Raw genomic sequence first — 144,179 nt, forward strand, 5'->3', positions numbered from 1 at the left:
ACTCTGTGAGATGATTTCACAGAACACAAAGAAGTTTCTCAGAAAGCTTCTTTCTCTTTGTTATCGGAGGATATTTCCTTTGGCCCTATAGTCTTCAAAGGGATACGAAATATCTGTTCTCAGATTCCACAGAAATAAGGCTAGCAAAGAGATCTACGAAACACAGATGTAACTCTGTGAGATGAATTAACAGAACACTAAGCAGTTTCTCAGAAAGCTTCTTTCCAGATTTCATCTGAGGATATTTCCTTTTTCACCATAGCCATCTATGGGCTTCCAAATATCACTTTGCCAATTCCACAAGAACTGTCTGAGGGAAAGGCTTCTTGAGGGGAAAGCTGTAACTCTGTGAGATGATTTCTCAGAACACAAAGAAGTTTCTCAGAAAGCTTCTTTCTCTTTGTTATCGGAGGATATTTCCTTTGGCCCTATAGGCTTCAAAGGGATCCGAAATATCTGTTCTCAGATTCCACAGAAATAAGGCTAGCAAATACATCCACGAAATACAGATGTAACTCTGTGAGTGGAAGTCACACATCACAGAGCAGTTTCTCAGAAAGCTTCTTTCCAGATTTCATCTGTGGATATTTCCTTTTTCAGCATAGCCCTCTATGGGCTTCCAAATATCACTTTGCCAATTCCACAAGAACTGTCTTAGCGAAAGGCTTCTTGAGGGGAAAGCTGTAAATCTGTGAGATGATTTCACAGAACACGACGAAGTTTCTCTGAAAGCTTCTTTCTCTTTGTTATCGGAGGATATTTCCTTTGGCCCTAAGTCTTCAAAGGGATCCGAAATATCTGTTCTCAGATTCCACAGAAATAATGCTAGCAAAGAGATCCACGACATACAGATGTAACTCTGTGAATGGAATTCACACATCACAGAGCAGATTCTCTGAAAGAATCTTTCCAGATTTCATCTGAGGATATTTCCTTTTTCACCATTACCCTCTATTGGCTTCAAATATCACTTTGCCAATTCCACAAGAACTGTCTTAGCGAAAGGCTTCTTGAGGGGAAAGCTGTAACTCTGTGAGATGATTTCACAGAACACAAAGAAGTTTCTCAGAAAGCTTCTTTCTCTTTGTTATCGGAGGATATTTTCTTTGTCCCTATAGTCTTCAAAGGGATACGAAATATCTGTTCTCAGATTCCACAGAAATAAGGATAGCAAAGAGATCCACGAAACACAGATGTAACTCTGTGAGATGAATTAACAGAACAATAAGCAGTTTCTCAAAAGCTTCTTTCCAGATTTCATCTGAGGATATTTCCTTTTTCACCATAGCCCTCTATGGGGTTCCGAATATCACTTTGCCAATTCCACAAGAACTGTCTTTGCGAAAGGCTTCTTGAGGGGAAAGCTGTAGCCCTGTGAGATGATTTCACAGAACACAAGAAGTTTCTCAGAAAGCTTCTTTCTCTTTGTTATCGGAGGATATTTCCTTTGGCCCTATAGGATTCAAAGGGATCCGAAATATCTGTTCTCAGATTCCACAGAAAGAAGGCTAGCAAAGAGATCCACGAAATACAGATGTAACTCTGTGAGTGGAAGTCACACATCACAGAGCAGTTTCTCAGAAAGCTTCTTTCCAGATTTCATCTGAGGATATTTCCTTTTTCACCATAGCCCTCTATGGGCTTCCAAATATCACTTTGCCAATTCCACAAGAACTGTCTTAACGAAAGGCTTCTTGAGGGGAAAGCTGTAACTCTGTGAGATGATTTCACAGAACACAAAGAAGTTTCTCAGAAAGCTTCTTTCTCTTTGTTATCGGAGGATATTTCCTTTGGCCCTATAGTCTTCAAAGGGATACGAAATATCTGTTCTCAGATTCCACAGAAATAAGGCTAGCAAAGAGATCCACGAAACACATATGTAACTCTGTGAGATGAATTAACAGAACACTAAGCAGTTTCTCAGAAAGCTTCTTTCCAGATTTCATCTGAGGATATTTCCTTTTTCACCATAGCCCTCTATGGGCTTCCAAATATCACTTTGCCAATTCCACAAGAACTGTCTTAGCGAAAGGCTTCTTGAGGGGAAAGCTGTAACTCTGTGAGTTGATTTCACAGAACACAAAGAAGTTTCTCAGAAAGCTTCTTTCTCTTTGTTATCGGAGGATATTTCCTTTGGCCCTATAGTCTTCAAAGGGATCCGAAATATCTGTTCTCAGATTCCACAGAAATAATGCTAGCAAAGACATCCACGAAATACAGATGTAACTCTGTGAATGGAATTCACACATCACAGAGCAGTTTCTCTGAAAGCATCTTTCCAGATTTCAACTGAGGATATTTCCTTTTTCACCATAGCCCTCTATGGGCTTCCAAATATCACTTTGCCAATTCCACAAGAACTGTCTTAGCGGAAGGCTTCCGGAGGGGAAAGCTGTAACTCTGTGAGATGATTTCAAAGAACACAAAGAAGTTTCTCAGAAAGCTTCTTTCTCTTTGTTATCGGAGGATATTTCCTTTGGCCCTATAGTCTTCAAAGGGATCCGAAATATCTTTTCTCAGATTCCACAGAAAGAAGGCTAGCAAAGAGATCCACGAAATACAGATGTAACTCTGTGAGTGGAAGACACACATCACAGAGCAGTTTCTCAGAAAGCTTCTTTCCAGATTTCATCTGAAGATATTTCCTTTTTCACCATAGCCCTCTCTGGGCTTAAAAATATCACTTTGCCAATTCCACAAGAACTGTCTTAGATAAAGGCTTCTTAAGGGGAAAGCTGTAACTCTGTGAGATGATTTCACAGAACACAAAGAAGTTTCTCAGAAAGCTTCTTTCTCTTTGTTATCGGAGGATATTTCCTTTGGCCCTATAGTCTTCAAAGGGATACGAAATATCTGTTCTCAGATTCCACAGAAATAAGGCTAGCAAAGAGATCTACGAAACACAGATGTAACTCTGTGAGATGAATTAACAGAACACTAAGCAGTTTCTCAGAAATCTTCTTTCCAGATTTCATCTGAAGATATTTCCTTTTTCACCATAGCCCTCTCTGGGCTTAAAAATATCACTTTGCCAATTCCACAAGAACTGTCTTAGCGAAAGGCTTCTTGAGGGGAAAGCTGTAACTCTGTGAGATGATTTCACAGAACACAAAGAAGTTTCACAGAAAGCTTCTTTCTCTTTGTTATCGGAGGATATTTCCTTTGGCCCTATAGTCTTCAAAGGGATCCGAAATATCTGTTCTCAGATTCCACAGAAATAAGGATAGCAAAGAGATCCACGAAACACAGATGTAACTCTGTGAGTGGAAGTCACACATCACAGAGCAGTTTCTCAGAAAGCTTCTTTCCAGATTTAATCTGAGGATATTTCCTTTTTCATCATAGCCCTCTATGGGCTTCCAAATATCACCTTTCCAATTCCACAAGAACTGTCTTAGCGAAAGGCTTTGAGGGGAAAGCTGTAACTCTGTGAGGTGATTTCACAGAACACAAAGAAGTTTCTCAGAAAGCTTCTTTCTCTTGGTTATCGGAGCATATTTCCTTTGGCCCAATAGTCTTCCCAGGGATCCGAAATATCTGTTCTCAGATTCCACAGAAATAAGGCTAGCAAAGAGATCTACGAAACACAGATGTAACTCTGTGAGATGAATTAACAGAACACTAAGCAGTTTCTCAGAAAGCTTCTTTCCAGATTTCATCTGAGGATATTTCCTTTTTCAGCATAGCCCTCTATGGTCTTCCAAATATCACTTTGCCAATTACACAAGAACTGTCTTAGCGAAAGGCTTCTTGAGGGGAAAGCTGTAACTCTGTGAGATGATTTCACAGAACACAAAGAAGTTTCTCAGAAAGCTTCTTTCTCTTTGTTATCGGAGGATATTTCCTTTGGCCCTATAGTCTTCAAAGGGATCCGAAATATCTGTTCTCAGATTCCACAGAAATAATGCTAGCAAAGACATCCACGAAATACAGATGTAACTCTGTGAATGGAATTCACACATCACAGAGCAGTTTCTCTGAAAGCATCTTTCCAGATTTCATCTGAGGATATTTCCTTTTTCACCATCGCCCTCTATGGGCTTCCAAATATCACTTTGCCAATTCCACAAGAACTGTCTTAGCGAAAGGCTTCTTGAGGGGAAAGCTGTAACTCTGTGAGATGATTTCACAGAACACAAAGAAGTTTCTCAGAAAGCTTCTTTCTCTTTGTTATCGGAGGATATTTCCTTTGGCCCTATAGGCTTCAAAGGGATACGAAATATCTGTTCTCAGATTCCACAGAAATAAGGCTAGCAAATACATCCACGAAATACAGATGTAACTCTGTGAGTGGAAGTCACACATCACAGAGCAGTTTCTCAGAAAGCTTCTTTCCAGATTTCAGCTGAGGATATTTCCTTTTTCACCATAGCCCTCTATGGGCTTCCAAATATCACTTTGCCAATTCCACAAGAACTGTCTTAGCGAAAGGCTTCTTGAGGTGAAAGCTGTAACTCTCTGAGATGATTTCACAGAACACAAAGAAGTTTCTCAGAAAGCTTCTTTATCCTTGTTATCGGAGGATATTTCCTTTGGCCCTATAGTCTTCAAAGGGATCCGAAATGTCTGTTCTCAGATTCCACAGAAATAAGGATAGCAAAGAGATCCACGAAACACAGATGTATCTCTGTGAGATGAATTAACAAAACACTAAGCAGTTTCTCAGAAAGCTTCTTTCCAGATTTCATCTGAGGATATTTCCTTTTTCACCATAGCCCTCTACGGGCTTCCAAATATCACTTTGCCAATTCCACAAGAACTGTCTTAGCGGAAGGCTTCTTGAGGGGAAAGCTGTAACTCTGTGAGATGATTTCACAAACACAACGAAGTTTCTCAGAAAGCTTCTTTCTCTTTGTTATTGGAGGATATTTCCTTTGGCCCTATAGTCTTCAGAGGGATCCCAAATATCTGTTCTCACATTCCACAGAAATAATGCTAGCAAAGAGATCCACGAAATACATTTGTAACTCTGTAAATTCAATTCACACATCACAGAGCAGTTTCTCTGAAAGCATCTTTCCAGATTTCATCTGAGGATATTTCCTTTTTCACCATAGCCCTCTATGGGCTTCCAAATATCACTTTGCCAATTCCACAAGAACTGTCTTAGCGGAAGGCTTCCGGAGGGGAAAGCTGTAACTCTGTGAGATGATTTCAAAGAACACAAAGAAGTTTCTCAGAAAGCTTCTTTCTCTTTGTTATCGTAGGATATTTCCTTTGGCCCTACAGTCTTCAAAGGAATCCGAAATATCTTTTCTCAGATTCCACAGAAAGAAGGCTAGCAAAGAGATCCACGAAATACAGATGTAACTCTGTGAGTGGAAGACACACATCACAGAGCAGTTTCTCAGAAAGCTTCTTTCCAGATTTCATCTGAAGATATTTCCTTTTTCACCATAGCCCTCTCAGGGCTTAAAAATATCACTTTGCCAATTCCACAAGAACTGTCTTAGCGAAAGGCTTCTTCAGGGGAAAGCTGTACCTCTGTGAGATGATTTCACAGAACACAAAGAAGTTTCTCAGAAAGCTTCTTTCTCTTTGTTATCGGAGGATATTTCCTTTGGCCCTATAGTCTTCAAAGGGATACGAAATATCTGTTCTCAGATTCCACAGAAATAAGGCTAGCAAAGAGATCTACGAAACACAGATGTAACTCTGTGAGATGAATTAACAGAACACTAAGCAGTTTCTCAGAAAGCTTCTTTCCAGATTTCATCTGAGGATATTTCCTTTTTCACCATAGCCATCTATGGGCTTCCAAATATCACGTTGCCAATTCCACAAGAACTGTCTGAGGGAAAGGCTTCTTGAGGGGAAAGCTGTAACTCTGTGAGATGATTTCTCAGAACACAAAGAAGTTTCTCAGAAAGCTTCTTTCTCTTTGTTATCGGAGGATATTTCCTTTGGCCCTATAGTCTTCAAAGGGATCCGAAATATCTGTTCTCAGATTCCACAGAAATAAGGCTAGCAAATACATCCACGAAATACAGATGTAACTCTGTGAGTGGAAGTCACACATCACAGAGCAGTTTCTCAGAAAGCTTCTTTCTAGATTTCATCTGAGGATATTTCCTTTTTCACCATAGGCCTCTATGGGCTTCCAAATATCACTTTGCCAATTCCTCAAGAACTGTCTTAGCGAAAGGCTTCTTGAGGGGAAAGCTGTAACTCTGTGAGATGATTTCACAGAACACAAAGAAGTTTCACAGAAAGCTTCTTTCTCTTTGTTATCGGAGGATATTTCCTTTGGCCCTATAGTCTTCAAAGGGATCCGAAATATCTGTTCTCAGATTCCACAGAAATAAGGATAGCAAAGAGATCCACGAAACACAGATGTAACTCTGTGAGTGGAAGTCACACATCACAGAGCAGTTTCTCAGAAAGCTTCTTTCCAGATTTAATCTGAGGATATTTCCTTTTTCATCATAGCCCTCTATGGGCTTCCAAATATCACCTTTCCAATTCCACAAGAACTGTCTTAGCGAAAGGCTTTGAGGGGAAAGCTGTAACTCTGTGAGGTGATTTCACAGAACACAAAGAAGTTTCTCAGAGAGCTTCTTTCTCTTGGTTATCGGAGCATATTTCCTTTGGCCCAATAGTCTTCACAGGGATCCGAAATATCTGTTCTCAGATTCCACAGAAATAAGGCTAGCAAAGAGATCTACGAAACACAGATGTAACTCTGTGAGATGAATTAACAGAACACTAAGCAGTTTCTCAGAAAGCTTCTTTCCAGATTTCATCTGAGGATATTTCCTTTTTCACCATAGCCCTCTATGGGCTTCCAAATATCACTTTGCCAATTACACAAGAACTGTCTTAGCGAAAGGCTTCTTGAGGGGAAAGCTGTAACTCTGTGAGATGATTTCACAGAACACAAAGAAGTTTCTCAGAAAGCTTCTTTCTCTTTGTTATCGGAGGCTATTTCCTTTGGACCTAAGTCTTCAAAGGGATCTGAAATATCTGTTCTCAGATCCAACAGAAATAAGGATAGCAAAGAGATCCACGAAACACAGATGTAACTCTGTGAGATGAATTAACAGAACACTAAGCAGTTTCTCAGAAAGCTTCTTTCCAGATTTCATCTGAGGATATTTCCTTTTTCACCATAGCCCTCTATGGGCTTCCAAATATCACTTTGCCAATTCCACAAGAACTGTCTTAGCGAAAGGCTTCTTGAGGGGAAAGCTGTAAATCTGTGAGATGATTTCACAGAACACGACGAAGTTTCTCAGAAAGCTTCTTTCTCTTTGTTATCGGAGGATATTTCCTTTGGCCCTAAGTCTTCAAAGGGATCCGAAATATCTGTTCTCAGATTCCACAGAAATAATGCTAGCAAAGAGATCCACGACATACAGATGTAACTCTGTGAATGGAATTCACACATCACAGAGCAGATTCTCTGAAAGCATCTTTCCAGATTTCATCTGAGGATATTTCCTTTTTCACCATTACCCTCTATTGGCTTCAAATATCACTTTGCCAATTCCACAAGAACTGTCTTAGCGAAAGGCTTCTTGAGGGGAAAGCTGTAACTCTGTGAGATGATTTCACAGAACACAAAGAAGTTTCTCAGAAAGCTTCTTTCTCTTTGTTATCGGAGGATATTTTCTTTGTCCCTATAGTCTTCAAAGGGATACGAAATATCTGTTCTCAGATTCCACAGAAATAAGGATAGCAAAGAGATCCACGAAACACAGATGTAACTCTGTGAGATGAATTAACAGAACAATAAGCAGTTTCTCAAAAGCTTCTTTCCAGATTTCATCTGAGGATATTTCCTTTTTCACCATAGCCCTCTATGGGGTTCCGAATATCACTTTGCCAATTCCACAAGAACTGTCTTTGCGAAAGGCTTCTTGAGGGGAAAGCTGTAGCCCTGTGAGATGATTTCACAGAACACAAGAAGTTTCTCAGAAAGCTTCTTTCTCTTTGTTATCGGAGGATATTTCCTTTGGCCCTATAGGATTCAAAGGGATCCGAAATATCTGTTCTCAGATTCCACAGAAAGAAGGCTAGCAAAGAGATCCACGAAATACAGATGTAACTCTGTGAGTGGAAGTCACACATCACAGAGCAGTTTCTCAGAAAGCTTCTTTCCAGATTTCATCTGAGGATATTTCCTTTTTCACCATAGCCCTCTATGGGCTTCCAAATATCACTTTGCCAATTCCACAAGAACTGTCTTAACGAAAGGCTTCTTGAGGGGAAAGCTGTAACTCTGTGAGATGATTTCACAGAACACAAAGAAGTTTCTCAGAAAGCTTCTTTCTCTTTGTTATCGGAGGATATTTCCTTTGGCCCTATAGTCTTCAAAGGGATACGAAATATCTGTTCTCAGATTCCACAGAAATAAGGCTAGCAAAGAGATCCACGAAACACATATGTAACTCTGTGAGATGAATTAACAGAACACTAAGCAGTTTCTCAGAAAGCTTCTTTCCAGATTTCATCTGAGGATATTTCCTTTTTCACCATAGCCCTCTATGGGCTTCCAAATATCACTTTGCCAATTCCACAAGAACTGTCTTAGCGAAAGGCTTCTTGAGGGGAAAGCTGTAACTCTGTGAGTTGATTTCACAGAACACAAAGAAGTTTCTCAGAAAGCTTCTTTCTCTTTGTTATCGGAGGATATTTCCTTTGGCCCTATAGTCTTCAAAGGGATCCGAAATATCTGTTCTCAGATTCCACAGAAATAATGCTAGCAAAGACATCCACGAAATACAGATGTAACTCTGTGAATGGAATTCACACATCACAGAGCAGTTTCTCTGAAAGCATCTTTCCAGATTTCAACTGAGGATATTTCCTTTTTCACCATAGCCCTCTATGGGCTTCCAAATATCACTTTGCCAATTCCACAAGAACTGTCTTAGCGGAAGGCTTCCGGAGGGGAAAGCTGTAACTCTGTGAGATGATTTCAAAGAACACAAAGAAGTTTCTCAGAAAGCTTCTTTCTCTTTGTTATCGGAGGATATTTCCTTTGGCCCTATAGTCTTCAAAGGGATCCGAAATATCTTTTCTCAGATTCCACAGAAAGAAGGCTAGCAAAGAGATCCACGAAATACAGATGTAACTCTGTGAGTGGAAGACACACATCACAGAGCAGTTTCTCAGAAAGCTTCTTTCCAGATTTCATCTGAAGATATTTCCTTTTTCACCATAGCCCTCTCTGGGCTTAAAAATATCACTTTGCCAATTCCACAAGAACTGTCTTAGCGAAAGGCTTCTTGAGGGGAAAGCTGTAACTCTGTGAGATGATTTCACAGAACACAAAGAAGTTTCTCAGAAAGCTTCTTTCTCTTTGTTATCGGAGGATATTTCCTTTGGCCCTATAGTCTTCAAAGGGATACGAAATATCTGTTCTCAGATTCCACAGAAATAAGGCTAGCAAAGAGATCTACGAAACACAGATGTAACTCTGTGAGATGAATTAACAGAACACTAAGCAGTTTCTCAGAAAGCTTCTTTCCAGATTTCATCTGAAGATATTTCCTTTTTCACCATAGCCCTCTCTGGGCTTAAAAATATCACTTTGCCAATTCCACAAGAACTGTCTTAGCGAAAGGCTTCTTGAGGGGAAAGCTGTAACTCTGTGAGATGATTTCACAGAACACAAAGAAGTTTCACAGAAAGCTTCTTTCTCTTTGTTATCGGAGGATATTTCCTTTGGCCCTATAGTCTTCAAAGGGATCCGAAATATCTGTTCTCAGATTCCACAGAAATAAGGATAGCAAAGAGATCCACGAAACACAGATGTAACTCTGTGAGTGGAAGTCACACATCACAGAGCAGTTTCTCAGAAAGCTTCTTTCCAGATTTAATCTGAGGATATTTCCTTTTTCATCATAGCCCTCTATGGGCTTCCAAATATCACCTTTCCAATTCCACAAGAACTGTCTTAGCGAAAGGCTTTGAGGGGAAAGCTGTAACTCTGTGAGGTGATTTCACAGAACACAAAGAAGTTTCTCAGAAAGCTTCTTTCTCTTGGTTATCGGAGCATATTTCCTTTGGCCCAATAGTCTTCCCAGGGATCCGAAATATCTGTTCTCAGATTCCACAGAAATAAGGCTAGCAAAGAGATCTACGAAACACAGATGTAACTCTGTGAGATGAATTAACAGAACACTAAGCAGTTTCTCAGAAAGCTTCTTTCCAGATTTCATCTGAGGATATTTCCTTTTTCACCATAGCCCTCTATGGTCTTCCAAATATCACTTTGCCAATTACACAAGAACTGTCTTAGCGAAAGGCTTCTTGAGGGGAAAGCTGTAACTCTGTGAGATGATTTCACAGAACACAAAGAAGTTTCTCAGAAAGCTTCTTTCTCTTTGTTATCGGAGGATATTTCCTTTGGCCCTATAGTCTTCAAAGGGATCCGAAATATCTGTTCTCAGATTCCACAGAAATAATGCTAGCAAAGACATCCACGAAATACAGATGTAACTCTGTGAATGGAATTCACACATCACAGAGCAGTTTCTCTGAAAGCATCTTTCCAGATTTCATCTGAGGATATTTCCTTTTTCACCATCGCCCTCTATGGGCTTCCAAATATCACTTTGCCAATTCCACAAGAACTGTCTTAGCGAAAGGCTTCTTGAGGGGAAAGCTGTAACTCTGTGAGATGATTTCACAGAACACAAAGAAGTTTCTCAGAAAGCTTCTTTCTCTTTGTTATCGGAGGATATTTCCTTTGGCCCTATAGGCTTCAAAGGGATACGAAATATCTGTTCTCAGATTCCACAGAAATAAGGCTAGCAAATACATCCACGAAATACAGATGTAACTCTGTGAGTGGAAGTCACACATCACAGAGCAGTTTCTCAGAAAGCTTCTTTCCAGATTTCAGCTGAGGATATTTCCTTTTTCACCGTAGCCCTCTGTGGGCTTCCAAATATCACTTTGCCAATTCCACAAGAACTGTCTTAGCGAAAGGCTTCTTGAGGTGAAAGCTGTAACTCTCTGAGATGATTTCACAGAACACAAAGAAGTTTCTCAGAAAGCTTCTTTATCCTTGTTATCGGAGGATATTTCCTTTGGCCCTATAGTCTTCAAAGGGATCCGAAATGTCTGTTCTCAGATTCCACAGAAATAAGGATAGCAAAGAGATCCACGAAACACAGATGTATCTCTGTGAGATGAATTAACAAAACACTAAGCAGTTTCTCAGAAAGCTTCTTTCCAGATTTCATCTGAGGATATTTCCTTTTTCACCATAGCCCTCTACGGGCTTCCAAATATCACTTTGCCAATTCCACAAGAACTGTCTTAGCGGAAGGCTTCTTGAGGGGAAAGCTGTAACTCTGTGAGATGATTTCACAAACACAACGAAGTTTCTCAGAAAGCTTCTTTCTCTTTGTTATTGGAGGATATTTCCTTTGGCCCTATAGTCTTCAGAGGGATCCCAAATATCTGTTCTCACATTCCACAGAAATAATGCTAGCAAAGAGATCCACGAAATACATTTGTAACTCTGTAAATTCAATTCACACATCACAGAGCAGTTTCTCTGAAAGCATCTTTCCAGATTTCATCTGAGGATATTTCCTTTTTCACCATAGCCCTCTATGGGCTTCCAAATATCACTTTGCCAATTCCACAAGAACTGTCTTAGCGGAAGGCTTCCGGAGGGGAAAGCTGTAACTCTGTGAGATGATTTCAAAGAACACAAAGAAGTTTCTCAGAAAGCTTCTTTCTCTTTGTTATCGGAGGATATTTCCTTTGGCCCTACAGTCTTCAAAGGAATCCGAAATATCTTTTCTCAGATTCCACAGAAAGAAGGCTAGCAAAGAGATCCACGAAATACAGATGTAACTCTGTGAGTGGAAGACACACATCACAGAGCAGTTTCTCAGAAAGCTTCTTTCCAGATTTCATCTGAAGATATTTCCTTTTTCACCATAGCCCTCTCTGGGCTTAAAAATATCACTTTGCCAATTCCACAAGAACTGTCTTAGCGAAAGGCTTCTTGAGGGGAAAGCTGTAACTCTGTGAGATGATTTCACAGAACACAAAGAAGTTTCTCAGAAAGCTTCTTTCTCTTTGTTATCGGAGGATATTTCCTTTGGCCCTATAGTCTTCAAAGGGATACGAAATATCTGTTCTCAGATTCCACAGAAATAAGGCTAGCAAAGAGATCTACGAAACACAGATGTAACTCTGTGAGATGAATTAACAGAACACTAAGCAGTTTCTCAGAAAGCTTCTTTCCAGATTTCATCTGAGGATATTTCCTTTTTCACCATAGCCATCTATGGGCTTCCAAATATCACGTTGCCAATTCCACAAGAACTGTCTGAGGGAAAGGCTTCTTGAGGGGAAAGCTGTAACTCTGTGAGATGATTTCTCAGAACACAAAGAAGTTTCTCAGAAAGCTTCTTTCTCTTTGTTATCGGAGGATATTTCCTTTGGCCCTATAGTCTTCAAAGGGATCCGAAATATCTGTTCTCAGATTCCACAGAAATAAGGCTAGCAAATACATCCACGAAATACAGATGTAACTCTGTGAGTGGAAGTCACACATCACAGAGCAGTTTCTCAGAAAGCTTCTTTCTAGATTTCATCTGAGGATATTTCCTTTTTCACCATAGGCCTCTATGGGCTTCCAAATATCACTTTGCCAATTCCACAAGAACTGTCTTAGCGAAAGGCTTCTTGAGGGGAAAGCTGTAACTCTGTGAGATGATTTCACAGAACACAAAGAAGTTTCACAGAAAGCTTCTTTCTCTTTGTTATCGGAGGATATTTCCTTTGGCCCTATAGTCTTCAAAGGGATCCGAAATATCTGTTCTCAGATTCCACAGAAATAAGGATAGCAAAGAGATCCACGAAACACAGATGTAACTCTGTGAGTGGAAGTCACACATCACAGAGCAGTTTCTCAGAAAGCTTCTTTCCAGATTTAATCTGAGGATATTTCCTTTTTCATCATAGCCCTCTATGGGCTTCCAAATATCACCTTTCCAATTCCACAAGAACTGTCTTAGCGAAAGGCTTTGAGGGGAAAGCTGTAACTCTGTGAGGTGATTTCACAGAACACAAAGAAGTTTCTCAGAAAGCTTCTTTCTCTTGGTTATCGGAGCATATTTCCTTTGGCCCAATAGTCTTCACAGGGATCCGAAATATCTGTTCTCAGATTCCACAGAAATAAGGCTAGCAAAGAGATCTACGAAACACAGATGTAACTCTGTGAGATGAATTAACAGAACACTAAGCAGTTTCTCAGAAAGCTTCTTTCCAGATTTCATCTGAGGATATTTCCTTTTTCACCATAGCCCTCTATGGGCTTCCAAATATCACTTTGCCAATTACACAAGAACTGTCTTAGCGAAAGGCTTCTTGAGGGGAAAGCTGTAACTCTGTGAGATGATTTCACAGAACACAAAGAAGTTTCTCAGAAAGCTTCTTTCTCTTTGTTATCGGAGGCTATTTCCTTTGGCCCTAAGTCTTCAAAGGGATCTGAAATATCTGTTCTCAGATCCAACAGAAATAAGGATAGCAAAGAGATCCACGAAACACAGATGTAACTCTGTGAGATGAATTAACAGAACACTAAGCAGTTTCTCAGAAAGCTTCTTTCCAGATTTCATCTGAGGATATTTCCTTTTTCACCATAGCCCTCTATGGGCTTCCAAATATCACTTTGCCAATTCCACAAGAAATGTCTTAGCGATAGGCTTCTTGAGGGGAAAGCTGTAACTCTGTGAGATGATTTCACAGAACACAAAGAAGTTTCTCAGAAAGCTTCTTTCTCTTTGTTATCGGAGGATATTTCCTTTGGCCCTATAGTCTTCAAAGGGATACGAAATATCTGTTCTCAGATTCCACAGAAATAAGGCTAGCAAAGAGATCTACGAAACACAGATGTAACTCTGTGAGATGAATTAACAGAACACTAAGCAGTTTCTCAGAAAGCTTCTTTCCAGATTTCATCTGAGGATATTTCCTTTTTCACCATAGCCCTCTATGGGCTTCCAAATATCACTTTGCCAATTCCACAAGAACTGTCTTAGCGAAAGGCTTCTTGAGGGGAAAGCTGTAAATCTGTGAGATGATTTCACAGAACACGACGAAGTTTCTCAGAAAGCTTCTTTCTCTTTGTTATCGGAGGATATTTCCTTTGGCCCTAAGTCTTCAAAGGGATCCGAAATATCTGTTCTCAGATTCCACAGAAATAATGCTAGCAAAGAGATCCACGACATACAGATGTAACTCTGTGAATGGAATTCACACATCACAGAGCAGATTCTCTGAAAGCATCTTTCCAGATTTCATCTGAGGATATTTCCTTTTTCACCATTACCCTCTATTGGCTTCAAATATCACTTTGCCAATTCCACAAGAACTGTCTTAGCGAAAGGCTTCTTGAGGGGAAAGCTGTAACTCTGTGAGATGAATTCACAGAACACTAAGCAGTTTCTCAGAAAGCTTCTTTCCAGATTTAATCTGAGGATATTTCCTTTTTCATCATAGCCCTCTATGGGCTTCCAAATATCACCTTTCCAATTCCACAAGAACTGTCTTAGCGAAAGGCTTTGAGGGGAAAGCTGTAACTCTGTGAGGTGATTTCACAGAACACAAAGAAGTTTCTCAGAAAGCTTCTTTCTCTTGGTTATCGGAGCATATTTCCTTTGGCCCAATAGTCTTCCCAGGGATCCGAAATATCTGTTCTCAGATTCCACAGAAATAAGGCTAGCAAAGAGATCTACGAAACACAGATGTAACTCTGTGAGATGAATTAACAGAACACTAAGCAGTTTCTCAGAAAGCTTCTTTCCAGATTTCATCTGAGGATATTTCCTTTTTCACCATAGCCCTCTATGGTCTTCCAAATATCACTTTGCCAATTACACAAGAACTGTCTTAGCGAAAGGCTTCTTGAGGGGAAAGCTGTAACTCTGTGAGATGATTTCACAGAACACAAAGAAGTTTCTCAGAAAGCTTCTTTCTCTTTGTTATCGGAGGATATTTCCTTTGGCCCTATAGTCTTCAAAGGGATCCGAAATATCTGTTCTCAGATTCCACAGAAATAATGCTAGCAAAGACATCCACGAAATACAGATGTAACTCTGTGAATGGAATTCACACATCACAGAGCAGTTTCTCTGAAAGCATCTTTCCAGATTTCATCTGAGGATATTTCCTTTTTCACCATCGCCCTCTATGGGCTTCCAAATATCACTTTGCCAATTCCACAAGAACTGTCTTAGCGAAAGGCTTCTTGAGGGGAAAGCTGTAACTCTGTGAGATGATTTCACAGAACACAAAGAAGTTTCTCAGAAAGCTTCTTTCTCTTTGTTATCGGAGGATATTTCCTTTGGCCCTATAGGCTTCAAAGGGATACGAAATATCTGTTCTCAGATTCCACAGAAATAAGGCTAGCAAATACATCCACGAAATACAGATGTAACTCTGTGAGTGGAAGTCACACATCACAGAGCAGTTTCTCAGAAAGCTTCTTTCCAGATTTCAGCTGAGGATATTTCCTTTTTCACCGTAGCCCTCTGTGGGCTTCCAAATATCACTTTGCCAATTCCACAAGAACTGTCTTAGCGAAAGGCTTCTTGAGGTGAAAGCTGTAACTCTCTGAGATGATTTCACAGAACACAAAGAAGTTTCTCAGAAAGCTTCTTTATCCTTGTTATCGGAGGATATTTCCTTTGGCCCTATAGTCTTCAAAGGGATCCGAAATGTCTGTTCTCAGATTCCACAGAAATAAGGATAGCAAAGAGATCCACGAAACACAGATGTATCTCTGTGAGATGAATTAACAAAACACTAAGCAGTTTCTCAGAAAGCTTCTTTCCAGATTTCATCTGAGGATATTTCCTTTTTCACCATAGCCCTCTACGGGCTTCCAAATATCACTTTGCCAATTCCACAAGAACTGTCTTAGCGGAAGGCTTCTTGAGGGGAAAGCTGTAACTCTGTGAGATGATTTCACAAACACAACGAAGTTTCTCAGAAAGCTTCTTTCTCTTTGTTATTGGAGGATATTTCCTTTGGCCCTATAGTCTTCAGAGGGATCCCAAATATCTGTTCTCACATTCCACAGAAATAATGCTAGCAAAGAGATCCACGAAATACATTTGTAACTCTGTAAATTCAATTCACACATCACAGAGCAGTTTCTCTGAAAGCATCTTTCCAGATTTCATCTGAGGATATTTCCTTTTTCACCATAGCCCTCTATGGGCTTCCAAATATCACTTTGCCAATTCCACAAGAACTGTCTTAGCGGAAGGCTTCCGGAGGGGAAAGCTGTAACTCTGTGAGATGATTTCAAAGAACACAAAGAAGTTTCTCAGAAAGCTTCTTTCTCTTTGTTATCGGAGGATATTTCCTTTGGCCCTACAGTCTTCAAAGGAATCCGAAATATCTTTTCTCAGATTCCACAGAAAGAAGGCTAGCAAAGAGATCCACGAAATACAGATGTAACTCTGTGAGTGGAAGACACACATCACAGAGCAGTTTCTCAGAAAGCTTCTTTCCAGATTTCATCTGAAGATATTTCCTTTTTCACCATAGCCCTCTCTGGGCTTAAAAATATCACTTTGCCAATTCCACAAGAACTGTCTTAGCGAAAGGCTTCTTGAGGGGAAAGCTGTAACTCTGTGAGATGATTTCACAGAACACAAAGAAGTTTCTCAGAAAGCTTCTTTCTCTTTGTTATCGGAGGATATTTCCTTTGGCCCTATAGTCTTCAAAGGGATACGAAATATCTGTTCTCAGATTCCACAGAAATAAGGCTAGCAAAGAGATCTACGAAACACAGATGTAACTCTGTGAGATGAATTAACAGAACACTAAGCAGTTTCTCAGAAAGCTTCTTTCCAGATTTCATCTGAGGATATTTCCTTTTTCACCATAGCCATCTATGGGCTTCCAAATATCACGTTGCCAATTCCACAAGAACTGTCTGAGGGAAAGGCTTCTTGAGGGGAAAGCTGTAACTCTGTGAGATGATTTCTCAGAACACAAAGAAGTTTCTCAGAAAGCTTCTTTCTCTTTGTTATCGGAGGATATTTCCTTTGGCCCTATAGTCTTCAAAGGGATCCGAAATATCTGTTCTCAGATTCCACAGAAATAAGGCTAGCAAATACATCCACGAAATACAGATGTAACTCTGTGAGTGGAAGTCACACATCACAGAGCAGTTTCTCAGAAAGCTTCTTTCTAGATTTCATCTGAGGATATTTCCTTTTTCACCATAGGCCTCTATGGGCTTCCAAATATCACTTTGCCAATTCCACAAGAACTGTCTTAGCGAAAGGCTTCTTGAGGGGAAAGCTGTAACTCTGTGAGATGATTTCACAGAACACAAAGAAGTTTCACAGAAAGCTTCTTTCTCTTTGTTATCGGAGGATATTTCCTTTGGCCCTATAGTCTTCAAAGGGATCCGAAATATCTGTTCTCAGATTCCACAGAAATAAGGATAGCAAAGAGATCCACGAAACACAGATGTAACTCTGTGAGTGGAAGTCACACATCACAGAGCAGTTTCTCAGAAAGCTTCTTTCCAGATTTAATCTGAGGATATTTCCTTTTTCATCATAGCCCTCTATGGGCTTCCAAATATCACCTTTCCAATTCCACAAGAACTGTCTTAGCGAAAGGCTTTGAGGGGAAAGCTGTAACTCTGTGAGGTGATTTCACAGAACACAAAGAAGTTTCTCAGAAAGCTTCTTTCTCTTGGTTATCGGAGCATATTTCCTTTGGCCCAATAGTCTTCACAGGGATCCGAAATATCTGTTCTCAGATTCCACAGAAATAAGGCTAGCAAAGAGATCTACGAAACACAGATGTAACTCTGTGAGATGAATTAACAGAACACTAAGCAGTTTCTCAGAAAGCTTCTTTCCAGATTTCATCTGAGGATATTTCCTTTTTCACCATAGCCCTCTATGGGCTTCCAAATATCACTTTGCCAATTACACAAGAACTGTCTTAGCGAAAGGCTTCTTGAGGGGAAAGCTGTAACTCTGTGAGATGATTTCACAGAACACAAAGAAGTTTCTCAGAAAGCTTCTTTCTCTTTGTTATCGGAGGCTATTTCCTTTGGCCCTAAGTCTTCAAAGGGATCTGAAATATCTGTTCTCAGATCCAACAGAAATAAGGATAGCAAAGAGATCCACGAAACACAGATGTAACTCTGTGAGATGAATTAACAGAACACTAAGCAGTTTCTCAGAAAGCTTCTTTCCAGATTTCATCTGAGGATATTTCCTTTTTCACCATAGCCCTCTATGGGCTTCCAAATATCACTTTGCCAATTCCACAAGAAATGTCTTAGCGATAGGCTTCTTGAGGGGAAAGCTGTAACTCTGTGAGATGATTTCACAGAACACAAAGAAGTTTCTCAGAAAGCTTCTTTCTCTTTGTTATCGGAGGATATTTCCTTTGGCCCTATAGTCTTCAAAGGGATACGAAATATCTGTTCTCAGATTCCACAGAAATAAGGCTAGCAAAGAGATCTACGAAACACAGATGTAACTCTGTGAGATGAATTAACAGAACACTAAGCAGTTTCTCAGAAAGCTTCTTTCCAGATTTCATCTGAGGATATTTCCTTTTTCACCATAGCCCTCTATGGGCTTCCAAATATCACTTTGCCAATTCCACAAGAACTGTCTTAGCGAAAGGCTTCTTGAGGGGAAAGCTGTAAATCTGTGAGATGATTTCACAGAACACGACGAAGTTTCTCAGAAAGCTTCTTTCTCTTTGTTATCGGAGGATATTTCCTTTGGCCCTAAGTCTTCAAAGGGATCCGAAATATCTGTTCTCAGATTCCACAGAAATAATGCTAGCAAAGAGATCCACGACATACAGATGTAACTCTGTGAATGGAATTCACACATCACAGAGCAGATTCTCTGAAAGCATCTTTCCAGATTTCATCTGAGGATATTTCCTTTTTCACCATTACCCTCTATTGGCTTCAAATATCACTTTGCCAATTCCACAAGAACTGTCTTAGCGAAAGGCTTCTTGAGGGGAAAGCTGTAACTCTGTGAGATGATTTCACAGAACACAAAGAAGTTTCTCAGAAAGCTTCTTTCTCTTTGTTATCGGAGGATATTTTCTTTGTCCCTATAGTCTTCAAAGGGATACGAAATATCTGTTCTCAGATTCCACAGAAATAAGGATAGCAAAGAGATCCACGAAACACAGATGTAACTCTGTGAGATGAATTAACAGAACAATAAGCAGTTTCTCAAAAGCTTCTTTCCAGATTTCATCTGAGGATATTTCCTTTTTCACCATAGCCCTCTATGGGGTTCCGAATATCACTTTGCCAATTCCACAAGAACTGTCTTTGCGAAAGGCTTCTTGAGGGGAAAGCTGTAGCCCTGTGAGATGATTTCACAGAACACAAGAAGTTTCTCAGAAAGCTTCTTTCTCTTTGTTATCGGAGGATATTTCCTTTGGCCCTATAGGATTCAAAGGGATCCGAAATATCTGTTCTCAGATTCCACAGAAAGAAGGCTAGCAAAGAGATCCACGAAATACAGATGTAACTCTGTGAGTGGAAGTCACACATCACAGAGCAGTTTCTCAGAAAGCTTCTTTCCAGATTTCATCTGAGGATATTTCCTTTTTCACCATAGCCCTCTATGGGCTTCCAAATATCACTTTGCCAATTCCACAAGAACTGTCTTAACGAAAGGCTTCTTGAGGGGAAAGCTGTAACTCTGTGAGATGATTTCACAGAACACAAAGAAGTTTCTCAGAAAGCTTCTTTCTCTTTGTTATCGGAGGATATTTCCTTTGGCCCAATAGTCTTCAAAGGGATACGAAATATCTGTTCTCAGATTCCACAGAAATAAGGCTAGCAAAGAGATCCACGAAACACATATGTAACTCTGTGAGATGAATTAACAGAACACTAAGCACTTTCTCAGAAAGCTTCTTTCCAGATTTCATCTGAGGATATTTCCTTTTTCACCATAGCCCTCTAAGGGCTTCCAAATATCACTTTGCCAATTCCACAAGAACTGTCTTAGCGAAAGGCTTCTTGAGGGGAAAGCTGTAACTCTGTGAGTTGATTTCACAGAACACAAAGAAGTTTCTCAGAAAGCTTCTTTCTCTTTCTTATCGGAGGATATTTCCTTTGGCCCTATAGTCTTCAAAGGGATCCGAAATATCTGTTCTCAGATTCCACAGAAATAATGCTAGCAAAGACATCCACGAAATACAGATGTAACTCTGTGAATGGAATTCACACATCACAGAGCAGTTTCTCTGAAAGCATCTTTCCAGATTTCAACTGAGGATATTTCCTTTTTCACCATAGCCCTCTATGGGCTTCCAAATATCACTTTGCCAATTCCACAAGAACTGTCTTAGCGGAAGGTTTCCGGAGGGGAAAGCTGTAACTCTGTGAGATGATTTCAAAGAACACAAAGAAGTTTCTCAGAAAGCTTCTTTCTCTTTGTTATCGGAGGATATTTCCTTTGGCCCTATAGTCTTCAAAGGGATCCGAAATATCTTTTCTCAGATTCCACAGAAAGAAGGCTAGCAAAGAGATCCACGAAATACAGATGTAACTCTGTGAGTGGAAGACACACATCACAGAGCAGTTTCTCAGAAAGCTTCTTTCCAGATTTCATCTGAAGATATTTCCTTTTTCACCATAGCCCTCTCTGGGCTTAAAAATATCACTTTGCCAATTCCACAAGAACTGTCTTAGCGAAAGGCTTCTTGAGGGGAAAGCTGTAACTCTGTGAGATGATTTCACAGAACACAAAGAAGTTTCTCAGAAAGCTTCTTTCTCTTTGTTATCGGAGGATATTTCCTTTGGCCCTATAGTCTTCAAAGGGATACGAAATATCTGTTCTCAGATTCCACAGAAATAAGGCTAGCAAAGAGATCTACGAAACACAGATGTAACTCTGTGAGATGAATTAACAGAACACTAAGCAGTTTCTCAGAAAGCTTCTTTCCAGATTTCATCTGAAGATATTTCCTTTTTCACCATAGCCCTCTCTGGGCTTAAAAATATCACTTTGCCAATTCCACAAGAACTGTCTTAGCGAAAGGCTTCTTGAGGGGAAAGCTGTAACTCTGTGAGATGATTTCACAGAACACAAAGAAGTTTCACAGAAAGCTTCTTTCTCTTTGTTATCGGAGGATATTTCCTTTGGCCCTATAGTCTTCATAGGGATCCGAAATATCTGTTCTCAGATTCCACAGAAATAAGGATAGCAAAGAGATCCACGAAACACAGATGTAACTCTGTGAGTGGAAGTCACACATCACAGAGCAGTTTCTCAGAAAGCTTCTTTCCAGATTTAATCTGAGGATATTTCCTTTTTCATCATAGCCCTCTATGGGCTTCCAAATATCACCTTTCCAATTCCACAAGAACTGTCTTAGCGAAAGGCTTTGAGGGGAAAGCTGTAACTCTGTGAGGTGATTTCACAGAACACAAAGAAGTTTCTCAGAAAGCTTCTTTCTCTTGGTTATTGGAGCATATTTCCTTTGGCCCAATAGTCTTCCCAGGGATCCGAAATATCTGTTCTCAGATTCCACAGAAATAAGGCTAGCAAAGAGATCTACGAAACACAGATGTAACTCTGTGAGATGAATTAACAGAACACTAAGCAGTTTCTCAGAAAGCTTCTTTCCAGATTTCATCTGAGGATATTTCCTTTTTCACCATAGCCCTCTATGGTCTTCCAAATATCACTTTGCCAATTACACAAGAACTGTCTTAGCGAAAGGCTTCTTGAGGGGAAAGCTGTAACTCTGTGAGATGATTTCACAGAACACAAAGAAGTTTCTCAGAAAGCTTCTTTCTCTTTGTTATCGGAGGATATTTCCTTTGGCCCTATAGTCTTCAAAGGGATCCGAAATATCTGTTCTCAGATTCCACAGAAATAATGCTAGCAAAGACATCCACGAAATACAGATGTAACTCTGTGAATGGAATTCACACATCACAGAGCAGTTTCTCTGAAAGCATCTTTCCAGATTTCATCTGAGGATATTTCCTTTTTCACCATCGCCCTCTATGGGCTTCCAAATATCACTTTGCCAATTCCACAAGAACTGTCTTAGCGAAAGTCTTCTTGAGGGGAAAGCTGTAACTCTGTGAGATGATTTCACAGAACACAAAGAAGTTTCTCAGAAAGCTTCTTTCTCTTTGTTATCGGAGGATATTTCCTTTGGCCCTATAGGCTTCAAAGGGATACGAAATATCTGTTCTCAGATTCAACAGAAATAAGGCTAGCAAATACATCCACGAAATACAGATGTAACTCTGTGAGTGGAAGTCACACATCACAGAGCAGTTTCTCAGAAAGCTTCTTTCCAGATTTCAGCTGAGGATATTTCCTTTTTCACCATAGCCCTCTACGGGCTTCCAAATATCACTTTGCCAATTCCACAAGAACTGTCTTAGCGAAAGGCTTCTTGAGGTGAAAGCTGTAACTCTCTGAGATGATTTCACAGAACACAAAGAAGTTTCTCAGAAAGCTTCTTTATCCTTGTTATCGGAGGATATTTCCTTTGGCCCTATAGTCTTCAAAGGGATCCGAAATGTCTGTTCTCAGATTCCACAGAAATAAGGATAGCAAAGAGATCCACGAAACACAGATGTATCTCTGTGAGATGAATTAACAAAACACTAAGCAGTTTCTCAGAAAGCTTCTTTCCAGATTTCATCTGAGGATATTTCCTTTTTCACCATAGCCCTCTACGGGCTTCCAAATATCACTTTGCCAATTCCACAAGAACTGTCTTAGCGGAAGGCTTCTTGAGGGGAAAGCTGTAACTCTGTGAGATGATTTCACAAACACAACGAAGTTTCTCAGAAAGCTTCTTTCTCTTTGTTATTGGAGGATATTTCCTTTGGCCCTATAGTCTTCAGAGGGATCCCAAATATCTGTTCTCACATTCCACAGAAATAATGCTAGCAAAGAGATCCACGAAATACATTTGTAACTCTGTAAATTCAATTCACACATCACAGAGCAGTTTCTCTGAAAGCATCTTTCCAGATTTCATCTGAGGATATTTCCTTTTTCACCATAGCCCTCTATGGGCTTCCAAATATCACTTTGCCAATTCCACAAGAACTGTCTTAGCGGAAGGCTTCCGGAGGGGAAAGCTGTAACTCTGTGAGATGATTTCAAAGAACACAAAGAAGTTTCTCAGAAAGCTTCTTTCTCTTTGTTATCGGAGGATATTTCCTTTGGCCCTACAGTCTTCAAAGGAATCCGAAATATCTTTTCTCAGATTCCACAGAAAGAAGGCTAGCAAAGAGATCCACGAAATACAGATGTAACTCTGTGAGTGGAAGACACACATCACAGAGCAGTTTCTCAGAAAGCTTCTTTCCAGATTTCATCTGAAGATATTTCCTTTTTCACCATAGCCCTCTCTGGGCTTAAAAATATCACTTTGCCAATTCCACAAGAACTGTCTTAGCGAAAGGCTTCTTGAGGGGAAAGCTGTAACTCTGTGAGATGATTTCACAGAACACAAAGAAGTTTCTCAGAAAGCTTCTTTCTCTTTGTTATCGGAGGATATTTCCTTTGGCCCTATAGTCTTCAAAGGGATACGAAATATCTGTTCTCAGATTCCACAGAAATAAGGCTAGCAAAGAGATCTACGAAACACAGATGTAACTCTGTGAGATGAATTAACAGAACACTAAGCAGTTTCTCAGAAAGCTTCTTTCCAGATTTCATCTGAGGATATTTCCTTTTTCACCATAGCCATCTATGGGCTTCCAAATATCACGTTGCCAATTCCACAAGAACTGTCTGAGGGAAAGGCTTCTTGAGGGGAAAGCTGTAACTCTGTGAGATGATTTCTCAGAACACAAAGAAGTTTCTCAGAAAGCTTCTTTCTCTTTGTTATCGGAGGATATTTCCTTTGGCCCTATAGTCTTCAAAGGGATACGAAATATCTGTTCTCAGATTCCACAGAAATAAGGCTAGCAAATACATCCACGAAATACAGATGTAACTCTGTGAGTGGAAGTCACACATCACAGAGCAGTTTCTCAGAAAGCTTCTTTCTAGATTTCATCTGAGGATATTTCCTTTTTCACCGTAGGCCTCTATGGGCTTCCAAATATCACTTTGCCAATTCCACAAGAACTGTCTTAGCGAAAGGCTTCTTGAGGGGAAAGCTGTAACTCTGTGAGATGATTTCACAGAACACAAAGAAGTTTCACAGAAAGCTTCTTTCTCTTTGTTATCGGAGGATATTTCCTTTGGCCCTATAGTCTTCAAAGGGATCCGAAATATCTGTTCTCAGATTCCACAGAAATAAGGATAGCAAAGAGATCCACGAAACACAGATGTAACTCTGTGAGTGGAAGTCACACATCACAGAGCAGTTTCTCAGAAAGCTTCTTTCCAGATTTAATCTGAGGATATTTCCTTTTTCATCATAGCCCTCTATGGGCTTCCAAATATCACCTTTCCAATTCCACAAGAACTGTCTTAGCGAAAGGCTTTGAGGGGAAAGCTGTAACTCTGTGAGGTGATTTCACAGAACACAAAGAAGTTTCTCAGAAAGCTTCTTTCTCTTGGTTATCGGAGCATATTTCCTTTGGCCCAATAGTCTTCACAGGGATCCGAAATATCTGTTCTCAGATTCCACAGAAATAAGGCTAGCAAAGAGATCTACGAAACACAGATGTAACTCTGTGAGATGAATTAACAGAACACTAAGCAGTTTCTCAGAAAGCTTCTTTCCAGATTTCATCTGAGGATATTTCCTTTTTCACCATAGCCCTCTATGGGCTTCCAAATATCACTTTGCCAATTCCACAAGAAATGTCTTAGCGATAGGCTTCTTGAGGGGAAAGCTGTAACTCTGTGAGATGATTTCACAGAACACAAAGAAGTTTCTCAGAAAGCTTCTTTCTCTTTGTTATCGGAGGATATTTCCTTTGGCCCTATAGTCTTCAAAGGGATACGAAATATCTGTTCTCAGATTCCACAGAAATAAGGCTAGCAAAGAGATCTACGAAACACAGATGTAACTCTGTGAGATGAATTAACAGAACACTAAGCAGTTTCTCAGAAAGCTTCTTTCCAGATTTCATCTGAGGATATTTCCTTTTTCACCATAGCCCTCTATGGGCTTCCAAATATCACTTTGCCAATTCCACAAGAACTGTCTTAGCGAAAGGCTTCTTGAGGGGAAAGCTGTAAATCTGTGAGATGATTTCACAGAACACGACGAAGTTTCTCAGAAAGCTTCTTTCTCTTTGTTATCGGAGGATATTTCCTTTGGCCCTAAGTCTTCAAAGGGATCCGAAATATCTGTTCTCAGATTCCACAGAAATAATGCTAGCAAAGAGATCCACGACATACAGATGTAACTCTGTGAATGGAATTCACACATCACAGAGCAGATTCTCTGAAAGCATCTTTCCAGATTTCATCTGAGGATATTTCCTTTTTCACCATTACCCTCTATTGGCTTCAAATATCACTTTGCCAATTCCACAAGAACTGTCTTAGCGAAAGGCTTCTTGAGGGGAAAGCTGTAGCCCTGTGAGATGATTTCACAGAACACAAGAAGTTTCTCAGAAAGCTTCTTTCTCTTTGTTATCGGAGGATATTTCCTTTGGCCCTATAGGATTCAAAGGGATACGAAATATCTGTTCTCAGATTCCACAGAAAGAAGGCTAGCAAAGAGATCCACGAAATACAGATGTAACTCTGTGAGTGGAAGTCACACATCACAGAGCAGTTTCTCAGAAAGCTTCTTTCCAGATTTCATCTGAGGATATTTCCTTTTTCACCATAGCCCTCTATGGGCTTCCAAATATCACTTTGCCAATTCCACAAGAACTGTCTTAACGAAAGGCTTCTTGAGGGGAAAGCTGTAACTCTGTGAGATGATTTCACAGAACACAAAGAAGTTTCTCAGAAAGCTTCTTTCTCTTTGTTATCGGAGGATATTTCCTTTGGCCCTATAGTCTTCAAAGGGATACGAAATATCTGTTCTCAGATTCCACAGAAATAAGGCTAGCAAAGAGATCCACGAAACACATATGTAACTCTGTGAGATGAATTAACAGAACACTAAGCAGTTTTTCAGAAAGCTTCTTTCCAGATTTCATCTGAGGATATTTCCTTTTTCACCATAGCCCTCTATGGGCTTCCAAATATCACTTTGCCAATTCCACAAGAAATGTCTTAGCGATAGGCTTCTTGAGGGGAAAGCTGTAACTCTGTGAGATGATTTCACAGAACACAAAGAAGTTTCTCAGAAAGCTTCTTTCTCTTTGTTATCGGAGGATATTTCCTTTGGCCCTATAGTCTTCAAAGGGATACGAAATATCTGTTCTCAGATTCCACAGAAATAAGGCTAGCAAAGAGATCTACGAAACACAGATGTAACTCTGTGAGATGAATTAACAGAACACTAAGCAGTTTCTCAGAAAGCTTCTTTCCAGATTTCATCTGAGGATATTTCCTTTTTCACCATAGCCCTCTACGGGCTTCCAAATATCACTTTGCCAATTCCACAAGAACTGTCTTAGCGAAAGGCTTCTTGAGGGGAAAGCTGTAACTCTGTGAGATGATTTTACAAACACAACGAAGTTTCTCAGAAAGCTTCTTTCTCTTTATTATTGGAGGATATTTCCTTTGGCCCTATCGTCTTCAGAGGGATCCGAAATATCTGTTCTCAGATTCCACAGAAATAATGCTAGCAAAGAGATACACGAAATACATTTGTAACTCTGTGAATTCAATTCACACATCACAGAGCAGTTTCTCTGAAAGCATCTTTCCAGATTTCATCTGAGGATATTTCCTTTTTCACCATAGCCCTCTATGGGCTTCCAAATATCACTTTGCCAATTCCACAAGAACTGTCTTAGCCAAAGGCTTCTTGAGGGGAAAGCTGTAACTCTGTGATTTGATTCCCCAGAACACAAAGAAGTTTCTCAGAAAGCTTCTTAATCTTTGTTATCGGAGGATATTTATTTGACCCTATAGTCTTCAAAGGGATCCGAAATATCTGTTCTCAGATTCCACAGAAATAAGGCTAGCAAAGAGATCCACGAAACACAGATGTAACTCTGTGAGTGGAAGTCACACATCACAGAGCAGTTTATCAGAAAGCTTCTTTCCAGATTTAATCTGAGGATATTTCCTTTTTCAAAATAGCCCTCTATGGGCTTCCAAATAACACTTTGCCAATTCCACAAGAACTGTCTTAGCGAAAGGCTTTGAGGGGAAAGCTGCAACTCTGTGAGGTGATTTCACAGAACACAAAGAAGTTTCTCAGAAAGCTTCTTTCTCTTTGTTATCGGAGGATATTTCCTTTGGCCCTATAGTCTTCAAAGGGATCCGAAATATCTGTTCTCAGATTCCACAGAAATAAGGATAGCAAAGAGATCCACGAAACACAGATGTAACTCTGTGAGTGGAAGTCACACATCACAGAGCAGTTTCCCAGAAAGCTTCTTTCCAGATTTAATCTGAGGATATTTCCTTTTTCAAAATAGCCCTCTATGGGCTTCCAAATAACACTTTGCCAATTCCACAAGAACTGTCTTAGCGAAAGGCTTTGAGGGGAAAGCTGCAACTCTGTGAGGTGATTTCACAGAACACAAAGAAGTTTCTCAGAAAGCTTCTTTCTCTTTGTTATCGGAGCATATTTCCTTTGGCCCAATTGTCTTCACAGGGATCTGAAATATCTGTTCTCAGATTCCACAGAAATAAGGCTAGCAAAGAGATCTACGAAACACAGATGTAACTCTGTGAGATGAATTCACAGAACACTAAGCAGTTTCTCAGAAAGCTTCTTTCCAGATTTCATCTGAGGATATTTCCTTTTTCACCATAGCCCTCTATGGGCTTCCAAATATCACATTGCCAATAACACAAGAACTGTCTTAACGAATGGCTTCTTCAGGGGAAAGCTGTAACTCTGTGAGATGATTTCACAGAACACAAAGAAGTTTCTCAGAAAGCTTCTTTCTCTTTGTTATCGGAGGATATTTCCTTTGGCCCTAAGTCTTCAAAGGGATCCGAAATATCTGTTCTCAGATTCCACAGAAATAATGCTAGCAAAGTGATCCACGACATACAGATGTAACTCTGTGAATGGAATTCACACATCACAGAGCAGATTCTCTGAAAGCATCTTTCCAGATTTCATCTGAGGATATTTCCTTTTTCACCATTACCCTCTATTGGCTTCAAATATCACTTTGCCAATTCCACAAGAACTGTCTTAGCGAAAGGCTTCTTGAGGGGAAAGCTGTAACTCTGAGATGATTTCACAGAACACAAAGAAGTTTCTCAGAAAGCTTCTTTCTCTTTGTTATCGGAGGATATTTTCTTTGTCCCTATAGTCTTCAAAGGGATACGAAATATCTGTTCTCAGATTCCACAGAAATAAGGATAGCAAAGAGATCCACGAAACACAGATGTAACTCTGTGAGATGAATTAACAGAACAATAAGCAGTTTCTCAAAAGCTTCTTTCCAGATTTCATCTGAGGATATTTCCTTTTTCACCATAGCCCACTATGGGGTTCCGAATATCACTTTGCCAATTCCACAAGAACTGTCTTTGCGAAAGGCTTCTTGAGGGGAAAGCTGTAGCCCTGTGAGATGATTTCACAAACACAAGAAGTTTCTCAGAAAGCTTCTTTCTCTTTGTTATCGGAGGATATTTCCTTTGGCCCTATAGTCTTCAAAGGGATCCGAAATATCTGTTCTCAGATCCCACAGAAAGAAGGATAGCAAAGAGATCCACGAAATACAGATGTAACTCTGTGAGTGGAAGTCACAAATCACAGAGCAGTTTCTCAGAAAGCTTCTTTCCAGATTTCATCTGAGGATATTTCCTTTTTCACCATAGCCCTCTATGGGCTTCCAAATATCACATTGCCAATTCCACAAGAACTGTCTTAGCGAAAGGCTTCTTGAGGGGAAAGCTGTAACTCTGAGAGATGATTTCACAGAACACAAAGATGTTTCTAAGAAAGCTTCTTTCTCATTGTTATCGGAGGATATTTCCTTTGGCCCTATAGTCTTCAAAGGGATCCGAAATATCTGTTCTCAGATTCCACTGAAATAAGTCTAGCAAAAAGATACACGAAACACAGATGTAACTCTGTGAGATCAATTAACAGAACACTAAGCAGTTTCTCAGAAAGCTTCTTTCCAGATTTCATCTGAGGATATTTCCTTTTTCACCATAGCCCTCTACGGGCTTCCAAATATCACTTTGCCAATTCCACAAGAACTGTCTTAGCGGAAGGCTTCTTGAGGGGAAAGCTGTAACTCTGTGAGATGATTTCACAAACACAACGAAGTTTCTCAGAAAGCTTCTTTCTCTTTGTTATTGGAGGATATTTCCTTTGGCCCTATAGTCTTCAGAGGGATCCCAAATATCTGTTCTCACATTCCACAGAAATAATGCTAGCAAAGAGATCCACGAAATACATTTGTAACTCTGTGAATTCAATTCACACATCACAGAGCAGTTTCTCTGAAAGCATCTTTCCAGATTTCATCTGAGGATATTTCCTTTTTCACCAGAGCCCTCTATGGGCTTCCAAATATCACTTTGCCAATTCCACAAGAACTGTCTTAGCGGAAGGCTTCCGGAGGGGAAAGCTGTAACTATGTGAGATGATTTCAAAGAACACAAAGAAGTTTCTCACAAAGCTTCTTTCTCTTTGTTATCGGAGGATATTTCCTTTGGCCCTATAGTCTTCAAAGGGATCCGAAATATCTTTTCTCAGATTCCACAGAAAGAAGGCTAGCAAAGAGATCCACGAAATACAGATGTAACTCTGTGAGTGGAAGACACACATCACAGAGCAGTTTCTCAGAAAGCTTCTTTCCAGATTTCATCTGAAGATATTTCCTTTTTCACCATAGCCCTCTCTGGGCTTAAAAATATCACTTTGCCAATTCCACAAGAACTGTCTTAGCGAAAGGCTTCTTGAGGGGAAAGCTGTAACTCTGTGAGATGATTTCACAGAACACAAAGAAGTTTCTCAGAAAGCTTCTTTCTCTTTGTTATCGGAGGATATTTCCTTTGGCCCTATAGTCTTCAAAGGGATACGAAATATCTGTTCTCAGATTCCACAGAAATAAGGCTAGCAAAGAGATCTACGAAACACAGATGTAACTCTGTGAGATGAATTAACAGAACACTAAGCAGTTTCTCAGAAAGCTTCTTTCCAGATTTCATCTGAGGATATTTCCTTTTTCACCATAGCCATCTATGGGCTTCCAAATATCACTTTGCCAATTCCACAAGAACTGTCTGAGGGAAAGGCTTCTTGAGGGGAAAGCTGTAACTCTGTGAGATGATTTCTCAGAACACAAAGAAGTTTCTCAGAAAGCTTCTTTCTCTTTGTTATCGGAGGATATTTCCTTTGGCCCTATAGGCTTCAAAGGGATCCGAAATATCTGTTCTCAGATTCCACAGATGTAAGGCTAGCAAATACATCCACGAAATACAGATGTAACTCTGTGAGTGGAAGTCACACATCACAGAGCAGTTTCTCAGAAAGCTTCTTTCTAGATTTCATCTGAGGATATTTCCTTTTTCACCATAGCCCTCTACGGGCTTCCAAATATCACTTTGCCAATTCCACAAGAACTGTCTTAGCGAAAGGCTTCTTGAGGGGAAAGCTGTAAATCTGTGAGATGATTTCACAGAACACGACGAAGTTTCTCAGAAAGCTTCTTTCTCTTTGTTATCGGAGGATATTTCCTTTGGCCCTAAGTCTTCAAAGGGATCCGAAATATCTGTTCTCAGATTCCACAGAAATAATGCTAGCAAAGAGATCCACGACATACAGATGTAACTCTGTGAATGGAATTCACACATCACAGAGCAGATTCTCTGAAAGCATCTTTCCAGATTTCATCTGAGGATATTTCCTTTTTCACCATTACCCTCTATTGGCTTCAAATATCACTTTGCCAATTCCACAAGAACTGTCTTAGCGAAAGGCTTCTTGAGGGGAAAGCTGTAACTCTGTGAGATGATTTCACAGAACACAAAGAAGTTTCTCAGAAAGCTTCTTTCTCTTTGTTATCGGAGGATATTTTCTTTGTCCCTATAGTCTTCAAAGGGATACGAAATATCTGTTCTCAGATTCCACAGAAATAAGGATAGCAAAGAGATCCACGAAACACAGATGTAACTCTGTGAGATGAATTAACAGAACAATAAGCAGTTTCTCAAAAGCTTCTTTCCAGATTTCATCTGAGGATATTTCCTTTTTCACCATAGCCCTCTATGGGGTTCCGAATATCACTTTGCCAATTCCACAAGAACTGTCTTTGCGAAAGGCTTCTTGAGGGGAAAGCTGTAGCCCTGTGAGATGATTTCACAGAACACAAGAAGTTTCTCAGAAAGCTTCTTTCTCTTTGTTATCGGAGGATATTTCCTTTGGCCCTATAGGATTCAAAGGGATCCGAAATATCTGTTCTCAGATTCCACAGAAAGAAGGCTAGCAAAGAGATCCACGAAATACAGATGTAACTCTGTGAGTGGAAGTCACACATCACAGAGCAGTTTCTCAGAAAGCTTCTTTCCAGATTTCATCTGAGGATATTTCCTTTTTCACCATAGCCCTCTATGGGCTTCCAAATATCACTTTGCCAATTCCACAAGAACTGTCTTAACGAAAGGCTTCTTGAGGGGAAAGCTGTAACTCTGTGAGATGATTTCACAGAACACAAAGAAGTTTCTCAGAAAGCTTCTTTCTCTTTGTTATCGGAGGATATTTCCTTTGGCCCTATAGTCTTCAAAGGGATCCGAAATATCTGTTCTCAGATTCCACAGAAATAAGGCTAGCAAAGAGATCCACGAAACACATATGTAACTCTGTGAGATGAATTAACAGAACACTAAGCAGTTTCTCAGAAAGCTTCTTTCCAGATTTCATCTGAGGATATTTCCTTTTTCACCATAGCCCTCTATGGGCTTCCAAATATCACTTTGCCAATTCCACAAGAAATGTCTTAGCGATAGGCTTCTTGAGGGGAAAGCTGTAACTCTGTGAGATGATTTCACAGAACACAAAGAAGTTTCTCAGAAAGCTTCTTTCTCTTTGTTATCGGAGGATATTTCCTTTGGCCCTATAGTCTTCAAAGGGATACGAAATATCTGTTCTCAGATTCCACAGAAATAAGGCTAGCAAAGAGATCTACGAAACACAGATGTAACTCTGTGAGATGAATTAACAGAACACTAAGCAGTTTCTCAGAAAGCTTCTTTCCAGATTTCATCTGAGGATATTTCCTTTTTCACCATAGCCATCTATGGGCTTCCAAATATCACTTTGCCAATTCCACAAGAACTGTCTGAGGGAAAGGCTTCTTGAGGGGAAAGCTGTAACTCTGTGAGATGATTTCTCAGAACACAAAGAAGTTTCTCAGAAAGCTTCTTTCTCTTTGTTATCGGAGGATATTTCCTTTGGCCCTATAGGCTTCAAAGGGATCCGAAATATCTGTTCTCAGATTCCACAGAAATAAGGCTCGCAAATACATCCACGAAATACAGATGTAACTCTGTGAGTGGATGTCACACATCACAGAGCAGTTTCTCAGAAAGCTTCTTTCCAGATTTCATCTGTGGATATTTCCTTTTTCAGCATAGCCCTCTATGGGCTTCCAAATATCACTTTGCCAATTCCACAAGAACTGTCTTAGCGAAAGGCTTCTTGAGGGGAAAGCTGTAAATCTGTGAGATGATTTCACAGAACACGACGAAGTTTCTCAGAAAGCTTCTTTATCTTTGTTATCGGAGGATATTTCCTTAGGCCCAATAGTCTTCAAAGGGATCCGAAATATCTGTTCTCAGATTCCACTGAAATAAGTCTAGCAAAAAGATACAAGAAACACAGATGTAACTCTGTGAGATGAATTAACAGAACACTAAGCAGTTTCTCAGAAAGCTTCTTTCCAGATTTCATCTGAGGATATTTCCTTTTCACCATAGCCCTCTACGGGCTTCCAAATATCACTTTGCCAATTCCACAAGAACTGTCTTAGCGAAAGGCTTCTTGAGGGGAAAGCTGTAACTCTGTGAGATGATTTTACAAACACAACGAAGTTTCTCAGAAAGCTTCTTTCTCTTTATTATTGGAGGATATTTCCTTTGGCCCTATCGTCTTCAGAGGGATCCGAAATATCTGTTCTCAGATTCCACAGAAATAATGCTAGCAAAGAGATACACGAAATACATTTGTAACTCTGTGAATTCAATTCACACATCACAGAGCAGTTTCTCTGAAAGCATCTTTCCAGATTTCATCTGAGGATATTTCCTTTTTCACCATAGCCCTCTATGGGCTTCCAAATATCACTTTGCCAATTCCACAAGAACTGTCTTAGCCAAAGGCTTCTTGAGGGGCAAGCTGTAACTCTGTGAGTTGATTCCCCAGAACACAAAGAAGTTTCTCAGAAAGCTTCTTAATCTTTGTTATCGGAGGATATTTATTTGACCCTATAGTCTTCAAAGGGATCCGAAATATCTGTTCTCAGATTCCACAGAAATAAGGCTAGCAAAGAGATCCACGAAACACAGATGTAACTCTGTGAGTGGAAGTCACACATCACAGAGCAGTTTATCAGAAAGCTTCTTTCCAGATTTAATCTGAGGATATTTCCTTTTTCAAAATAGCCCTCTATGGGCTTCCAAATAACACTTTGCCAATTCCACAAGAACTGTCTTAGCGAAAGGCTTTGAGGGGAAAGCTGCAACTCTGTGAGGTGATTTCACAGAACACAAAGAAGTTTCTCAGAAAGCTTCTTTCTCTTTGTTATCGGAGGATATTTCCTTTGGCCCTATAGTCTTCAAAGGGATCCGAAATATCTGTTCTCAGATTCCACAGAAATAAGGATAGCAAAGAGATCCACGAAACACAGATGTAACTCTGTGAGTGGAAGTCACACATCACAGAGCAGTTTCCCAGAAAGCTTCTTTCCAGATTTAATCTGAGGATATTTCCTTTTTCAAAATAGCCCTCTATGGGCTTCCAAATAACACTTTGCCAATTCCACAAGAACTGTCTTAGCGAAAGGCTTTGAGGGGAAAGCTGCAACTCTGTGAGGTGATTTCACAGAACACAAAGAAGTTTCTCAGAAAGCTTCTTTCTCTTTGTTATCGGAGCATATTTCCTTTGGCCCAATTGTCTTCACAGGGATCTGAAATATCTGTTCTCAGATTCCACAGAAATAAGGCTAGCAAAGAGATCTACGAAACACAGATGTAACTCTGTGAGATGAATTCACAGAACACTAAGCAGTTTCTCAGAAAGCTTCTTTCCAGATTTCATCTGAGGATATTTCCTTTTTCACCATAGCCCTCTATGGGCTTCCAAATATCACATTGCCAATAACACAAGAACTGTCTTAACGAATGGCTTCTTCAGGGGAAAGCTGTAACTCTGTGAGATGATTTCACAGAACACAAAGAAGTTTCTCAGAAAGCTTCTTTCTCTTTGTTATCGGAGGATATTTCCTTTGGCCCTAAGTCTTCAAAGGGATCCGAAATATCTGTTCTCAGATTCCACAGAAATAATGCTAGCAAAGTGATCCACGACATACAGATGTAACTCTGTGAATGGAATTCACACATCACAGAGCAGATTCTCTGAAAGCATCTTTCCAGATTTCATCTGAGGATATTTCCTTTTTCACCATTACCCTCTATTGGCTTCAAATATCACTTTGCCAATTCCACAAGAACTGTCTTAGCGAAAGGCTTCTTGAGGGGAAAGCTGTAACTCTGTGAGATGATTTCACAGAACACAAAGAAGTTTCTCAGAAAGCTTCTTTCTCTTTCTTATCGGAGGATATTTTCTTTGTCCCTATAGTCTTCAAAGGGATACGAAATATCTGTTCTCAGATTCCACAGAAATAAGGATAGCAAAGAGATCCACGAAACACAGATGTAACTCTGTGAGATGAATTAACAGAACAATAAGCAGTTTCTCAAAAGCTTCTTTCCAGATTTCATCTGAGGATATTTCCTTTTTCACCATAGCCCACTATGGGGTTCCGAATATCACTTTGCCAATTCCACAAGAACTGTCTTTGCGAAAGGCTTCTTGAGGGGAAAGCTGTAGCCCTGTGAGATGATTTCACAAACACAAGAAGTTTCTCAGAAAGCTTCTTTCTCTTTGTTATCGGAGGATATTTCCTTTGGCCCTATAGTCTTCAAAGGGATCCGAAATATCTGTTCTCAGATCCCACAGAAAGAAGGATAGCAAAGAGATCCACGAAATACAGATGTAACTCTGTGAGTGGAAGTCACAAATCACAGAGCAGTTTCTCAGAAAGCTTCTTTCCAGATTTCATCTGAGGATATTTCCTTTTTCACCATAGCCCTCTATGGGCTTCCAAATATCACATTGCCAATTCCACAAGAACTGTCTTAGCGAAAGGCTTTGAGGGGAAAGCTGCAACTCTGTGAGGTGATTTCACAGAACACAAAGAAGTTTCTCAGAAAGCTTCTTTCTCTTTGTTATCGGAGGATATTTCCTTTGGCCCTATAGTCTTCAAAGGGATCCGAAATATCTGTTCTCAGATTCCACAGAAATAAGGATAGCAAAGAGATCCACGAAACACAGATGTAACTCTGTGAGTGGAAGTCACACATCACAGAGCAGTTTCCCAGAAAGCTTCTTTCCAGATTTAATCTGAGGATATTTCCTTTTTCAAAATAGCCCTCTATGGGCTTCCAAATAACACTTTGCCAATTCCACAAGAACTGTCTTAGCGAAAGGCTTTGAGGGGAAAGCTGCAACTCTGTGAGGTGATTTCACAGAACACAAAGAAGTTTCTCAGAAAGCTTCTTTCTCTTTGTTATCGGAGCATATTTCCTTTGGCCCAATTGTCTTCACAGGGATCTGAAATATCTGTTCTCAGATTCCACAGAAATAAGGCTAGCAAAGAGATCTACGAAACACAGATGTAACTCTGTGAGATGAATTCACAGAACACTAAGCAGTTTCTCAGAAAGCTTCTTTCCAGATTTCATCTGAGGATATTTCCTTTTTCACCATAGCCCTCTATGGGCTTCCAAATATCACATTGCCAATAACACAAGAACTGTCTTAACGAATGGCTTCTTCAGGGGAAAGCTGTAACTCTGTGAGATGATTTCACAGAACACAAAGAAGTTTCTCAGAAAGCTTCTTTCTCTTTGTTATCGGAGGATATTTCCTTTGGCCCTAAGTCTTCAAAGGGATCCGAAATATCTGTTCTCAGATTCCACAGAAATAATGCTAGCAAAGTGATCCACGACATACAGATGTAACTCTGTGAATGGAATTCACACATCACAGAGCAGATTCTCTGAAAGCATCTTTCCAGATTTCATCTGAGGATATTTCCTTTTTCACCATTACCCTCTATTGGCTTCAAATATCACTTTGCCAATTCCACAAGAACTGTCTTAGCGAAAGGCTTCTTGAGGGGAAAGCTGTAACTCTGTGAGATGATTTCACAGAACACAAAGAAGTTTCTCAGAAAGCTTCTTTCTCTTTGTTATCGGAGGATATTTTCTTTGTCCCTATAGTCTTCAAAGGGATACGAAATATCTGTTCTCAGATTCCACAGAAATAAGGATAGCAAAGAGATCCACGAAACACAGATGTAACTCTGTGAGATGAATTAACAGAACAATAAGCAGTTTCTCAAAAGCTTCTTTCCAGATTTCATCTGAGGATATTTCCTTTTTCACCATAGCCCACTATGGGGTTCCGAATATCACTTTGCCAATTCCACAAGAACTGTCTTTGCGAAAGGCTTCTTGAGGGGAAAGCTGTAGCCCTGTGAGATGATTTCACAAACACAAGAAGTTTCTCAGAAAGCTTCTTTCTCTTTGTTATCGGAGGATATTTCCTTTGGCCCTATAGTCTTCAAAGGGATCCGAAATATCTGTTCTCAGATCCCACAGAAAGAAGGATAGCAAAGAGATCCACGAAATACAGATGTAACTCTGTGAGTGGAAGTCACAAATCACAGAGCAGTTTCTCAGAAAGCTTCTTTCCAGATTTCATCTGAGGATATTTCCTTTTTCACCATAGCCCTCTATGGGCTTCCAAATATCACATTGCCAATTCCACAAGAACTGTCTTAGCGAAAGGCTTCTTGAGGGGAAAGCTGTAACTCTGAGAGATGATTTCACAGAACACAAAGATGTTTCTAAGAAAGCTTCTTTCTCATTGTTATCGGAGGATATTTCCTTTGGCCCTATAGTCTTCAAAGGGATCCGAAATATCTGTTCTCAGATTCCACTGAAATAAGTCTAGCAAAAAGATACACGAAACACAGATGTAACTCTGTGAGATCAATTAACAGAACACTAAGCAGTTTCTCAGAAAGCTTTTTTCCAGATTTCATCTGAGGATATTTCCTTTTTCACCATAGCCCTCTACGGGCTTCCAAATATCACTTTGCCAATTCCACAAGAACTGTCTTAGCGGAAGGCTTCTTGAGGGGAAAGCTGTAACTCTGTGAGATGATTTCACAAACACAACGAAGTTTCTCAGAAAGCTTCTTTCTCTTTGTTATTGGAGGATATTTCCTTTGGCCCTATAGTCTTCAGAGGGATCCCAAATATCTGTTCTCACATTCCACAGAAATAATGCTAGCAAAGAGATCCACGAAATACATTTGTAACTCTGTGAATTCAATTCACACATCACAGAGCAGTTTCTCTGAAAGCATCTTTCCAGATTTCATCTGAGGATATTTCCTTTTTCACCAGAGCCCTCTATGGGCTTCCAAATATCACTTTGCCAATTCCACAAGAACTGTCTTAGCGGAAGGCTTCCGGAGGGGAAAGCTGTAACTCTGTGAGATGATTTCAAAGAACACAAAGAAGTTTCTCACAAAGCTTCTTTCTCTTTGTTATCGGAGGATATTTCCTTTGGCCCTATAGTCTTCAAAGGGATCCGAAATATCTTTTCTCAGATTCCACAGAAAGAAGGCTAGCAAAGAGATCCACGAAATACAGATGTAACTCTGTGAGTGGAAGACACACATCACAGAGCAGTTTCTCAGAAAGCTTCTTTCCAGATTTCATCTGAAGATATTTCCTTTTTCACCATAGCCCTCTCTGGGCTTAAAAATATCACTTTGCCAATTCCACAAGAACTGTCTTAGCGAAAGGCTTCTTGAGGGGAAAGCTGTAACTCTGTGAGATGATTTCACAGAACACAAAGAAGTTTCTCAGAAAGCTTCTTTCTCTTTGTTATCGGAGGATATTTCCTTTGGCCCTATAGTCTTCAAAGGGATACGAAATATCTGTTCTCAGATTCCACAGAAATAAGGCTAGCAAAGAGATCTACGAAACACAGATGTAACTCTGTGAGATGAATTAACAGAACACTAAGCAGTTTCTCAGAAAGCTTCTTTCCAGATTTCATCTGAGGATATTTCCTTTTTCACCATAGCCATCTATGGGCTTCCAAATATCACTTTGCCAATTCCACAAGAACTGTCTGAGGGAAAGGCTTCTTGAGGGGAAAGCTGTAACTCTGTGAGATGATTTCTCAGAACACAAAGAAGTTTCTCAGAAAGCTTCTTTCTCTTTGTTATCGGAGGATATTTCCTTTGGCCCTATAGGCTTCAAAGGGATCCGAAATATCTGTTCTCAGATTCCACAGATATAAGGCTAGCAAATACATCCACGAAATACAGATGTAACTCTGTGAGTGGAAGTCACACATCACAGAGCAGTTTCTCAGAAAGCTTCTTTCTAGATTTCATCTGAGGATATTTCCTTTTTCACCATAGCCCTCTACGGGCTTCCAAATATCACTTTGCCAATTCCACAAGAACTGTCTTAGCGAAAGGCTTCTTGAGGGGAAAGCTGTAACTCTGTGAGATGATTTTACAAACACAACGAAGTTTCTCAGAAAGCTTCTTTCTCTTTATTATTGGAGGATATTTCCTTTGGCCCTATCGTCTTCAGAGGGATCCGAAATATCTGTTCTTAGATTCCACAGAAATAATGCTAGCAAAGAGATACACGAAATACATTTGTAACTCTGTGAATTCAATTCACACATCACAGAGCAGTTTCTCTGAAAGCATCTTTCCAGATTTCATCTGAGGATATTTCCTTTTTCACCATAGCCCTCTATGGGCTTCCAAATATCACTTTTCCAATTCCACAAGAACTGTCTTAGCGAAAGGCTTCTTGAGGGGAAAGCTGTATCTCTGTGAGATGATTTCAAAGAACACAAAGAAGTTTCTCAGAAAGCTTCTTTCTCTTTGTTATCCGAGGATATTTCCTCTGGCCCTATAGTCTTCAAAGGGATCCGAAATATCTTTTCTCAGATTCCACAGAAAGAAGGCTAGTAAAGAGATCCACGAAATACAGATGTAACTCTGTGAGTGAAAGACACACATCACAGAGCAGTTTCTCAGAAAGCTTCTTTCCAGATTTCATCTGAGGATATTTCCTTTTTCACCATAGCCCTCTATGGGCTTCCAAATATCACTTTGCCAATTCCACAAGAACTGTCTTAGCGAAAGGCTTCTTGAGGGGAAAGCTGTAACTCTGTGAGATGATTTCACAGAACACAAAGAAGTTTCACAGAAAGCTTCTTTCTCTTTGTTATCGGAGGATATTTCCTTTGGCCCTATAGTCTTCAAAGGGATCCGAAATATCTGTTCTCAGATTCCACAGAAATAAGGATAGCAAAGAGATCCACGAATCACAGATGTAACTCTGTGAGTGGAAGTCACACATCACAGAGCAGTTTCTCAGAAAGCTTCTTTCCAGATTTAATCTGAGGATATTTCCTTTTTCATCATAGCCCTCTATGGGCTTCCAAATATCACCTTTCCAATTCCACAAGAACTGTCTTAGCGAAAGGCTTTGAGGGGAAAGCTGTAACTCTGTGAGGTGATTTCACAGAACACAAAGAAGTTTCTCAGAAAGCTTCTTTCTCTTGGTTATCGGAGCATATTTCCTTTGGCCCAATAGTCTTCACAGGGATCCGAAATATCTGTTCTCAGGTTCCACAGAAATAAGGCTAGCAAAGAGATCTACGAAACACAGATGTAACTCTGTGAGATGAATTAACAGAACACTAAGCAGTTTCTCAGAAAGCTTCTTTCCAGATTTCATCTGAGGATATTTCCTTTTTCACCATAGCCCTCTATGGTCTTCCAAATATCACTTTGCCAATTACACAAGAACTGTCTTAGCGAAAGGCTTCTTGAGGGGAAAGCTGTAACTCTGTGAGATGATTTCACAGAACACAAAGAAGTTTCTCAGAAAGCTTCTTTCTCTTTGTTATCGGAGGCTATTTCCTTTGGCCCTAAGTCTTCAAAGGGATCTGAAATATCTGTTCTCAGATCCAACAGAAATAAGGATAGCAAAGAGATCCACGAAACACAGATGTAACTCTGTGAGATGAATTAACAGAACACTAAGCAGTTTCTCAGAAAGCTTCTTTCCAGATTTCATCTGAGGATATTTCCTTTTTCACCATAGCCCTCTATGGGCTTCCAAATATCACTTTGCCAATTCCACAAGAAATGTCTTAGCGATAGGCTTCTTGAGGGGAAAGCTGTAACTCTGTGAGATGATTTCACAGAACACAAAGAAGTTTCTCAGAAAGCTTCTTTCTCTTTGTTATCGGAGGATATTTCCTTTGGCCCTATAGTCTTCAAAGGGATACGAAATATCTGTTCTCAGATTCCACAGAAATAAGGCTAGCAAAGAGATCTACGAAACACAGATGTAACTCTGTGAGATGAATTAACAGAACACTAAGCAGTTTCTCAGAAAGCTTCTTTCCAGATTTCATCTGAGGATATTTCCTTTTTCACCATAGCCATCTATGGGCTTCCAAATATCACTTTGCCAATTCCACAAGAACTGTCTGAGGGAAAGGCTTCTTGAGGGGAAAGCTGTAACTCTGTGAGATGATTTCTCAGAACACAAAGAAGTTTCTCAGAAAGCTTCTTTCTCTTTGTTATCGGAGGATATTTCCTTTGGCCCTATAGGCTTCAAAGGGATCCGAAATATCTGTTCTCAGATTCCACAGAAATAAGGCTAGCAAATACATCCACGAAATACAGATGTAACTCTGTGAGTGGAAGTCACACATCACAGAGCAGTTTCTCAGAAAGCTTCTTTCCAGATTTCATCTGTGGATATTTCCTTTTTCAGCATAGCCCTCTATGGGCTTCCAAATATCACTTTGCCAATTCCACAAGAACTGTCTTAGCGAAAGGCTTCTTGAGGGGAAAGCTGTAAATCTGTGAGATGATTTCACAGAACACGACGAAGTTTCTCAGAAAGCTTCTTTATCTTTGTTATCGGAGGATATTTCCTTAGGCCCAATAGTCTTCAAAGGGATCCGAAATATCTGTTCTCAGATTCCACAGAAATAAGGCTAGCAAAGAGATCTACGAAACACCAATAAAACCCTGTGAGAGGAATTAACAGAACACTAAGCAGTTTCTCAGAAAGCTTCTTTCCAGATTTCATCTGAGGATATTTCCTTTTTCACCATAGCCCTCTATGGGCTTCCAAATATCACTTTGCCAATTCCACAAGAACTGTCTTTGCGAAAGGCTTCCTGAACGGAAAGCTGTAACTCTGTGAGATGATTTCACAAACACAACGACGTTTCTCAGAAAGCTTCTTTCTCTTTGTTATCGGAGGATATTTCCTTTGGCCCTATAGTCTTCAAAGGGATCCGAAATATCTGTTCTCAGATCCCACAGAAAGAAGGATAGCAAAGAGATCCACGAAATACAGATGTAACTCTGTGAGTGGAAGTCACAAATCACAGAGCAGTTTCTCAGAAAGCTTCTTTCCAGATTTCATCTGAGGATATTTCCTTTTTCACCATAGCCCTCTATGGGCTTCCAAATATCACATTGCCAATTCCACAAGAACTGTCTTAGCGAAAGGCTTCTTGAGGGGAAAGCTGTAACTCTGTGAGATGATTTCACAGAACACAAAGAAGTTTCTCAGAAAGCTTCTTTCTCTTTGTTATCGGAGGATATTTCCTTTGGCCCTATAGTCTTCAAAGGGATACGAAATATCTGTTCTCAGATTCCACAGAAATAAGGCTAGCAAAGAGATCTACGAAACACAGATGTAACTCTGTGAGATGAATTAACAGAACACTAAGCAGTTTCTCAGAAAGCTTCTTTCCAGATTTCATCTGAGGATATTTCCTTTTTCACCATAGCCCTCTACGGGCTTCCAAATATCACTTTGCCAATTCCACAAGAACTGTCTTAGCGAAAGGCTTCTTGAGGGGAAAGCTGTAACTCTGTGAGATGATTTTACAAACACAACGAAGTTTCTCAGAAAGCTTCTTTCTCTTTATTATTGGAGGATATTTCCTTTGGCCCTATCGTCTTCAGAGGGATCCGAAATATCTGTTCTCAGATTCCACAGAAATAATGCTAGCAAAGAGATACACGAAATACATTTGTAACTCTGTGAATTCCATTCACACATCACAGAGCAGTTTCTCTGAAAGCATCTTTCCAGATTTCATCTGAGGATATTTCCTTTTTCACCATAGCCCTCTATGGGCTTCCAAATATCACTTTGCCAATTCCACAAGAACTGTCTTAGCCAAAGGCTTCTTGAGGGGAAAGCTGTAACTCTGTGAGTTGATTCCCCAGAACACAAAGAAGTTTCTCAGAAAGCTTCTTAATCTTTGTTATCGGAGGATATTTATTTGACCCTATAGTCTTCAAAGGGATCCGAAATATCTGTTCTCAGATTCCACAGAAATAAGGCTAGCAAAGAGATCCACGAAACACAGATGTAACTCTGTGAGTGGAAGTCACACATCACAGAGCAGTTTATCAGAAAGCTTCTTTCCAGATTTAATCTGAGGATATTTCCTTTTTCAAAATAGTCCTCTATGGGCTTCCAAATAACACTTTGCCAATTCCACAAGAACTGTCTTAGCGAAAGGCTTTGAGGGGAAAGCTGCAACTCTGTGAGGTGATTTCACAGAACACAAAGAAGTTTCTCAGAAAGCTTCTTTCTCTTTGTTATCGGAGGATATTTCCTTTGGCCCTATAGTCTTCAAAGGGATCCGAAATATCTGTTCTCAGATGCCACAGAAATAAGGATAGCAAAGAGATCCACGAAACACAGATGTAACTCTGTGAGTGGAAGTCACACATCACAGAGCAGTTTCCCAGAAAGCTTCTTTCCAGATTTAATCTGAGGATATTTCCTTTTTCAAAATAGCCCTCTATGGGCTTCCAAATAACACTTTGCCAATTCCACAAGAACTGTCTTAGCGAAAGGCTTTGAGGGGAAAGCTGCAACTCTGTGAGGTGATTTCACAGAACACAAAGAAGTTTCTCAGAAAGCTTCTTTCTCTTTGTTATCGGAGCATATTTCCTTTGGCCCAATTGTCTTCACAGGGATCCGAAATATCTGTTCTCAGATTCCACAGAAATAAGGCTAGCAAAGAGATCTACAAAACACAGATGTAACTCTGTGAGATGAATTCACAGAACACTAAGCAGTTTCTCAGAAAGCTTCTTTTCAGATTTCATCTGAGGATATTTCCTTTTTCACCATAGCCCTCTATTGGCTTCCAAATATCACATTGCCAATAACACAAGAACTGTCTTAACGAATGGCTTCTTCAGGGGAAAGCTGTAACTCTGTGAGATGATTTCACAGAACACAAAGAAGTTTCTCAGAAAGCTTCTTTCTCTTTGTTATCGGAGGATATTTCCTTTGGCCCTAAGTCTTCAAAGGGATCCGAAATATCTGTTCTCAGATTCCACAGAAATAATGCTAGCAAAGAGATCCACGACATACAGATGTAACTCTGTGAATGGAATTCACACATCACAGAGCAGATTCTCTGAAAGCATCTTTCCAGATTTCATCTGAGGATATTTCCTTTTTCACCATTACCCTCTATTGGCTTCAAATATCACTTTGCCAATTCCACAAGAACTGTCTTAGCGAAAGGCTTCTTGAGGGGAAAGCTGTAACTCTGTGAGATGATTTCACAGAACACAAAGAAGTTTCTCAGAAAGCTTCTTTCTCTTTGTTATCGGAGGATATTTTCTTTGTCCCTATAGTCTTCAAAGGGATACGAAATATCTGTTCTCAGATTCCACAGAAATAAGGATAGCAAAGAGATCCACGAAACACAGATGTAACTCTGTGAGATGAATTAACAGAACAATAAGCAGTTTCTCAAAAGCTTCTTTCCAGATTTCATCTGAGGATATTTCCTTTTTCACCATAGCCCTCTATGGGGTTCCGAATATCACTTTGCCAATTCCACAAGAACTGTCTTTGCGAAAGGCTTCTTGAGGGGAAAGCTGTAGCCCTGTGAGATGATTTCACAAACACAAGAAGTTTCTCAGAAAGCTTCTTTCTCTTTGTTATCGGAGGATATTTCCTTTGGCCCTATAGTCTTCAAAGGGATCCGAAATATCTGTTCTCAGATCCCACAGAAAGAAGGATAGCAAAGAGATCCACGAAATACAGATGTAACTCTGTGAGTGGAAGTCACAAATCACAGAGCAGTTTCTCAGAAAGCTTCTTTCCAGATTTCATCTGAGGATATTTCCTTTTTCACCATAGCCCTCTATGGGCTTCCAAATATCACTTTGCCAATTCCACAAGAACTGTCTTAGCGAAAGGCTTTGAGGGGAAAGCTGCAACTGAGTGAGGTGATTTCACAGAACACAAAGAAGTTTCTCAGAAAGCTTCTTTCTCTTTGTTATCGGAGGATATTTCCTTTGGCCCTATAGGCTTCAAAGGGATACGAAATATCTGTTCTCAGATTCCACAGAAATAAGGCTAGCAAATATATCCACGAAATACAGATGTAACTCTGTGAGTGGAAGTCACACATCACAGAGCAGTTTCTCAGAAAGCTTCTTTCCAGATTTCATCTGAGGATATTTCCTTTTTCACCATAGCCCTCTATGGGCTTCCAAATATCACTTTGCCAATTCCACAAGAACTGTCTTAGCGAAAGGCTTCTTGAGGTGAAAGCTGTAACTCTCTGAGATGATTTCACAGAACACAAAGAAGTTTCTCAGAAAGCTTCTTTATCCTTGTTATCGGAGGATATTTCCTTTGGCCCTATAGTCTTCAAAGGGATCCGAAATGTCTATTCTCAGATTCCACAGAAATAAGGATAGCAAAGAGATCCACGAAACACAGATGTATCTCTGTGAGATGAATTAACAGAACACTAAGCAGTTTCTCAGAAAGCTTCTTTCCAGATTTCATCTGAGGATATTTCCTTTTTCACCATAGCCCTCTACGGGCTTCCAAATATCACTTTGCCAATTCCACAAGAACTGTCTTAGCGGAAGGCTTCTTGAGGGGAAAGCTGTAACTCTGTGAGATGATTTCACAAACACAACGAAGTTTCTCAGAAAGCTTCTTTCTCTTTGTTATTGGAGGATATTTCCTTTGGCCCTATAGTCTTCAGAGGGATCCCAAATATCTGTTCTCACATTCCACAGAAATAATGCTAGCAAAGAGATCCACGAAATACATTTGTAACTCTGTGAATTCAATTCACACATCACAGAGCAGTTTCTCTGAAAGCATCTTTCCAGATTTCATCTGAGGATATTTCCTTTTTCACCAGAGCCCTCTATGGGCTTCCAAATATCACTTTGCCAATTCCACAAGAACTGTCTTAGCGGAAGGCTTCCGGAGGGGAAAGCTGTAACTCTGTGAGATGATTTCAAAGAACACAAAGAAGTTTCTCAGAAAGCTTCTTTCTCTTTGTTATCGGAGGATATTTCCTTTGGCCCTATAGTCTTCAAAGGGATCCGAAATATCTTTGCTCAGATTCCACAGAAAGAAGGCTAGCAAAGAGATCCACGAAATACAGATGTAACTCTGTGAGTGGAAGACACACATCACAGAGCAGTTTCTCAGAAAGCTTCTTTCCAGATTTCATCTGAAGATATTTCCTTTTTCACCATAGCCCTCTCTGGGCTTAAAAATATCACTTTGCCAATTCCACAAGAACTGTCTTAGCGAAAGGCTTCTTGAGGGGAAAGCTGTAACTCTGTGAGATGATTTCACAGAACACAAAGAAGTTTCTCAGAAAGCTTCTTTCTCTTTGTTATCGGAGGATATTTCCTTTGGCCCTATAGTCTTCAAAGGGATACGAAATATCTGTTCTCAGATTCCACAGAAATAAGGCTAGCAAAGAGATCTACGAAACACAGATGTAACTCTGTGAGATGAATTAACAGAACACTAAGCAGTTTCTCAGAAAGCTTCTTTCCAGATTTCATCTGAGGATATTTCCTTTTTCACCATAGCCCTCTATGGGCTTCCAAATATCACTTTGCCAATTCCACAAGAACTGTCTGAGGGAAAGGCTTCTTGAGTGGAAAGCTGTAACTCTGTGAGATGATTTCTCAGAACACAAAGAAGTTTCTCAGAAAGCTTCTTTCTCTTTGTTATCGGAGGATATTTCCTTTGGCCCTATAGGCTTCAAAGGGATCCGAAATATCTGTTCTCAGATTCCACAGAAATAAGGCTAGCAAATACATCCACGAAATACAGATGTAACTCTGTGAGTGGAAGTCACACATCACAGAGCAGTTTCTCAGAAATCTTCTTTCTAGATTTCATCTGAGGATATTTCCTTTTTCACCATAGCCCTCTAGGGCCTTCCAAATATCACTTTGCCAATTCCAGAAGAACTGTCTTAGCGAAAGGCTTCTTGAGGGGAAAGCTGTAACTCTGTGAGATGATTTCACAGAACACAAAGAAGTTTCACAGAAAGCTTCTTTCTCTTTGTTATCGGAGGATATTTCCTTTGGCCCTATAGACTTCAAAGGGATCCGAAATATCTGTTCTCAGATTCCACAGAAATAAGGATAGCAAAGAGATCCACGAAACACAGATGTAACTCTGTGAGTGGAAGTCACACATCACAGAGCAGTTTCTCAGAAAGCTTCTTTCCAGATTTAATCTGAGGATATTTCCTTTTTCATCATAGCCCTCTATGGGCTTCCAAATATCACCTTTCCAATTCCACAAGAACTGTCTTAGCGAAAGGCTTTGAGGGGAAAGCTGTAACTCTGTGAGGTGATTTCACAGAATTCAAAGAAGTTTCTCAGAAAGCTTCTTTCTCTTTGTTATCGGAGCATATTTCCTTTGGCCCAATAGTCTTCACAGGGATCCGAAATATCTGTTCTCAGATTCCACAGAAATAAGGCTAGCAAAGAGATCTACGAAACACAGATGTAACTCTGTGAGATGAATTAACAGAACACTAAGCAGTTTCTCAGAAAGCTTCTTTCCAGATTTCATCTGAGGATATTTCCTTTTTCACCATAGCCATCTATGGGCTTCCAAATATCACTTTGCCAATTCCACAAGAACTGTCTGAGGGAAAGGCTTCTTGAGGGGAAAGCTGTAACTCTGTGAGATGATTTCTCAGAACACAAAGAAGTTTCTCAGAAAGCTTCTTTCTCTTTGTTATCGGAGGATATTTCCTTTGGCCCTATAGGCTTCAAAGGGATCCGAAATATCTGTTCTCAGATTCCACAGAAATAAGGCTAGCAAATACATCCACGAAATACAGATGTAACTCTGTGAGTGGAAGTCACACATCACAGAGCAGTTTCTCAGAAAGCTTCTTTCCAGATTTCATCTGAGGATATTTCCTTTTTCACCATAGGCCTCTATGGGCTTCCAAATATCACTTTGCCAATTCCACAAGAACTGTCTTAGCGAAAGGCTTCTTGAGGGGAAAGCTGTAACTCTGTGAGATGATTTCACAGAACACAAAGAAGTTTCACAGAAGGCTTCTTTCTCTTTGTTATCGGAGGATATTTCCTTTGGCCCTATAGTCTTCAAAGGGATCCGAAGTATCTGTTCTCAGATTCCACAGAAATAATTATAGCAAAGAGATCCACGAAACACAGATGTAACTCTGTGAGTGGAAGTCACACATCACAGAGCAGTTTCTCAGAAAGCTTCTTTCCAGATTTAATCTGAGGATATTTCCTTTTTCATCATAGCCCTCTATGGGCTTCCAAATATCACCTTTCCAATTCCACAAGAACTGTCTTAGCGAAAGGCTTTGAGGGGAAAGCTGTAACTCTGTGAGGTGATTTCACAGAACACAAAGAAGTTTCTCAGAAAGCTTCTTTCTCTTGGTTATCGGAGCATATTTCCTTTGGCCCAATAGTCTTCACAGGGATCCGAAATATCTGTTCTCAGATTCCACAGAAATAAGGCTAGCAAAGAGATCTACGAAACACAGATGTAACTCTGTGAGATGAATTAACAGAACACTAAGCAGTTTCTCAGAAAGCTTCTTTCCAGATTTCATCTGAGGATATTTCCTTTTTCACCATAGCCCTCTATGGTCTTCCAAATATCACTTTGCCAATTACACAAGAACTGTCTTAGCGAAAGGCTTCTTGAGGGGAAAGCTGTAACTCTGTGAGATGATTTCACAGAACACAAAGAAGTTTCTCAGAAAGCTTCTTTCTCTTTGTTATCGGAGGATATTTCCTTTGGCCCTATAGTCTTCAAAGGGATCCGAAATATCTGTTCTCAGATTCCACAGAAATAAGGATAGCAACGAGATCCACGAAGCACAGATGTAACTCTGTGAGATGAATTAACAGAACACCAAGCAGTTTCTCAGAAAGCTTCTTTCCAGATTTCATCTGAGGATATTTCCTTTTTCACTATAGCCCTCTACGGGCTTCCAAATATCACTTTGCCAATTCCACAAGAACTGTCTTAGCGAAAGGCTTCTTGAGGGGAAAGCTGTAACTCTGTGAGATGATTTCACAAACACAACGAAGTTTCTCAGAAAGCTTCTTTCTCTTTGTTATTGGAGGATATTTCCTTTGGCCCTATAGTCTTCAGAGGGATCCGAAATATCTGTTCTCAGATTCCACAGAAATAATGCTAGCAAAGAGATCCACGAAATACATTTGTAACTCTGTGAATTCAATTTACACATCACAGAGCAGTTTCTCTGAAAGCATCTATCCAGATTTCATCTGAGGATATTTCCTTTTTCACCATAGCCCTCTCTGGGCTTCCAAATATCACTTTGCCAATTCCACAAGAACTGTCTTAGCGAAAGGCTTCTTGCGGGGAAAGCTGTAACTCTGTGAGTTGATTCCACAGAACACAAAGAAGTTTCTCAGAAAGCTTCTTTCTCTTTGTTATCGGAGGATATTTCCTTTGGCCCTATAGGCTTCAAAGGGATACGAAATATCTGTTCTCAGATTCCACAGAAATAAGGCTAGCAAATATATCCACGAAATACAGATGTAACTCTGTGAGTGGAAGTCACACATCACAGAGCAGTTTCTCAGAAAGCTTCTTTCCAGATTTCATCTGAGGATATTTCCTTTTTCACCATAGCCCTCTATGGGCTTCCAAATATCACTTTGCCAATTCCACAAGAACTGTCTTAGCGAAAGGCTTCTTGAGGTGAAAGCTGTAACTCTCTGAGATGATTTCACAGAACACAAAGAAGTTTCTCAGAAAGCTTCTTTATCCTTGTTATCGGAGGATATTTCCTTTGGCCCTATAGTCTTCAAAGGGATCCGAAATGTCTGTTCTCAGATTCCACAGAAATAAGGATAGCAAAGAGATCCACGAAACACAGATGTATCTCTGTGAGATGAATTAACAGAACACTAAGCAGTTTCTCAGAAAGCTTCTTTCCAGATTTCATCTGAGGATATTTCCTTTTTCACCATAGCCCTCTACGGGCTTCCAAATATCACTTTGCCAATTCCACAAGAACTGTCTTAGCGGAAGGCTTCTTGAGGGGAAAGCTGTAACTCTGTGAGATGATTTCACAAACACAACGAAGTTTCTCAGAAAGCTTCTTTCTCTTTGTTATTGGAGGATATTTCCTTTGGCCCTATAGTCTTCAGAGGGATCCCAAATATCTGTTCTCACATTCCACAGAAATAATGCTAGCAAAGAGATCCACGAAATACATTTGTAACTCTGTGAATTCAATTCACACATCACAGAGCAGTTTCTCTGAAAGCATCTTTCCAGATTTCATCTGAGGATATTTCCTTTTTCACCATAGCCCTCTATGGGCTTCCAAATATCACTTTGCCAATTCCACAAGAACTGTGTTAGCGGAAGGCTTCCGGAGGGGAAAGCTGTAACTCTGTGAGATGATTTCAAAGAACACAAAGAAGTTTCTCAGAAAGCTTCTTTCTCTTTGTTATCGGAGGATATTTCCTTTGGCCCTATAGTCTTCAAAGGGATCCGAAATATCTTTTCTCAGATTCCACAGAAAGAAGGCTAGCAAAGAGATCCACGAAATACAGATGTAACTCTGTGAGTGGAAGACACACATCACAGAGCAGTTTCTCAGAAAGCTTCTTTCCAGATTTCATCTGAAGATATTTCCTTTTTCACCATAGCCCTCTCTGGGCTTAAAAATATCACTTTGCCAATTCCACAAGAACTGCCTTAGCGAAAGGCTTCTTGAGGGGAAAGCTGTAACTCTGTGAGATGATTTCACAGAACACAAAGAAGTTTCTCAGAAAGCTTCTTTCTCTTTGTTATCGGAGGATATTTCCTTTGGCCCTATAGTCTTCAAAGGGATACGAAATATCTGTTCTCAGATTCCACAGAAATAAGGCTAGCAAAGAGATCTACGAAACACAGATGTAACTCTGTGAGATGAATTCACAGAACACTAAGCAGTTTCTCAGAAAGCTTCTTTCCAGATTTCATCTGAGGATATTTCCTTTTTCACCATAGCCATCTATGGGCTTCCAAATATCACTTTGCCAATTCCACAAGAACTGTCTGAGGGAAAGGATTCTGGAGGGGAAAGCTGTAACTCTGTGAGATGATTTCTCAGAACACAAAGAAGTTTCTCAGAAAGCTTCTTTCTCTTTGTTATCGGAGGATATTTCCTTTGGCCCTATAGGCTTCAAAGGGATTCGAAATATCTGCTCTCAGATTCCACAGAAATAAGGCTAGCAAATACATCCACGAAATTCAGATGTAACTCTGTGAGTGGAAGTCACACATCACAGAGCAGTTTCTCAGAAAGCTTCTTTCTAGATTTCATCTGAGGATATTTCCTTTTTCACCATAGGCCTCTATGGGCTTCCAAATATCACTTTGCCAATTCCACAAGAACTGTCTTAGCGAAAGGCTTCTTGAGGGGAAAGCTGTAACTCTGTGAGATGATTTCACAGAACACAAAGAAGTTTCACAGAAAGCTTCTTTCTCTTTGTTATCGGAGGATATTTCCTTTGGCCCTATAGTCTTCAAAGGGATCCGAAATATCTGTTCTCAGATTCCACAGAAATAAGGATAGGAAAGAGATCCACGAAACACAGATGTAACTCTGTGAGTGGAAGTCACACATCACAGATCAGTTTCTCAGAAAGCTTCTTTCCAGATTTAATCTGAGGATATTTCCTTTTTCATCATAGCCCTCTATGGGCTTCCAAATATCACCTTTCCAATTCCACAAGAACTGTCTTAGCGAAAGGCTTTGAGGGGAAAGCTGTAACTCTGTGAGGTGATTTCACAGAACACAAAGAAGTTTCTTAGAAAGCTTCTTTCTCTTGGTTATCGGAGCATATTTCCTTTGGCCCAATAGTCTTCACAGGGATCCGAAATATCTGTTCTCAGATTCCACAGAAATAAGGCTAGCAAAGAGATCTACGAAACACAGATGTAACTCTGTGAGATGAATTAACAGAACACTAAGCAGTTTCTCAGAAAGCTTCTTTCCAGATTTCATCTGAGGATATTTCCTTTTTCACCATAGCCCTCTATGGTCTTCCAAATATCACTTTTCCAATTACACAAGAACTGTCTTAGCGAAAGGCTTCTTGAGGGGAAAGCTGTAACTCTGTGAGATGATTTCACAGAACACAAAGAAGTTTCTCAGAAAGCTTCTTTCTCTTTGTTATCGGAGGATATTTCCTTTGGCCCTATAGTCTTCAAAGGGATCCGAAATATCTGTTCTCAGATTCCACAGAAATAAGGATAGCAACGAGATCCACGAAGCACAGATGTAACTCTGTGAGATGAATTAACAGAACACCAAGCAGTTTCTCAGAAAGCTTCTTTCCAGATTTCATCTGAGGATATTTCCTTTTTCACCATAGCCCTCTACGGGCTTCCAAATATCACTTTGCCAATTCCACAAGAACTGTCTTAGCGAAAGGCTTCTTGAGGGGAAAGCTGTAACTCTGTGAGATGATTTCACAAACACAACGAAGTTTCTCAGAAAGCTTCTTTCTCTTTGTTATTGGAGGATATTTCCTTTGGCCCTATAGTCTTCAGAGGGATCCGAAATATCTGTTCTCAGATTCCACAGAAATAATGCTAGCAAAGAGATCCACGAAATACATTTTTAACTCTGTGAATTCAATTCACACATCACAGAGCAGTTTCTCTGAAAGCATCTTTCCAGATTTCATCTGAGGATATTTCCTTTTTCACCATAGCCCTCTATGGGCTTCCAAATATCACTTTTCCAATTCCACAAGAACTGTCTTAGCGAAAGGCTTCCTGAGGGGAATGCTGTAACTCTGTGAGATGATTTCAAAGAACACAAAGAAGTTTCTCAGAAAGCTTCTTTCTCTTTGTTATCGGAGGATATTTCCTTTGGCCCTATAGTCTTCAAAGGGATCCGAAATATCTGTTCTCAGATTCCACATAAAGAAGGATAGCAAAGAGATCCACGAAACACAGATGTAACTCTGTGAGTGGAAGTCACACATCACAGAGCAGTTTCTCAGAAAGCTTCTTTCCAGATTTCATCTGAGGATATTTCCTTTTTCACCATAGCCCTCTATGGGCTTCCAAATATCACTTTGCCAATTCCACAAGAACTGTCTTAGCGAAAGGCTTTGAGGGGAAAGCTGCAACTGAGTGAGGTGATTTCACAGAACACAAAGAAGTTTCTCAGAAAGCTTCTTTCTCTTTGTTATCGGAGGATATTTCCTTTGGCCCAAGAGTCTTCAAAGGGATCCGAAATATCTGTTCTCAGATTCCACAGAAATAAGGCTAGAAAAGAGATCTACGAAACACAGATGTAACTCTGTGAGATGAATTAACAGAACACCAAGGAGTTTCTCAGAAAGCTTCTTTCCAGATTTCATCTGAGGATATTTCCTTTTTCACCATAGCCCTCTATGGGCTTCCAAATATCACTTTGCCAATTCCACAAGAACTGTCTTAGCGAAAGGCTTCTTGAGGGGAAAGCTGTAACTCTGTGAGATGATTTCACAGAACACAAAGAAGTTTCTCAGAAAGCTTCTTTCTCTTTGTTATCGGTGGATATTTTCTTTGGCCCTATAGTCTTCAAAGGGATATGAAATATCTGTTCTCAGATTCCACAGAAATAAGGATAGCAAAGAGATCCCCGAAACACAGATGTAACTCTGTGAGATGAATTAACAGAACAATAAGCAGTTTCTCCAAAGCTTCTTTCCAGATTTCATCTGAGGATATTTAATTTTTCACCATAGCCCTCTATGGGCTTCCAAATATCACTTTGCCAATTCCACAAGAACTGTATTAGCGAAAGGCTTCTTGAGGGGAAAGCTGTAACACTGTGAGATGATTTCACAAGCACAATGAAGTTTCTCAGAAAGCTTCTTTCTCTTTGTTATTGGAGGATATTTCCTTTGGCCTTATAGTCTTCAGAGGGATCCGAAATATCTGTTCTCAGATTCCACAGAAATAATGCTAGCAAAGACATCCACGAAATACAGATGTAACTCGGTGAATGGAAATCACACATCACAGAGCCGTTTCTCTGAAAGCATCTTTCCAGATTTCATCTGAGGATATTTCCTTTTTCACCATAGCCCTCTATGGGCTTCCAAATATCACTTTGCCAATTCCACAAGAACTGTCTTAGCGAAAGGCTTCTTGAGGGGAAATCTGTAACTCTGTGAGTTGATTCCACAGAACACAAAGAAGTTTCTCAGAAAGCTTCTTTCTCTTTGTTTTCGGAGGATATTTACTTTGGCCCTATAGTCTTCAAAGGGATCCGAAATATCTGTTCTCAGATTCCACAGAAATAAGGATAGCAAAGAGATCCACGAAACACAGATGTAACTCTGTGAGTGGAAGTCACACATCACAGAGCAGTTTGTCAGAAAGCTTCTTTCCAGATTTAATCTGAGGATATTTCCTTTTTCACCATAGCCCTCTATGGGCTTCCAAATATCACTTTTCCAGTTCCACAAGAACTGTCTTAGCGAAAGGCTTCTTGAGGGGAAAGCTGTAACTCTGTGAGATGATTTCACAGAACACAAAGAAGTTTCTCAGAAAGCTTCTTTCTCTTTGTTATCGGAGGATATTTTCTTTGGCCCTATAGTCTTCAAAGGGATACGAAATATCTGTTCTCAGATTCCACAGAAATAAGGATAGCAAAGAGATCCCCGAAACACAGATGTAACTCTGTGAGATGAATTAACAGAACAATAAGCAGTTTCTCAGAAAGCTTCTTTCCAGATTTCATCTGAGGATATTTCCTTTTTCACCATAGCCCTCTATGGGCTTCCAAATATCACTTTGCAAATTCCACAAGAACTGTCTTAGCGAAAGTCTTCTTGAGGGGAAAGCTGTAACTCTGTGAGATGATTTCACAGAACAGAAAGAAGTTTCTCAGAAAGGTTCTTTCTCTTTGTTATCGGAGGATATTTCCTTTGGTCCTATAGTCTTCAAAGGGATCCGAAATATCTGTTCTCAGATTCCACAGAAAGAAGGCTAGCAAAGAGATCCACGAAATACAGATGTAACTCTGTGAGTGGAACTCACACATCGCAGAGCAGTTTCTCAGAAAGCTTCTTTCCAGATTTCATCTGAGGATATTTCCTTTTTCACAATAGCCCTCTATGGGCTTCCAAATATCACTTTGCCAATTCCACAAGAACTGTCTTAGCGAAAGTCTTCTTGAGGGGAAAGCTGTAACTCTGTGAGATGATTTCACAGAACACAACGAAGTTTCTCAGAAAGCTTCTTTCTCTTTGTTATCGGAGGATATTTCCTTTGGCCCTATAGACTTCAAAGCGATCCGAAATATCTGTTTTCAGATTCCACAGAAATAAGGATAGCAAAGAGATCCACGAAACACAGATGTAACTCTGTGAGATGAATTAACAGAACACTAAGGAGTTTCTCAGAAAACTTCTTTCCAGATTTCATCTGATGATATTTCCTTTTTCACCATAGCCCTCTATGGGCTTCCAAAGATCACTTTGCCAATTCCACAAGAACTGTCTTAGCGAAAGGCTTCTTGAGGGGAAAGCTGTAACTCTGTGAGATGATTTCACAGAACACAAAGAAGTTTCACAGAAAGCTTCTTTCTCTTTGTTATCGGAGGATATTTCCTTTGGCCCTATAGTCTTCAAAGGGATCCGAAATATCTGTTCTCAGATTCCACAGAAATAAGGATAGCAAAGAGATTCACGAAACACAGATGTAACTCTGTGAGTGGAAGTCACACATCACAGAGCAGTTTCTCAGAAAGCTTCTTTCCAGATTTAATCTGAGGATATTTCCTTTTTCAAAATAGCCCTCTATGGGCTTCCAAATAACACTTTGCCAATTCCACAAAAACTGTCTTAGCGAAAGGCTTTGAGGGGAAAGCTGCAACTCTGTGAGGTGATTTCACAGAACACAAAGAAGTTTCTCAGAAAGCTTCTTTCTCTTTGTTATCGGAGGATATTTCCTTTGGCCCTATAGTCTTCAAAGGGATCCGAAATATCTGTTCTCAGATTCCACAGAAATAAGGATAGCGCAGAGATCCACGAAATACAGATGTAACTCTGTGAGATTAATTAACAGAAAACTAAGCAGTTTCTCAGAAAGCTTCTTTCCAGATTTCATCTGAGGAAATTTCCTTTTTCACCATAGTACGCTATGGGCTTCCAAATATCACTTTGCCAATTCCACAAGAACTGTCTTAGCGAAAGGATTCTTGAGGGGAAAGCTGCATCTCTGTGAGATGATTTCACAGAACACCAAGAAGTTTCTCAGAAAGCTTCTTTCTCTTTGTTATCGGAGGATATTTCCTTTGGCCCTATGCTCTTCAAAGGGATCCGAAATATCTGTTCTCAGATTCCACAGAAATAAGGATAGCAAAGAGATCCACGAAACACAGATGTAACTCTGTGAGATGAATTAACAGAACACTAAGCAGTTTCTCAGAAAGCGTCTTTCCAGATTTCATCTGAGGATATTTCCTTTTTCCCGTAGCCCTCTAAGGGCTTCCAAATATCACTTTGCCAATTCCACAACAACTGTCTTAGCGAAAAGCTTCTTGAGGGGAAAGCTGTAAGACTGTGAGATGATTTCACAAGCACAAGGAAGTTTCTCAGATAGCTTCTTTCTCTTTGTTATTGGAGTATATTTCCTTTGGCCCTATAGTCTTCACAGGGATCCGAAATATCTGTTCTCAGATTCCACAGAAATAATGCTAGCAAATACATCCACGAAATACAGATGTAACTCTGTGAATGGAATTCACACATCACAGAGCAGTTTCTCTGAAAGCATCTTTCCAGATTTCATCTGAGGATATTACCTTTTTCACCCTAGACCTCTATGGGCTTCCAAATATCACTTTGCCAATTCCACAAGAACTGTCTTAGCGAAAGGCTTCTTGAGAGGAAAGCTGTAACTCTGTGAGTTGATTCCACAGAACACAAAGAAGTTTCTCAGAAAGCTTCTTTCTCTTTGTTATCGGAGGATATTTCCTTTGACCCTATAGGCTTCAAAGGGATCCGAAATATCTGTTCTCAGATTCCACAGAAATAAGGCTAGCCAATATATCCACGAAATACAGATGTAACTCTGTGAGTGGAAGTCACACATCACAGAGCAGTTTCTCAGAAAGCTTCTTTCCAGATTTCATCTGAGGATATTTCCTTTTTCACCATAGCCCTCTATGGGCTTCCAAATATCACTTTGCCAATTCCACAAGAACTGTCTTAGCGAAAGACTTCTTGAGGGGAAAGCTGTAACTCTGTGAGATGATTTCACAGAACACAAAGAACTTTCACAGAAAGCTTCTTTCTCTTTGTTATCGGAGGATATTTCCTTTGGCCCTATAGTCTTCAAAGGGATCCGAAATATCTGTTCTCAGATTCCACAGAAATAAGGATAGCAAAGAGATCCACGAAACACAGATGTAACTCTGTGAGTGGAAGTCACACATCACAGAGCAGTTTCTCAGAAAGCTTCTTTCCAGATTTAATCTGAGGATATTTCCTTTTTCACCATAGCCCTCTATGGGCTTCCAAATATCACTTTTCCAATTCCACAAGAACTGTCTTAGCGAAAGGCTTTGAGGGGAAAGCTGTAACTCTGTGAGGTGATTTCACAGAACACAAAGAAGTTTCTCAGAAAGCTTCTTTCTCTTTGTTATCGGAGCATATTTCCTTTGGCCCAATAGTCTTCACAGGGATCCGAAATATCTGTTCTCAGATACCACAGAAATAAGGCTAGCAAAGAGATCTACGAAACACAGATGTAACTCTGTGAGATGAATTCACAGAACACTAAGCAGTTTCTCAGAAAGCTTCTTTCCAGATTTCATCTGAGGATATTTCCTTTTTCACCATAGCCCTCTATGGGCTTCCAAATATCACTTTGCCAATTCCACAAGAACGGTCTTAGCGAAAGGCTTCTTGAGGGGAAAGCTGTAACTCTGTGAGATGATTTCACAGAACACAAAGAAGTTTCTCAGAAAGCTTCTTTCTCTTTGTTATCGGAGGATATTTCCTTTGGCCCTAAGTCTTCAAAGGGATCTGAAATATCTGTTCTCAGATCCAACAGAAATAAGGATAGCAAAGAGATCCACGAAACACAGATGTAACTCTGTGAGATGAATTAACAGAACACTAAGCAGTTTCTCAGAAAGCTTCTTTCCAGATTTCATCTGAGGATATTTCCTTTTTCACCATAGCCCTCTATGGGCTTCCAAATATCACTTTTCCAATTCCACAAGAACTGTCTTTGTGAAAGGCTTCCTGAGGGGAAAGCTGTAACTCTGTGACATGATTTCAAAGAACACAAAGAAGTTTCTCAGAAAGCTTCTTTCTCTTTGTTATCGGAGGATATTTCCTTTGGCCCTATAGTCTTCAAAGGGATCCGAAATATCTGTTCTCAGATTCCACAGAAAGAAGGAGAGGAAAGAGATCCACGAAACACAGATGTAACTCTGTGAGTGGAAGTCACACATCACAGAGCAATTTCTCAGAAAGCTTCTTTCCAGATTTCATCTGAGGATATTTCCTTTTTCACCATAGCCCTCTATGGGCTTCCAAATATCACTTTGCCAATTCCACAAGAACTGTCTTAGCGAAAGGCTTCTTGAGGGGAAAGCTGTAACTCTGTGAGGTGATTTCACAGAACACAAAGAAGTTTCTCAGAAAGCTTCTTTCTCTTTGTTATCGGAGCATATTTCCTTTGGCCCAATTGTCTTCACAGGGATCCGAAATCTGTGTTCTCAGATTCCACAGAAATAAGGCTAGAAAAGAGATCTACGAAACACAGATGTAACTCTGTGAGATGAATTAACAGAACTTTAAGGAGTTTCTCAGAAAGCTTCTTTCCAGATTTCATCTGAGGATATTTCCTTTTTCACCATAGCCCTCTATGGGCTTAAAAATATCACTTTGCCAATTCCACAAGAACTGTCTTAGCGAAAGGCTTCTTGAGGGGAAAGCTGTAACTCTGTGAGATGATTTCACAGAACACAAAGAAGTTTCTCAGAAAGCTTCTTTCTCTTTGTTATCGGAGGATATTTTCTTTGGCCCTATAGTCTTCAAAGGGATACGAAATATCTGTTCTCAGATTCCACAGAAAGAAGGATAGCAAAGAGATCCCCGAAACACAGATGTAACTCTGTGAGATGAATTAACAGAACAATAAGCAGTTTCTCCAAAGCTTCTATCCAGATTTCATCTTAGGATATTTAATTTTTCACCATAGCCCTCTATGGGCTTCCAATTATCACTTTGCCAATTCCACAAGAACTGTCTTTGCGAAAGGCTTCTTGAGGGGAAAGCTGTAACTCTGTGAGATGATTTCACAGAACACAAAGAAGTTTCTCAGAAAGGTTCTTTCTCTTTGTTATCCGAGGATATTTCCTTTGGCCCTATAGTCTTCCAAGGGATCCGAAATATCTGTTCTCAGATCCCAAAGAAATAAGGATAGCAAAGAGATCCACAAAATACAGATGTAACTCTGTGAGATGAATTAACAGAACACTAAGCAGTTTCTCAGAAAGCTTCTTACCAAATTTCATCTGAGCATATTTTCTTTTTCACCATAGCCCTCTATGGGCTTCCAAATATCACTTTGCCAATTCCACAAGAACTGTCTTAGCGAAAGGCTTCTTGAGGGGAAAGCTGTAACACTGTGAGATGATTTCACAAGCCCAATGAAGTTACTCAGAAAGCTTCTTTCTCTTTGTTATTTTAGGATATTTCCTTTGGCCTTATAGTCTTCAGAGGGATCCGAAATATCTGTTCTCAGATTCCACAGAAATAATGCTAGCAAAGACATCCACGAAATACAGATGTAACTCTGTGAATGGAAATCACACATCACATAGCCGTTTCTCTGAAAGCATCTTTCCAGATTTCATCTGAGGATATTTCCTTTTTCACAATAGCCCTCTATGGGCTTCCAAATATCACTTTGCCAATTCCACAAGAACTGTCTGAGGGAAAGGATTCTTGAGGGGAAAGCTGTAACTCTGTGAGATGATTTCTCAGAACACAAAGAAGTTTCTCAGAAAGCTTCTTTCTCTTTGTTATCGGAGGATATTTCCTTTGGCCCTATAGGCTTCAAAGGGATTCGAAATATCTGCTCTCAGATTCCACAGAAATAAGGCTAGCAAATACATCCACGAAATACAGATGTAACTCTGTGAGTGGAAGTCACACATCACAGAGCAGTTTCTCAGAAAGCTTCTTTCTAGATTTCATCTGAGGATATTTCCTTTTTCACCATAGGCCTCTATGGGCTTCCAAATATCACTTTGCCAATTCCACAAGAACTGTCTTAGCGAAAGGCTTCTTGAGGGGAAAGCTGTAACTCTGTGAGATGATTTCACAGAACACAAAGAAGTTTCACAGAAAGCTTCTTTCTCTTTGTTATCGGAGGATATTTCCTTTGGCCCTATAGTCTTCAAAGGGATCCGAAATATCTGTTCTCAGATTCCACAGAAATAAGGATAGGAAAGAGATCCACGAAACACAGATGTAACTCTGTGAGTGGAAGTCACACATCACAGATCAGTTTCTCAGAAAGCTTCTTTCCAGATTTAATCTGAGGATATTTCCTTTTTCATCATAGCCCTCTATGGGCTTCCAAATATCACCTTTCCAATTCCACAAGAACTGTCTTAGCGAAAGGCTTTGAGGGGAAAGCTGTAACTCTGTGAGGTGATTTCACAGAACACAAAGAAGTTTCTTAGAAAGCTTCTTTCTCTTGGTTATCGGAGCATATTTCCTTTGGCCCAATAGTCTTCACAGGGATCCTAAATATCTGTTCTCAGATTCCACAGAAATAAGGCTAGCAAAGAGATCTACGAAACACAGATGTAACTCTGTGAGATGAATTAACAGAACACTAAGCAGTTTCTCAGAAAGCTTCTTTCCAGATTTCATCTGAGGATATTTCCTTTTTCACCATAGCCCTCTATGGTCTTCCAAATATCACTTTTCCAATTACACAAGAACTGTCTTAGCGAAAGGCTTCTTGAGGGGAAAGCTGTAACTCTGTGAGATGATTTCACAGAACACAAAGAAGTTTCTCAGAAAGCTTCTTTCTCTTTGTTATCGGAGGATATTTCCTTTGGCCCTATAGTCTTCAAAGGGATCCGAAATATCTGTTCTCAGATTCCACAGAAATAAGGATAGCAACGAGATCCACGAAGCACAGATGTAACTCTGTGAGATGAATTAACAGAACCCCAAGCAGTTTCTCAGAAAGCTTCTTTCCAGATTTCATCTGAGGATATTTCCTTTTTCACCATAGCCCTCTACGGGCTTCCAAATATCACTTTGCCAATTCCACAAGAACTGTCTTAGCGAAAGGCTTCTTGAGGGGAAAGCTGTAACTCTGTGAGATGATTTCACAAACACAACGAAGTTTCTCAGAAAGCTTCTTTCTCTTTGTTATTGGAGGATATTTCCTTTGGCCCTATAGTCTTCAGAGGGATCCGAAATATCTGTTCTCAGATTCCACAGAAATAATGCTAGCAAAGAGATCCACGAAATACATTTTTAACTCTGTGAATTCAATTCACACATCACACAGCAGTTTCTCTGAAAGCATCTTTCCAGATTTCATCTGAGGATATTTCCTTTTTCACCATAGCCCTCTATGGGCTTCCAAATATCACTTTTCCAATTCCACAAGAACTGTCTTAGCGAAAGGCTTCCTGAGGGGAATGCTGTAACTCTGTGAGATGATTTCAAAGAACACAAAGAAGTTTCTCAGAAAGCTTCTTTCTCTTTGTTATCGGAGGATATTTCCTTTGGCCCTATAGTCTTCAAAGGGATCCGAAATATCTGTTCTCAGATTCCACATAAAGAAGGATAGCAAAGAGATCCACGAAACACAGATGTAACTCTGTGAGTGGAAGTCACACATCACAGAGCAGTTTCTCAGAAAGCTTCTTTCCAGATTTCATCTGAGGATATTTCCTTTTTCACCAGAGCCCTCTATGGGCTTCCAAATATCACTTTGCCAATTCCACAAGAACTGTCTTAGCGAAAGGCTTTGAGGGGAAACCTGCAACTCTGTGAGGTGATTTCACAGAACACAAAGAAGTTTCTCAGAAAGCTTCTTTCTCTTTGTTATCGGAGGATATTTCCTTTGGCCCAAGAGTCTTCAAAGGGATCCGAAATATCTGTTCTCAGATTCCACAGAAATAAGGCTAGAAAAGAGATCTACGAAACACAGATGTAACTCTGTGAGATGAATTAACAGAACACCAAGGAGTTTCTCAGAAAGCTTCTTTCCAGATTTCATCTGAGGATATTTCCTTTTTCACCATAGCCCTCTATGGGCTTCCAAATATCACTTTGCCAATTCCACAAGAACTGTCTTAGCGAAAGGCTTCTTGAGGGGAAAGCTGTAACTCTGTGAGATGATTTCACAGAACACAAAGAAGTTTCTCAGAAAGCTTCTTTCTCTTTGTTATCGGTGGATATTTTCTTTGGCCCTATAGTCTTCAAAGGGATATGAAATATCTGTTCTCAGATTCCACAGAAATAAGGATAGCAAAGAGATCCCCGAAACACAGATGTAACTCTGTGAGATGAATTAACAGAACAATAAGCAGTTTCTCCAAAGCTTCTTTCCAGATTTCATCTGAGGATATTTAATTTTTCACCATAGCCCTCTATGGGCTTCCAAATATCACTTTGCCAATTCCACAAGAACTGTCTTAGCGAAAGGCTTCTTGAGGGGAAAGCTGTAACACTGTGAGATGATTTCACAAGCACAATGAAGTTTCTCAGAAAGCTTCTTTCTCTTTGTTATTGGAGGATATTTCCTTTGGCCTTATAGTCTTCAGAGGGATCCGAAATATCTGTTCTCAGATTCCACAGAAATAATGCTAGCAAAGACATCCACGAAATACAGATGTAACTCGGTGAATGGAAATCACACATCACAGAGCCGTTTCTCTGAAAGCATCTTTCCAGATTTCATCTGAGGATATTTCCTTTTTCACCATAGCCCTCTATGGGCTTCCAAATATCACTTTGCCAATTCCACAAGAACTGTCTTAGCGAAAGGCTTCTTGAGGGGAAATCTGTAACTCTGTGAGTTGATTCCACAGAACACAAAGAAGTTTCTCAGAAAGCTTCTTTCTCTTTGTTTTCGGAGGATATTTACTTTGGCCCTATAGTCTTCAAAGGGATCCGAAATATCTGTTCTCAGATTCCACAGAAATAAGGATAGCAAAGAGATCCACGAAACACAGATGTAACTCTGTGAGTGGAAGTCACACATCACAGAGCAGTTTGTCAGAAAGCTTCTTTCCAGATTTAATCTGAGGATATTTCCTTTTTCACCATAGCCCTCTATGGGCTTCCAAATGTCACTTTTCCAATTCCACAAGAACTGTCTTAGCGAAAGGCTTTGAGGGGAAAGCTGTAACTCTGTGAGGTGATTTCACAGAACACAAAGAAGTTTCTCAGAAAGCTTCTTTCTCTTTGTTATCGGAGCATATTTCCTTTGGCCCAATAGTCTTCACAGGGATCCGAAATATCTGTTCTCAGATTCCACAGAAATAAGGCTAACAAAGAGATCTACGAAACACAGATGTAACTCTGTGAGATGAATTAACAGACCACTAAGCAGTTTCTCAGAAAGCTTCTTTCCAGATTTCATCTGAGGATATTTCCTTTTTCATCATAGCCCTCTATGGGCTTCCAAATATCACTTTGCCAATTCCACAAGAACTGTCTTAGCGAAAGCCTTCTTGAGGGGAAAGCTGTAACTCTGTGAGATGATTTCACAGAACACAAAGAAGTTTCTCAGAAAGCTTCTTTCTCTTTGTTATCGGAGGATATTTCCTTTGGCCCTAAGCCTTCAAAGGGATCTGAAATATCTGTTCTCAGATTCCACAGAAATAAGGATAGCAAAGAGATCCATGAAACAGAGATGTAACTCTGTGAGATGAATTAACAGAACACTAAGCAGTTTCTCAGAAAGCTTCTTTCCAGATTTCATCTGAGGTATTTCCTTTTTCACCATACCCCTCTATGGGCTTCCAAATATCACTTTGCCAATTCCACAAGAACTGTCTTAGCGAAAGGCTTCTTGAGGGGAAAGCTGCAACACTGTGAGATGATTTCACAAGCACAACGAAGTTTCTCAGAAAGCTTCTTTCTCTTTGTTATTGGAGCATATTTCCTTTGGCCCTATAGGCTTCAAAGGGATCCGAAATATCTGTTCTCAGTTTCCACAGAAATAAGGATAGCAAAGAGATCCACGAAACACAGATGTAACTCTGTGAGTGGAAGTCACACATCACAGAGCAGTTTCTCAGAAAGCTTCTTTCCAGATTTCATCTGAGGATATTTCCTTTTTCACCATAGCCCTCTAAGGGCTTCCAAATATCACTTTTCCAGTTCCACAAGAACTGTCTTAGCGAAAGGCTTCTTGAGGGAAAAGCTGTAACTCTGTGAGATGATTTCACAGAACACAAAGAAGTTTCTCAGAAAGCTTCTTTCTCTTTGTTATCGGAGGATATTTTCTTTGGCCCTATAGTCTTCAAAGGGATACGAAATATCTGTTCTCAGATTCCACAGAAATAAGGATAGCAAAGAGATCCCCGAAACACAGATGTAACTCTGTGAGATGAATTAACAGAACAATAAGCAGTTTCTCAGAAAGCTTCTTTCCAGATTTCATCTGAGGATATTTCCTTTTTCACCATAGCCCTCTATGGGCTTCCAAATATCACTTTGCAAATTCCACAAGAACTGTCTTAGCGAAAGTCTTCTTGAGGGGAAAGCTGTAACTCTGTGAGATGATTTCACAGAACAGAAAGAAGTTTCTCAGAAAGCTTCTTTCTCTTTGTTATCGGAGGATATTTCCTTTGGTCCTATAGTCTTCAAAGGGATCCGAAATATCTGTTCTCAGATTCCACAGAAAGAAGGCTAGCAAAGAGATCCACGAAATACAGATGTAACTCTGTGAGTGGAACTCACACATCGCAGAGCAGTTTCTCAGAAAGCTTCTTTCCAGATTTCATCTGAGGATATTTCCTTTTTCACAATAGCCCTCTATGGGCTTCCAAATATCACTTTGCCAATTCCACAAGAACTGTCTTAGCGAAAGTCTTCTTGAGGGGAAAGCTGTAACTCTGTGAGATGATTTCACAGAACACAACGAAGTTTCTCAGAAAGCTTCTTTCTCTTTGTTATCGGAGGATATTTCCTTTGGCCCTATAGACTTCAAAGCGATCCGAAATATCTGTTTTCAGATTCCACAGAAATAAGGATAGCAAAGAGATCCACGAAACACAGATGTAACTCTGTGAGATGAATTAACAGAACACTAAGGAGTTTCTCAGAAAACTTCTTTCCAGATTTCATCTGATGATATTTCCTTTTTCACCATAGCCCTCTATGGGCTTCCAAAGATCACTTTGCCAATTCCACAAGAACTGTCTTAGCGAAAGGCTTCTTGAGGGGAAAGCTGTAACTCTGTGAGATGATTTCACAGAACACAAAGAAGTTTCACAGAAAGCTTCTTTCTCTTTGTTATCGGAGGATATTTCCTTTGGCCCTATAGTCTTCAAAGGGATCCGAAATATCTGTTCTCAGATTCCACAGAAATAAGGATAGCAAAGAGATTCACGAAACACAGATGTAACTCTGTGAGTGGAAGTCACACATCACAGAGCAGTTTCTCAGAAAGCTTCTTTCCAGATTTAATCTGAGGATATTTCCTTTTTCAAAATAGCCCTCTATGGGCTTCCAAATAACACTTTGCCAATTCCACAAAAACTGTCTTAGCGAAAGGCTTTGAGGGGAAAGCTGCAACTCTGTGAGGTGATTTCACAGAACACAAAGAAGTTTCTCAGAAAGCTTCTTTCTCTTTGTTATCGGAGGATATTTCCTTTGGCCCTATAGTCTTCAAAGGGATCCGAAATATCTGTTCTCAGATTCCACAGAAATAAGGATAGCGCAGAGATCCACGAAATACAGATGTAACTCTGTGAGATTAATTAACAGAAAACTAAGCAGTTTCTCAGAAAGCTTCTTTCCAGATTTCATCTGAGGAAATTTCCTTTTTCACCATAGTACGCTATGGGCTTCCAAATATCACTTTGCCAATTCCACAAGAACTGTCTTAGCGAAAGGATTCTTGAGGGGAAAGCTGCATCTCTGTGAGATGATTTCACAGAACACCAAGAAGTTTCTCAGAAAGCTTCTTTCTCTTTGTTATCGGAGGATATTTCCTTTGGCCCTATGCTCTTCAAAGGGATCCGAAATATCTGTTCTCAGATTCCACAGAAATAAGGATAGCAAAGAGATCCACGAAACACAGATGTAACTCTGTGAGATGAATTAACAGAACACTAAGCAGTTTCTCAGAAAGCGTCTTTCCAGATTTCATCTGAGGATATTTCCTTTTTCCCGTAGCCCTCTAAGGGCTTCCAAATATCACTTTGCCAATTCCACAACAACTGTCTTAGCGAAAAGCTTCTTGAGGGGAAAGCTGTAAGACTGTGAGATGATTTCACAAGCACAAGGAAGTTTCTCAGAAAGCTTCTTTCTCTTTGTTATTGGAGTATATTTCCTTTGGCCCTATAGTCTTCACAGGGATCCGAAATATCTGTTCTCAGATTCCACAGAAATAATGCTAGAAAATACATCCACGAAATACAGATGTAACTCTGTGAATGGAATTCACACATCACAGAGCAGTTTCTCTGAAAGCATCTTTCCAGATTTCATCTGAGGATATTACCTTTTTCATCCTAGACCTCTATGGGCTTCCAAATATCACTTTGCCAATTCCACAAGAACTGTCTTAGCGAAAGGCTTCTTGAGGGGAAAGCTGTAACTCTGTGAGTTGATTCCACAGAACACAAAGAAGTTTCTCAGAAAGCTTCTTTCTCTTTGTTATCGGAGGATATTTCCTTTGACCCTATAGGCTTCAAAGGGATCCGAAATATCTGTTCTCAGATTCCACAGAAATAAGGCTAGCAAATATATCCACGAAATACAGATGTAACTCTGTGAGTGGAAGTCACACATCACAGAGCAGTTTCTCAGAAAGCTTCTTTCCAGATTTCATCTGAGGATATTTCCTTTTTCACCATAGCCCTCTATGGGCTTCCAAATATCACTTTGCCAATTCCACAAGAACTGTCTTAGCGAAAGACTTCTTGAGGGGAAAGCTGTAACTCTGTGAGATGATTTCACAGAACACAAAGAACTTTCACAGAAAGCTTCTTTCTCTTTGTTATCGGAGGATATTTCCTTTGGCCCTATAGTCTTCAAAGGGATCCGAAATATCTGTTCTCAGATTCCACAGAAATAAGGATAGCAAAGAGATCCACGAAACACAGATGTAACTCTGTGAGTGGAAGTCACACATCACAGAGCAGTTTCTCAGAAAGCTTCTTTCCAGATTTAATCTGAGGATATTTCCTTTTTCACCATAGCCCTCTATGGGCTTCCAAATATCACTTTTCCAATTCCACAAGAACTGTCTTAGCGAAAGGCTTTGAGGGGAAAGCTGTAACTCTGTGAGGTGATTTCACAGAACACAAAGAAGTTTCTCAGAAAGCTTCTTTCTCTTTGTAATCGGAGCATATTTCCTTTGGCCCAATAGTCTTCACAGGGATCCGAAATATCTGTTCTCAGATTCCACAGAAATAAGGCTAGCAAAGAGATCTACGAAACACAGATGTAACTCTGTGAGATGAATTAACAGAACACTAAGCAGTTTCTCAGAAAGCTTCTTTCCAGATTTCATCTGAGGATATTTCCTTTTTCACCATAGCCCTCTATGGGCTTCCAAATATCACTTTGCCAATTCCACAAGAACTGTCTTAGCGAAAGGCTTTGAGGGGAAAGCTGCAACTGAGTGAGGTGATTTCACAGAACACAAAGAAGTTTCTCAGAAAGCTTCTTTCTCTTTGTTATCGGAGCATATTTCCTTTGGCCCAATAGTCTTCACAGGGATCCGAAATCTCTGTTCTCAGATTCCACAGAAATAAGGCTAGAAAAGAGATCTACGAAACACAGATGTAACTCTGTGAGATGAATTAACAGAACACTAAGCAGTTTCTCAGAAAGCTTCTTTCCAGATTTCATCTGAGGATATTTCCTTTTTCACCATAGCCCTCTATGGGCTTCCAAATATCACTTTGCCAATTCCACAAGAACGGTCTTAGCGAAAGGCTTCTTGAGGGGAAAGCTGTAACTCTGTGAGATGATTTCAAAGAACACAAAGAAGTTTCTCAGAAAGCTTCTTTCTCTTTGTTATCGGAGGATATTTTCTTTGGCACTATAGTCTTCAAAGGGATACGAAATATCTGTTCTCAGATTCCACAGAAATAAGGATAGCAAAGAGATCCCCGAAACACAGATGTAACTCTGTGAGATGAATTAACAGAACAATAAGCAGTTTCTCCAAAGCTTCTATCCAGATTTCATCTGAGGATATTTAATTTTTCACCATAGCCCTCTATGGGCTTCCATATATCACTTTGCCAATTCCACAAGAACTGTCTTTGCGAAAGGCTTCTTGAGAGGAAAGCTGTAACTCTGTGAGATGATTTCACAGAACACAAAGAAGTTTCTCAGAAAGGTTCTTTCTCTTTGTTATCGGAGGATATTTCCTTTGGCCCTATAGTCTTCCAAGGGATCCGAAATATCTGTTCTCAGATCCCAAAGAAATAAGGATAGCAAAGAGATCCACAAAATACAGATGTAACTCTGTGAGATGAATTAACAGAACACTAAGCAGTTTCTCAGAAAGCTTCTTACCAGATTTCATCTGAGCATATTTCCTTTTTCACCATAGCCCTCTATGGGCTTCCAAATATCACTTTGCCAATTCCACAAGAACTGTCTTAGCGAAAGGCTTCTTGAGGGGAAAGCTGTAACACTGTGAGATGATTTCACAAGCACAATGAAGTTTCTCAGAAAGCTTCTTTCTCTTTGTTATTTTAGGATATTTCCTTTGGCCTTATAGTCTTCAGAGGGATCCGAAATATCTGTTCTCAGATTCCACAGAAATAATGCTAGCAAAGACATCCACGAAATACAGAAGTAACTCTGTGAATGGAAATCACACATCACATAGCCGTTTCTCTGAAAGCATCTTTCCAGATTTCATCTGAGGATATTTCCTTTTTCACCATAGCCCTCTATGGGCTTCCAAATATCACTTTGCCAATTCCACAAGAACTGTCTTAGCGAAAGGCTTCTTGAGGGGAAATCTGTACTTCTGTGAGTTGATTCCACAGAACACAAAGAAGTTTCTCAGAAAGCTTCTTTCTCTTTGTTATCGGAGGATATTTCCTTTGGCCCTATAGGCTTCAAAGGGATCCGAAATATCTGTTCTTAGATTCCACAGAAATAAGGCTAGCAAATATATCCACGAAATACAGATGTAACTCTGTGAGTGGAAGTCACACATCACAGAGCAGTTTCTCAGAAAGCTTCTTTCCAGATTTCATCTGAGGATATTTCCTTTTTCACCATAGCCCTCTATGGGCTTCCAAATATCACTTTGCCAATTCCACAAGAACTGTCTTAGCGAAAGGCTTTGAGGGGGAAGCTGTAACTCTGTGAGGTGATTTCACAGAACACAAAGAAGTTTCTCAGAAAGCTTCTTTCTCTTTGTTATCGGAGGATATTTCCTTTGGCCCTAAGTCTTCAAAGGAATCTGAAATATCTGTTCTCAGATTCCACAGAAATAAGGATAGCAAAGAGATCCACGAAACACAGATGTAACTCTGTGAGATGAATTAACGGAACACTAAGCAGTTTCTCAGAAAGCTTCTTTCCAGATTTCATCTGAGGATATTTCCTTTTTCACCGTAGACCTCTACGGGATTCCAAATATCACTTTGCCAATTCCACAAGAACTGTCTTAGCGAACGGCTTCTTGAGGGGAAAGCTGTAACACTGTGAGATGATTTCACAAGCACAACGAAGTTTCTCAGAAAGCGTCTTTCTCTTTGTTATTGGAGCATATTTCCTTTGGCCCTATAGGCTTCAAAGGGATCCGAAATATCTGTTCTCAGATTCCACAGAAATAAGGATAGCAAGGAGATCTACGAAACACAGATGTAACTCGGTGAGATGAATTAACAGAACACTAAGCAGTTCCTCAGAAAGCTTCTTTCCAGATTTCATCTGAGGATATTTCCTTTTTCACCATAGCCCTCTATGGGATTCCAAATATCACTTTTCCAATTCCACAAGAACTGTCTTAGCGAAAGGCTTCTTGAGGTGAAAGCTGTAACTCTGTGAGATGATCTCACAGAACACAAAGAAGTTTCTCAGAAAGCTTCTTTCTCTTTGTTATCGGAGGATATTTCCTTTGGCCCTATAGTCTTCAAAGGGATCTGAAATATCTGTTCTCAGATTCCACAGAAATAAGGATAGCAAAGAGATACACGAAATGCAGATGTAACTCTGTGAGTGGAAGTCACACATCACAGAGCAGTTTCTCAGAAAGCTTCCTTCCAGATTTCATCTGAGGATATTTCCTTTTTCACCATAGCCCTCTCTGGGCTTCCAAATATCACTTTGCCAATTCCACAAGAACTGTCTTAGCGAAAGGCTTCTTGAGGGGAAAGCTGTAACTCTGTGAGATGATTTCAAAGAACACAAAGAAGTTTCTCAGAAAGCTTCTTTCTCTTTGTTATCGGAGGATATTTCCTTTGGCCTTATAGTCTTCAAAGGGATCCGAAATATCTGTTCTCAGATTCCACAGAAATAAGGCTAGCAAAGAGATCCATGAAATACAGATGTAACTCTGTGAGATGAATTAACAGAACACTAAGCAGTTTCTCAGAAAGCTTCTTTCCAGATTTCTTCTGAGGATATTTCCTTTTTCACCATAGCCCTCTATGGGCTTCCAAATATCACTTTGCCAATTCCACAAGAACTGTCTTAGCGAAAGGCTTCTTGAGGGGAAAGCTGTAACTCTGTGAGATGATTTCACAGAACACAAAGAAGTTTCTCAGAAAGGTTCCTTCTCTTTGTTATCGGAGGATATTTCCTTTGGCCCTATAGTCTGCAAAGGGATCCGAAATATCTGTTCTCAGATTCCACAGAAATAAGGATAGCAAAGAGATCCACAAAATACAGATGTAAATTTGTGAGATGAATTAACAGAACACTAAGCAGTTTCTCAGAAAGCTTCTTTCCAGATTTCATCTGAGGATATTTCCTTTTTCACCGTAGCCCTCTATGGGCTTCCAAATATCACCTTTCCAATTCCACAAGAACTGTCTTAGCGAAAGCCTTTGAGGGGAAAGCTGTAACTCTGTGAGGTGATTTCACAGAACACAAAGAAGTTTCTCAGAAAGCTTCTTTCTCTTTGTTATCGGAGCATATTTCCTTTGGCCCAATAGTCTTCACAGGGATCCGAAATATCTGTTCTCAGATTCCACAGAAATAAGGCTAGCTAAGAGATCTACGAAACACAGATGTAACTCTGTGAGATGAATTAACAGAACACTAAGCAGTTTCTCAGAAAGCTTCTTTCCAGATTTCATCTGAGGATATTTCCTTTTTCACCATAGCCCTCTATGGGCTTCCAAATATCACTTCGCCAATTACACAAGAACTGTCTTAGCGAAAGGCTTCTTGAGGGGAAAGCTGTAACTCTGTGAGATGATTTCACAGAACACAAAGAAGTTTCTCAGAAAGCTTCTTTCTCTTTGTTATCGGAGGATATTTCCTTTGGCCCTAAGTCTTCAAATGGATCTGAAATATCTGTTGTCAGATCCAACAGAAATAAGGATAGAAAAGAGATCCACGAAACACAGATGTAACTCTGTGAGATGAATTAACAGAACACTAAGCAGTTTCTCAGAAAGCTTCTTTCCAGATTTCATCTGAGGATATTTCCTTTTTCAACATAGCCCTCTATGGGCTTCCAAATATCACTTTTCCAATTCCACAAGAACTGTCTTTGTGAAAGGCTTCCTGAGGGGAAAGCTGTAACTCTGTGAGATGATTTCAAAGAACACAAAGAAGTTTCTCAGAAAGCTTCTTTCTCTTTGTTATCGGAGGATATTTCCTTTGGCCCTATAGTCTTCAAAGGGATCCGAAATATCTGTTCTCAGATTCCACAGAAAGAAGGAGAGCAAAGAGATCCACGAAACACAGATGTAACTCTGTGAGTGGAAGTCACACATCACAGAGCAATTTCTCAGAAAGCTTCTTTCCAGATTTCATCTGAGGATATTTCCTTTTTCACTATAGCCCTCTATGGGCTTCCAAATATCACTTTGCCAATTCCACAAGAACTGTCTTAGCGAAAGGCTTCTTGAGGGGAAAGCTGTAACTCTGTGAGATGATTTCACAGAACACAAAGAAGTTTCTCAGAAAGCTTCTTTCTCTTTGTTATCGGAGGATATTTCCTTTGGCCCTATAGTCTTCAAAGGGATCCGAAATATCTCTTCTCAGATTCCACAGAAATAAGGATAGCAAAGAGATCCACGAAACACAGATGTAACTCTGTGAGATGAATTAACAGAACACTAAGCAGTTTCTCAGAAAGCTTCTTTCCAGATTTCATCTGAGGATATTTCCTTTTTCACCGTAGCCCTCTACGGGATTCCAAATATCACTTTACCAATTCCACAAGAACTGTCTTAGCGAAAGGCTTCTTGAGGGGAAAGCTGTAACTCTGTGAGATGATTTCAAAGAACACAAAGAAGTTTCTCAGAAAGCTTCTTTCTCTTTGTTATCGGAGGATATTTTCTTTGGCACTATAGTCTTCAAAGGGATACCAAATATCTGTTCTCAGATTCCACAGAAATAAGGATAGCAAAGAGATCCCCGAAACACAGATGTAACTCTGTGAGATGAATTAACAGAACAATAAGCAGTTTCTCCAAAGCTTCTATCCAGATTTCATCTGAGGATATTTAATTTTTCACCATAGCCCTCTATGGGCTTCCAAATATCACTTTGCCAATTCCACAAGAACTGTCTTTGCGAAAGACTTCTTGAGAGGAAAGCTGTAACTCTGTGAGATGATTTCACAGAACACAAAGAAGTTTCTCAGAAAGGTTCTTTCTCTTTGTTATCGGAGGATATTTCCTTTGGCCCTATAGTCTTCCAAGGGATCCGAAATATCTGTTCTCAGATCCCAAAGAAATAAGGATAGCAAAGAGATCCACAAAATACAGATGTAACTCTGTGAGATGAATTAACAGAACACTAAGCAGTTTCTCAGAAAGCTTCTTACCAGATTTCATCTGAGCATATTTCCTTTTTCACCATAGCCCTCTATGGGCTTCCAAATATCACTTTGCCAATTCCACAAGAACTGTCTTAGCGAAAGGCTTCTTGAGGGGAAAGCTGTAACACTGTGAGATGATTTCACAAGCACAATGAAGTTTCTCAGAAAGCTTCTTTCTCTTTGTTATTTTAGGATATTTCCTTTGGCCTTATAGTCTTCAGAGGGATCCGAAATATCTGTTCTCAGATTCCACAGAAATAATGCTAGCAAAGACATCCACGAAATACAGATGTAACTCTGTGAATGGAAATCACACATCACATAGCCGTTTCTCTGAAAGCATCTTTCCAGATTTCATCTGAGGATATTTCCTTTTTCACCATAGCCCTCTATGGGCTTCCAAATATCACTTTGCCAATTCCACAAGAACTGTCTTATCGAAAGGCTTCTTGAGGGGAAATCTGTACTTCTGTTAGTTGATTCCACAGAACACAAAGAAGTTTCTCAGAAAGCTTCTTTCTCTTTGTTATCGGAGGATATTTCCTTTGGCCCTATAGGCTTCAAAGGGATCCGAAATATCTGTTCTTAGATTCCACAGAAATAAGGCTAGCAAATATATCCACGAAATACAGATGTAACTCTGTGAGTGGAAGTCACACATCACAGAGCAGTTTCTCAGAAAGCTTCTTTCCAGATTTCATCTGAGGATATTTCCTTTTTCACCATAGCCCTCTATGGGCTTCCAAATATCACTTTGCCAATTCCACAAGAACTGTCTTAGCGAAAGGCTTCTTGAGGGGAAAGCTGTAACTCTGTGAGATGATTTCACAGAACACAAAGAAGTTTCACAGAAAGCTTCTTTCTCTTTGTTATCGGAGGATATTTCCTTTGGCCTTATAGTCTTCAAAGGGATCCGAAATATCTGTTCTCAGATTCCACAGAAATAAGGATAGCAAAGAGATCCACGAAACACAGATGTAACTCTGTGAGTGGAAGTCACACATCACAGAGCAGTTTGTCAGAAAGATTCTTTCCAGATTTAATCTGAGGATATTTCCTTTTTCACCATAGCCCTCTATGGGCTTCCAAATGTCACTTTTCCAATTCCACAAGAACTGTCTTAGCGAAAGGCTTTGAGGGGAAAGCTGTAACTCTGTGAGGTGATTTCACAGAACACAAAGAAGTTTCTCAGAAAGCTTCTTTCTCTTTGTTATCGGAGGATATTTCCTTTGGCCCTAAGTCTTCAAAGGAATCTGAAATATCTGTTCTCAGATTCCACAGAAATAAGGATAGCAAAGAGATCCATGAAACACAGATGTAACTCTGTGAGATGAATTAACAGAACACTAAGCAGTTTCTCAGAAAGCTTCTTTCCAGATTTCATCTGAGGATATTTCCTTTTTCACCATAGCCCTCTATGGGCTTCCAAATATCACTTTGCCAATTCCACAAGAACTGTCTTAGCGAAAGGCTTCTTGAGGGGAAAGCTGTAACTCTGTGAGATGATTTCACAGAACACAAAGAAGTTTCTCAGAAAGCTTCTTTCTCTTTGTTATCGGAGGATATTTCCTTTGGCCCTATAGTCTTCAAAGGGATCCGAAATATCTCTTCTCAGATTCCACAGAAATAAGGATAGCAAAGAGATCCACGAAACACAGATGTAACTCTGTGAGATGAATTAACAGAACACTAAGCAGTTTCTCAGAAAGCTTCTTTCCAGATTTCATCTGAGGATATTTCCTTTTTCACCGTAGCCCTCTACGGGATTCCAAATATCACTTTGCCAATTCCACAAGAACTGTCTTAGCGAACGGCTTCTTGAGGGGAAAGCTGTAACACTGTGAGATGATTTCACAAGCACAACGAAGTTTCTCAGAAAGCGTCTTTCTCTTTGTTATTGGAGCATATTTCCTTTGGCCCTATAGGCTTCAAAGGGATCCGAAATATCTGTTCTCAGATTCCACAGAAATAAGGATAGCAAAGAGATCCACGAAACACAGATGTAACTCTGTGAGTGGAAGTCACACATCACAGAGCAGTTTCTCAGAAAGCTTCTTTCCAGATTTCATCTGAGGATATTTCCTTTTTCACCATAGCCCTCTATGGGCTTCCAAATATCACTTTGCCAATTCCACAAGAACTGTCTTAGCGAAAGGCTTCTTGAGGGGAAAGCTGTAACTCTGTGACATGATTTCACAGAACACAAAGAAGTTCCTCAGAAAGCTTCTTTCTCTTTGTTATCGGAGGATATTTTCTTTGGCCCTATAGTCTTCAAAGGGATACGAAATATCTGTTCTCAGATTCCACAGAAATAAGGATAGCAAAGAGATCCACGAAACACAGACGTAACTCTGTGAGATGAATTAACAGAACACTAAGCAGTTTCTCAGAAAGCTTCTTTCCAGATTTCATCTGAGGATATTTCCTTTTTCACCATAGCCCTCTATGGGCTTCCAAATATCACTTTGCCAATTCCACAAGAACTGTCTTAGCGAAAGGCTTCTTGAGGGGAAAGCTGTAACTCTGTGAGATGATTTCACAGAACACAAAGAAGTTTCTCAGAAAGCTTCTTTCTCTTTGTTATCGGAGGATATTTCCTTTGGCCCTATAGCCTTCAAAGGGATCCGAAATATCTGTTCTCAGATTCCACAGAAATAAGGCTAGCAAAGAGATCTACGAAACACAGATGTAACTCGGTGAGATGAATTAACAGAACACTAAGCAGTTCCTCAGAAAGCTTCTTTCCAGATTTCATCTGAGGATATTTCCTTTTTCACCATAGCCCTCTATGGGATTCCAAATATCACTTTTCCAATTCCACAAGAACTGTCTTAGCGAAAGGCTTCTTGAGGGGAAAGCTGTAACTCTGTGAGATGATCTCACAGAACAATAAGAAGTTTCTCAGAAAGCTTCTTTCTCTTTGTTATCGGAGGATATTTCCTTTGGACCTATAGTCTTCAAAGGGATCTGAAATATCTGTTCTCAGATTCCACAGAAATAAGGATAGCAAAGAGATCCACGAAATGCAGATGTAACTCTGTGAGTGGAAGTCACACATCACAGAGCAGTTTCTCAGAAAGCTTCCTTCCAGATTTCATCTGAGGATATTTCCTTTTTCACCATAGCCCTCTCTGGGCTTCCAGATATCACTTTGCCAATTCCACAAGAACTGTCTTAGCCAAAGGCTTCTTGAGGGGAAAGCTGTAACTCTGTGAGATGATTTCACAGAACACAAAGAAGTTTCTCAGAAAGCTTCTTTCTCTTTGTTATCGGAGGATATTTCCTTTGGCCCTATAGTCTTCAAAGGGATCCGAAATATCTGTTCTCAGATTCCACAGAAATAATGCTAGCAAAGACAACCACGAAATACAGATGTAACTCTGTGAATGGAATTCACACATCACAGAGCAGTTTCTCTGAAAGCATCTTTCCAGATTTCATCTGAGGATATTTCCTTTTTCACCATCGCCCTCTATGGGCTTCCAAATATCACTTTGCCAATTCCACAAGAACTGTCTTAGCGAAAGGCTTCTTGAGGGGAAAGCTGTAACTCTGTGAGTTGATTCCACAGAACACAAAGAAGTTTCTCAGAAAGCTTCTTTCTCTTTGTTATCGGAGGATATTTCCTTTGGCCCTATAGGCTTCAAAGGGATACGAAATATCTGTTCTCAGATTCCACAGAAATAAGGCTAGCAAATATATCCACGAAATACAGATGTAACTCTGTGAGTGGAAGTCACACATCACAGAGCAGTTTCTCAGAAAGCTTCTTTCCAGATTTCATCTGAGGATATTTCCTTTTTCACCATAGCCCTCTATGGGCTTCCAAATATCACTTTGCCAATTCCACAAGAACTGTCTTAGCGAAAGGCTTCTTGAGGTGAAAGCTGTAAATCTCTGAGATGATTTCACAGAACACAAGGAAGTTTCTCAGAAAGCTTCTTTATCCTTGTTATCGGAGGATATTTCCTTTGGCCCTATAGTCTTCAAAGGGATCCGAAATGTCTGTTCTCAGATTCCACAGAAATAAGGATAGCAAAGAGATCCACGAAACACAGATGTATCTCTGTGAGATGAATTAACAGAACACTAAGCAGTTTCTCAGAAAGCTTCTTTCCAGATTTCATCTGAGGATATTTCCTTTTTCACCATAGCCCTCTACGGGCTTCCAAATATCACTTTGCCAATTCCACAAGAACTGTCTTAGCGGAAGGCTTCTTGAGGGGAAAGCTGTAACTCTGTGAGATGATTTCACAAACACAACGAAGTTTCTCAGAAAGCTTCTTTCTCTTTGTTATTGGAGGATATTTCCTTTGGCCCTATAGTCTTCAGAGGGATCCCAAATATCTGTTCTCACATTCCACAGAAATAATGCTAGCAAAGAGATCCACGAAATACATTTGTAACTCTGTGAATTCAATTCACACATCACAGAGCAGTTTCTCAGAAAGCTTCTTTCCAGATTTCATCTGAGGATATTTCCTTTTTCACCATAGCCCTCTACGGGCTTCCAAATATCACTTTGCCAATTCCACAAGAACTGTCTTAGCGAAAGGCTTCTTGAGGGGAAAGCTGTAACTCTGTGAGATGATTTCACAAACACAACGAAGTTTCTCAGAAAGCTTCTTTATCTTTGTTATTGGAGGATATTTCCTTTGGCCCTATAGTCTTCAGAGGGATCCGAAATATCTGTTCTCAGATTCCACAGAAATAATACTAGCAAAGAGATCCACGAAATACATTTGTAACTCTGTGAATTCAATTCACACATCACAGAGCAGTTTCTCTGAAAGCATCTTTCCAGATTTCATCTGAGGATATTTCCTTTTTCACCATAGCCCTCTATGGGCTTCCAAATATCACTTTTCAAATTCCACAAGAACTGTCTTAGCGAAAGGCTTCCTGAGGGGAATGCTGTAACTCTGTGAGATGATTTCAAAGAACACAAAGAAGTTTCTCAGAAAGCTTCTTTCTCTTTGTTATCGGAGGATATTTCCTTTGGCCCTATAGTCTTCAAAGGGATCCGAAATATCTGTTCTCAGATTCCACAGAAATAAGGATAGCAAAGAGATCCACGAAACACAGATGTAACTCTGTGAGTGGAAGTCACACATCACAGAGCAGTTTCTCAAAAAGCTTCTTCCCAGATTTCATCTGAGGATATTTCCTTTTTCACCATAGCCCTCTATGGGCTTCCAAATATCACTTTGCCAATTCCACAAGAACTGTCTTAGCGAAAGGCTTCTTGAGGGGAAATCTGTAACTCTGTGAGTTGATTCCACAGAACACAAAGAAGTTTCTCAGAAAGCTTCTTTCTCTTTGTTATCGGAGGATATTTCCTTTGGCCCTATAGTCTTCAAAGGGATCCGAAATATCTGTTCTCAGATTCCACAGAAATAAGGATAGCAAAGAGATCCACGAAACACAGATGTAACTCTGTGAGTGGAAGTCACACATCACAGAGCAGTTTGTCAGAAAGCTTCTTTCCAGATTTAATCTGAGGATATTTCCTTTTTCACCATAGCCCTCTATGGGCTTCCAAATGTCACTTTTCCAATTCCACAAGAACTGTCTTAGCGAAAGGCTTTGAGGGGAAAGCTGTAACTCTGTGAGGTGATTTCACAGAACACAAAGAAGTTTCTCAGAAAGCTTCTTTCTCTTTGTTATCGGAGCTTATTTCCTTTGGCCCAATAGTCTTCACAGGGATCCGAAATATCTGTTCTCAGATTCCACAGAAATAAGGCTAGCAAAGAGATCTACGAAACACAGATGTAACTCTGTGAGATGAATTAACAGACCACTAAGCAGTTTCTCAGAAAGCTTCTTTCCAGATTTCATCTGAGGACATTTCCTTTTTCACCATAGCCCTCTATGGGCTTCCAAATATCACTTTGCCAATTCCACAAGAACTGTCTTAGCGAAAGGCTTCTTGAGGGGAAAGCTGTAACTCTGTCAGATGATTTCACAGAACACAAAGAAGTTTCTCAGAAAGCTTCTTTCTCTTTGTTATCGTAGGATATTTCCTTTGGCCCTAAGTCTTCAAAGGGATCTGAAATATCTGTTCTCAGATTCCACAGAAAGAAGGCTAGCAAAGAGATCCACGAAATACAGATGTAACTCTGTGAGTGGAACTCACACATCGCAGAGCAGTTTCTCAGAAAGCTTCTTTCCAGATTTCATCTGAGGATATTTCCTTTTTCACCATAGCCCTCTATGGGCTTCCAAATATCACTTTGCCAATTCCACAAGAACTGTCTTAGCTTAAGGCTCCTTGAGGGGAAAGCTGTAACTCTGTGAGATGATTTCACAGAACACAACGAAGTTTCTCAGAAAGCTTCTTTCTCTTTGTTATCGGAGGATATTTCCTTTGGCCCTATAGTCTTCAAAGGGATCCGAAATATCTGTTTTCAGATTCCACAGAAATAAGGATAGCAAAGAGATCCACGAAACACAGATGTAACTCTGTGAGATGAATTAACAGAACACTAAGGAGTTTCTCAGAAAACTTCTTTCCAGATTTCATCTGATGATATTTCCTTTTTCACCATAGCCCTCTATGGGCTTCCAAATATCACTTTGCCAATTCCACAAGAACTGTCTTAGCGAAAGGCTTCTTGAGGGGAAAGCTGTAACTCTGTGAGATGATTTCACAGAACACAAAGAAGTTTCACAGAAAGCTTCTTTCTCTTTGTTATCGGAGGATATTTCCTTTGGCCCTATAGTCTTCAAAAGGATCCGAAATATCTGTTCTCAGATTCCACAGAAATAAGGATAGCAAAGAGATTCACGAAACACAGATGTAACTCTGTGAGTGGAAGTCACACATCACAGAGCAGTTTCTCAGAAAGCTTCCTTCCAGATTTCATCTGAGGATATTTCCTTTTTCCCGTAGCCCTCTAAGGGCTTCCAAATATCACTTTGCCAATTCCACAAGAACTGTCTTAGCGAAAAGCTTCTTGAGGGGAAAGCTGTAACACTGTGAGATGATTTCACAAGCACAAGGAAGTTTCTCAGAAAGCTTCTTTCTCTTTGTTATTGGAGTATATTTCCTTTGGCCCTATAGTCTTCACAGGGATCCGAAATATCTGTTCTCAGATTCCACAGAAATAATGCTAGCAAAGACATCCACAAAATACAGATGTAACTCTGTGAATGGAATTCACACATCACAGAGCAGTTTCTCTGAAAGCATCTTTCCAGATTTCATCTGAGGATATTTCCTTTTTCACCCCAGCCCTCTATGGGCTTCCAAATATCACTTTGCCAATTCCACAAGAACTGTCTTAGCGAAAGGCTTCTTGAGGGGAAAGCTGTAACTGTGTGAGTTGATTCCACAGAACACAAAGAAGTTTCTCAGAAAGCTTCTTTCTCTTTGTTATCGGAGGATATTTCCTTTGACCCTATAGGCTTCAAAGGGACCCGAAATATCTGTTCTCAGATTCCACAGAAATAAGGCTAGCAAATATATCCACGAAATACAGATGTAACTCTGTGAGTGGAAGTCACACATCACAGAGCAGTTTCTCAGAAAGCTTCTTTCCAGATTTCATCTGAGGATATTTCCTTTTTCACCATAGCCCTCTATGGGCTTCCAAATATCACTTTGCCAATTCCACAAGAACTGTCTTAGCGAAAGACTTCTTGAGGGGAAAGCTGTAACTCTGTGAGATGATTTCACAGAACACAAAGAAGTTTCACAGAAAGCTTCTTTCTCTTTGTTATCGGAGGATATTTCCTTTGGCCCTATAGTCTTCAAAGGGATCCGAAATATCTGTTCTCAGATTCCACAGAAATAAGGATAGCAAAGAGATCCACGAAACACAGATGTAACTCTGTGAGTGGAAGTCACACATCACAGAGCAGTTTCTCAGAAAGCTTCTTTCCAGATTTAATCTGAGGATATTTCCTTTTTCACCATAGCCCTCTATGGGCTTCCAAATATCACTTTTCCAATTCCACAAGAACTGTCTTAGCGAAAGCCTTTGAGGGGAAAGCTGTAACTCTGTGAGGTGATTTCACAGAACACAAAGAAGTTTCTCAGAAAGCTTCTTTCTCTTTGTTATCGGAGCATATTTCCTTTGGCCCAATAGTCTTCACAGGGATCCGAAATATCTGTTCTCAGATTCCACAGAAATAAGGCTAGCTAAGAGATCTACGAAACACAGATGTAACTCTGTGAGATGAATTAACAGAACACTAAGCAGTTTCTCAGAAAGCTTCTTTCCAGATTTCATCTGAGGATATTTCCTTTTTCACCATAGCCCTCTATGGGCTTCCAAATATCACTTTGCCAATTACACAAGAACTGTCTTAGCGAAAGGCTTCTTGAGGGGAAAGCTGTAACTCTGTGAGATGATTTCACAGAACACAAAGAAGTTTCTCAGAAAGCTTCTTTCTCTTTGTTATCGGAGGATATTTCCTTTGGCCCTAAGTCTTCAAATGGATCTGAAATATCTGTTGTCAGATCCAACAGAAATAAGGATAGAAAAGAGATCCACGAAACACAGATGTAACTCTGTGAGATGAATTAACAGAACACTAAGCAGTTTCTCAGAAAGCTTCTTTCCAGATTTCATCTGAGGATATTTCCTTTTTCAACATAGCCCTCTATGGGCTTCCAAATATCACTTTTCCAATTCCACAAGAACTGTCTTTGTGAAAGGCTTCCTGAGGGGAAAGCTGTAACTCTGTGAGATGATTTCAAAGAACACAAAGAAGTTTCTCAGAAAGCTTCTTTCTCTTTGTTATCGGAGGATATTTCCTTTGGCCCTATAGTCTTCAAAGGGATCCGAAATATCTGTTCTCAGATTCCACAGAAAGAAGGAGAGCAAAGAGATCCACGAAACACAGATGTAACTCTGTGAGTGGAAGTCACACATCACAGAGCAATTTCTCAGAAAGCTTCTTTCCAGATTTCATCTGAGGATATTTCCTTTTTCACCATAGCCCTCTATGGGCTTCCAAATATCACTTTGCCAATTCCACAAGAACTGTCTTAGCGAAAGGCTTTGAGGGGAAAGCTGCAACTGAGTGAGGTGATTTCACAGAACACAAAGAAGTTTCTCAGAAAGCTTCTTTCTCTTTGTTATCGGAGCATATTTCCTTTGGCCCAATAGTCTTCACAGGGATCCGAAATCTCTGTTCTCAGATTCCACAGAAATAAGGCTAGAAAAGAGATCTACGAAACACAGATGTAACTCTGTGAGATGAATTAACAGAACACTAAGCAGTTTCTCAGAAAGCTTCTTTCCAGATTTCATCTGAGGATATTTCCTTTTTCACCATAGCCCTCTATGGGCTTCCAAATATCACTTTGCCAATTCCACAAGAACGGTCTTAGCGAAAGGCTTCTTGAGGGGAAAGCTGTAACTCTGTGAGATGATTTCAAAGAACACAAAGAAGTTTCTCAGAAAGCTTCTTTCTCTTTGTTATCGGAGGATATTTTCTTTGGCACTATAGTCTTCAAAGGGATACGAAATATCTGTTCTCAGATTCCACAGAAATAAGGATAGCAAAGAGATCCCCGAAACACAGATGTAACTCTGTGAGATGAATTAACAGAACAATAAGCAGTTTCTCCAAAGCTTCTATCCAGATTTCATCTGAGGATATTTAATTTTTCACCATAGCCCTCTATGGGCTTCCAAATATCACTTTGCCAATTCCACAAGAACTGTCTTTGCGAAAGGCTTCTTGAGAGGAAAGCTGTAACTCTGTGAGATGATTTCACAGAACACAAAGAAGTTTCTCAGAAAGGTTCTTTCTCTTTGTTATCGGAGGATATTTCCTTTGGCCCTATAGTCTTCCAAGGGATCCGAAATATCTGTTCTCAGATCCCAAAGAAATAAGGATAGCAAAGAGATCCACAAAATACAGATGTAACTCTGTGAGATGAATTAACAGAACACTAAGCAGTTTCTCAGAAAGCTTCTTACCAGATTTCATCTGAGCATATTTCCTTTTTCACCATAGCCCTCTATGGGCTTCCAAATATCACTTTGCCAATTCCACAAGAACTGTCTTAGCGAAAGGCTTCTTGAGGGGAAAGCTGTAACACTGTGAGATGATTTCACAAGCACAATGAAGTTTCTCAGAAAGCTTCTTTCTCTTTGTTATTTTAGGATATTTCCTTTGGCCTTATAGTCTTCAGAGGGATCCGAAATATCTGTTCTCAGATTCCACAGAAATAATGCTAGCAAAGACATCCACGAAATACAGAAGTAACTCTGTGAATGGAAATCACACATCACATAGCCGTTTCTCTGAAAGCATCTTTCCAGATTTCATCTGAGGATATTTCCTTTTTCACCATAGCCCTCTATGGGCTTCCAAATATCACTTTGCCAATTCCACAAGAACTGTCTTAGCGAAAGGCTTCTTGAGGGGAAATCTGTACTTCTGTGAGTTGATTCCACAGAACACAAAGAAGTTTCTCAGAAAGCTTCTTTCTCTTTGTTATCGGAGGATATTTCCTTTGGCCCTATAGGCTTCAAAGGGATCCGAAATATCTGTTCTTAGATTCCACAGAAATAAGGCTAGCAAATATATCCACGAAATACAGATGTAACTCTGTGAGTGGAAGTCACACATCACAGAGCAGTTTCTCAGAAAGCTTCTTTCCAGATTTCATCTGAGGATATTTCCTTTTTCACCATAGCCCTCTAGGGGCTTCCAAATATCACTTTGCCAATTCCACAAGAACTGTCTTAGCGAAAGGCTTTGAGGGGAAAGCTGTAACTCTGTGAGGTGATTTCACAGAACACAAAGAAGTTTCTCAGAAAGCTTCTTTCTCTTTGTTATCGGAGGATATTTCCTTTGGCCCTAAGTCTTCAAAGGAATCTGAAATATCTGTTCTCAGATTCCACAGAAATAAGGATAGCAAAGAGATCCATGAAACACAGATGTAACTCTGTAAGATGAATTAACAGAACACTAAGCAGTTTCTCAGAAAGCTTCTTTCCAGATTTCATCTGAGGATATTTCCTTTTTCACCATAGCCCTCTAGGGGCTTCCAAATATCACTTTGCCAATTCCACAAGAACTGTCTTAGCGAAAGCCTTCTTGAGGGGAAAGCTGTAACTCTGTGAGATGATTTCACAGAACACAAAGAAGTTTCTCAGAAAGCTTCTTTCTCTTTGTTATCGGAGGATATTTCCTTTGGCCCTATAGTCTTCAAAGGGATCCGAAATATCTCTTCTCAGATTCCACAGAAATAAGGATAGCAAAGGGATCCACGAAACACAGATGTAACTCTGTGAGATGAATTAACGGAACACTAAGCAGTTTCTCAGAAAGCTTCTTTCCAGATTTCATCTGAGGATATTTCCTTTTTCACCGTAGACCTCTACGGGATTCCAAATATCACTTTGCCAATTCCACAAGAACTGTCTTAGCGAACGGCTTCTTGAGGGGAAAGCTGTAACACTGTGAGATGATTTCACAAGCACAACGAAGTTTCTCAGAAAGCGTCTTTCTCTTTGTTATTGGAGCATATTTCCTTTGGCCCTATAGGCTTCAAAGGGATCCGAAATATCTGTTCTCAGATTCCACAGAAATAAGGATAGCAAGGAGATCTACGAAACACAGATGTAACTCGGTGAGATGAATTAACAGAACACTAAGCAGTTCCTCAGAAAGCTTCTTTCCAGATTTCATCTGAGGATATTTCCTTTTTCACCATAGCCCTCTATGGGATTCCAAATATCACTTTTCCAATTCCACAAGAACTGTCTTAGCGAAAGGCTTCTTGAGGGGAAAGCTGTAACTCTGTGAGATGATCTCACAGAACACAAAGAAGTTTCTCAGAAAGCTTCTTTCTCTTTGTTATCGGAGGATATTTCCTTTGGCCCTATAGTCTTCAAAGGGATCTGAAATATCTGTTCTCAGATTCCACAGAAATAAGGATAGCAAAGAGATCCACGAAATGCAGATGTAACTCTGTGAGTGGAAGTCACACATCACAGAGCAGTTTCTCAGAAAGCTTCCTTCCAGATTTCTTCTGAGGATATTTCCTTTTTCACCATAGCCCTCTCTGGGCTTCCAAATATCACTTTGCCAATTCCACAAGAACTGTCTTAGCGAAAGGCTTCTTGAGGGGAAAGCTGTAACTCTGTGAGATGATTTCAAAGAACACAAAGAAGTTTCTCAGAAAGCTTCTTTCTCTTTGTTATCGGAGGATATTTCCTTTGGCCTTATAGTCTTCAAAGGGATCCGAAATATCTGTTCTCAGATTCCACAGAAATAAGGCTAGCAAAGAGATCCATGAAATACAGATGTAACTCTGTGAGATGAATTAACAGAACACTAAGCAGTTTCTCAGAAAGCTTCTTTCCAGATTTCTTCTGAGGATATTTCCTTTTTCACCATAGCCCTCTATGGGCTTCCAAATATCACTTTGCCAATTCCACAAGAACTGTCTTAGCGAAAGGCTTCTTGAGGGGAAAGCTGTAACTCTGTGAGATGATTTCACAGAACACAAAGAAGTTTCTCAGAAAGGTTCCTTCTCTTTGTTATCGGAGGATATTTCCTTTGGCCCTATAGTCTGCAAAGGGATCCGAAATATCTGTTCTCAGATTCCACAGAAATAAGGATAGCAAAGAGATCCACAAAATACAGATGTAAATTTGTGAGATGAATTAACAGAACACTAAGCAGTTTCTCAGAAAGCTTCTTTCCAGATTTCATCTGAGGATATTTCCTTTTTCACCGTAGCCCTCTATGGGCTTCCAAATATCACCTTTCCAATTCCACAAGAACTGTCTTAGCGAAAGCCTTTGAGGGGAAAGCTGTAACTCTGTGAGGTGATTTCACAGAACACAAAGAAGTTTCTCAGAAAGCTTCTTTCTCTTTGTTATCGGAGCATATTTCCTTTGGCCCAATAGTCTTCACAGGGATCCGAAATATCTGTTCTCAGATTCCACAGAAATAAGGCTAGCTAAGAGATCTACGAAACACAGATGTAACTCTGTGAGATGAATTAACAGAACACTAAGCAGTTTCTCAGAAAGCTTCTTTCCAGATTTCATCTGAGGATATTTCCTTTTTCACCATAGCCCGCTATGGGCTTCCAAATATCACTTTGCCAATTACACAAGAACTGTCTTAGCGAAAGGCTTCTTGAGGGGAAAGCTGTAACTCTGTGAGATGATTTCACAGAACACAAAGAAGTTTCTCAGAAAGCTTCTTTCTCTTTGTTATCGGAGGATATTTCCTTTGGCCCTAAGTCTTCAAATGGATCTGAAATATCTGTTGTCAGATCCAACAGAAATAAGGATAGAAAAGAGATCCACGAAACACAGATGTAACTCTGTGAGATGAATTAACAGAACACTAAGCAGTTTCTCAGAAAGCTTCTTTCCAGATTTCATCTGAGGATATTTCCTTTTTCAACATAGCCCTCTATGGGCTTCCAAATATCACTTTTCCAATTCCACAAGAACTGTCTTTGTGAAAGGCTTCCTGAGGGGAAAGCTGTAACTCTGTGAGATGATTTCAAAGAACACAAAGAAGTTTCTCAGAAAGCTTCTTTCTCTTTGTTATCGGAGGATATTTCCTTTGGCCCTATAGTCTTCAAAGGGATCCGAAATATCTGTTCTCAGATTCCACAGAAAGAAGGAGAGCAAAGAGATCCACGAAACACAGATGTAACTCTGTGAGTGGAAGTCACACATCACAGAGCAATTTCTCAGAAAGCTTCTTTCCAGATTTCATCTGAGGATATTTCCTTTTTCACCATAGCCCTCTATGGGCTTCCAAATATCACTTTGCCAATTCCACAAGAACTGTCTTAGCGAAAGGCTTTGAGGGGAAAGCTGCAACTGAGTGAGGTGATTTCACAGAACACAAAGAAGTTTCTCAGAAAGCTTCTTTCTCTTTGTTATCGGAGCATATTTCCTTTGGCCCAATAGTCTTCACAGGGATCCGAAATCTCTGTTCTCAGATTCCACAGAAATAAGGCTAGAAAAGAGATCTACGAAACACAGATGTAACTCTGTGAGATGAATTAACAGAACACTAAGCAGTTTCTCAGAAGGCTTCTTTCCAGATTTCATCTGAGGATATTTCCTTTTTCACCATAGCCCTCTATGGGCTTCCAAATATCACTTTGCCAATTCCACAAGAACGGTCTTAGCGAAAGGCTTCTTGAGGGGAAAGCTGTAACTCTGTGAGATGATTTCAAAGAACACAAAGAAGTTTCTCAGAAAGCTTCTTTCTCTTTGTTATCGGAGGATATTTTCTTTGGCACTATAGTCTTCAAAGGGATACCAAATATCTGTTCTCAGATTCCACAGAAATAAGGATAGCAAAGAGATCCCCGAAACACAGATGTAACTCTGTGAGATGAATTAACAGAACAATAAGCAGTTTCTCCAAAGCTTCTATCCAGATTTCATCTGAGGATATTTAATTTTTCGCCATAGCCCTCTATGGGCTTCCAAATATCACTTTGCCAATTCCACAAGAACTGTCTTTGCGAAAGGCTTCTTGAGAGGAAAGCTGTAACTCTGTGAGATGATTTCACAGAACACAAAGAAGTTTCTCAGAAAGGTTCTTTCTCTTTGTTATCGGAGGATATTTCCTTTGGCCCTATAGTCTTCCAAGGGATCCGAAATATCTGTTCTCAGATCCCAAAGAAATAAGGATAGCAAAGAGATCCACAAAATACAGATGTAACTCTGTGAGATGAATTAACAGAACACTAAGCAGTTTCTCAGAAAGCTTCTTACCAAATTTCATCTGAGCATATTTTCTTTTTCACCATAGCCCTCTATGGGCTTCCAAATATCACTTTGCCAATTCCACAAGAACTGTCTTAGCGAAAGGCTTCTTGAGGGGAAAGCTGTAACACTGTGAGATGATTTCACAAGCACAATGAAGTTTCTCAGAAAGCTTCTTTCTCTTTGTTATTTTAGGATATTTCCTTTGGCCTTATAGTCTTCAGAGGGATCCGAAATATCTGTTCTCAGATTCCACAGAAATAATGCTAGCAAAGACATCCACGAAATACAGATGTAACTCTGTGAATGGAAATCACACATCACATAGCCGTTTCTCTGAAAGCATCTTTCCAGATTTCATCTGAGGATATTTCCTTTTTCACCATAGCCCTCTATGGGCTTCCAAATATCACTTTGCCAATTCCACAAGAACTGTCTTATCGAAAGGCTTCTTGAGGGGAAATCTGTACTTCTGTTAGTTGATTCCACAGAACACAAAGAAGTTTCTCAGAAAGCTTCTTTCTCTTTGTTATCGGAGGATATTTCCTTTGGCCTATAGGCTTCAAAGGGATCCGAAATATCTGTTCTTAGATTCCACAGAAATAAGGCTAGCAAATATATCCACGAAATACAGATGTAACTCTGTGAGTGGAAGTCACACATCACAGAGCAGTTTCTCAGAAAGCTTCTTTCCAGATTTCATCTGAGGATATTTCCTTTTTCACCATAGCCCTCTATGGGCTTCCAAATATCACTTTGCCAATTCCACAAGAACTGTCTTAGCGAAAGGCTTCTTGAGGGGAAAGCTGTAACTCTGTGAGATGATTTCACAGAACACAAAGAAGTTTCACAGAAAGCTTCTTTCTCTTTGTTATCGGAGGATATTTCCTTTGGCCTTATAGTCTTCAAAGGGATCCGAAATATCTGTTCTCAGATTCCACAGAAATAAGGATAGCAAAGAGATCCACGAAACACAGATGTAACTCTGTGAGTGGAAGTCACACATCACAGAGCAGTTTGTCAGAAAGATTCTTTCCAGATTTAATCTGAGGATATTTCCTTTTTCACCATAGCCCTCTATGGGCTTCCAAATGTCACTTTTCCAATTCCACAAGAACTGTCTTAGCGAAAGGCTTTGAGGGGAAAGCTGTAACTCTGTGAGGTGATTTCACAGAACACAAAGAAGTTTCTCAGAAAGCTTCTTTCTCTTTGTTATCGGAGGATATTTCCTTTGGCCCTAAGTCTTCAAAGGAATCTGAAATATCTGTTCTCAGATTCCACAGAAATAAGGATAGCAAAGAGATCCATGAAACACAGATGTAACTCTGTGAGATGAATTAACAGAACACTAAGCAGTTTCTCAGAAAGCTTCTTTCCAGATTTCATCTGAGGATATTTCCTTTTTCACCATAGCCCTCTATGGGCTTCCAAATATCACTTTGCCAATTCCACAAGAACTGTCTTAGCGAAAGGCTTCTTGAGGGGAAAGCTGTAACTCTGTGAGATGATTTCACAGAACACAAAGAAGTTTCTCAGAAAGCTTCTTTCTCTTTGTTATCGGAGGATATTTCCTTTGGCCCTATAGTCTTCAAAGGGATCCGAAATATCTCTTCTCAGATTCCACAGAAATAAGGATAGCAAAGAGATCCACGAAACACAGATGTAACTCTGTGAGATGAATTAACGGAACACTAAGCAGTTTCTCAGAAAGCTTCTTTCCAGATTTCATCTGAGGATATTTCCTTTTTCACCGTAGACCTCTACGGGATTCCAAATATCACTTTGCCAATTCCACAAGAACTGTCTTAGCGAACGGCTTCTTGAGGGGAAAGCTGAAACACTGTGAGATGATTTCACAAGCACAACGAAGTTTCTCAGAAAGCGTCTTTCTCTTTGTTATTGGAGCATATTTCCTTTGGCCCTATAGGCTTCAAAGGGATCCGAAATATCTGTTCTCAGATTCCACAGAAATAAGGATAGCAAAGAGATCTACGAAACACAGATGTAACTCGGTGAGATGAATTAACAGAACACTAAGCAGTTCCTCAGAAAGCTTCTTTCCAGATTTCATCTGAGGATATTTCCTTTTTCACCATAACCCTCTATGGGATTCCAAATATCACTTTTCCAATTCCACAAGAACTGTCTTAGCGAAAGGCTTCTTGAGGGGAAAGCTGTAACTCTGTGAGATGATCTCACAGAACACAAAGAAGTTTCTCAGAAAGCTTCTTTCTCTTTGTTATCGGAGGATATTTCCTTTGGCCCTATAGTCTTCAAAGGGATCTGAAATATCTGTTCTCAGATTCCACAGAAATAAGGATAGCAAAGAGATCCACGAAATGCAGATGTAACTCTGTGAGTGGAAGTCACACATCACAGAGCAGTTTCTCAGAAAGCTTCCTTCCAGATTTCATCTGAGGATATTTCCTTTTTCACCATAGCCCTCTCTGGGCTTCCAAATATCACTTTGCCAATTCCAGAAGAACTGTCTTAGCGAAAGGCTTCTTGAGGGGAAAGCTGTAACTCTGTGAGATGATTTCAAAGAACACAAAGAAGTTTCTCAGAAAGCTTCTTTCTCTTTGTTATCGGAGGATATTTCCTTTGGCCTTATAGTCTTCAAAGGGATCCGAAATATCTGTTCTCAGATTCCACAGAAATAAGGCTAGCAAAGAGATCCATGAAATACAGATGTAACTCTGTGAGATGAATTAACAGAACACTAAGCAGTTTCTCAGAAAGCTTCTTTCCAGATTTCTTCTGAGGATATTTCCTTTTTCACCATAGCCCTCTATGGGCTTCCAAATATCACTTTGCCAATTCCACAAGAACTGTCTTAGCGAAAGGCTTCTTGAAGGGAAATCTGTAACTCTGTGAGATGATTTCAGAGAACACAAAGAAGTTTCTCAGAAAGCTTCTTTCTCTTTGTTATCGGAGGATATTTCCTTTGGCCCTATAGTCTTCAAAGGGATCCGAAATATCTGTTCTCAGATTCCACAGAAATAAGGCTAACAAAGAGATTTACGAAACACAGATGTAACTCTGTGAGATGAATGAAGGGAACACTAAGCAGTTTCTCAGAAAGCTTCTTTCCAGAATTCATCTTAGGATATTTCCTTTTTCACCATAGCCCTCTTTGGGCTTCCACATATCACTTTGCCAATTCCACAAGAACTCTCTTAGCCAAAGGGTTCTGACGGGAAAGCTGTAACTCTGTGAGATGATTTCACAGAACACAAAGAAGTTTCTCAGAAAGCTTCTTTCTCTTTGTTATCGGAGGATATTTCCTTTGGCCCTATAGTCTTCAAAGGCATCCGAAATATCTGTTCTCAGATTCCACAGAAAGAAGGCTAGCAAAGAGATTCACGAAATATAGATGTAACTCTGTGAGTGGAAATCACACATCACAGAACACTTTCTCAGAAAGCTTCTTTCCATATTTCATCTGAGGATATTTCCTTTTTCACCATATCCCTCTATGGGCTTCCAAATATCACTTTGCCAATTCCACAAGAACTGTCTTAGCGAAAGTCTTCTTGAGGGGAAAGCTGTAACTCGTTGAGATGATTTCACTGAACTCAAAGAAGTTTCTCAGAAAGCTTCTTTCTCTTTGTTATCGGAGGATATTTCCTTTGGCCCTATAGTCTTCAAAGGGATACGAAATATCTGTTCTCAGATTCCACAGAAATAAGGCTAGCAAAGAGATCCACGAAATAGAGGTGTAACTCAGTGAGATGAATTAACAGAACACTTAGCAGTTTCTCAGAAAGCTTCTTTCCAGATTTCATCTGAGGATATTTCCTTTTTCACCATAGCCCTCTATGGGCTTCCAAATATCACTTTGCCAATTCCAAAAGAACTGTCTTAGCGAAAGGCTTCTTGACTGGAAAGCTGTAACTCTGTGAGATGATTTCACAGAACACAAAGAAGTTTCTCAGAAAGCTTCTTTCTCTTTGTTATCGGAGGATATTTCCTTTGGCCCTATAGTCTTCAAAGGGATCCGAAATATCTGTTCTCAGGTTCCACAGAAATAAGGATAGGAAAGACATCCCCGAAACACAGATGTAACTCTGTGAGATGAATTAGCAGAACACTAAGCAGTTTCTCAGAAAGCTTCTTTCCAGATTTCATCTGAGGATATTTCCTTTTTCAAAATAGCACTCTATGGGCTTCCAAATATCACTTTGCCAATTCCACAAGAAATGTCTTTGAGAAAGGCTTCTTGAGGGGAAAGCTGTAACTCTGTGAGATGATTTCACAAACCCAACGAAGTTTCTCAGAAAGCTTCTTTCTCTTTGTTATCGGAGGATATTTCCTTTGGCCCTATAGTCTTCAGAGGGATCCGAAATATCTGTTCTCAGATTTCACAGAAATAATGCTATCAAAGAGATCAACGAAAAACAGATGTAACTCTGTGAATGGAATTCACACATCACAGAGCAGTTTCTCTGAAAGCATCTTTCCAGATTTCATCTGAGGATATTTCCTTTTTCACCATAGCCCTCTATGGGCTTCCAAATATCACTTCGCCAATTCCACAGGAACTGTCTTAGCGAAAGGCTTCTTTAGAGGAAACCTGTAAGTCTGTGAGATGATTTCACAGAACACAAAGAAGTTTCTCAGAAAGCTTCTTTCTCTTTGTTATCGGAGGATATTTCCTTTGGCCCTATATTCTTCAAAGGGATCCGAAATATTTATTCTCAGATTCTACAGAAATAAGGCTATCAAAGAGATCCAAGAAATACAGATGTAACTCTGTGAGTGGAAGTCACACATCAGAGAGCAGTTTCTCAGAAAGCTTCTTACCATATTTCATCTGAGGATACTTCCTTTTTCACCATAGCCCTCTATGGGCTTCCCAATATCACTTTGCCAATTCCACAAGAACTGTCTTAGCGAAAGGCTTCTTGAGGGGAAAGCTGTAACTCTGTGTGATGGTTTAACAGAACTCAAAGAAGTTTCTCAGAAAGTATCTTTCTCTTTGTTATCGGAGGATATTTCCTTTGGCCCTGTAGTCTTCAAAGGGATCCTAAATATCTGTTCTCAGATTCCACAGAAATAAGGATAGCAAAGAGATCTACGAAACACAGAAGTAACTCTGTGAGATGAATTAACAGAACACTAAGCAGTTTCTCAGAAAGCTTCTTTCCAGATTTCATCTGAGGATATTTCCTTTTTCACCATAGCCCTCTATAGGCTTCCAAATATCACTTTGCCAATTCCACAAGAACTGTCTTAGCGAAAGGCTTCTTGACGGGAAAGCTGTAACTCTGTGAGATGATTTCACAGAACACAAAGAAGTTTCTCCGAAAGCTTCTTTCTCTTTTTTATCGTAGGATATTTCCTTTGGCCCTATAGTCTTAAAATGGATCCGAAATATCTGTTCTCAGATTCCACAGAAATAAGGCTAGCAAAGAGATCCACGAAATACAGATGTAACGCTTTGAGATGAATTAACAGAACACTAAGCAGTTTATCAGAAAGCTTCTTTCCATATTTCATCTGAGGATATTTCCTTTTTCACCATAGACCTCTAGGGGCGTCCAAATATCACTTTGCCAATTCCACAAGAAGTGTCTTAGCGAAAGGCTTCTTGAGGGGAAAGCTGTAACTCTGTGAGATGATTTCACAGAACACAAAGAAGTTTCTCAGAAAGCTTCTTTCTCTTTGTTATCGGAGGATATTTCCTTTGGCCCTATAGTCTTCAAAGGGATCCGAAATATCTGTTCTCAGGTTCCACAGAAATAAGGATAGGAAAGAGATCCCCGAAACACAGATGTAACTCTGTGAGATGAATTAACAGATCACTTAGCAGTTTCTCAGAAAGCTTCTTTCCAGATTTCATCTGAGGATATTTCCTTTTTCAAAATAGCACTCTATGGGCTTCCAAATATCACTTTGCCAATTCCACAAAAAATGTCTTTGAGAAAGGCTTCTTGATGGGAAAGCTGTAACTCTGTGAGATGATTTCACAGAACTCAAAGAAGTTTCTCAGAAAGCTTCTTTCTCTTTGTTATCGGAGGATATTACCTTTGGCCCTATAGTCTTCAAAGGGATCCGAAATATCTGTTCTCAGATTCCACAGAAATAAGGCTAGCAAAGAGATCCACGAAATGCAGATGTAACTCTGTGAGTGGAAGTAACACATCACAGAGCAGATTCTCAGAAAGCTTCTTTCCAGATTTCATCTGAGGATATTTCCTTTTTCACCATAGCCCTCTATGGGCTTCCAAATATCACTTTTCCAATTCCACAAGAACCGTCTTAGCGAATGGCTTCTTGAGGGGAAAGCTGTAACTCTGTGAGATGATTTCACAGAACACCAAGAAGTTTCTCAGAAAGCTTCTTTCTCTTTGTTATCGGAGGATATTTCCGTTGGCCCTATAGTCTTCAAAGGGATCCGAAATACCTGTTCTAAGATTCCACAAAAATAAGGCTAGCAAAGAGATCCACGAAATACAGATGTAACACTGTGAGATGAATTAACAGAACACTAAGCAGTTTCTCAGAATGCTTCTTTCCAGATTTCATCTGAGCATATTTCCTTTTTCACCATAGCCCTCTAGGGGCTTCCAATATCACTTTGCCAATTCCACAAGAACTGTCTTAGCGAAAGCCTTCTTGAGCGGAAAGCTGTAACTCTGTGAGATGATTTCACAGAACACAAAGAAGTTTCTCAGAAAGCTTCTTTCTCTTTGTTATCGGAGGATATTTCCTTTGGCCCTATAGTCTTCAATGGGATCCGAAATATTAGTTCTCAGATTCCACAGAAATAAGGCTAGTAAAGAGATCCACGAAATACAGATGTAACTCTGTGAGATGAATTATCTGAACACTAAGCAGTTTCTCAGAAAGCTTCTTTCCAGATTTCATCTCAGGATATTTCCTTTTTCACCACAGCCCTCTATAGGCTTCCAAATATCACTTTGCCAATTCCACAAGAACTGTCTTAGCGAAAGGCTTCTTGAGGGGAAAGCTGTAAATCTGTGAGATGATTTCACAGAACGTAAAGAAGTTTCTCAGAAAGCTTCTTTCTCTTTGTTATCAGAGGTTATTTCCTTTGGCCCTAGAGTCTTCAAAGGGATCCGAAATATCTGTTCTCACATTCCAAAGAAATAAGGCTAGCAAAGAGATGAACGAAATACAGATGTAAACCTGTGAGTGGAAGTCACACATCACAGAGCAGTTTCTCAGAAAGCTTCTTTCCAGATTTCATCTGAGGATATTTCCTTTTTCACCATAGCCCTCTAGGGGCTTCCAAATATCACTTTGCCAATTCCACAAGAACTATCTTAGCGAAAGGCTTCTTGAGGGGAAAGCCGTAACTCTGTGAGATGATTTCACAGAACACAAAGAAGTTTCTCAGAAAGCTTCTTTCTCTTTGTTATCGGAGGATATTTCCTTTGGCCCTATATTCTTCAAAGGGATCCGAAATATCTGTTCTCAGATTCCACAGAAATAATGCTAGCAAAGAGATCCACGAAATACAGATATAACTCTGTGAGATGAATTAACAGAATACTAAGCAGTTTCTCAGAAAGCTTCTTTCCAGATTTCATCTGAGGATATTTCCTTTTTCACCATAGCCCTCTAGGGGCTTCCAAATATCACTTTGCCAATTCCACAAGAACTGTCTTAGCGAAAGGCTTCTTCAGGGGAAAGCTGTAACTCTGTGAGATGATTTCACAGAACACAAAGAAGTTTCTCCGAAAGCTTCTTTCTCTTTGTTATCGGAGGATATTTCCTTTGGCCCTATAGTCTTCAAAGGGATCCGAAATATCTGTTCTCAGATTCCACAGAAAGAAGGCTAGGAAAGAGATCCACGAAATACAGATGTAACTCTGTGAGTGGAAGTCACACATCACAGAGCAGTTTCTCAGAAAGCTTCTTTCCAGATTTCATCTGAGGATATTTCCTTTTCCACCATAGCCCTCTAAGGGATTCCAAATATCACTTTACCAATTCCACAAGAACTGTCTTAGCGAAAGGCTTCTTGAGGGGAAAGCTGTAACTCTGTGAGATGATTTCACAGAACACAAAGAAGTTTCTCAGAGAGCTTCTTTCTTTTTGTTATCGGAGGATATTTCCTTTGGCCCTATAGTCTTCAAAGGGATCCGAAATATCTGTTTTCAGATTCCAAAGAAATAAGGCTAGTAAAGAGATCCAGGAAATAGAGATGTAACTCTGTGAGATGAATTAACTGAACACTAAGCAGTCTCTCAGAAAGCTTCTTTCCAGATTTCATCTGAGGATATTTCCTTTTTCACCATATCCCTCTATAGGCTTCCAAATATCACTTTGCCAATTCCACAAGAACTGTCTTAGCGAAAGGCTTCTTGAGGGGAAAGCTGTAACTCTGTGAGATGATTTCAGAGAACACAAAGAAGTTTCTCAGAAAGCTTCTTTCTCTTTGTTATCGGAGGATATTTCCTTTGGACCTATAGTCTTCAAAGGGATCCGAAATATCTGTTCTCAGATTCCAAAGAAACAAGGCTAGCAAAGAGATCCACGAAATACAGTTGTAACTCTGTGAGTGGAAGTCACACGTCACAGAGCAGTTTCTCAGAAAGCTTCTTTCCAGATTTCATCTGAGGATATTTCCTTTTTCACCATAGCACTCTAGGGGCTTCCAAATATCACTTTGCCAATTCCACAAGAACTGTCTTAGCGAAAGGCTTCTTGAGGGGAAAGCTGTAACTCTGTGAGATGATTTCACAGAACACAAAGAAGTTTCTCAGAAAGCTTCTTTCTCTTTGTTATCGAAGGATATTTCCTTTGGCCCTATAGTCTTCAAAGGGATCCAAAATATCTGTTCTCAGATTCCACAGAAAGAAGGCTAGCAAAGAGATCTATGAAACACAGATGTAACTCTGTGAGATGAATTAACAGAACACTAAACAGTTTCTCAGAAAGCTTCTTTCCAGATTTCATCTGAGGATATTTCCTTTTTCACCATAGCCCTCTATGGGCTTCCAAATATCACTTTGCCAATTCCACAAGAACTGCCTTACGAAACGCTTCTTGAGGGGAAAGCTGTAACTCTGTGAGATGATTTCACAGAACAAAGAGAAGTTTCTCAGAAAGCTTCTTTCTCTTTGGTATCGGAGGATATTTCCTTTGGCCCTATAGTCTTCAAAGGGATCCGAAATATCTGTTCTCAGATTCCACAGAAAGAAGGCTAGCAAAGTGATCCACGAAATACAGATGTAACTCTGTAAGATGAATTAACTGAACACTAAGCAGTCTCTCAGAAAGCTTCTTTCCAGATTTCATCTGAGGATATTTCCCTTTTCACCACAGCCCTCTATAGGCTTCTAAATATCACTTTGCCAATTCCACAAGAACTGTCTTAGCGAAAGGCTTCTTGAGGGGAAAGCTGTAACTCTGTGAGATGATTTCACAGAACACAAAGAAGTTTCTCAGAAAGCTTCTTTCTCTTTGTTACCGGAGGATATTTCCTTTGGCCCTATAGTCTTCAAAGGGATCCGAAATATCTGTTCTCAGATTCCACAGAAATAAGGATAGCAAAGAGATCCACGAAACACAGATGTAACTCTGTGAGATGAATTAACAGAACACTAAGCAGTTTTTCAGAAAGCTTCTTTCCAGATTTCATCTGAGGATATTTCCTTTTTCACCGTAGCCCTCTACGGGATTCCTAATATCGCTTTGTCAATTCCACAAGAACTGTCTTAATGAACGGCTTCTTGAGGGGAAAGCTGTAACACTGTGAGATGATTTCACAAGCACAACGAAGTTTCTCAGAAAGCTTCTTTCTCTTTGTTATTGGAGCATATTTCCTTTGGCCCTATAGGCTTCAAAGGGATCCGAAATATCTGTTCTCAGATTCCACAGAAATAAGGATAGCAAAGAGATCCCCGAAACACAGATGTAACTCTGTGAGATGAATTAACAGAACAATAAGCAGTTTCTCAAAAGCTTCTTTCCAGATTTCATCTGAGGATATTTAATTTTTCACCATAGCCCTCTATGGGCTTCCAAATATCACTTTGCCAATTCCACAAGAACTGTCTTTGCGAAAGGCTTCTTGATAGGAAAGCTGTAACTCTGTGAGATGATTTCACAGAACACAAAGAAGTTTCTCAGAAAGGTTCTTTGTCTTTGTTATCGGAGGATATTTCCTTTGGCCCTATAGTCTTCAAAAGGATCCGAAATATCTGTTCTCAGATCCCAAAGAAATAAGGATAGCAAAGAGATCCACAAAATACAGATGTAACTCTGTGAGATGAATTAACAGAACACTAAGCAGTTTCTCAGAAAGCTTCTTTCTCTTTGTTATCGGAGGATATTTCCTTTGGTCCTATAGTCTTCCAAGGGATCCGAAATATCTGTTCTCAGATTCCACAGAAAGAGGGCTAGCAAAGAGATCCACGAAATACAGATGTAACTCTGTGAGTGGTACTCACACATCGCAGAGCAGTTTCTCAGAAAGCTACTTTCCAGATTTCATCTGAGGATATTTCCTTTTTCACCAAAGCCCTCTATGGGCTTCCAAATATCACTTTGCAAATGCCACAAGAACTGTCTTAGCGAAAGTCTTCTTGAGGGGAAAGCTGTAACTCTGTGAGATGATTTCACAGAACGCAACGAAGTTTCTCAGAAAGCTTCTTTCTCTTTGTTATCGGAGGATATTTCCTTTGGCCCTATAGTCTTCAAAGGGATCCGAAATATCTGTTCTCAGATTCCACAGAAATAAGGATAGCAAAGAGATCCACGAAACACAGATGTAACTCTGTGAGATGAATTAACAGAACACTAAGCAGTTTCTCAGAAAGCTTCTTTCCAGATTTCATCTGAGGATATTTCCTTTTTCACCATAGCCCTCTATGGGCTTCCAAATATCACTTTTCCAATTCCACAAGAACTGTCTTAGCGAAAGGCTTCTTTAGGGGAAAGCTGTAACTCTGTGAGATGATTTCACAGAACACAAAGAATTTTCTCAGAAAGCTTCTTTCTCTTTGTTATCGGAGGATATTTCCTTTGGCCCTATAGCCTTCAAAGGGATCCGAAATATCTGTTCTCAGATTCCACAGAAATAAGGCTAGCAAAGAGATCTACGAAACACAGATGTAACTCGGTGAGATGAATTAACAGAACACTAAGCAGTTCCTCAGAAAGCTTCCTTCCAGATTTCATCTGAGGATATTTCCTTTTTCACCATAGCCCTCTATGGGATTCCAAATATCACTTTTCCAATTCCACAAGAACTGTCTTAGCGAAAGGCTTCTTGAGGGGAAAGCTGTAACTCTGTGAGATGATCTCACAGAGCACAAAGAAGTTTCTCAGAAAGCTTCTTTCTCTTTGTTTTCGGAGGATATTTCCTTTGGCCCTATAGTCTTCAAAGGGATCTGAAATATCTGTTCTCAGATTCCACAGAAATAAGGATAGCAAAGAGATCCCCGAAATGCAGATGTAACTCTGTGAGTGGAAGTCACACATCACAGAGCAGTTTCTCAGAAAGCTTCCTTCCAGATTTCATCTGAGGATATTTCCTTTTTCACCATAGCCCTCTCTGGGCTTCCAAATATCACTTTGCCAATTCCACAAGAACTGTCTTAGCGAAAGGCTTCTTGAGGGGAAAGGTGTAACTCTGTGAGATGATTTCACAGAACACAAAGAAGTTTCTCAGAAAACTTCTTTCTCTTTGTTATCGGAGGATATTTCCTTTGGCCCTAAAGTCTTCAAAGGGATTCGAAATATCTGTTCTCAGATTCCAAAGAAATAAGGCTAGCAAAGAGATGCACGAAATACAGATGTAACTCTGTGAGATGAATTAACAGAACACTAAGCAGTTTCTCAGGAATCTTCTTTCCAGATTTCATCTGAGGATATTTCCTTTTTCACCATATCCCTCTATGGGCTTCCAAATATCACTTTGCCAATTCCAGAAGAACTGTCTTAGCGAAAGGCTTCTCGAGGGGAAAGCTGTAACTCGTGAGTTGATTCCACAGAACACAAAGAAGTTTCTCAGAAAGCTTCTTTCTCTTTGTTATCGGAGGATATTTCCTTTGGCCCTATAGTCTTCAAAGGGATCCGAAATATCTGTTCTCAGATTCCAAAGAAATAAGGCTACCAAAGAGATGCACGAAATACAGATGTAACTCTGTGAGGTGAATTAACAGAACACTAAGCAGTTTCTCAGGAATCTTCTTTCCAGATTTCATCTGAGGATATTTCCTTTTTCACCATATCCCTCTATGGGCTTCCAAATATCACTTTGCCAATTCCACAAGAACTGTCTTAGCGAAAGGCTTCTTGAGGGGAAAGCTGTAACTCTGTGAGTTGATTCCACAGAACACAAAGAAGTTTCTCAGAAAGCTTCTTTCTCTTTGTTATCGGAGGATATTTCCTTTGGCCCTATAGTCTTCAAAGGGATCCGAAATATCTGTTCTCAGATTCCACAGAAAGAAGGCTAGCAAAGAGATCCACGAAATACAGATGTAACTCTGTGAGATGAATTAACAGAACACTCTGCAGTTTCTCAGAAAGCTTCTTTCCAGATTTCATCTGAGGATATTTCCTTTTTCACCATAGCCCTCTATGGGCTTCCAAATATCACTTTGCAAATTCCACAAGAACTGTCTTAGCGAAAGTCTTCTTGAGGGGAAAGCTTTAACTCTGTGAGATGATTTCAAGGAACACAAAGAAGTTTCTCAGAAAGCTTCTTTCTCTTTGTTATCGGAGGATATTTCCTTTGGCCCTATAGTCTTCAAAGGGATCCGAAATGTCTGTTCTCAGATTCCACAGAAAGAAGGCTAGCAAAGAGACCCTCGAAATACAGATGTAACTCTGTGAGTGGAACTCACATATTACAGAGCAGTTTCTCAGAAAGCTTCTTTCCAGATTTCATCTGAGGATATTTCCTTTTTCACCATAGCCCTCTATGGGCTTCCAAATATCACCTTGCCAATTCCACAAGAACTGTCTTAGCGAAAGGCTTCTTGAGGGGAAAGCTGTAATTCTGTGAGATGATTTCACAGAACACAAAGAAGTTTCTCAGAAAGCTTCTTTCTCTTTGTTATCGGAGGATATTTCCTTTGGCCCTATAGTCTTCAAATGGATCCGAAATATCTGTTCTCAGATTCCACAGAAATAAGGCTAGCAAAGACATCTACGAAACACAGATGTAACTCTGTGAGATGAATTAACAGAACACTAAGCAGTTTCTCAGAAAGCTTCTTCCCAGATTTCATCTGAGGATATTTCCTTTTTCACCATATCCCTCTATGGGCTTCCAAATATCACTTTGCCAAATCCACAAGAACTGTCTTAGCGAAAGGCTTCTTGAGGGGAAAGCTGTAACTCTGTGAGATGATTTCAAAGAACACAAAGAAGTTTCTCAGAAAGCTTCTTTCTCTTTGTTATCGGAGGATATTTCCTTTGGCCTTATAGTCTTCAAAGGGATCCGAAATATCTGTTCTCAGATTCCACAGAAATAAGGCTAGCAAAGAGATTCACGAAATACAGATGTAACTCTGTGAGATGAATTAACAGAACACTAAGCAGTTTCTCAGAAAGCTTCTTTCCAGATTTCATCTGAGGATATTTCCTTTTTCACCGTAGCCCTCTTTGGGCTTCCAAATATCACTTTGCCAATTCCACAACAACTGTCTTAGCGAAAGACTTCTTGAGGGGAAAGCTTGTAACTCTGTGAGATGATTTCACAGCACACAAAGAAGTTTCTCAGAAAGCTTCTTTCTCTTTGTTATTGGAGGATATTTCCTTTGTCCCTATAGTCTTCAGAGGGATCCGAAATATCTGTTTCCAGATTCCACAGAAATAATGCTAGCAAAGAGATCCACGAAATACAGATGTAACTCTGTGAATGGAATTCACACATCACAGAGCAGTTTCTCAGAAAGCTTCTTTCCAGATTTCATCTGAGGATATTTCCCTTTTCACCCTAGCCCTCTATGAGCTTCCAAATATCACTTTGCCAATTCCACAAGAACTGTCTCAGCGAAAGGCTTCTTGAGGGGAAAGCTGTAACGCTGTGAGATGATTTCACAGAACACAAAGAAGTTTCTCAGAAAGCTTCTTTCTCTTTGTTATCGGAGGATATTTCCTTTGGCCCTATAGTCTTCAAAGGGATCCGAAATGTCTGTTCTCAGATTCCACAGAAAGAAGGCTAACAAAGAGATCTACGAAACACAGATGTAACTCTGTGAGATGAATTAAGGGAACACTAAGCAGTTTCTCAGAAAGCTTCTTTCCAGAATTCATCTTAGGATATTTCCTTTTTCACCATAGCCCTCTTTGGGCTTCCACATATCACTTTGCCAATTCCACAAGAACTCTCTTAGCCAAAGGGTTCTGACGGGAAAGCTGTAACTCTGTGAGATGATTTCACAGAACACAAAGAAGTTTCTCAGAAAGCTTCTTTCTCTTTGTTATCGGAGGATATTTCCTTTGGCCCTATAGTCTTCAAAGGGATCCGAAATATCTGTTCTCAGATTCCACAGAAAGAAGCCTAGCAAAGAGATTCACGAAATATAGATGTAACTCTGTGAGTGGAAATCACACATCACAGAACACTTTCTCAGAAAGCTTCTTTCCATATTTCATCTGAGGATATTTCCTTTTTCACCATAGCCCCCTATGGGCTTCCAAATATCACTTTGCCAATTCCACAAGAACTGTCTTAGCGAAAGTCTTCTTGAGGGGAAAGCTGTAACTCTTTGAGATGATTTCACTGAACTCAAAGAAGTTTCTCAGAAAGCTTCTTTCTCTTTGTTATCGGAGGATATTTCCTTTGGCCCTATAGTCTTCAAAAGGATACGAAATATCTGTTCTCAGATTCCACAGAAATAAGGCTAGCAAAGAGATCCACGAAATAGAGGTGTAACTCAGTGAGACGAATTAACAGAACACTTAGCAGTTTCTCAGAAAGCTTCTTTCCAGATTTCATCTGAGGATATTTCCTTTTTCACCATATCCCTCTATGGGCTTCCAAATATCACTTTGCCAATTCCAAAAGAACTGTCTTAGCGAAAGGCTTCTTGACTGGAAAGCTGTAACTCTGTGAGATGATTTCACAGAACACAAAGAAGTTTCTCAGAAAGCTTCTCTCTCTTTGTTATCGGAGGATATTTCCTTTGGCCCTATAGTCTTCAAAGGGATCCGAAATATCTGTTCTCAGGTTCCACAGAAATAAGGATAGGAAAGAGATCCCCGAAACACAGATGTAACTCTGTGAGATGAATTAGCAGAACACTTAGCAGTTTCTCAGAAAGCTTCTTTCCAGATTTCATCTGAGGATATTTCCTTTTTCAAAACAGCACTCTAGGGGCTTCCAAATATCACTTTGCCAATTCCACAAGAACTGTCTTAGCGAAAGACTTCTTGAGGGCAAAGCTGTAAATCCGTGAGATGATTTCACAGAACACAAAGCAGTTTCTCAGAAAGCTTCTTTCTCTTTGTTATCGGAGGATATTTCCTTTGGCCCTATAGTCTTCAACGGGATCCGAAATATTAGTTCTCAGATTCCACAGAAATAAGGCTAGTAAAGAGATCCACGAAATACAGATGTAACTCTGTGAGATGAATTATCTGAACACTAAGCAGTCTCTCAGAAAGCTTCTTTCCAGATTTCATCTCAGGATATTTCCTTTTTCACCACAGCCCTCTATAGGCTTCCAAATATCACTTTGCCAATTAAACAAGAACTGTCTTAGCGAAAGGCTTCTTGAGGGGAAAGCTGTAAATCTGTGAGATGATTTCACAGAACGTAAAGAAGTTTCTCAGAAAGCTTCTTTCTCTTTGTTATCAGAGGTTATTTCCTTTGGCCCTAGAGTCTTCAAAGGGATCCGAAATATCTGTTCTCAGATTCCAAAGAAATAAGGCTAGCAAAGAGATGAACGGAATACAGATGTAACCCTGTTTGTGGAAGTCACACATCACAGAGCAGTTTCTCAGAAATCTTCTTTCCAGATTTCATATGAGGATATTTCCTTTTTCACCATAGCCCTCTAGGGGCTTCCAAATATCACTTTGCCAATTCCACAAGAACTATCTTAGCGAAAGGCTTCTTGAGGGGAAAGCCGTAACTCTGTGAGATGATTTCACAGAACACAAAGAAGTTTCTCAGAAATCTTCTTTCGCTTTCTTATTGGAGGATATTTCCTTTGGCCCTATAGTCTTCAAAGGGATCCGAAATATTTCTTCTCAGATTCCACAGAAATAAGGCTAGCAAAGAGATCCACGAAATACAGATGTAACTCTGTGAGTGGAAGTCACACATCACAGAGCAGTTTCTCAGAAAGCTTCTTTCCAGATTTCATCTGAGGATATTTCCTTTTTCACCATAGCCCTCTATGGGCTTTCAAATATCACTTTGCCAATTCCACAAGAACTGTCTTAGCGAAAGGCTTCTTGAGGGGAGAGCTGTAAATCTGTGAGATGATTTCACAGAACGCAAAGAAGTTTCTCAGAAAGCTTCTTTCTCTTTCTTATCGGAGGATATTTCCTTTGGCCCTATAGTCTTCAAAGGGATCCGAAATATCTGTTCTCAGATTCCACAGACAGAAGGCTAGCAAAGAGATCCACGAAATACAGATGTAACCCTGTGAGTGGAAGTCCCACATCACAGAGCAGTTTCTTAGAAAGCTTCTTTCCAGATTTCATCTGAGGATATTTCCTTTTTCACCATAGACCTCTATGGGCTTCCACATATCACTTTGCCAATTCCACAAGAACTGTCTTAGCGAAAGGCTTCTTGAGGGGAAAGCTGTAACTCTGTTAGATGATTTCACAGAACACAAAGAAGTTTCTCAGAAAGCTTCTTTCTCTTTGTTATCGGAGGATATTTCCTATGGCCCTATAGTCTTCAAAGGGATCCGAAATATCTGTTCACAAATTCCACAGAAAGAAGGCTAGCAAAGAGATGTACGGAACACAGATGTAACTCTGTGTGATGAATTAAGAGAACACTAAGCAGTTTCTCAGAAAGCTTCATTCCAGATTTCATCTGAGGATATTTCCTTTTTCACCGTAGACCTCTATGGGCTTCCAAATATCACTTTGCCAATTCCACAAGAACTGACTTAGCAAAAGGCTTCTTGAGGGGAAAGCTGTAACTCTGTGAGATGATTTCGCAGAACACAAAGAAGTTTCTCAGAAATCTTCTTTCTCTTTGTTATGGGAGGATATTTCCCTTGGCCCTATAGTCTTCAAAGGGATCCGAAATATCTGTTCTCAGATTCCACAGACAGAAGGCTAGCAAAGAGATCCACGAAATACAGATGTAACTCTGTGAGTGGAAGTCACACATCACAGAGCAGTTTCTCAGAAAGCTTCTTTCCAGATTTCATCTGAGGATATTTCCATATTCACCATAGCCCTCTAGGGGCTTCCAAATATCACTTTGCCAATTCCACAAGAACTGTCTTAGCGAAAGGCTTCTTAAGGGGAAAGCTGTAACTCTATGAGATGATTTCGCAGAACACCAAGAAGTTTCTCAGAAAGCTTCTTTCCCTTTGTTATCGGAGGATATTTGCTTTGGCCCTATAGTCTTCAAAGGGATACAAGTATCTGTTCTCAGATTCCACAGAAATAAGGCTAGCAAAGAGATCCACGAAATACAGATGTAAGACTGTGAGTGGAAGTCACACATCACAAAGCAGTGTCTCAGAAAACTTCTCTCCGTATTTCATCTGAGGATATTACCTTTTTCACCATAGCCCTCTATGGGCTTCCAAATATCACTTTTCCAATTCCACAAGAACTGTCTTAGCGAAAGGCTTCTTGAGGGGAAAGCTGTAACTCTGTGAGATGATTTCACAGAACACAAAGAAGTTTCTCAGAAAGCTTCTTTCTCTTTGTTATCGGAGGATATTTCCTTTGGCCCTATAGTCTTCAACGGGATCCGAAATATTACTTCTCAGATTCCACAGAAATTAGGCTAGTAAAGAGATCCACGAAATATAGATGTAACTCTGTGAGATGAATTAACTGAACACTAAGCAGTCTCTCAGAAAGCTTCTTTCCAGATTTCATCTGAGGATATTTCCTTTTTCACCACAGCCCTGTATAGGCTTCCAAATATCACTTTGCCAATTCCACAAGACCTGTCTTAGCGAAAGGCTTCTTGAGTGGAAAGCTGTAAATCTGTGAGATGATTTCACAGAACGCAAAGAAGTTTCTCAGAAAGCTTCTTTCTCTTTGTTATCGGAGGATATTTCCTTTGGACCTAGAGTCTTCAAAGGGATCCGAAATATCTGTTCTCAGATTCCAAAGAAATAAGGCTAGCAAAGAGATGCACGAAATACCGATGTAACCCTGTGAGTGGAAGTGACACATCACAGAGCAGTTTCTCAGAAAGCTTCTTTCCAGATTTCATCTGAGGATATTTCCTTTTTCACCATAGCCCTCTATGGGCTTCCAAATATCACTTTGCCAATTCCACAAGAACTATCTTAGCGAAAGGCTTCTTGAGGGGAAAGCCGTAACTCTGTGTGATGATTTCACAGAACACCAAGAAGTTTCTCAGAATGCTTCTTTCTCTTTGTTATCGGAGGATATTTCCTTTGGCCCTATAGTCTTCAAAGGGATCCGAAATATCTGTTCTCAGATTCCACAGAAATAACGCTAGCAAAGAGATCCACGAAATACAGATATAACTCTGTGAGATGAATTAACAGAATACTAAGCAGTTTCTCAGAAAGCTTCTTTCCAGATTTCATCTGAGGATATTTCCTTTTTCACCATAGACCTCTAGGGGCTTCCAAATATCACTTTGCCAATTCCACAAGAACTGTCTTAGCGAAAGGCTTCTTCAGGGGAAAGCTGTAACTCTGTGAGATGATTTCACAGAACGGAAAGAAGTTTCTCCGAAAGCTTCTTTCTCTTTGTTATCGGAGGATATTTCCTTTGGCCCTATAGTCTTCAAAGGGATCCGAAATATCTGTTCTCAGATTCCACAGAAAGAAGGCTAGCAAAGAGATCCACGAAATACAGATGTAACTCTGTGAGTGGAAGTCACACATCACAGAGCAGTTTCTCAGAAAGCTTCTTCCCAGATTTCATCTGAGGATATTTCCTTTTTCACCATATCCCTCTATGGGCTTCCAAATATCACTTTGCCAAATCCACAAGAACTGTCTTAGCGAAAGGCTTCTTGAGGGGAAAGCTGTAACTCTGTGAGATGATTTCAAAGAACACAAAGAAGTTTCTCAGAAAGCTTCTTTCTCTTTGTTATCGGAGGATATTTCCTTTGGCCTTATAGTCTTCAAAGGGATCCGAAATATCTGTTCTCAGATTCCACAGAAATAAGGCTAGCAAAGAGATTCACGAAATACAGATGTAACTCTGTGAGATGAATTAACAGAACACTAAGCAGTTTCTCAGAAAGCTTCTTTCCAGATTTCTTCTGAGGATATTTCCTTTTTCACCATAGTCCTCTATGGGCTTCCAAATATCACTTTGCCAATTCCACAAGAATTGTCTTAGCGAAAGGCTTCTTGTGGGGAAAGCTGTAACTCTGTGAGTTGATTTCACAGAACACAAAGAAGTTTCTCAGAAAGGTTCCTTCTCTTTGTTATCGGAGGATATTTCCTTTGGCCCTATAGTCTGCAAAGGGATCCGAAATATCTGTTCTCAGATTCCACAGAAATAAGGATAGCAAAGAGATGCACGAAATACAGATGTAAATTTGTGAGATGAATTTACAGAACACTAAGCAGTTTCTCAGAAAGCTTCTTTCCAGATTTCATCTGAGGATATTTCCTTTTTCACCGTAGCCCTCTTTGGGCTTCCAAATATCACTTTGCCAATTCCACAACAACTGTCTTAGCGAAAGACTTCTTGAGGGGAAAGCTTGTAACTCTGTGAGATGATTTCACAGCACACAAAGAAGTTTCTCAGAAATCTTCTTTCTCTTTGTTATTGGAGGATATTTCCTTTGGCCCTATAGTCTTCAGAGGGATCCGAAATATCTGTTTCCAGATTCCACAGAAATAATGCTAGCAAAGAGATCCACGAAATACAGATGTAACTCTGTGAATGGAATTCACACATCACAGAGCAGTTTCTCAGAAAGCTTCTTTCCAGATTTCATCTGAGGATATTTCCCTTTTCACCCTAGCCCTCTATGAGCTTCCAAATATCACTTTGCCAATTCCACAAGAACTGTCTCAGCGAAAGGCTTCTTGAGGGGAAAGCTGTAACGCTGTGAGATGATTTCACAGAACACAAAGAAGTTTCTCAGAAAGCTTCTTTCTCTTTGTTATCGGAGGATATTTCCTTTGGCCCTATAGTCTTCAAAGGGATCCGAAATGTCTGTTCTCAGATTCCACAGAAAGAAGGCTAACAAAGAGATCTACGAAACACAGATGTAACTCTGTGAGATGAATTAAGGGAACACTAAGCAGTTTCTCAGAAAGCTTCTTTCCAGAATTCATCTTAGGATATTTCCTTTTTCACCATAGCCCTCTTTGGGCTTCCACATATCACTTTGCCAATTCCAGAAGAACTCTCTTAGCCAAAGGGTTCTGACGGGAAAGCTGTAACTCTGTGAGATGATTTCACAGAACACAAAGAAGTTTCTCAGAAAGCTTCTTTCTCTTTGTTATCGGAGGATATTTCCTTTGGCCCTATAGTCTTCAAAGGGATCCGAAATATCTGTTCTCAGATTCCACAGAAAGAAGCCTAGCAAAGAGATTCACGAAATATAGATGTAACTCTGTGAGTGGAAATCACACATCACAGAACACTTTCTCAGAAAGCTTCTTTCCATATTTCATCTGAGGATATTTCCTTTTTCACCATAGCCCCCTATGGGCTTCCAAATATCACTTTGCCAATTCCACAAGAACTGTCTTAGCGAAAGTCTTTTTGAGGGGAAAGCTGTAACTCTTTGAGATGATTTCACTGAACTCAAAGAAGTTTCTCAGAAAGCTTCTTTCTCTTTGTTATCGGAGGATATTTCCTTTGGCCCTATAGTCTTCAAAAGGATACGAAATATCTGTTCTCAGATTCCACAGAAATAAGGCTAGCAAAGAGATCCACGAAATAGAGGTGTAACTCAGTGAGATGAATTAACAGAACACTTAGCAGTTTCTCAGAAAGCTTCTTTCCAGATTTCATCTGAGGATATTTCCTTTTTCACCATAGCCCTCTATGGGCTTCCAAATATCACTTTGCCAATTCCAAAAGAACTGTCTTAGCGAAAGGCTTCTTGACTGGAAAGCTGTAACTCTGTGAGATGATTTCACAGAACACAAAGAAGTTTCTCAGAAAGCTTCTCTCTCTTTGTTATCGGAGGATATTTCCTTTGGCCCTATAGTCTTCAAAGGGATCCGAAATATCTGTTCTCAGGTTCCACAGAAATAAGGATAGGAAAGAGATCCCCGAAACACAGATGTAACTCTGTGAGATGAATTAGCAGAACACTTAGCAGTTTCTCAGAAAGCTTCTTTCCAGATTTCATCTGAGGATATTTCCTTTTTCAAAACAGCACTCTAGGGGCTTCCAAATATCACTTTGCCAATTCCACAAGAACTGTCTTAGCGAAAGACTTCTTGAGGACAAAGCTGTAAATCCGTGAGATGATTTCACAGAACACAAAGCAGTTTCTCAGAAAGCTTCTTTCTCTTTGTTATCGGAGGATATTTCCTTTGGCCCTATAGTCTTCAACGGGATCCGAAATATTAGTTCTCAGATTCCACAGAAATAAGGCTAGTAAAGAGATCCACGAATTACAGATGTAACTCTGTGAGATGAATTATCTGAACACTAAGCAGTCTCTCAGAAAGCTTCTTTCCAGATTTCATCTCAGGATATTTCCTTTTTCACCACAGCCCTCTATAGGCTTCCAAATATCACTTTGCCAATTAAACAAGAACTGTCTTAGCGAAAGGCTTCTTGAGGGGAAAGCTGTAAATCTGTGAGATGATTTCACAGAACGTAAAGAAGTTTCTCAGAAAGCTTCTTTCTCTTTGTTATCAGAGGTTATTTCCTTTGGCCCTAGAGTCTTCAAAGGGATCCGAAATATCTGTTCTCAGATTCCAAAGAAATAAGGCTAGCAAAGAGATGAACGGAATACAGATGTAACCCTGTTTGTGGAAGTCACACATCACAGAGCAGTTTCTCAGAAATCTTCTTTCCAGATTTCATATGAGGATATTTCCTTTTTCACCATAGCCCTCTAGGGGCTTCCAAATATCACTTTGCCAATTCCACAAGAACTATCTTAGCGAAAGGCTTCTTGAGGGGAAAGCCGTAACTCTGTGAGATGATTTCACAGAACACAAAGATGTTTCTCAGAAATCTTCTTTCGCTTTCTTATTGGAGGATATTTTCTTTGGCCCTATAGTCTTCAAAGGGATCCGAAATATTTCTTCTCAGATTCCACAGAAATAAGGCTAGCAAAGAGATCCACGAAATACAGATGTAACTCTGTGAGTGGAAGTCACACATCACAGAGCAGTTTCTCAGAAAGCTTCTTTCCAGATTTCATCTGAGGATATTTCCTTTTTCACCATAGCCCTCTATGGGCTTCCAAATATCACTTTGCCAATTCCACAAGAACTGTCTTAGCGAAAGGCTTCTTGAGGGGAGAGCTGTAAATCTGTGAGATGATTTCACAGAACGCAAAGAAGTTTCTCAGAAAGCTTCTTTCTCTTTCTTATCGGAGGATATTTCCTTTGGCCCTATAGTCTTCAAAGGGATCCGAAATATCTGTTCTCAGATTCCACAGACAGAAGGCTAGCAAAGAGATCCAGGAAATACAGATGTAACCCTGTGAGTGGAAGTCCCACATCACAGAGCAGTTTCTTAGAAAGCTTCTTTCCAGATTTCATCTGAGGATATTTCCTTTTTCACCATAGACCTCTATGGGCTTCCACATATCACTTTGCCAATTCCACAAGAACTGTCTTAGCGAAAGGCTTCTTGAGGGGAAAGCTGTAACTCTGTTAGATGATTTCACAGAACACAAAGAAGTTTCTCAGAAAGCTTCTTTCTCTTTGTTATCGGAGGATATTTCCTATGGCCCTATAGTCTTCAAAGGGATCCGAAATATCTGTTCACAGATTCCACAGAAAGAAGGCTAGCAAAGAGATGTACGGAACACAGATGTAACTCTGTGTGATGAATTAAGAGAACACTAAGCAGTTTCTCAGAAAGCTTCATTCCAGATTTCATCTGAGGATATTTCCTTTTTCACCGTAGACCTCTATGGGCTTCCAAATATCACTTTGCCAATTCCACAAGAACTGACTTAGCAAAAGGCTTCTTGAGGGGAAAGCTGTAACTCTGTGAGATGATTTCGCAGAACACAAAGAAGTTTCTCAGAAATCTTCTTTCTCTTTGTTATGGGAGGATATTTCCCTTGGCCCTATAGTCTTCAAAGGGATCCGAAATATCTGTTCTCAGATTCCACAGACAGAAGGCTAGCAAAGAGATCCACGAAATACAGATGTAACTCTGTGAGTGGAAGTCACACATCACAGAGCAGTTTCTCAGAAAGCTTCTTTCCAGATTTCATCTGAGGATATTTCCATATTCACCATAGCCCTCTAGGGGCTTCCAAATATCACTTTGCCAATTCCACAAGAACTGTCTTAGCGAAAGGCTTCTTAAGGGGAACGCTGTAACTCTATGAGATGATTTCGCAGAACACCAAGAAGTTTCTCAGAAAGCTTCTTTCCCTTTGTTATCGGAGGATATTTGCTTTGGCCCTATAGTCTTCAAAGGGATACAAGTATCTGTTCTCAGATTCCACAGAAATAAGGCTAGCAAAGAGATCCACGAAATACAGATGTAAGACTGTGAGTGGAAGTCACACATCACAAAGCAGTGTCTCAGAAAACTTCTCTCCGTATTTCATCTGAGGATATTACCTTTTTCACCATAGCCCTCTATGGGCTTCCAAATATCACTTTTCCAATTCCACAAGAACTGTCTTAGCGAAAGGCTTCTTGAGGGGAAAGCTGTAACTCTGTGAGATGATTTCACAGAACACAAAGAAGTTTCTCAGAAAGCTTCTTTCTCTTTGTTATCGGAGGATATTTCCTTTGGCCCTATAGTCTTCAACGGGATCCGAAATATTAGTTCTCAGATTCCACAGAAATAAGGCTAGTAAAGAGATCCACGAAATATAGATGTAACTCTGTGAGATGAATTAACTGAACACTAAGCAGTTTCTCAGAAAGCTTCTTTCCAGATTTCATCTGAGGATATTTCCTTTTTCACCACAGCCCTGTATAGGCTTCCAAATATCACTTTGCCAATTCCACAAGACCTGTCTTAGCGAAAGGCTTCTTGAGTGGAAAGCTGTAAATCTGTGAGATGATTTCACAGAACGCAAAGAAGTTTCTCAGAAAGCTTCTTTCTCTTTGTTATCGGAGGATATTTCCTTTGGACCTAGAGTCTTCAAAGGGATCCGAAATATCTGTTCTCAGATTCCAAAGAAATAAGGCTAGCAAAGAGATGCACGAAATACCGATGTAACCCTGTGAGTGGAAGTGACACATCACAGAGCAGTTTCTCAGAAAGCTTCTTTCCAGATTTCATCTGAGGATATTTCCTTTTTCACCATAGCCCTCTATGGGCTTCCAAATATCACTTTGCCAATTCCACAAGAACTATCTTAGCGAAAGGCTTCTTGAGGGGAAAGCCGTAACTCTGTGTGATGATTTCACAGAACACCAAGAAGTTTCTCAGAATGCTTCTTTCTCTTTGTTATCGGAGGATATTTCCTTTGGCCCTATAGTCTTCAAAGGGATCCGAAATATCTGTTCTCAGATTCCACAGAAATAACGCTAGCAAAGAGATCCACGAAATACAGATATAACTCTGTGAGATGAATTAACAGAATACTAAGCAGTTTCTCAGAAAGCTTCTTTCCAGATTTCATCTGAGGATATTTCCTTTTTCACCATAGCCCTCTAGGGGCTTCCAAATATCACTTTGCCAATTCCACAAGAACTGTCTTAGCGAAAGGCTTCTTCAGGGGAAAGCTGTAACTCTGTGAGATGATTTCACAGAACGGAAAGAAGTTTCTCCGAAAGCTTCTTTCTCTTTGTTATCGGAGGATATTTCCTTTGGCCCTATAGTCTTCAAAGGGATCCGAAATATCTGTTCTCAGATTCCACAGAAAGAAGGCTAGCAAAGAGATCCACGAAATACAGATGTAACTCTGTGAGTGGAAGTCACACATCACAGAGCAGTTTCTCAGAAAGCTTCTTCCCAGATTTCATCTGAGGATATTTCCTTTTTCACCATATCCCTCTATGGGCTTCCAAATATCACTTTGCCAAATCCACAAGAACTGTCTTAGCGAAAGGCTTCTTGAGGGGAAAGCTGTAACTCTGTGAGATGATTTCACAGAACACAAAGAAGTTTCTCAGAAAGCTTCTTTCTCTTTATTATCGGAGGATATTTCCTTTGTCCCTATAGTCTTCAAAGGGTCCGAATTATCAGTTCTCAGATTCCACAGAAATAAGGATAGTAAAGAGATCCACGAAATACAGATGTAACTCTGTGAGATGAATTAACTGAACACTAAGCAGTCTCTCAGAAAGCTTCTTTCCAGATTTCTTCTGAGGATATTTCTTTTTTCACCACAGCCCTCTATAGGCTTCCAAATATCACTTTGCCAATTCCACAAGAACTGTCTTAGCGAAAGGCTTCTTGAGGGGAAAGCTGTAACTCTGTGAGATGATTTCACAGAACGCAAAGAAGTTTCTCAGAAAGCTTCTTTCTCTTTGTTATCGGAGGATATTTCCTTTGGCCCTATAGTCTTCAAAGGGATCCGAAATATCTGTTCTCAGATTCCACAGACAGAAGGCTAGCAAAGAGATCCACGAAATACAGATGTAACTCTGTGAGATGAATTAACAGAACACTAAGCAGTTTCTCAGAAACTTCATTCCAGATTTCATCTGAGGATATTTCCTTTTTCACCATAGCCCTCTATGGGGTTCCAAATATCACTTTGCCAATTCCACAAGAACTGTCTTAGCGAATGGCTTCTTGAAGGGAAAGCTGTAACTCTGTGAGATGATTTCACAGAACACAAAGAAGTTTCTCAGAAAGCTTCTTTCTCTTTGTTATCGGAGGATATTTCCTTTGGCCCTATAGTCTTCAAAGGGATCCGACGTATCTGTTCTCAGATTCCACAGACAGAAGGCTAGCAAAGAGATCCACGAAATACAGATGTAACTCTGTGAGTGGAAGTCACACATCACAGAGCAGTTTCTCAGAAAGCTTCTTTCCAGATTTCATCTGAGGATATTTCCTTTTTCACCATAGCCCTCTATGGGCTTCCAAATATCACTTTGCCAATTCCACAAGAACTGTCTTAGCGAATGGCTGCTTGAGGGGAAAGCTGAAACTCTGTAAGATGATTTCAAAGAACACAAAGAAGTTTCTCAGAAAGCTTCTTTCTCTTTGTTATCGGAGGATATTTCCTTTGGCCCTATAGTCTTTAAAGGGATCCGAAATATCTGTTTTAAGATTCCACAGAAATAAGGCTAGCAAAGAGATCCACGAAATACAGATGTAACACTGTGAGATGAATTAACGGAACACTAAGCAGTTTCTCAGAAAGCTTCTTTCCAGATTTCATCTGAGGATATTTCCTTTTTCACCATAGCCCACTAGGGGCTTCCAAATATCACTTTGCCAATACCACAAGAACTGTCTTAGCGAAAGGCTTCTTGAGGGGAAAGCTGTAACTCTGTGAGATGATTTCAGAGAACACAAAGAAGTTTCTCAGAAAGCTTCTTTCTCTTTGTTATCGGAGGATATTTCCTTTGGCACTATAGTCTTCAAAGGTATCCGAAATATCTGTTCTCAGATTCCACAGACAGAAGGATAGCAAAGAGATCCAAGAAATACAGATGTACGTCTGTGAGTGGAAGTCACACATCACAGAGCAGTTTCTCAGAAAACTTCTTTCTAGATTTCATCTGAGGATATTTCCTTTTTCACCATAGCCCTCTATGGGCTTCCAAATATCACTTTGCCAATTCCACAAGAACTGCCTTAGCGAAAGGCTTCTTGAGGGGAAAGCTGTAACTCTGTGAGATGATTTCACAGAACACAAAGAAGTTTCTCAGAAAGCTTCTTTCTCTTTGGTATCGGAGGATATTTCCTTTGGCCCTATAGTCTTCAAAGGGATCCGAAATATCTGTTCTCAGAATCCACAGAAAGAAGGCTAGCAAAGTGATCCACGAAATACAGATGTAACTCTGTAAGATGAATTAACTGACCACTAAGCAGTCTCTCAGAAAGCTTCTTTCCAGATTTCATCTGAGGATATTTCCCTTTTCACCATAGCCCTCTATAGTCTTCTAACTATCACTTTGCCAATTCCACAAGAACTGTCTTAGCGAAAGGCTTCTTGAGGGGAAAGCTGTAACTCTGTGAGATGATTTCACAGAACACAAAGAAGTTTCTCAGGAAGCTTCTTTCTCTTTGTTATCGGAGGATATTTCCTTTGGCCCTATAGTCTTCAAAGGGATCCGACGTATCTGTTCTCAGATTCCACAGACAGAAGGCTAGCAAAGAGATCCACGAAATACAGATGTAACTCTGCGAGTGGAAGTCACACATCACAGAGCAGTTTCTCAGAATGCTTCTTTCCAGATTTCATCTGAGGATATTTACTTTTTCACCATAGCCCTCTATGGGCTTCCAAATATCACTTTGCCAATTCCACAAGAACTGTCTTAGCGAAGGTTTCTTAAGGGGAAAGCTGTAACTCTGTGAGATGATTTCACAGAACACAAAGAAGTTTCTCAGAAAGCTTCTTTCTCTTTATTATCGGAGGATATTTCCTTTGTCCCTATAGTCTTCAAAGGGTCCGAATTATCAGTTCTCAGATTCCACAGAAATAAGGCTAGTAAAGAGATCCACGAAATACAGATGTAACTCTGTGAGATGAATTAACTGAACACTAAGCAGTCTCTCAGAAAGCTTCTTTCCAGATTTCTTCTGAGGATATTTCTTTTTTCACCACAGCCCTCTATAGGCTTCCAAATATCACTTTGCCAATTCCACAAGAACTGTCTTAGCAAAAGTCTTCTTGAGGGGAAAGCTGTAACTCTATGAGATGATTTCACAGAACGCAAAGAAGTTTCTCAGAAAGCTTCTTTCTCTTTGTTATCGGAGGATATTTCCTTTGGCCCTATAGTCTTCAAAGGGATCCGAAATATCTGTTCTCAGATTCCACAGACAGAAGGCTAGCAAAGAGATCCACGAAATACAGATGTAACTCGGTGAGATGAATTAACAGAACACTAAGCAGTTTCTCAGAAACTTCATTCCAGATTTCAACTGAGGATATTTCCTTTTTCACCATAGCCCTCTATGTGGTTCCAAATATCACTTTGCCAATTCCACAAGAACTGTCTTAGCGAATGGCTTCTTGAAGGGAAAGCTGTAACTCTGTGAGATGATTTCACAGAACACCAAGAAGATTCTCAGAAAGCTTCTTTCTCTTTATTATCCGAGGATATTTCCTTTGGCCCCATAGTTTCAAAGGGATCCGAAATATCTGTTCTCAGATTCCACAGAAATAAGGCTAGCAAAGTGATCCACGAAATACAGATGTAACTCTGTGAGTGGAAGTCACACATCACAGAGCAGTTTCTCAGAAAGCTTCATTCCAGATTTCACCTGAGGATATTTCCTTTTTCAACATAGCCCCCTATGGGCTTCCAAATATCACCTTGCCAATTCCACAAGAACTGTCTTAGCGAAAGGTTTCTTGAGGGGAAAGCTGTACCTCTGTAAGATGATTTCACAGAACACAAAGAAGTTTCTCAGAAAGCTTCTTTCTCTTTGTTATCGGAGGATATGTCCTTTGGCCCTATAGTCTTCAAAGGGATCCGAAATATCTGTTCTCATATTCCACAGACAGAAGGCTAGCAAAGAGATCCACGAAATACAGATGTAACTCTGTGAGATGAATTAACAGAACACAAAGCAGTTTCTCAGAAAGCTTCTTTCCAGATTTCATCTGAGGATATTTTCTTTTTCACCATAGCCCTCCAGGGGATTCCAAATATCACTTTTCCAATTCCACAAGAACTGCCTTAGCGAAAGGCTTCTTGAGGGGAAAGCTGTAACTCTGTGAGATGATTTCAAAGATCACAAAGAAGTTTCTGAGAAAGCTTCTTTCTCTTTGTTATCGGAGGATATTTCCTTGGGCCCTGTAGTCTTCAAAGGGATACGAAATATCTGTTCTCGGAACCCACAGAAATAAGACTAACAAAGAGATGCACGAAATACAGATGTAACCCTGTGAGTGGAAGTCCCACATCACAGAGCAGTTTCTCAGAAAGCTTCTTTCCAGATTTCATCTGAGGATATTTCCTTTTTCACCATAGCCCTCTATGGGCTTCCAAATATCACTTTGCCAATTCCACCAGTACTGTCTTAGCGAAAGGCTTCTTGAGAGGAAAGCTGTAACTCTGTGAGATGATTTCACAGAACACAAAGAAGTTTCTCAGAAAGCTTCTTTCTCTTTGTTATCGGAGGATATTTCCTTAGGCCCTATAGTCTTCAAAGGGATCCGAAATATCTGTTCTCAGATTCCACAGAAAGAAGGCTAGCAAAGAGAACTACGAAACACAGATGTAACTCAGTGAGATGAATTAACAGAACACTAAGCAGTTTCTCAGAAAGCTTCATTCCAGATTTCATCGGAGGATATTTCCTTTTTCAACATAGCCCTCAATGGGCTTCCAAATATCACTTTGCCAATTCCACAAGAACTGTCTTAGCGAAAGGCTTCTTGAGGGGAAAGCTGTAACTCAGTGAGATGGTTTCACAGAACACTAAGAAGTTTCTCAGAAAGCTTCTTCCTCTTTGTTATCGGAGGATATTTCCTTTGGCCCTATAGTCTTCAAAGGGATCCTAAATATCTGTTCTCAGATTCCACAGAAAGAAGGCTAGCAAGGAGATCTATGAAACACAGATGTAACTCCGTGAGATGAATTAACAGAACACTTAGCAGTTTCTCAGAAAGCTTCCTTCCAGATTTAATCTTAGGATATTTCCTTTTTCACCATAGCCCTCTATGGGCTTCCAAATATCACTTTGCCAATTCCACAAGAATTGTCTTACCGAAAGGCTTCTTGAGGGGAAAGCTGTAACTCTGTAAGATGATTTCACAGAAAACAAAGAAGTTTCTCAGAAAGCTTCTTTCTCTTTGTTATCGGAGGACATTTCCTTTGGCCCTATAGTCTTCAAAGGGATCCGAAATATCTGTTCTCAGATTCCACAGACAGAAGGCGAGCAGAGATCCACGAAATACAGATGTACCTCTGTGAGAGGAATTAACAGAACACTAAGCAGTTTCTCAGAAAGCTTCTTTCCAGATTTCATCTGAGGATATTTCCTTTTTCACCGTAGGCCTCTATGGGCTTCCAAATATCACTTTGCCCATTCCACAAGAACTGTCTTAGCGAAAGGATTCTTGAGGGGAAAGCTGTAACTCTCTGAGATGATTTCACAGAACACAAAGAAGTTTCTCAGAAAGCTTCTTTGTCTTTGTTATCGGAGGATGTTTCCTTTGGCCCTATAGTCTTCAAAGGGATCCGAAATATCTGTTCTCAGATTCCACAGAAAGAAGGCTAGCAAAGAGATCTACGAAACACAGATGTAACTCTGTGAGATGAATTAACAGAACACTAAGCAGTTTCTCAGAAAGCTTCATTCCAGATTTCATCTGAGGATATTTCCTTTTTCACCATAGCCCTCTATGGGATTCCAAATATCACTTTGCCAATTCCAAAGAACTGTCTTAGCGAAAGGCTTCTTGAGGGGAAAGCTGTAACTCTGTTAGATGATTTCACAGAACACAAGGAAGTTTCTCAGAAAGCTTCTTTCTCTTTGTTATCGGAGGATATTTCCTTTGGCCCTATAGTCTTCAAAGGGATACGAAATATCTGTTCTCAGATTCCAAAGAAATAAGGTTAGCAAAGATATCCACGAAATACAGATGTAAGTCTGTGAGTGGAAGTCACACATCACAGGGCAGTTTCTCAGAAAACTTCTTTCCAGATTTCATCTGAGGATATTTCCTTTGTCACCATAGCCTTCTATGGGCTTCCAAATATCACTTTGACAATTCCACAAGAACTGTCTTAGCGAAAGGCTTATTGAGGGCAAAGCTGTAACTCTGTGAGATGATTTCACAGAACGTAAAGAAGTTTCTCAGAAAGCTTCTTTCTCTTTGTTATCAGAGGTTATTTCCTTTGGCCCTAGAGTCTTCAAAGGGATCCGAAATATCTGTTCTCAGATTCCAAAGAAATAAGGCTAGCAAAGAGATGAACGGAATACAGATGTAACCCTGTTTGTGGAAGTCACACATCACAGAGCAGTTTCTCAGAAATCTTCTTTCCAGATTTCATATGAGGATATTTCCTTTTTCACCATAGCCCTCTAGGGGCTTCCAAATATCACTTTGCCAATTCCACAAGAACTATCTTAGCGAAAGGCTTCTTGAGGGGAAAGCCGTAACTCTGTGAGATGATTTCACAGAACACAAAGATGTTTCTCAGAAATCTTCTTTCGCTTTCTTATTGGAGGATATTTCCTTTGGCCCTATAGTCTTCAAAGGGATCCGAAATATTTCTTCTCAGATTCCACAGAAATAAGGCTAGCAAAGAGATCCACGAAATACAGATGTAACTCTGTGAGTGGAAGTCACACATCACAGAGCAGTTTCTCAGAAAGCTTCTTTCCAGATTTCATCTGAGGATATTTCCTTTTTCACCATAGCCCTCTATGGGCTTCCAAATATCACTTTGCCAATTCCACAAGAACTGTCTTAGCGAAAGGCTTCTTGAGGGGAGAGCTGTAAATCTGTGAGATGATTTCACAGAACGCAAAGAAGTTTCTCAGAAAGCTTCTTTCTCTTTCTTATCGGAGGATATTTCCTTTGGCCCTATAGTCTTCAAAGGGATCCGAAATATCTGTTCTCAGATTCCACAGACAGAAGGCTAGCAAAGAGATCCACGAAATACAGATGTAACCCTGTGAGTGGAAGTCCCACATCACAGAGCAGTTTCTTAGAAAGCTTCTTTCCAGATTTCATCTGAGGATATTTCCTTTTTCACCATAGACCTCTATGGGCTTCCACATATCACTTTGCCAATTCCACAAGAACTGTCTTAGCGAAAGGCTTCTTGAGGGGAAAGCTGTAACTCTGTTAGATGATTTCACAGAACACAAAGAAGTTTCTCAGAAAGCTTCTTTCTCTTTGTTATCGGAGGATATTTCCTATGGCCCTATAGTCTTCAAAGGGATCCGAAATATCTGTTCACAGATTCCACAGAAAGAAGGCTAGCAAAGAGATGTATGGAACACAGATGTAACTCTGTGTGATGAATTAAGAGAACACTAAGCAGTTTCTCAGAAAGCTTCATTCCAGATTTCATCTGAGGATATTTCCTTTTTCACCGTAGACCTCTATGGGCTTCCAAATATCACTTTGCCAATTCCACAAGAACTGACTTAGCAAAAGGCTTCTTGAGGGGAAAGCTGTAACTCTGTGAGATGATTTCGCAGAACACAAAGAAGTTTCTCAGAAATCTTCTTTCTCTTTGTTATGGGAGGATATTTCCCTTGGCCCTATAGTCTTCAAAGGGATCCGAAATATCTGTTCTCAGATTCCACAGACAGAAGGCTAGCAAAGAGATCCACGAAATACAGATATAACTCTGTGAGTGGAAGTCACACATCACAGAGCAGTTTCTCAGAAAGCTTCTTTCCAGATTTCATCTGAGGATATTTCCATATTCACCATAGCCCTCTAGGGGCTTCCAAATATCACTTTGCCAATTCCACAAGAACTGTCTTAGCGAAAGGCTTCTTAAGGGGAAAGCTGTAACTCTATGAGATGATTTCGCAGAACACCAAGAAGTTTCTCAGAAAGCTTCTTTCCCTTTGTTATCGGAGGATATTTGCTTTGGCCCTATAGTCTTCAAAGGGATACAAGTATCTGTTCTCAGATTCCACAGAAATAAGGCTAGCAAAGAGATCCACGAAATACAGATGTAAGACTGTGAGTGGAAGTCACACATCACAAAGCAGTGTCTCAGAAAACTTCTCTCCGTATTTCATCTGAGGATATTACCTTTTTCACCATAGCCCTCTATGGGCTTCCAAATATCACTTTTCCAATTCCACAAGAACTGTCTTAGCGAAAGGCTTCTTGAGGGGAAAGCTGTAACTCTGTGAGATGATTTCACAGAACACAAAGAAGTTTCTCAGAAAGCTTCTTTCTCTTTGTTATCGGAGGATATTTCCTTTGGCCCTATAGTCTTCAACGGGATCCGAAATATTAGTTCTCAGATTCCACAGAAATAAGGCTAGTAAAGAGATCCACGAAATATAGATGTAACTCTGTGAGATGAATTAACTGAACACTAAGCAGTCTCTCAGAAAGCTTCTTTCCAGATTTCATCTGAGGATATTTCCTTTTTCACCACAGCCCTGTATAGGCTTCCAAATATCACTTTGCCAATTCCACAAGACCTGTCTTAGCGAAAGGCTTCTTGAGGGGAAAGCTGTAAATCTGTGAGATGATTTCACAGAACGCAAAGAAGTTTCTCAGAAAGCTTCTTTCTCTTTGTTATCGGAGGATATTTCCTTTGGACCTAGAGTCTTCAAAGGGATCCGAAATATCTGTTCTCAGATTCCAAAGAAATAAGGCTAGCAAAGAGATGCACGAAATACCGATGTAACCCTGTGAGTGGAAGTGACACATCACAGAGCAGTTTCTCAGAAAGCTTCTTTCCAGATTTCATCTGAGGATATTTCCTTTTTCACCATAGCCCTCTATGGGCTTCCAAATATCACTTTGCCAATTCCACAAGAACTATCTTAGCGAAAGGCTTCTTGAGGGGAAAGCCGTAACTCTGTGTGATGATTTCACAGAACACCAAGAAGTTTCTCAGAATGCTTCTTTCTCTTTGTTATCGGAGGATATTTCCTTTGGCCCTATAGTCTTCAAAGGGATCCGAAATATCTGTTCTCAGATTCCACAGAAATAACGCTAGCAAAGAGATCCACGAAATACAGATATAACTCTGTGAGATGAATTAACAGAATACTAAGCAGTTTCTCAGAAAGCTTCTTTCCAGATTTCATCTGAGGATATTTCCTTTTTCACCATAGCCCTCTAGGGGCTTCCAAATATCACTTTGCCAATTCCACAAGAACTGTCTTAGCGAAAGGCTTCTTCAGGGGAAAGCTGTAACTCTGTGAGATGATTTCACAGAACGGAAAGAAGTTTCTCCGAAAGCTTCTTTCTCTTTGTTATCGGAGGATATTTCCTTTGGCCCTATAGTCTTCAAAGGGATCCGAAATATCTGTTCTCAGATTCCACAGAAAGAAGGCTAGCAAAGAGATCCACGAAATACAGATGTAACTCTGTGAGTGGAAGTCACACATCACAGAGCAGTTTCTCAGAAAGCTTCTTCCCAGATTTCATCTGAGGATATTTCCTTTTTCACCATATCCCTCTATGGGCTTCCAAATATCACTTTGCCAAATCCACAAGAACTGTCTTAGCGAAAGGCTTCTTGAGGGGAAAGCTGTAACTCTGTGAGATGATTTCACAGAACACAAAGAAGTTTCTCAGAAAGCTTCTTTCTCTTTATTATCGGAGGATATTTCCTTTGTCCCTATAGTCTTCAAAGGGTCCGAATTATCAGTTCTCAGATTCCACAGAAATAAGGATAGTAAAGAGATCCACGAAATACAGATGTAACTCTGTGAGATGAATTAACTGAACACTAAGCAGTCTCTCAGAAAGCTTCTTTCCAGATTTCTTCTGAGGATATTTCTTTTTTCACCACAGCCCTCTATAGGCTTCCAAATATCACTTTGCCAATTCCACAAGAACTGTCTTAGCGAAAGGCTTCTTGAGGGGAAAGCTGTAACTCTGTGAGATGATTTCACAGAACGCAAAGAAGTTTCTCAGAAAGCTTCTTTCTCTTTGTTATCGGAGGATATTTCCTTTGGCCCTATAGTCTTCAAAGGGATCCGAAATATCTGTTCTCAGATTCCACAGACAGAAGGCTAGCAAAGAGATCCACGAAATACAGATGTAACTCTGTGAGATGAATTAACAGAACACTAAGCAGTTTCTCAGAAACTTCATTCCAGATTTCATCTGAGGATATTTCCTTTTTCACCATAGCCCTCTATGGGGTTCCAAATATCACTTTGCCAATTCCACAAGAACTGTCTTAGCGAATGGCTTCTTGAAGGGAAAGCTGTAACTCTGTGAGATGATTTCACAGAACACAAAGAAGTTTCTCAGAAAGCTTCTTTCTCTTTGTTATCGGAGGATATTTCCTTTGGCCCTATAGTCTTCAAAGGGATCCGACGTATCTGTTCTCAGATTCCACAGACAGAAGGCTAGCAAAGAGATCCACGAAATACAGATGTAACTCTGTGAGTGGAAGTCACACATCACAGAGCAGTTTCTCAGAAAGCTTCTTTCCAGATTTCATCTGAGGATATTTCCTTTTTCACCATAGCCCTCTATGGGCTTCCAAATATCACTTTGCCAATTCCACAAGAACTGTCTTAGCGAATGGCTGCTTGAGGGGAAAGCTGAAACTCTGTAAGATGATTTCAAAGAACACAAAGAAGTTTCTCAGAAAGCTTCTTTCTCTTTGTTATCGGAGGATATTTCCTTTGGCCCTATAGTCTTTAAAGGGATCAGAAATATCTGTTTTAAGATTCCACAGAAATAAGGCTAGCAAAGAGATCCACGAAATACAGATGTAACACTGTGAGATGAATTAACGGAACACTAAGCAGTTTCTCAGAAAGCTTCTTTCCAGATTTCATCTGAGGATATTTCCTTTTTCACCATAGCCCACTAGGGGCTTCCAAATATCACTTTGCCAATACCACAAGAACTGTCTTAGCGAAAGGCTTCTTGAGGGGAAAGCTGTAACTCTGTGAGATGATTTCAGAGAACACAAAGAAGTTTCTCAGAAAGCTTCTTTCTCTTTGTTATCGGAGGATATTTCCTTTGGCACTATAGTCTTCAAAGGTATCCGAAATATCTGTTCTCAGATTCCACAGACAGAAGGATAGCAAAGAGATCCAAGAAATACAGATGTACGTCTGTGAGTGGAAGTCACACATCACAGAGCAGTTTCTCAGAAAACTTCTTTCTAGATTTCATCTGAGGATATTTCCTTTTTCACCATAGCCCTCTATGGGCTTCCAAATATCACTTTGCCAATTCCACAAGAACTGCCTTAGCGAAAGGCTTCTTGAGGGGAAAGCTGTAACTCTGTGAGATGATTTCACAGAACACAAAGAAGTTTCTCAGAAAGCTTCTTTCTCTTTGGTATCGGAGGATATTTCCTTTGGCCCTATAGTCTTCAAAGGGATCCGAAATATCTGTTCTCAGAATCCACAGAAAGAAGGCTAGCAAAGTGATCCACGAAATACAGATGTAACTCTGTAAGATGAATTAACTGACCACTAAGCAGTCTCTCAGAAAGCTTCTTTCCAGATTTCATCTGAGGATATTTCCCTTTTCACCATAGCCCTCTATAGTCTTCTAACTATCACTTTGCCAATTCCACAAGAACTGTCTTAGCGAAAGGCTTCTTGAGGGGAAAGCTGTAACTCTGTGAGATGATTTCACAGAACACAAAGAAGTTTCTCAGGAAGCTTCTTTCTCTTTGTTATCGGAGGATATTTCCTTTGGCCCTATAGTCTTCAAAGGGATCCGACGTATCTGTTCTCAGATTCCACAGACAGAAGGCTAGCAAAGAGATCCACGAAATACAGATGTAACTCTGCGAGTGGAAGTCACACATCACAGAGCAGTTTCTCAGAATGCTTCTTTCCAGATTTCATCTGAGGATATTTACTTTTTCACCATAGCCCTCTATGGGCTTCCAAATATCACTTTGCCAATTCCACAAGAACTGTCTTAGCGAAGGTTTCTTAAGGGGAAAGCTGTAACTCTGTGAGATGATTTCACAGAACACAAAGAAGTTTCTCACAAAGCTTCTTTCTCTTTATTATCGGAGGATATTTCCTTTGTCCCTATAGTCTTCAAAGGGTCCGAATTATCAGTTCTCAGATTCCACAGAAATAAGGCTAGTAAAGAGATCCACGAAATACAGATGTAACTCTGTGAGATGAATTAACTGAACACTAAGCAGTCTCTCAGAAAGCTTCTTTCCAGATTTCTTCTGAGGATATTTCTTTTTTCACCACAGCCCTCTATAGGCTTCCAAATATCACTTTGCCAATTCCACAAGAACTGTCTTAGCAAAAGTCTTCTTGAGGGGAAAGCTGTAACTCTATGAGATGATTTCACAGAACGCAAAGAAGTTTCTCAGAAAGCTTCTTTCTCTTTGTTATCGGAGGATATTTCCTTTGGCCCTATAGTCTTCAAAGGGATCCGAAATATCTGTTCTCAGATTCCACAGACAGAAGGCTAGCAAAGAGATCCACGAAATACAGATGTAACTCGGTGAGATGAATTAACAGAACACTAAGCAGTTTCTCAGAAACTTCATTCCAGATTTCAACTGAGGATATTTCCTTTTTCACCATAGCCCTCTATGTGGTTCCAAATATCACTTTGCCAATTCCACAAGAACTGTCTTAGCGAATGGCTTCTTGAAGGGAAAGCTGTAACTCTGTGAGATGATTTCACAGAACACCAAGAAGATTCTCAGAAAGCTTCTTTCTCTTTATTATCCGAGGATATTTCCTTTGGCCCCATAGTTTCAAAGGGATCCGAAATATCTGTTCTCAGATTCCACAGAAATAAGGCTAGCAAAGTGATCCACGAAATACAGATGTAACTCTGTGAGTGGAAGTCACACATCACAGAGCAGTTTCTCAGAAAGCTTCATTCCAGATTTCACCTGAGGATATTTCCTTTTTCAACATAGCCCCCTATGGGCTTCCAAATATCACCTTGCCAATTCCACAAGAACTGTCTTAGCGAAAGGTTTCTTGAGGGGAAAGCTGTACCTCTGTAAGATGATTTCACAGAACACAAAGAAGTTTCTCAGAAAGCTTCTTTCTCTTTGTTATCGGAGGATATGTCCTTTGGCCCTATAGTCTTCAAAGGGATCCGAAATATCTGTTCTCATATTCCACAGACAGAAGGCTAGCAAAGAGATCCACGAAATACAGATGTAACTCTGTGAGATGAATTAACAGAACACAAAGCAGTTTCTCAGAAAGCTTCTTTCCAGATTTCATCTGAGGATATTTTCTTTTTCACCATAGCCCTCCAGGGGATTCCAAATATCACTTTTCCAATTCCACAAGAACTGCCTTAGCGAAAGGCTTCTTGAGGGGAAAGCTGTAACTCTGTGAGATGATTTCAAAGATCACAAAGAAGTTTCTGAGAAAGCTTCTTTCTCTTTGTTATCGGAGGATATTTCCTTGGGCCCTGTAGTCTTCAAAGGGATACGAAATATCTGTTCTCGGAACCCACAGAAATAAGACTAACAAAGAGATGCACGAAATACAGATGTAACCCTGTGAGTGGAAGTCCCACATCACAGAGCAGTTTCTCAGAAAGCTTCTTTCCAGATTTCATCTGAGGATATTTCCTTTTTCACCATAGCCCTCTATGGGCTTCCAAATATCACTTTGCCAATTCCACCAGTACTGTCTTAGCGAAAGGCTTCTTGAGAGGAAAGCTGTAACTCTGTGAGATGATTTCACAGAACACAAAGAAGTTTCTCAGAAAGCTTCTTTCTCTTTGTTATCGGAGGATATTTCCTTAGGCCCTATAGTCTTCAAAGGGATCCGAAATATCTGTTCTCAGATTCCACAGAAAGAAGGCTAGCAAAGAGAACTACGAAACACAGATGTAACTCAGTGAGATGAATTAACAGAACACTAAGCAGTTTCTCAGAAAGCTTCATTCCAGATTTCATCGGAGGATATTTCCTTTTTCAACATAGCCCTCAATGGGCTTCCAAATATCACTTTGCCAATTCCACAAGAACTGTCTTAGCGAAAGGCTTCTTGAGGGGAAAGCTGTAACTCAGTGAGATGGTTTCACAGAACACTAAGAAGTTTCTCAGAAAGCTTCTTCCTCTTTGTTATCGGAGGATATTTCCTTTGGCCCTATAGTCTTCAAAGGGATCCTAAATATCTGTTCTCAGATTCCACAGAAAGAAGGCTAGCAAGGAGATCTATGAAACACAGATGTAACTCCGTGAGATGAATTAACAGAACACTTAGCAGTTTCTCAGAAAGCTTCCTTCCAGATTTAATCTTAGGATATTTCCTTTTTCACCATAGCCCTCTATGGGCTTCCAAATATCACTTTGCCAATTCCACAAGAATTGTCTTACCGAAAGGCTTCTTGAGGGGAAAGCTGTAACTCTTAAGATGATTTCACAGAAAACAAAGAAGTTTCTCAAAAAGCTTCTTTCTCTTTGTTATCGGAGGACATTTCCTTTGGCCCTATAGTCTTCAAAGGGATCCGAAATATCTGTTCTCAGATTCCACAGACAGAAGGCGAGCAGAGATCCACGAAATACAGATGTACCTCTGTGAGAGGAATTAACAGAACACTAAGCAGTTTCTCAGAAAGCTTCTTTCCAGATTTCATCTGAGGATATTTCCTTTTTCACCGTAGGCCTCTATGGGCTTCCAAATATCACTTTGCCCATTCCACAAGAACTGTCTTAGCGAAAGGATTCTTGAGGGGAAAGCTGTAACTCTCTGAGATGATTTCACAGAACACAAAGAAGTTTCTCAGAAAGCTTCTTTGTCTTTGTTATCGGAGGATGTTTCCTTTGGCCCTATAGTCTTCAAAGGGATCCGAAATATCTGTTCTCAGATTCCACAGAAAGAAGGCTAGCAAAGAGATCTACGAAACACAGATGTAACTCTGTGAGATGAATTAACAGAACACTAAGCAGTTTCTCAGAAAGCTTCATTCCAGATTTCATCTGAGGATATTTCCTTTTTCACCATAGCCCTCTATGGGATTCCAAATATCACTTTGCCAATTCCAAAGAACTGTCTTAGCGAAAGGCTTCTTGAGGGGAAAGCTGTAACTCTGTTAGATGATTTCACAGAACACAAGGAAGTTTCTCAGAAAGCTTCTTTCTCTTTGTTATCGGAGGATATTTCCTTTGGCCCTATAGTCTTCAAAGGGATACGAAATATCTGTTCTCAGATTCCAAAGAAATAAGGTTAGCAAAGATATCCACGAAATACAGATGTAAGTCTGTGAGTGGAAGTCACACATCACAGGGCAGTTTCTCAGAAAACTTCTTTCCAGATTTCATCTGAGGATATTTCCTTTGTCACCATAGCCTTCTATGGGCTTCCAAATATCACTTTGACAATTCCACAAGAACTGTCTTAGCGAAAGGCTTATTGAGGGCAAAGCTGTAACTCTGTGAGATGATTTCACAGAACACAAAGAAGTTTCTCAGAAAGCTTCTTTCTCTTTGTTATCGGAGGATATTTCCTTTGGCCCTATAGTCTTCAAAGGGATCCGAAATATCTGTTCTCAGATTCCAAAGAAATAAGGCTAGCAAAGAGATCCACGAAATACAGAGGTAACTCTGTGAGTGGAAGTCACACATCACAGGGCAGTTTCTCAGAAAGCTTCTTTCCAGATTTCATCTGAGGATATTTCCTTTTTCACCATAGCCCTCTATGGGCTTCCAAATATCACTTTGCCAATTCCACAAGAACTGTCTTAGCGAAAGGCTTCTTGAGGGGAAAGCTGTAACTCTGTGAGATGATTTCACAGAACACGGAGAAGTTTCTCAGAAAGCTTCTTTCTCTTTGTTATCGAAGGATATTTCCTTTGGCCCTATAGTCTTCAAAGGGATCCGAAATATCTGTTCTCAGATTCCACAGAAATAAGGCTAGCAAAGAGATCTACGAAACACAGATGTAACTCGGTGAGATGAATTATCAGAACACTAAGCAGTTTCCCAGAAATCTTCTTTCCAGATTTCATCTAAGGATATTTCCTTTTTCACCATAGCCCTCTATGGGATTCCAAATATCACTTTTCCAATTCCACAAGAACTGTCTTAGCGAAAGGCTTCTTGAGCGGAAAGCTGTAACTCTGTGAGATGATCTCACAGAACACAAAGAAGTTTCTCAGAAAGCTTCTTTCTCTTTGTTATCGGAGGATATTTCCTTTGGCCCTATAGTCTTCAAAGGGATCTGAAATATCTGTTCTCAGATTCCACAGAAATAAGACTAGCAAAGAGATCCACGAAATGCAGATGTAACTCTGTGAGTGGAAGCCACACATCACAGAGCAGTTTCTCAGAAAGCTTCCTTCCAGATTTCATCTGAGGATATTTCCTTTTTCACCATAGCCCTCTCTGGGCTTCCAAATATCACTTTGCCAATTCCACAAGAACTGTCTTAGCGAAAGGCTTCTTGAGGGGAAAGCTGTAACTCTGTGAGATGATTTCACAGAACACAAAGAAGTTTCTCAGAAAACTTCTTTCTCTTTGTTTTCGGAGGATATTTCCTTTGGCCCTAAAGTCTTCAAAGGGATCCGAAATATCTGTTCTCAGATTCCAAAAAAATAAGGCAAGCAAAGAGATGCAAGAAATACAGATGTAACTCTGTGAGATGAATTAACAGAACACTAAGCAGTTTCTCAGGAATCTTCTTTCCAGATTTCATCTGAGGATATTTCCTTTTTCACCATAGCCCTCTAATGGCTTCCAAATATCACTTTGCCAATTCCACAAGAACTGTCTTAGCCAAAGGCTTCTTGAGGGGAAAGCTGTAACTCTGTGAGATCATTTCACAGAACAGGAAGAAGTTTCTCAGAAAGCTTCTTTCTCTTTGTTATCGGAGGATATTTCCTTTGGCCCTAAGTCTTCAAAGGGATCCGAAATATCTGTTCTCAGATTCCACAGAAATAATGCTAGCAAAGTGATCCACGAAATACAGATGTAACTCTGTGAATGGAATTCACACATCAGAGAGCAGATTCTCTGAAAGCATCTTTACAGATTTCATCTGAGGATATTTGCTTTTTCACCATTACCCTCTATTGGCTTCAAATATCACTTTGCCAATTCCACAAGAACTGTCTTAGCGAACGGCTTCTTGAGGGGAAAGCTGTAACTCTGTGAGATGATTTCAGAGAACACAAAGAAGTTTCTCAGAAAGCTTCTTTCTCTTTGTTATCGGAGGATATTTCTTTTGGCAATACAGTCTTCAAAGGGATCCGAAATATCTGTTCTCAGATTGCACAGAAATAAGGCGAGCAAAGAGATGCACGAAATGCAGATGTAACTCTGTGAGTGGAAATCACACATCACATATCAGTTTCTCCGAAAGCTTCTTTCCAGATTTCATCTGAGGATATTTCCTTTTTCATCGTAGCCCTCTATGGGCTTCCAAATATCTCTTTGCCAATTCCACAAGAACTGTCTTAGCGAAAGGCTTCTTGAGGGGAAAGCTGTAACTCTGTGAGATGATTTCACAGCACACAAAGAAGTTTCTCAGAAAGCTTCTTTCTCTTTGTTATTGGAGGATATTTCCTTTGGCCCTATAGTCTTCAGAGGGATCCGAAACATCTGTTTCCAGATTCCACAGAAATAATGCTAGCAAAGAGATCCACGAAATACAGATGTAACTCTGTGAGTTCAATTCACACATCACAGAGCAGTTTTTCTGAAAGCATCTTTCCAGATTTCACCTGAGGATATTTCCTTTTTCATCGTAGCCCTCTATGGGCTTCCAAATATCACTTTTCCAATTCCACAAGAACAGTCTTAGCGAAAGGCTTCTTGAGGGGTAAGCTGTAACTCTGTGAGATGATTTCACAGAACACAAAGAAGTTTCTCAGAAAGCTTCTTTCTCTTTGTTATCGGAGGATATTTCCTTTGGCCCTGTAGTCTTCAAAGGGATCCGAAATATCTGTTCTCAGATTCCACAGAAAGAAGGCTAGCAAAGAAATCCACGAAATACAGATGTAACTCTGTGAGTGGAAGTCACACATCACAGAGCAGTTTCTCAGAAAGCTTCTTTCCAGATGTCATCTGAGGATATTTCCTTTTACAGCATAGCCCTCTATGGGCTTCCAAATATCACTTTGCCAATTCCACAAGAACTGTCTTAACGAAAGGCTTCTTGAGGGGAACGCTGTAACTCTTTGAGATGATTTCACAGAACACAAAGAAGTTTCTCAGAAAGCTTCTTTCTCTTTGTTGTCGGAGGATATTTCCTTTGGCCCTATAGTCTTCAAAGGGATCCGAAATATCTGTTCTCAGATTCCACAGAAATAAGGATAGCAGAGAGATCCACGAAACACAGATGTAACCCTGTGAGTGGAAGTCACACATCACAGAGCAGTTTCTCAGAAAGCTTCTTTCCAGATTTCATCTGAGGATATTTCCTTTTTCACCGTAGCCCTCTATGGGCTTCCAAATATCACTTTGCCAAATCCACAAGAACTGTCTTAGCGAAAGTCTTCTTGAGGGGAAAGCTGTAACTCTGTGAGATGATTTCACAGAACACAAAGAAGTTTCTCAGAAAGCTTCTTTCTCTTTGTTATCGTAGGATATTTCCTTTGGCCCTAAGTCTTCAAAGGGATCCGAAATATCTGTTCTCAGATTCAACAGAAATAAGGATAGCAAAGAGATCCGGGAAACACGATGTAACTCTGTGATATGAATTAACAGAACACTAAGCAGTTTCTCAGAAAGCTTCTTTCCAGATTTCATCTGATGATATTTCCTTTTTCACCATAGCCCTCTTCGGGCTTCCAAATATCACTTTGCCAATTCCACAAGAATTGTCTTTGCGAAAGGCTTCTTGAGGGGAAAGCTGTAACTCTGTGAGATGATTTCAGAGAACACAAAAATGTTTCTCAGAAAGTTTCTTTCTCTTTGTTATCGGAGGATATTTCCTTTGGCCCTATAGTCTGCAAAGGGATCCGAAATATCTGTTCTCAGATCCCAAAGAAATAAGGATAGCAAAGAGATCCACGAAATACAGATGTAACTCTGTGAATGGAATTCACACATCACAGAGCAGTTTCTCAGAAAGCTTCTTTCCAGATTTCATCTGAGGATATTTCCCTTTTCACCCTAGCCCTCTATGAGCTTCCAAATATCACTTTGCCAATTCCACAAGAACTGTCTCAGCGAAAGGCTTCTTGAGGGGAAAGCTGTAACGCTGTGAGATGATTTCACAGAACACAAAGAAGTTTCTCAGAAAGCTTCTTTCTCTTTGGTATCGGAGGATATTTCCTTTGGCCCTATAGTCTTCAAAGGGATCCGAAATATCTGTTCTCAGATTCCACAGAAAGAATGCTAACAAAGAGATCTACGAAACACAGATGTAACTCTGTGAGATGAATTAAGGGAACACTAAGCAGTTTCTCAGAAAGCTTCTTTCCAGAATTCATCTTAGGATATTTCCTTTTTCACCATAGCCCTCTTTGGGCTTCCACATGTCACTTTGCCAATTCCACAAGAACTCTCTTAGCCAAAGGGTTCTGACGGGAAAGCTGTAACTCTGTGAGATGATTTCACAGAACACAAAGAAGTTTCTCAGAAAGCTTCTTTCTCTTTGGTATCGGAGGATATTTCCTTTGGCCCTATAGTCTTCAAAGGCATCCGAAATATCTGTTCTCAGATTCCACAAAAAGAAGGCTAGCAAAGAGATTCACAAAATATAGATGTAACTCTGTGAGTGGAAATCACACATCACAGAACACTTTCTCAGAAAGCTTCTTTCCATATTTCATCTGAGGATATTTCCTTTTTCACCATAGCCCTCTATGGGCTTCAAATATCACTTTGCCAATTCCACAAGAACTGTCTTAGCGAAAGTCTTCTTGAGGGGAAAGCTGTAACTCTTTGAGATGATTTCACTGAACTCAAAGAAGTTTCTCAGAAAGCTTCTTTCTCTTTGTTATCGGAGGATATTTCCTTTGGCCCTGTAGTCTTCAAAGGGATACGAAATATCTGTTCTCAGATTCCACAGAAATAAGGCTAGCAAAGAGATCCACGAAATAGAGGTGTAACTCAGTGAGATGAATTAACAGAACACTTAGCAGTTTCTCAGAAAGCTTCTTTCCAGATTTCATCTGAGGATATTTCCTTTTTCACCCTAGCCCTCTATGGGCTTCCAAATATCACTTTGCCAATTCCAAAAGAACTGTCTTAGCGAAAGGCTTCTTGACTGGAAAGCTGTAACTCTGTGAGATGATTTCACAGAACACCAAGAAGTTTCTCAGAAAGCTTCTTTCTCTTTGTTATCGGAGGATATTTCCTTTGGCCCTATAGTTTTCAAAGGGATCCGAAATATCTGTTCTCAGGTTCCATAGAAATAAGGATAGGAAAGAGATCCCCGAAACACAGATGTAACTCTGTGAGATGAATTAGCAGAACACTTAGCAGTTTCTCAGAAAGCTTCTTTCCAGATTTCATCTGAGGATATTTCCTTTTTCAACATAGCACTCTATGGGCTTCCAAATATCACTTTGCCAATTCCACAAGAAATGTCTTTGAGAAAGGCTTCTTGAGGGGAAAGCTGTAACTCTGTGAGATGATTTCACAAACCCAACGAAGTTTCTCAGAAAGCTTCTTTCTCTTTGTTATCGGAGGATATTTCCTTTGGCCCTATAGTCTTCAGAGGGATCCGAAATATCTGTTCTCAGATTTCACAGAAATAATGCTATCAAAGAGATCAACGAAAAACAGATGTAACTCTGTGAATGGAATTCACACATCACAGAGCAGTTTCTCTGAAAGCATCTTTCCAGATTTCATCTGAGGATATTTCCTTTTTCACCATAGCCCTCTATGGGCTTCCAAATATCACTTCGCCAATTCCACAGGAACTGTCTTAGCGAAAGGCTTCTTTAGAGGAAACCTGTAAGTCTGTGAGATGATTTCACAGAACTCAAAGAAGTTTCTCAGAAAGCTTCTTTCTCTTTGTTATCGGAGGATATTTCCTTGGGCCCTATAGTCTTCAAAGGGATCCGAAATATCTGTTCTCAGATTCCACAGAAATAAGGCTAGCAAAGAGATCCAGGAAACACAGATGTAACTCTGTGAGTGGAAGTCACACATCACAGAGCAGTCTCTCAGAAAGTTTCTTTCCAGATTTCATCTGAGGATATTTCCTTTTTCACCATAGCCCTCTATGGGCTTCCAAATATCACTTTGCCAATTCCACAAGAACTGTCTAACCAAAAGCTTCTTCAGGGGGAAGCTGTAACTCTGTGAGATGATTTCACAGAACACAAAGAAGTTTCTCAGAAAGCTTCTTTCTCTTTGTTATGAGAGGATATTTCCTTTGGCCCTCTAGTCTTCAAAGGGATCCGAAATATCTGTTCTCAGATTCCACAGAAATAAGGCTAGCAAAAGATCCACGAAATACAGATGTAACTCTGGGAGATGAATTAACAGAACACTAAGAAGTTTCTCAGAAATCTTCTTTCCAGATTTCATCTGAGGATATTTCCTTTTTCACCATAGCCTTCAATGGGCTTCCAAATATCACTTTGCCAATTCCACAAGAACTGTCTTAGCGAAAGGCTTCTTGAGGGGAAAGCTGTAACTCTGTGAGATGATTTAACAGAACACAAAGAAGTTTCTCAGAAATCTTCTTTCTCTTTGTTATTTTAGGATATTTCCTTTGCCCCTATAATCTTCAAAGGGATAAGAAATATCTGTTCTCAGATTCCACAGAAATAAGGCTAGCAAAGAGATCCACGAAATGCAGATGTAACGCTGTGAGTGGAAGTCACACATCGCAGAGCAGTTTCTCAGAAAGCTTCTTTCCAGATTTCATCTGAGGATATTTCCTTTTTCACCATAGCCCTCTAGGGGCTTCCAAATATCACTTTTCCAATTCCACAAGAACTGTCTTAGCGAAAGCCTTCTTGAGGGGAAAGCTGTATCTCTGTGAGATGATTTCACAGAACACAAAGAAGTTTCTCAAAAAGCTTCTTTCTCTTTGTTATCGGAGGATATTTCCTTTGGCCCTATAGTCTTCAAAGGGATCCGAAATATCTGTTCTCAGATTCCACAGAAATAAGGATAGCAAAGAGATCCACGAAATGCAGATATAACTCTGTGAGTGGAAGTCACACATCACAGAGCAGATTCTCAGAAAGCTTCTTTCCAGATTTCATCTGAGGATATTTCCTTTTTCACCATAGCCCTATAGGGGCTTTCAAATATCACTTTTCCAATTCCACAAGAACTGTCTTACCGAATGGCTTCTTGAGGGGAAAGCTGTAACTCTGTGAGATGATTTCACAAAACACAAAGAAGTTTCTCAGAAAGCTTCTTTCTCTTTGTTATCGGAGGATATTTCCGTTGGCCCTATAGTCTTCAAAGGGATCCGAAATATCTGTTCTCAGGTTCCACAGAAATAAGGATAGGAAAGAAATCCCCGAAACACAGATGTAACTCTGTGAGATGAATTAACAGAACACTTAGCAGTTTCTCAGAAAGCTTCTTTCCAGATTTCATCTGAGGATATTTCCTTTTTCAAAATAGCACTCTATGGGCTTCCAAATATCACTTTGCCAATTCCACAAAAAATGTCTTTGAGAAAGGCTTCTTGAGGGGAAAGCTGTAACTCTGTGAGATGATTTCACAGAACTCAAAGAAGTTTCTCAGAAAGCTTCTTTCTCTTTGTTATCGGAGGATATTTCCTTGGGCCCTATAGTCTTCAAAGGGATCCGAAATATCTGTTCTCAGATACCACAGAAATAAGGCTAGCAAAGAGATCCACGAAATGCAGATATAACTCTGTGAGTGGAAGTCACACATCACAGAGCAGATTCTCAGAAAGCTTCTTTCCAGATTTCATCTGAGAATATTTCCTTTTTCACCATAGCCCACTATGGGCTTCCAAATATCACTTTTCCAATTCCACAAGAACTGTCTTACCGAATGGCTTCTTGAGGGGAAAGCTGTAACTCTGTGATATGATTTCACAAAACAAAAAGAAGTTTCTCAGAAAGCTTCTTTCTCTTTGTTATCGGAGGATAATTCCGTTGGCCCTATAGTCTTCAAAGGGATCCGAAATACCTGTTCTAAGATTCCACAAAAATAAGGCTAGCAAAGAGATCCACAAAATACAGATGTAACACTGTGAGATGAATTAACAGAACACTAAGCAGTTTCTCAGAATGCTTCTTTCCATATTTCATCTGAGCATATTTCCTTTTTCACCATAGCCCTCTAGGGGCTTCCAATATCACTTTGCCAATTCCACAAGAACTGTCTTAGCGAAAGCCTTCTTGAGGGGAAAGCTGTAACTCTGTGAGATGATTTCACAGAACACAAAGAAGTTTCTCAGAAAGCTTGTTTCTCTTTGTTATCGGAGGGTATTTCCTTTGGCCCTATAGTCTTCAAAGGGATACGAAATATCTGTTCTCAGATTCCACAGAAATAAGGCTAGCAAAGAGATCCACGAAATACAGATGTAAGTCTGTGAGTGGAAGTCACACATCACAGAGCAGTTTCTCAGAAAAATTCTTTCCAGATTTCATCTGAGGATATTTCCTTTTTAACCATAGCTCTCTACGGGCTTTCAAATATCACTTTGCCAATTCCACAAGAACTGTCTTAGCGAAAGGCTTCTTGAGGGGAGAGCTGTAACTCTGTGAGATGATTTCACAGAACACAAAGAAGTTTCTCAGAAAGCTTCTTTCTCTTTGTTATCGGAGGATATTTCCTTTGGCCCTATAGTCTTCAAAGGGATCCGAAATATCTCTTCTCAGATTCCACAGAAATAAGGCTAGCAAAGAGATCCACGAAATGCAGATGTAACTCTGTGAGTGGAAGTCACACATCACAGAGCAGATTCTCAGAAAGCGTCTTTCCAGATTTCATCTGAGGATATTTCCTTTTTCACCATAGCCCTCTAGGGGCTTCCAAATATCACTTTTCCAATTTCACAAGAACTGTCTTACCGAATGGCTTCTTGAGGGGAAAGCTGTAACTCTGTGAGATGATTTCACAGAACACAAAGAAGATTCTCAGAAAGCTTCTTTCTCTTTGTTATCGGAGGATATTTCCTTTGGCCCTATAGTCTTCAAAGGGATCCGAAATATCTGTTCTCAGATTCCACAGAAAGAAGGCTAACAAAGAGATCTACGAAACTCAGATGTAACTCTGTGAGATGAATTAAGGGAAAACTAAGCAGTTTCTCAGAAAGCTTCTTTCCAGAATTCATCTTAGGATATTTCCTTTTTCACCATAGCCCTCTTTGGGCTTCCACATGTCACTTTGCCAATTCCACAAGAACTCTCTTAGCCAAAGGGTTCTGACGGGAAAGCTGTAACTCTGTGAGATGATTTCACAGAACACAAAGAAGTTTCTCAGAAAGCTTCTTTCTCTTTGTTATCGGAGGATATTTCCTTTGGCCCTATAGTCTTCAAAGGCATCCGAAATATCTGTTCTCAGATTCCACAGAAAGAAGGCTAGCAAAGAGATTCACGAAATATAGATGTAACTCTGTGAGTGGAAATCACACATCACAGAACACTTTCTCAGAAAGCTTCTTTCCATATTTCATCTGAGGATATTTCCTTTTTCACCATAGCCCTCTATGGGCTTCCAAATATCACTTTGCCAATTCCACAAGAAGTGTCTTAGCGAAAGTCTTCTTGAGGAGAAAGCTGTAACTCTTTGAGATGATTTCACTGAACTCAAAGAAGTTTCTCAGAAAGCTTCTTTCTCTTTGTTATCGGAGGATATTTCCTTTGGCCCTATAGTCTTCAAAGGGGTCCGAAATATCTGTCCTCAGGTTCCACAGAAATAAGGATAGGAAAGAGATCCCCGAAACACAGATGTAACTCTGTGAGATGAATTAGCAGAACACTAAGCAGTTTCTCAGAAAGCTTCTTTCCAGATTTCATCTGAGGATATTTCCTTTTTCAAAATAGCACTCTATGGTCTTCCAAATATCACTTTGCCAATTCCACAAGAAATGTCTTTGAGAAAGGCTTCTTGAGGGGAAAGCTGTAACTCTGTGAGATGATTTCACAAACCCAACGAAGTTTCTCAGAAAGCTTCTTTCTCTTTGTAATCGGAGGATATTTCCTTTGGCCCTATAGTCTTCAGAGGGATCCGAAATATCTGTTCTCAGATTTCTCAGAAATAATGCTATCAAAGAGATCAACGAAAAACAGATTTAACTCTGTGAATGGAATTCACACATCACAGAGCAGTTTCTCTGAAAGCATCTTTCCAGATTTCATCTGAGGATATTTCCTTTTTCACCATAGCCCTCTATGGGCTTCCAAATATCACTTCGCCAATTCCACAGGAACTGTCTTAGCGAAAGGCTTCTTCAGAGGAAACCTGTAAGTCTGTGAGATGATTTCACAGAACACAAAGAAGTTTCTCAGAAAGCTTCTTTCTCTTTGTTATCGGAGGATATTTCCTTTGGCCCTATATTCTTCAAAGGGATCCGAAATATTTATTCTCAGATTCCACAGAAATAAGGCTAGCAAAGAGATCCACGAAATACAGATGTAACTCTGTGAGTGGAAGTCACACATCACAGAGCAGTTTCTCAGAAAGCTTCTTTCCATATTTCATCTGAGGATACTTCCTTTTTCACCATAGCCCTCTATGGGCTTCCAAATATCACTTTGCCAATTCCACAAGAACTGTCTTAGCGAAAGGCTTCTTGAGGGGAAAGCTGTAACTCTGTGTGATGGTTTAACAGAACTCAAAGAAGTTTCTCAGAAATTATCTTTCTCTTTATTATCGGAGGATATTTCCTTTGGCCCTGTAGGCTTCAAAGGGATCCTAAATATCTGTTCTCAGATTCCACAGAAATAAGGAGAGCAAAGACATCTACGAAACACAGAAGTAACTCTGTGAGATGAATTAACAGAACACTAAGCAGTTTCTCAGAAAGCTTCTTTCCAGATTTCATCTGAGGATATTTCCTTTTTCACCATAGCCCTCTATAGGCTTCCAAATATCACTTTTCCAATTCCACAAGAACTGTCTTAGCGAAAGCCTTCTTGAGGGGAAAGCTGTATCTCTGTGAGATGATTTCACAGAACACAAAGAAGTTTCTCAAAAAGCTTCTTTCTCTTTGTTATCGGAGGATATTTCCTTTGGCCCTATAGTCTTCAAAGGGATCCGAAATATCTGTTCTAAGATTCCACAGAAATAAGGATAGCAAAGAGATCCACGAAATACAGATGTAACACTGTGAGATGAATTAACAGAACACTAAGCAGTTTCTCAGAAAGCTTCTTTCCAGATTTCATCTGAGGATATTTCCTTTTTCACGATAGCCCTATAGGGGCTTCCAAATATCACTTTGCCAATTCCACAAGAACTGTCTTAGCGAAAGCCTTCTTGAGGGCAAAGCTGTAAATCTGTGAGATGATTTCACAGAACACAAAGAAGTTTCTCAGAAAGCTTCTTTCTCTTTGTTATCGGAGGATATTTCCTTTGGCCCAATAGTCTTCAAAGGGATCCGAAATATCTGTTCTCAGATTCCACAGAAATAAGGCTAGCAAAGAGCTCCACGAAATGCAGATGTAACTCTTTGAGTGGAAGTCACACATCACAGAGCAGATTCTCAGAAAGCTTCTTTCCAGATTTCATCTGAGGATATTTCCTTTTTCACCCTAGCCCTCTATGGGCTTCCAAATATCACTTTGCCCATTCCACAAGAACTGTCTTAGCGAAAGGCTTCTTGAGGGGAAAGCTGTAACTCTGTGAGATGATTTCACAGAACACCAAGAAGTTTCTCAGAAAGCTTCTTTCTCTTTGTTATCGGAGGATATTTCCTTTGGCCCTATAGTCTTCAAAGGGATCCGAAATATCTGTTCTCAGATTCCACAGAAAGAAGGCAAGCAAAGAGATCTACGAAACACAGATGTAACTGTGTGAGATGATTTAACAGAACACTAAGCAGTTTCTACGAAAGCTTCTTTCCAGATTTCATCTGAGGATATTTCCCTTTTCACCATAGCCCTCTATAGGCTTCCAAATATCACTTTGCCAATTCCACAAGAACTGTCTTAGCGAAAGGCTTCTTGAGGGGAAAGCTGTAACTCTGTGCGATGATTTCACAGAACACAAAGAAGTTTCTCAGAAAGCTTCGTTCTCTTTGTTATCGGAGGATATTTCCTTTGGCCCTATAGTTTTCAAAGGGATCCGAAATATCTGTTCTCAGATTCCAAAGAAATAAGGTTAGCAAAGAGATGCAGGAAATACCGATGTAACCCTGTTAGTGGAAGTCACACATCACAGAGCAGTTTCTCAGAAAGCTTCTTCCCAGATTTCATCTGAGGATATTTCCTTTTTCACCATAGCCATCTATGGGCTTCCAAATATCACTTTGCCAATTCCACAGGAACTACCTTAGCGAAACGCTTCTTGAGGGGAAAGCTGTAACTCTGTGAGATGATTTCAAAGAACACAAAGAAGTTTCTCAGAAAGCTTCTTTCTCTTTGTTATCGGAGGATATTTCCTGGGGCCCTACATTCGTCAAAGGGATCCGAAATATCTGTTCTGAGATTCCACAGAAATAAGGCTAGCAAAGAGATCCACGAAATACAGATGTAACTCTGTGAGATGAATTAACTGAACACTAAGCAGTCTCACAGAAAGCTTCTTTCCAGATTTCATCTGAGGATATTTCCCTTTTCACCATAGCCCTCTATAGGCTTCCAAATATCACTTTGCCAATTCCACAAGAACTGTCTTAGCGAAAGGCTTCTTGAGGGGAAAGCTGTAATTCTGTGAGATGATTTCACAGAACACAAAGAAGTTTCTCAGAAAGCTTCTTTCTCTTTGTTGTCGGAGGATATTTCCTATGGCCCTATAGTCTTCAAAGGGATCCGAAATATCTGTTCTCAGATTCCACAGAAAGAAGGCTAGCAAAGAGATGTACGAAACACAGATGTAACTCTGTGAGATGAATTAACAGAACACTAAGCAGTTTCTCTGAAAGCTTCATTCCAGATTTCATCTGAGGATATTTCCTTTTTCACCATAGACCTCTAGGGGCTTCCAAATATCACTTTGCCAATTCCCCAGGAACTGTCTTAGCGAAAGGCTTCTTGAGGGGAAAGCTGTAACTCTATGAGATGATTTCGCAGAACACCAAGAAGTTTCTCAGAAAGCTTCTTTCTGTTTGTTATCGTAGGATATTTGCTTTGGCCCTATAGTCTTAAAAGGGATACAAGTATCTGTTCTCAGATTCCACAGAAATAAGGCTAGCAAAGAGATCCACGAAATACAGATGTAAGTCTGTGAGTGGAAGTCACACATCACAGAGCAGTTTCTCAGAAAACTTCTCTCCAGATTTCATCTGAGGATATTTCCTTTTTCACCATAGCCCTCTAGGGGCTTCCAAATATCACTTTGCCAATTCCACAAGAACTATCTTAGCGAAAGGCTTCTTGAGGGGAAAGCCGTAACTCTGTGAGATGATTTCACAGAACACAAAGAAGTTTCTCAGAAAGCTTCTTTCTCTTTGTTATTGGAGGATATTTCCTTTGGCCCTATAGTCTTCAAAGGGATCCGAAATATTTCTTCTCAGATTCCACAGAAATAAGGCTAGCAAAGAGATCCACGAAATACAGATGTAACTCTGTGAGATGAATTAACAGAATACTAAGCAGTTTCTCAGAAAGCTTCTTTCCAGATTTCATCTGAGGATATTTCCTTTTTCACCATAGCACTCTATGGGCTTCCAAATATCACTTTGCCAATTCCACAAGAACTGTCTTAGCGAAAGGCTTCTTGAGGGGAAAGCTGTAACTCTGTGAGATGATTTCACAGAACACAAAGAAGTTTCTCAGAAAGCTTCTTTCTCTTTGTTATCGGAGGATATTTCCTTTGGCCCTATAGTCTTCAAAGGGATCCTAAATATCTGTTCTCAGATTCCACAGAAATAAGGCTAGCAAAGAGATCTACGAACCACAGATGTAACTCTGTGAGATGAATTAACAGAACACTAAGCAGTTTCTCAGAAAGCTTCTTTCCAGATTTCATCTGAGGATATTTCCTTTTTCACCATAGCCCTCTATGGGCTTCCAAATATCACTTTGCCAATTCCACAAGAACTGTCTTAGCGAATGGCTTCTTGAGGGGAAAGCTGTAACTCTGTGAGACGATTTCGCAGAACACAAAGAAGTTTCTCAGAAATCTTCTTTCTCTTTCTTATCGGAGGATATTTCCCTTGGCCCTATAGTCTTCAAAGGGATCTGAAATATCTGTTCTCAGATTCCACAGAAAGAAGGCTAGCAAAGAGATCCACGAAATACAGATGTAACTCTGTGAGTGGAAGTCACACATCACAGAGCATTTTCTCAGAAAGCTTCTTTCCAGATTTCATCTGAGGATATTTCCTTTTTCACCATAGCCCTCTATAGGCTTCCAAATATCACTTTGCCAATTCCACTAGAACTGTCTTAGCGAAAGGCTTCTTGAGGGGAAAGCTGTAACTCTCTGAGAGATTTCACGGAACACAAAGAAGTTTCTCAGAAAGCTTCTTTCTCTTTCTTATCGGAGGATATTTCCTTTGGCCCTATAGTCTTCAAAGGGATCCGAAATATCTGTTCTCAGATTCCACAGAAATAAGGCTAGCAAAGAGCTCCACGAAATGCAGATGTAACTCTTTGAGTGGAAGTCACACATCACAGAGCAGATTCTCAGAAAGCTTCTTTCCAGATTTCATCTGAGGATATTTCCTTTTTCACCCTAGCCCTCTATGGGCTTCCAAATATCACTTTGCCAATCCCACAAGAACTCTCTTAGCGAAAGGCTTCTTGAGGGGAAAGCTGTAACTCTGTGAGATGATTTCACAGAACACCAAGAAGTTTCTCAGAAAGCTTCTTTCTCTTTGTTATCGGAGGATATTTCCTTTGGCCCTATAGTCTTCAAAGGGATCCGAAATATCTGTTCTCAGATTCCACAGAAAGAAGGCAAGCAAAGAGATCTACGAAACACAGATGTAACTGTGTGAGATGATTTAACAGAACACTAAGCAGTTTCTACGAAAGCTTCTTTCCAGATTTCATCTGAGGATATTTCCCTTTTCACCATAGCCCTCTATAGGCTTCCAAATATCACTTTGCCAATTCCACAAGAACTGTCTTAGCGGAAGGCTTCTTGAGGGGAAAGCTGTAACTCTGTGAGATGATTTCACAGAACACAAAGAAGTTTCCAAGAAAGCTTCCTTCTCATTGTTAATGGAGGATATTTCTTTTGGCCCTATAGTCTTCAAAGGGATCCGAAATATCTGTTCTCAGATTCCAAAGAAATAAGGGTAGTAACGATATCCACGAAATACAGATATAACTCTGTGAGATGAATTAACTGAACACTAAGCAGTCTCTCAGAAAGCTTCTTTCCAGATTTCATCTGAGGATATTACCTTTTTCACCATAGCCCTCTATGGGCTTCCAAATGTCACTTTGCCAATTCCACAAGAACTGTCTTAGCGAAAGGCTTCTTGAGGGGAAAGCTGTAACTCTGTGCGATGATTTCACAGAACACAAAGATGTTTCTCAGAAAGCTTCTTTCTCTTTGTTATCGGAGGATATTTCCTTTGGCCCTATAGTTTTCAAAGGGATCCGAAATATCTGTTCTCAGATTCCAAAGAAATAAGGTTAGCAAAGAGATGCACGAAATACAGATGTAACCCTGTTAGTGGAAGTCACATATCACAGAGCAGTTTCTCAGAAAGCTTCTTCCCAGATTTCACCTGAGGATATTTCCTTTTTCACCATAGCCATCTATGGGCTTCCAAATATCACTTTGCCAATTCCACAAGAACTACCTTAGCGAAACGCTTCTTGAGGGGAAAGCTGTAACTCGGTGAGATGATTTCACAGAACACCAAGAAGTTTCTCAGAAAGCTTCTTTCTCTTTGTTATCGGAGGATATTTCCTTTGGCCCTATAGTCTTCAAAGGGATCCGAAATATCTGTTCTCAGATTCCACAGAAATAAGGCTAGCAAAGAGCTCCAGGAAATGCAGATGTAACTCTTTGAGTGGAAGTCACACATCACAGAGCAGATTCTCAGAAAGCTTCTTTCCAGATTTCATCTGAGGATATTTCCTTTTTCACCCTAGCCCTCTATGGGCTTCCAAATATCACTTTGCCAATTCCACAAGAACTGTCTTAGCGAAAGGCTTCTTGAGGGGAAAGCTGTAACTCTGTGAGATGATTTCACAGAACACCAAGAAGTTTCTCAGAAAGCTTCTTTCTCTTTGTTATCGGAGGATATTTCCTTTGGCCCTATAGTCTTCAAAGGGATCCGAAATATCTGTTCTCAGATTCCACAGAAAGAAGGCAAGCAAAGAGATCTACGAAACACAGATGTAACTGTGTGAGATGATTTAACAGAACACTAAGCAGTTTCTACGAAAGCTTCTTTCCAGATTTCATCTGAGGATATTTCCCTTTTCACCATAGCCCTCTATAGGCTTCCAAATATCACTTTGCCAATTCCACAAGAACTGTCTTAGCGAAAGGCTTCTTGAGGGGAAAGCTGTAACTCT

Source organism: Macaca nemestrina, chromosome 10 (genome assembly GCF_043159975.1).
Source record: "Macaca nemestrina isolate mMacNem1 chromosome 10, mMacNem.hap1, whole genome shotgun sequence".
Taxonomy (NCBI): domain Eukaryota; kingdom Metazoa; phylum Chordata; class Mammalia; order Primates; family Cercopithecidae; genus Macaca; species Macaca nemestrina.